This window comes from Aplidium turbinatum, chromosome 7 (assembly GCF_918807975.1).
Source record: "Aplidium turbinatum chromosome 7, kaAplTurb1.1, whole genome shotgun sequence".
In the NCBI taxonomy this organism is placed as follows: Eukaryota; Metazoa; Chordata; class Ascidiacea; order Aplousobranchia; family Polyclinidae; genus Aplidium; species Aplidium turbinatum.
Genome location: NC_137478.1, coordinates 4451497 through 4595675, shown reverse-complemented (window position 1 = coordinate 4595675; position 144179 = coordinate 4451497). Strand labels below are relative to the sequence as shown.

General features: G+C 38.3%; 6 protein-coding genes and 1 pseudogene across 8 annotated transcripts; 5 read left to right on the top strand and 2 right to left on the bottom strand.

Moving 5' to 3' along the window:
* Positions 1-1294: 1294 nt before the first annotated feature.
* On the bottom strand, positions 1295-44146 carry LOC145774253 (dynamin-1-like). The gene is made up of 23 exons (XM_082585444.1): positions 44013-44146; positions 39631-39721; positions 38414-38490; positions 37413-37562; positions 36743-36946; positions 36030-36128; positions 35782-35942; positions 35407-35549; positions 34386-34521; positions 32547-32681; positions 32306-32377; positions 31805-31891; positions 31429-31499; positions 30617-30671; positions 23752-23865; positions 23123-23253; positions 22491-22590; positions 15977-16129; positions 15487-15543; positions 14822-14932; positions 14197-14333; positions 7459-7635; positions 1295-4465 (listed from the first exon to the last, which is right to left on the bottom strand). The coding sequence occupies exons 1-23, from the start codon at positions 44080-44082 to the stop codon at positions 4417-4419; spliced, it is 2580 nt and encodes an 859-aa protein (XP_082441570.1). The 5' UTR covers positions 44083-44146; the 3' UTR covers positions 1295-4416.
* Positions 44147-48425: 4279 nt separating this feature from the next.
* On the bottom strand, positions 48426-49970 carry LOC145774566 (SCAN domain-containing protein 3-like). Its single transcript, XM_082585833.1, has one exon. It carries the CDS (start codon positions 49968-49970, stop codon positions 48426-48428), a length of 1545 nt encoding a protein of 514 aa, XP_082441959.1.
* Positions 49971-57655: 7685 nt separating this feature from the next.
* LOC145774780 (protein HID1-like) lies at positions 57656-60028 on the top strand. Its single transcript, XM_082586089.1, has one exon. The coding sequence runs from the start codon at positions 57656-57658 to the stop codon at positions 60026-60028; it is 2373 nt and encodes a 790-aa protein (XP_082442215.1).
* A 29538-nt stretch (positions 60029-89566) lies between these two features.
* On the top strand, positions 89567-90663 carry LOC145774564 (zinc finger BED domain-containing protein 5-like). The gene is made up of 2 exons (XM_082585831.1): positions 89567-90397; positions 90601-90663. Exons 1-2 carry the CDS (start codon positions 89567-89569, stop codon positions 90661-90663), a joined length of 894 nt encoding a protein of 297 aa, XP_082441957.1.
* Positions 90664-90807: 144 nt separating this feature from the next.
* Positions 90808-91309, top strand: LOC145774563 (zinc finger BED domain-containing protein 5-like; annotated as a pseudogene).
* A 4614-nt stretch (positions 91310-95923) lies between these two features.
* On the top strand, positions 95924-120162 carry LOC145774309 (carbohydrate sulfotransferase 1-like). 3 transcript variants are annotated; one of them, XM_082585524.1, is made up of 6 exons: positions 108833-109029; positions 110171-110255; positions 111304-111579; positions 115147-115309; positions 116584-116738; positions 118190-120162. In XM_082585524.1, the coding sequence occupies exons 2-6, from the start codon at positions 110248-110250 to the stop codon at positions 118611-118613; spliced, it is 1026 nt and encodes a 341-aa protein (XP_082441650.1). In that variant the 5' UTR covers positions 108833-109029; positions 110171-110247; the 3' UTR covers positions 118614-120162. The 3 variants fall into 3 exon arrangements, with proteins under 3 accessions (XP_082441649.1, XP_082441650.1, XP_082441648.1); XM_082585523.1 differs by lacking the exons at positions 108833-109029; positions 110171-110255 and adding an exon at positions 95924-96688; XM_082585522.1 differs by lacking the exon at positions 110171-110255.
* An 11893-nt stretch (positions 120163-132055) lies between these two features.
* On the top strand, positions 132056-133862 carry LOC145774194 (26S proteasome complex subunit SEM1-like). The gene has a single exon (XM_082585367.1). The coding sequence runs from the start codon at positions 132137-132139 to the stop codon at positions 132347-132349; it is 213 nt and encodes a 70-aa protein (XP_082441493.1). The 5' UTR covers positions 132056-132136; the 3' UTR covers positions 132350-133862.
* The last annotated feature ends 10317 nt before the right edge of the window (positions 133863-144179 follow it).

The window sequence follows — 144179 nt, the reverse complement described above, 5'->3', positions numbered from 1 at the left end:
ATAAAACAAAAAAACAAACTTTATATTAAAAGTATAGGACTGACAAAGCCTCTGATAGGTTATTCTTGGCAGTTTTGCGTACTTATGGAGGTAGGCACTTTAACATAGGACAGTTTTCCGTGCGAACCAGCTACCACCATTGCGCCGCATTGGTTAAGAAAGGTAGGACAATTTTCCTTATAAACTCAATTGATTGCAGTCATTAAGATCCTTCTTGCACTCAGTTCAGTTGCAGAAGAAAAAAGAACATTAGCAGAGGGTGGGAATCGAAATGACTATTCCCTTGCCCTAACCTTAACCCATTAGGCCACGTTGCTCGTGGCGATACATTCACTTAATTTTCTTTGTATCAAAAATCTTTCGAGTAGATCGGTCAGAATGTCACATGACTGAAATCAGCTGATACGCAAGGAAACTGTCCTATGTCAAAGGGTAGGCACTTTAACATGCAGATATCTAATCCAACCATGAACCAATCAGATGCTACGTTGTCTGTCCAATTGTGACCATTCCAGCATTCAGCCAGAGAATTAATTATTACTTTGAACTCTGTTTGGTAATTACAGAAGAAAAAACAGCACTAGCCGTGGTGAGAATCAAACCCACGTCAATTAAACGACTACCATCGCCCTAACTCTCTGCGCCAAGTCAACCGATGACTTGATTTAACTAGAATTTGTGTTTTTCCTTTGTTCTTTCTAAACGCAACCTTGATGACGTCATGAACATCGTAGCTTCTGATTGGTTCTTGGTTTAGCCTATTAGAAATCTGCTTGTTAAAGTGCCTACCACTTATGGAGGCTTTAAACCACTGACGCAGGCTATACAGAGATTGACGTTCGAATATTAAACTGTCGGCTCCATCAGCCCAGTAGTGGTTAAGCGCTCCACTCAAGATCAAGCGGCAAGGGTTCGACTCCCGGGGTGTGCGTTGGAGCACAGCATTTCAGGATTGCTCTCCATTCACCGTCCCTGCGTCAAAAGCCTCTGCAAGTAGGCTAGGCCTATGTGAAACTACCAGGAATAACCAATCAAGGGCTTTGTCCGTCCGAGGATAAAGATTCAAAACCTCCCCACCTTCTTATACTCAACCTAGTTGTGTTGTGCCTGGCCTAAATGCAAGCTCTCTCACGAAACTATAGGCTACTTTCGTGCTATTGTAGGTTTAAAAGGAAGATACATAAGCGCTCGACCTGACAATGGTCTTGATTCGAACTCCAAGAGTTATGGTCCAACTCCTTGTGGAAGCAATGATTCTTCGAGATTTTGTGATCAAACAGCTCGAAACTAAATGGACTTGACTTTATTGATACATTTCTGAGAAAATACAGTATTTTACAGCAAATCAACTTTGAAATGATGCCAGTGAAAAGCCATCTTCACTTTTTCAATAATAATAACAATCTGAAATGACTTTACACTTACGTTTCGTCCACTATTATAATAGACATCCTCAGTGCATACCGGTACAACTTGATGCAACATTCTCCCTGAGAATGCACAGTAACAAGGTATGGGAAGCGTTGACAAAGCAGCCAACTGTAACAGCATTTTAACTTTTCGGGCCAAAAACAACGATGAGTGGTAAAAAAAAGTGGAAAGGTGATCTATAAAAACTGAAGCTATTGAGATTTTGTTGATTGTGCAACACTTATTCAAGTACAAAATCATTCTTAAATGATTAAGTAAATTTAGGACGTTTCGTCGTAAATTAGGAGATTTTTTAAAAGTTTCATATAAAGTCAGAAATAATTGCCGGATTCGTAGGTTAAGTCGTTTAAAATAGACCAAACTCGTTTGCAAAAGCTTAGAAAATTTGTCTTACAAAAGATTTGTAATTTTTGTAGACCAAAAAAATGAACAAATGTAAATACAAATGATGACAAATGCTACATCCGCTTAGAATGGTATAATCATCATAGAGACGTTACACAATGTCGGGTAAGCAGATGGTAGAGTAAAAATAAACAATTTTGCATGCTACCAAACGAGACTTATTCCTACAGCGTAACTTCAAGATGAAATAAACTAAAAGCCCTCTAAGACCGTTGCGTTTGAAGTTGACAGATACAATGAGAAGCCAAAACGACACTTTACAAGTTAAAGAGATTAAGAACTGGATGCAAACAGATTTTTTAAGCGACCGATTGAGCTAATCGTCTGATTAGTTAATCGATGATAAGTAAACACGAAGTTCATCTGTGCATCCGTAGTCAGGGTTTTAATCAGCGGATTACGGTTTGTGGATAAGGAAAGAGAATAAACCCCGGAATAAACTGCTAAATCAGTGGATTATTTACTGTTGATACATACAACCCTTAACGTACTTTCCACAAACAAAATACGTCAGTTTTCCATTGATTCAGCGTCTGCACACGTTGAATCAATGGAGCATTAACGGATTTTGCTGTCCAGGATGTAACAACCACTACGACATTCACCATAATATTCACTTAAAAAAAACGGAATAATCAAAAATTCTTTGATTAGTTTGAATAAATATCATTGGAGATTACAATACGACTTCCATCCACTAGCTGCTGAACTACTGATGACTGAACAACAGAAAAACAAGGGCAGTGAATGGTTAAACTCGATTTAACTTGCTTGAACCGGTTTGCGCTAGTTTATACGATACAGTTTGGAAAACCATCTTCTGATAATTTAATAATAGCGTTTGAACAAGCAACTAACTGGTCCAATCCAGTACATATTAGTGTTCTTGTGGTTGTTTTGCAAAGCTTAACACGCCATACATTCAATAGTTACACTTTACGTTCTGTACTTTTATCAGAAACTAAAATTGTAAACTAATTTTACAATAAATTCACAAACGAAATCATAAAGGGAACAAAATCAAAGGAAAAGCTTATTTAAAATTATGAAACACTCTTTCTACTTTAGATGGGTAGATTCCCAGCTATCCAAATTTGACTCTTCAACTTTTAAACATGGTCTAATGTTCATGTGATGTGGAAAATATCTGAGAAATATGATAAAGATGTGAATCCGGTGATTGTTGCAGATGGAGTTAAGCTACACGCAAAAACATAACTAATAATAACAATCTCACTACAACTATAAAACAAAAGAAAACTTTGCCCTTTTCATATTTGTTGAAGACAACAACGATTCCGTTTGAAGACAACAAACGCAATCGTATAAACTTTGCTGTTTTTACATCGTTTTAACGTCTAGTGATTTTAAAACAATGTCAAAATGGCAACAGGATAACTAGGAAAAGGAGTAAAGTCAACTCAACGGACGACAGCGCTTGAAATGTGATACAAGTCGTTTTTTGACCAAAGCGTTTTTCATTATAATGTTGTTGTTTTATTCTTTGTTGGGAGACTTGGCGTTTTGAGTTTTGTTTTACCATCACACAACATTATACGACGGTCTTTCACCTAAACCATCAGGTTTAATACAATCACAGCAAATCAACCGTTTTTTTTTTACATTGATTCAACTTCAATGAAAAAAAAAAACGGTTGATTTTCTGTTTTTGATATAGCGTGTGATGAGTTGTGAAGCAAAAATCGCAAAAATTGCGTAAGAATACTCTGACTTCTAGAGCAAAATTGGTGCTTTTGATGTAGTATTGGGTAATAACAGAGACATACAAATAAAGCGATACACATTCACGTTGATATAACGTTTTGAGATGTTAAATTAATAAACAATGAGGAAATTGCCAGGGCAAATTAGAAAAAAGTGCGAGACGCGAAAAAAAAACCATCCGCCGCTGTTGTATTATTGAGCTAAGATTTGAGATAATCAATTGATCATAAGCGACCTTCTAAACACCTACATATTATAAATGCCACTTGAAAATACGACCATCGCATTGCTCCATATCATGGCCGCATTAATGAAGTTCCACTGTAATAACGATTTCCGTCAAATTAAGCAGTTTGTACTAAAATGTCTAACGACGACAGATTGATTGCAGCAACAGCATTTCGCGATTGCGAGGGGCTAGTGCAAATGCTATGGTTCATAAAACACTGGCATAAATGTAATTAAATCAAGGGGCTACAATGAGGGGAGTCAAAAGGTTTGAAAACCCGCGGACAGGATTTGGATCACTGCTAAATTTTACTACATTTGCAGCTTTGGGAGCAGAGATTCCACGTTTAGGGTTGAGTTGCACACTGCACAGCCCCTGTGGTTTAGTCGCAACCTCGAAATTTTAATATTTTTTGAAAAAAGCTAACGCAAGACTAAACACAGCAGTTGTGCGTGTAAATACTTAACCAGCTAGAAAATCGATTCTTTTACGTCGATTAAACGTCACAAGACATCGGATTGATATAAAGAGTGAAATTTCATTCTTAGACAACATTGGACAATGATATCGTTCAGGAAATTATTCCACCGACGAAGATATCTTAACAGAAAGTGTCCATCCACTCTTTACGTTGGTCGCTGAGGAATGTAAGGCTTTTGGCCTGGAGCGGGACGCCTGCAGAAAATAGATTTGTTACTGGAAGAAAGTCGACCACAAGACAGTGTGTTGTCAGTTAAAAATGAATGTCGCCTCTATGAAGTCGTGGGGTACGTGAAAATACAAAAGTGACTACAATCATGCTACAAGCCTACAACGTGATAATGCCCGTTGCCTTGATAACCAATCACACGCAAGCGTTGATAAAATTCTATTCTCATCAATATGTTATTCAGAAAGGAATCTTCTTCGTCGTATGAGCTGTTCTTCTGGACTATATGTTTGGGCATGATGTCATCAGCCACTCGACAGTCTCGTCATCCAGGGCCTTCAGTCCAGGCGCTCCATGTGGTGGTTGATGGATTGGGCAGTCATGGACGACATGATCTACTGTCTGGTCTGTGGCGCCACACTCGCATCCCGGTGAGGAAGCCAGGCCCCATTTGCACATGTCTGAACGAAAGCGACCGACGCCGGTTCGTAGGCGGTTAAGCCGGACCCACGCAAGTCTTGCGAGGGACATTCCCGGAGGGTGGGGATCGACGTCGGGTAGGAAATCACGGAGTCGGGAGGTGTTGTTTTGCCACTCCATGTTCCATGTGTAGTTCGTCCAGTGTGCCGCACTTATTCCAAGATCTTCAACGTTGTTCAGAAGCTGTCGTGCGGCGGGCACAAATGGGCGTCTTGATTTCAGTCGCTGCTGTCCTCCAGGTAGGCGCTGAAATGTACTGTGGAGGAGGTGGTCGGGGTCCAGTGCGCGACGAGCAAGGGAAATCATGGCTCCTTTACGGCGAAGCTCAGCAGGTTGGATGCCTGCAAGGATGGGAAGGCAGTCCGTTGGAGTGGGACGCAGGCATCCAGTCACAGTGCGTAGTGCGTCATTGATGGCGGTGTCAATGTGGTGGGTGTGAGAGCTGCGGCACCACACTGGTGCGCAGTACTCAGCAGTAGAATGGACAAGGGCCAAGGTAGCTGTGCGAAGGGTTTTCGCATCAGCTCCCCAACCGGAACCCGCCAGCCGCCTCAAAAGTGCAACGCGCGCAGATAGTTTTTTGCGCAGTGACTCCAGGTGTCGTCGGTACGTGAGTGACCTGTCCAGGGTTACGCCGAGGTAGGTGGGTTCGGCGCAGTAGGGGAGGTGTTCGTCATCGGTGGTAATGTTGATCTCACGTTTTGCTTCCTTGTTGTTTAGGTGGAAGGCCGCCGACACTGTCTTTGCCTTGCTGAGCTGTAGCTTCCATTTCTGGAGATATGTTGATATAGTTGACATGTCCTGGCTTAGGTTCCTCTCCATTGACTGCCAATCTCCGGCTGGATGCAGGAGAGCCAGATCGTCTGCATAAGCATACTTCCTGGAGATGGTGTCAGGCAGGTCATAGATGTAAGTGTTAAAGAGGAGGGGAGCCAGGACAGAGCCCTGTGGGACGCCGTTCCTGAGTCGACGTAGTCTACTTCGTCGGCCGCTACCGGTGGAAAGGGTAAAGCTGCGGTTTTGCACAAGTTCCATAATCATATGGACCATGTGCCTGTCAGGAAGGAGACGGAGTAGTTTGCAGGTAAGGCCGCTGTGCCATACAGTGTCGTAGGCAGCCGTGAGATCGACAAACACGGCGCCAGCCTTCTTTTTTGCCGAGAAGCTGTCCTCGATGTCTTGGGTCATCAGAGTGACCTGGTCTACAGTTGATCTTCCGTGGCGAAAGGAATCAAGACGACCACGAACTAACACGTTAGTGAGATTGTTCTTTTTGTAGTTGCACCAAATTTTGTCAAAACTTTACGGCTCTCCAGTTGTCCACTTCCTATTTCAGTGATCATCCCCCTACTTCTACTATCCCTATTTCAAACTATTCTGTTTCTGAAAAGTAGAAGAGTGGCCCGGACAAGTATGTACAGATGTACACTGTAAGGCCATTCGACTGTTTGCATTCATAATTGCGGTGCATTGGCGTCTTAAGGATTTTCGTTTCGCAACCGTCCCAGTCAGCTACATCAGGTCGATGACGCTCATCACTATCACGCCATGGCTACATGGTTAAAGTTGAATAGCTATGTTTAAATCAAAACAACGTTTCTATATGAAACAAATATAGAAAGGGAAGTGCCAGTGTACAAACGACCCATCAATGAACGTTGGTGAAACCCTTCAAAGCAGTAGTGGTTTTCAACCGGTTTGCACCGGTTTGTGTAAACCCAGTCTTGGAATTTTAATTACTTTCGCATACTGGTTGCTACTAAGCGTAAGTGAGAAAACCCAGCCAGCAAAACCCCGTCCATTTTACATTGATTCAACGTGGGCCGACGTTGAATCAATGTAAAAAGAACGGGGTATTGCTGATTGGGAGCATATCATCAAGCCACTTAAAGCTCCACCACGGCTTCAAAACACACAATACGACAGCGCTAGGAGAAAGTATATTAGTGGCTGGGGTAGCTGTTCAAGAGCCAACGAGAATAACGACATTCTGTATTGCAGTAAAACAAACATACCACATAAACAACACATTGCAACTTTCCCACCAGTCAACTATAGGCTTCAAGAAAAAAATATCGGCACACCAAAATATTTGCCCTCCATGTATTGCTCTGTCTAGAAATGACATCACCGCATACGTCAAATCAACGTCACAATCAGGGTTGAAATTTCAGAACCGAACTGAAGATCGCGAAATTGAAGTTTCGTCAAATGCTCACCTTAAAATCTCCTGGCCTACGGTGAATAACAAAAATGTACACACAACTACACAAAACATGTAATATTGAAATACAAGCAAGAGTATATAAAGAGACTCATTAATATTTTATTTTCAAAATATTTAGAAAACAAAAGAACAGAGAAAGCCTCAACTGAAGTAGCGTAAGTTGAATGGTTGATGGGGTTAAGGAGTATTTTTCTAAATTTTTGTCTAGGATTCCAAAATGATAATCTCAGGAATTGGAAAGATGACTGGAAAGTAACATTCCCCGGACGCCAACTTGTGCCAATGTAACCGCAATCTACTTCACTAAATTACCTCGGAATAGATGGAGGAGCTCTGGTGGATCCAGGACGGTTTGGAATAGGGGGAGCTGCACTTGTTGGCACCATAGGAGGAGGAAGAGAAGGGACTTGGGAAGCTGGAGGTCCAGGAGCAAATCGCGCCGCTTGAGGACGAGATGGAGGAGCTCGGCGTGGACTTGCGCTCCTAGCACTGAGAAAAAGAAATGACGTCATTAGTTTGTTTACTAGTGGGTGCTCAGCCTTGTGCTGATAGCCAGGAAGAACGCTTCTTCTTCACGAAGTCATTAGTTTGTGTTTTCAACATAAAATTAACAGTTTGAACACAAAAATGACAGAGGTTTACCATGAGTGCAAAGAGTTTTCTTGACACCATTTTCTCAATTTTTACTGCATTTCTTTTGCATATTCGAGTTGTGTTTTAAATTCAGATGACTCTAGTGGGCTTCGTGAGTTATTATCTGCACCGTTGGATGGCGCAGTTGCTTTGCGCTTGTAGATACAAACTCTTGTCTGTGATAGCTTGGTACAAGATACTGTTTCGGAACGACAACGAACGTCATTACGTAAAGTTCACTCACGCAAAAACGTCAGTTGTCGAAAACAACTGCTACTGCACGGACCCACTGGAAAAGGTTTCATTCTAAAATCGAACGCTTACATCACACAAAGTTAAAGCTAACCGCCTGCAATCACGTAAAGTAAGAGCAGTTGAACTTGAAGCTGCTGCGAAGATTCGTTGAAGACAAAATGACTTCAAGGCAAGAATCTTGTCCATATAAGTGCTGGGAATAACCGAAATAGGACGTAGTTTCAACATAGCACGTAGTCAGCACAAAACATTTAATACCTAGCAAAAAATGACATACTCACGACCGACATCAAAATTAAGAGTAACATAAAAAAAACTAAAACTTGGGCATCAAAATCATCATCATCATCATAATCCATCGTCGGTTTGTTCCCCACTAGTGGGGGTGGCCGATTGTTTCCGCGCAGCAATTGTTTTAATCCCTTTTCTCCATTTCACCCTGTCCCTTGCATCTTCCTCCTTCAGTCCGACTTAATATACTTTCAATTTTCATGCCAAAAGATATAAGTTCATTGCATCTACTAGAAATAGCTTTTTGTTAAGGGAAAGTGGTCACCTCACTGAGCTTCGAAAATGAGGATAAGGTTCTCTTTATACTCGACGTTAACGGGAGTTGGTCGACGGTAAAAAAATCATTCTTGTTTAAAATCCAGAATACATTATAAAGCAATTAAAATGTTTAATGCAACGTAATCCACATACACATTCCGGATGTTAGTCAGATGCTCTAACGTGGGGGTTCGATTTCCAGTGAAAGTTACCTTTTTTTTAAATGATGTGGCAGCCATTATTTCTTGCATGTCATTGCTACAGCGAAGGAAGGTGAAAAACTTCTGCAACTTTGCTTACTTCACAAGAACTTTTATACAACTTTTATACTTCTGCAACTTTTATCGGTCTACCCGTCCCGTAGTTGTCAAACGTTGTTCAGGCCACAAAATATTGATTTTTGTTCAAGTACGCGATGAAGGACTGATTCGCGGTTAGTTGAGGGTTGCATACTCACACAGCAAATTAGTCTTTTTTTACATTGATTCAGATTGATAAAGATGTTAAATCAATGAAAAAAGCTGATTTGCTGTCTAGGACAGTTTAGTTGTCCTAGATAAAACCAAGAAACCAGATCAGAAGTTTGTCGGATAATTGAAAGTTTGTATTTCTTTCAATATCCCAAATCTATCGTTTTTGTGATTTCAAAAAAGATATCAAGAAAACGATAAAATTATTTAGTGGTGTCAAACTAACGTCTTGCAACGTTGATTTGACAAAAACAATGGATTTGTCACATTAAGCTCGTGCCGATGCATAAACCAATCCATGCTTGAACAATCAGAACCCCACTAGGAGATCCATGATGTCTCCGGGTTCGAATCCCCTGCTCGTGACCTCCGGTAGCTTCGACTACGATTCATTGTCAGGTGATGATGACGTAGATGGTGAAATGACGTGTTACATTTGTCATTGTCAGCAGGCATGTCATCAGACGATGACGCATCGACGTACAGTGACCTAGGAGGGAAGAGGGGTTTTCGCAAATCTAAAAAGGATTTTGAACCCGACAAGACGCCCAGTCGGAATCTTTGGTTTGCAGTGAAATTTTTTCTTGGAAATTTTCGCTTAAAATAACCAACGGTCAACCGACGAGAATAGGACGTTACACTAATCTAGCTCTTGTGAGCCATGTGGGTAACTATGCACAAGTTGATTAATTGAATAGTATCGAGAAAAATATCTTCTAATACTAAGTCACTAAGTAGCGGTAGAGAAATTTTACATTGTTGAAAACCGTCAAAACGCTATTTTGTCAAATGTGAACACAAAATGCGGTGATTTTAAATTGAGTTCATGAACATGATAAACTACGCTACCTGGTACCAAATAAGTCGATTGATCACATGAAATTTGGTGATGGCTGTCTTAAAGGAGTTTAAGAATATGATCAATAAGTAGTTGAGTCAATGTCAGTTGAAAACACTGCTTTAGAGAGATTTGCGAAGAAGTAAAAAACATTAACTATTGAAAATAATTTTCACACAATTTTTTGGATCCCACATATTCGCTATAACAGACTTGCACGCCTGGCAAGTAAATGTGTTAGATTGGGCTAAAAAAATACTGATACCCAGCTCCTTCCTTTCGTCGTGGGTTGGAGACAATGAAGCGCCAAGATGTTCTATTTTGAGATATTGTAATTGCTGTGTTGTAGTCAAATCCTGTCCGGTCTTTAATGTCATTAGTCCAAATTCTTGGTGGCCAGCCCTATTTCGTTTTCCATTCATATTCCCTTCTAGCAGTAGTTTTTGAATAGAATTGGTGTTACTCCTGTGGCCGAAATATTTCGGTTTTCTTGTTTTAATTTTTTGTAAAACTTGCATGTTGGTGTACAGTATAATTTTAAAAAGACTACAGGGTGAACAGAAAGTCCTTGGCACAACTTATAAACGATTTATTAATAAAAAATAAATAATATTTTAACAAAAAGGTATCACAAGGAGAGCTTACAATACTAGGAATAAATTTCTTTGTTTATTTTCAATGTGGCCGCCCTTCACTTGGATAACTCTCTCAATTATTTGTCGGAAGTTTTCGACCGAGGCACGTAGCTCATCCTTGGGTATTTTGGCTCATTCCCGCAAGAGTGATTGCTTCAGAGCATCAACACTTGGGTGAGTAACGGAACAGGTTTTTGCCTGCAATAACGACCTAACACAAAAGTCTATGGGATTCAAATCACGTGATGAGGGAGGCCACACTTCCTTGCTCCAGAATCTTCGAAGTTGACGTGAGCATCTTGAGTCTTTCTTGAGTCTTTCTTGTGGTGAGGGATGGTGCACCATCATGTTGAAATGTGAAGAGCTGTTCTTTGTTGTGTTTCTTCATCTCTTCAAGGGCTGGAACCAAAATGTCGTTGGTGTAGCGATCTGAATTGAGTTTCACCCCTTGTTCCAAGAAAATCAGAGGAGACTTCCAAGTTATGGAGGTGGCGGCCCACACCACGACAGAAGACGGTATTTGACGGCGGTAAACTGTTCTCATAAAATCTCTAACATCTGCTGAAGACTTTGCATAAATTCTATCATTCTGGTTATTGAACTGAGCTTCAATTGTGAAGAGTTTTTCGTCTGAAAAAATGATCTCTTGCCCTGCCATGCCTGCCTTCAGTTCTGAGAAAAATCTGTGCTCTTTCAAGTTTCTTTTGCTTTTGGAGAGGTGAAAGGAACTTGAGTTATCTTATCTTGTAAGGAGACAACTAAAGATCCTTTTTCACATTGGTTCTCATCAAAGTGTTGCTCACATTCAGGTCTTTGACCATTTGACGAATGGATCTGTTTGGGTTTCTCCTCACCCTTTCTCGGACAACCTTAACCAATTTCTTTGTTCGAGCAGTGCGAGGTCTTCCACTCCTAGCCTAGGACGATCTTCAGATGTACCAAGTTCCTTAATCTATTCACAACATGGTAGACACCTGGCTCGCCGGGCGGGGGATCCTAACTACTTGCTTCATGCAAAACTCAACATCCCACCTCAGGAATCGCCCCGGCAACTAAAGTCAAGACACCCCTTTGTGCCAGCTGCTGTTGAATTACTACATCCATTCAGCGATCATGCCATCAGCGCAGCTCACTTCATGGAAGACACTTGGAATACAGCGTGGTGCGCCACCGACACTAAACTACATGGTTTTACACCCCACCCGGTGGCGTGCCCCCCTTGTATGGACCTGCCTCGGCCGACTTGGGTCAAGCTCAACAGAATCCGAACCGGATTCGGTCGCTTCCATTCCAACATGCACAAGTGGGGTCTGGCTCCCTCATCGGCCTGCGAATGCGGCGCGGAGAAACAAACTGCTGACCATGTCATTCTCGAATGCCCCAACTACAAGGCACCAAATGGAACGCATGGTATAGCAACGCTGGACGAAGCTACACTCACCTGGCTCTCCACCACCTGCCCTGAAATTTGATTTGATCTAGTCTTAAACGAAAGAAGAAGAAGATGGTAGACAGATTTTCAGACTGCATACCACATTCTCTACCAATGTCCTGCATACCAACCCAAGGATAGACATGTAGACCTAACAACGCTCGATGAACAGACAATCTATTGACTGCTGCGTCTGGGTACAACAACGTGACCTGCAGCGACCTCAAACGCAACAAGGAGAACATGGTAAACGGTGATTTTGGCAACTTTTGAGAGCTTAATGATCTCAGAGTTGGTTTCCCCGCCCGATGGAGCTAAATGATGGTTTCTCTTGAGCTCATTTTAGACCTTACAATTAGAGCTAAATTTAGAGAGTTTAGCAAGATAGTTAGCATTAAAAGGCATGTAAATGACATTCAAGATGTTTAATCATAGAATGAAAAAAAGTCAAAGGACTTTCTGTTCACCCTGTATATCTATATCAATAACACAAGCCAACACACTTTTTGTGTCAGCATAGTAAATGTCATTCTAGGGTATATTTTGGGTGCTGAATTCAAAAATCACATCATATTTTTTGTATCACATCAGGATTTTATGATATCTGAATGCTGTTTTGGTAAAAATTGGTAAAATCGACTCCTGATCTATATCGGTAGACTATGGCGTTTCATGGAATTTGAACTCTTTTTTGTCAACAAGGTCTGCGATAAAGTCTAAATTCATCACGATAAAGTCTGAAGTCTACACAAGAGATACAAACATGATATTAATGAAAACATTAAGGTATTTCAAGACCTGCTTTATTTTATTTTTATTTATTTTTTTTATTAACGTCTGGTAACTTGATCCCAATTCTTCAAAGGTTATCTGCTAACACTACACGTTCAACGTCCTTTTTTATACAAGAGTAGGCTACATTGTTATTTTTTTCGTGTTAAGAAGTAGGTTTGGTGGCTGTGCAAATCCCCAATATGCATATTTTAAGCCTTTTGGTTTTGACATCTTTTCCTTTTGTTGGTGCTACAGTTGTGTGTTTGTAATGTCATTCGCTATTATGTTTGCGCCAGCAAAGAAAAATAAAATTGAAGAAATTGAATAGAATAAACACTTAAAAATAGGTTCAATTCTACTGAAAAAAAGAAATTAACATGCACACTTGGGAAACGTTACTCTGGGAAAAACTTTCGCTTGCATGATTTTCGTGAATGTTGTGAGTGGATTTATGATTTCCATTGATCTATCGTCTTAGGTTTTCCACACAAGCTTTACATGCAGTATGTGGAGCCCATGATTTGTCCTAATCACCTAGGCGAATTTTAAAGTATGCAAGATATGCTTGTTTCACAAAACTTGTTATGGATTGCCTTTGGTTAGGAACAGTATAACTGCCACATACGTAACAAAAAACATCAGGGTCATTTTCACACTTTCTCCTTGAAGATTCCATCCTGCTACTTATTCACACCACAAACAGAATTAATACCTTGCTAAAATAAAAAAAATCTGAATACATGAAAATTCAATTAAGAATGAGTTATAGACAAGTTTCACATAAGCTTAAATCTCCACGTTCAGCGAAAAAGATAAAACCGATGTTATATATCAAAAAGTGGAGTGGTACTAAACATTCAGGCGAAAGTTAATGTAACCCTGCCTGTAAGGGGTGGTTTATGGACAGTTCTTAAAAGGTACATAAGTTGGATGGTCTACCATAGACAGATGGTCCGCTGGCCAGATGGTCTAGGTGACCTTTTTGACCAATGGACCATCTAGCTAGGGGGCCTTCTGACTAGTGTACCTTCTGAAGATAGGTAGGTCACTCCAATGGTCATGGTGGCATCATACATCTCCAAATGTTACAAAATAAAATCATTTCCATGATTATGACAAATTTTCAAACACTATTGGCTCATAAGGTCTTTATAAAACGGTAACGGTAAGAGAAAATTCGGTTAAAAAGCCAATATTATGAGAAACAATATCATCCGAAAATCTCAAAAACCTGGTGTGATGGGTAAAATCTGATATGTGATTTTTGACATCAGCAGCCTCAATATACCCCGAATTACATCTTACATTGCAGACACAACATTTTTTATCTTTTTTGTTGGCCTGTGTAATGGAAGCAATACGACTTCAGACAGCAAAAGTCCATTATTTTTACATAGATTCGACGTCTGTAGACGTTGAATCAATGTAAAAATGACGCATTTTGCTAGTTGGGACAGGCTGTACCTGGGTCGCGATGAAGGATACGAAGGTGTGGAAGCCGGGGGGACACCGTTTGATACGTTGTTTGATGCATGAGATGGAGATGACTCTTCAGGGATCCAGGAGTTGTCCACAGGAGGAGGAAGTGACGTTTGCGCAGTCTGAAAATCATCAAATGGGAATTCTTCAACAAAACGTTCTTTGAAAGACGACCTTATGGTTTCAGCCAATACAACGCTTCTCAACTTAAATCTCCACGGATGTCAAGCAGGAAGTTGCTTATTGATTGAAAAAAATTTGAAATCAATTTGACTCAAGAAATTTAGTTTCATTCGTAAGTTTGATGAAAATCTTTAAAGTAAACGAGAAGGCACCGTACTGCCTGCGATGTGAGTTACGTAGTGTGTGCTGCACCGGTCTTATCAAATCCTACATTCAAACGGAAAAGCAACTTTCACTTTCGACCAGTTGCGAGTGAGACTAGTAAAGATACCACTAAACCAATACGCCAGCTGGTTACAGCTCTCCTTTTTACACTGACTCAACGTCTATGGACAAAGAATTAACGTAGAAAGAAAGGATTTCGTTGCCCAAGACACCAATGTTGCAAAAACATACCAGAACTGCACGATTGATAGAAGACATTCACCTGCATGTTGATGTCCCCCATACATTTTAGCGCTTCTTTGAGGCTGTGATACATGGTTAGCATCGTTTCCCTTCTTTCCTCTTCCTCTCTAGACTCCTCCATCAAGTTTGCCTGAAAAGAAGTCCCAAAAGTGAATGAAGAGAATTTACCGTGTGGTCATGCTATATTGCTATAGCTAACAAACAAAAGGATTTTCTAAGCAGTACAATTTTTGTTATATTCAGGCTAATGCTCGGTGGTTGAAGATTACGTGAGTAGACGGGAAACAAAGGCTGTCGTGAAGCATGTCATTTGATCCAGCAGAGTGCTCTTGAAGCCGATTCTTATCGCATAGAAAACCAAACATTCGATCCATAAAACCTCCAAGCCAACATAAGTTACGAACTAAGTGTGAAAAGTTTGTCCAATACTTCTTGATACAATATTTTTTAAGGCTTTATAAGGGTTATATGCATAGCCGAAAACGTTCGCTTTTTTGTTTTTGTGTTAATAATGCTAAATGTTGTGTTGTTGCTCAGTTATGTCTATTTGTAGTGTGAAAAGAGCAAGACCACCTGACTCTCAATAAATATCTCAACCTTGGCAACACAACATCGCAGTATGTTAAAACTATTAACTATCTATGGGTTAAAAGGCAAAACCATTAATGACAACTTTTGACTTACTCCGTTCCCTGATGAATACAGATGAGCCAACACCTCGGTACTGATGAACTCTTTCGTCTGAGACAAAAATATTAACCTGATGAAACTGACCAACCGTCATGTGTTTAGAACCTTCACAGAGTAGCGGCTTGTGACAACAGTAGATTAAGCATCGCATTGCAGAAGATTGACGTTTAATTCTTGACTTCAGAAGCATCAATCATCAAAACAACTTTATTTTATTTCTCAGTCTTACTGAGGAAAAGTAAAAACTCTTTTTACAGGAATAACAAGATTTTTGTTCGTAACACTGTCATGAGATGATACTATCCAGTCAATCATATGATCATGGGATAAGCTGATCTGGCGTTTCATGATATACATTATGATAGTCATGAGTTTATCAAACTTGGAAAATCATGATACTCATGAGGTGAGCTTGCCCGGGCAATCATGATATTTATGAGATGATTTTATCTCGGCAATCATGATATTCATGAGATGAGCTTACCTGGGCAATCATGATATTCATGATGATCTTCGGCACAAGATCTCTTATTGTCTTGCTGACGATGGCCATGTAGCTGTCCACCAAGTTTCGGATTGTTTCCACCTGCCTCTCCAGTTGGGGGTCCAGGGAGGCGGAGGAGTCTCCAGAATCATCCTTTGTGAGAAATAAAGACATGACTTTAGAATCGTATAAAAATATGCAATTTTCGGATGTTAACAAAAAAGAATTAGAAGCCCGTGGGGTGAAGTTTGGTTTTTGGTGTACCCTCACAAACTGTGGGTAAATAACTAAATATGCAACAAATTGTTAACACATCGGTGATGTTACCGATGCAACGCCGGTTGTGATTATCGCTTTTTAACTTCCAGCCATCAGAAGAAGCTTTTGAGTTTGGGGAACATTTTCATTGTTGGATAGCTCTGATACTTGCTGGGGCTCGCTGAGTTGTCCCAGCTAGGGTCCTCATTCCCTTCTGCACGACCCAAACCCAACTTCACCTCAAAACTAATGCGAGTGTTTGGAAAGAGAAGAATTTCTCAAAACCGTCTAGAAACTGCGTTTCTACTGAAAATTGTTCAACGAAAAATCAAGTATATACTGATGGTGAGCAAGCTAATAAAGCAGTTTAATCGGAAACCAATGCAAACGATGTAGAGAAAATCAAGCTGCAAGCAACTTTGAAGGCTAATGACTCTGGTTGCTAAGCTATTTCACACAAACACGAAAATGTTAAATTATGAAATTAAATCTTAATGTGAAATTAACCACATGACTGAGATGCCACTCTAAAAAGTTTCGCAATTTACTGCAGGCCTATCTTACACTATTATCAACGTTTTTTAACTTAAAGAAAATAATATAGTTTCAGGAGACAGTTTGCTTTCTTGTACCAAAGACAGGGAAGACACAACAAGGAAAATATTTCCAGATTCCTGATGAGGACTAAGTTAAGCCGAAAACGTTCGACTGTTAAAACTATTTGTAAATATGTGAAATATATTGCTATATTGCTCAACCCTGTTGACTGTTGTATGGTTGCGTCTTACCTGTCTTTGGATAAAGAAAATAGATAAGTGTTTGAAACGTGCTAGAATTTGAAAGTGGCATTTATGCTTTTGAATAAATATTCAACTGAGGCGTTACCCGTTTATCCGACTGAAGTTATGAAATCCACAAGTTTTTCGCCAAGAAAGTGGTTACATGCAAAGAAAACAACAAGATCATTTGTTGGTTAGAAACGTACACACATTCTAGTGATTCGACGCAAAAATAGTGCACTTTGTGTACAAAATCACAAACCATGCGAATATATTATGAATGTCATACTCTATTACAGTGCTCTTCAACCGGGTATACTATATACTCAAGTGTATACCAAATCAAAACTAGGGTATACAGCTGGAGAAGGGTATACGAAGGGTATACAGCTTAGATCTGTGATAGTGGAAGTCACAACAGAGGTACGGTGGCTATCGCGAGGGAAAGTTCTTTCCCGTGTGTTTGAACTTCGCCAACAATTAGGGGCATTTTACACTGAACAGTGAACACGGAGACCCAAGGACTTCCAAGTTTCGTGACATATTCTGGATTGCATAATTGGCATAGCCTACTTGGCGTCGATTTTTGATCGTTTGAACGAAGTGAACATCAGTCTTCAAGGGAGAGTGGGTGATATATTTCGGTCAACCAGCAAGATCAATGCGCTGAAGATGAAAATTGCACTCTGAAAAGAGAATGCTTTGTCGAGGAACTTCAATGACTTTCCTGTATTAAGTCAATACATGAAAGAGTCTAGCTGGGAGTTTGAGGACATTTTTACTGAAGATAACTTGTCTGCCTTTATTGTTGGTCACCTGAAATTACTTGCCGACAATTTGACTACGTATTTTCCCGAAGATAACGAACAATGTCTGGAAGCAAACTCGTGGATTATCCAACCATTTAATGACGAACCAACTGAGGATGAGGAATTATTGGAACTACGGGCTGATTTAAATCAAAAATACTTATTCCGAGAAGTGGATTACACAGAATGTTGGGTTTCTCTTCTTGAATTTCCCGAATACAAAAATCTCGCGCAAAAATCCATTGATGTCTTGGTGCAGATGCCTACCACTTATTTGTGTGAAGAAGGATTTTCCAGTCTTGTTGAGATTAAGTCCAACAAACGAAACTCGATACTAGACATTGATTCTTTAATGCGGGAAGGAATAGAGAAAGAGCTAACACCACGTTATGTCCACCTTGCCGAAACAATGCAACAACAAGCTAGCCATTAAATCAACTTCAATGTTGACGTTTTTTGCACTTTTGCATGCGTAGTTTCTTGTGCCCATAGTTCCAGTTCAAGACTACTATAATCACTAGGGTGCACACAATGCCGTCATGTCAATCGATTTTTATGTAGATTGGTGAAAATGTTCTATTTGATGGGAAAACAGCTTCTGTGAAGTTTGGTGATGATCGGACTACGTCTATGTGGGCAACCGATGACATGGAATTTAGGTCGATATCGCCATGACACCGTGTTGAATTTAGGGTTGCTATTTGCAATAAGTGAAAAAAAGTCTCGACTTGACAGTAGCTCCAGTGAGGACGATAAGTCATTAGCCTCATATATACCAGACTCTAAGCCAAATAAAAGATTTTATGAAAGAGTGGTGAAGTCCGGAACAGAAGCCTTCATTCCTCACGATATACTTACTTCCCCGAGACTGGTGTCATAGCTACACGACTGAAAATGACACCTGCACAGCAAGCCGCCTTTAGTGAGGCATTTGTAAAGGAAGCTGGGGGTGATGCTTCAAAAGTCTCTACATCATATTTACAATCGGCTAAGGTCAGATGTGTAGTGAACAAAAAAATAGCTGGTGAAATTAAGAAATCCTGGATCCCACCGACCTTTGCCTCTATTCACTGGGATGGGAAGAGCTTACCCACTCTTCAAAACAAATACGAAAAAGAAGAGATATTGGCCATCGCCATTGGCAAGTTCCCTGATGAACTAAAGTTACTGGGAACACCTGCTTATCAATCTGGTATGGAAAAGCGAGCTGGCGGAATCATATCAAGGCTGACCTTAGAGTTACTCCAAGAATGGCAATGCTCTGAAAAAGTTGTGAGTATAGTATTTGACACAACCTCATCAAACACTGGACACTTGACTGCTATCCAAAATCAGGCACGTCTTGAACGTGCACTATTCTGGGCAGGTTGTTCTCATCATGTCGGTGAGTTGATAGTGGGACATGTATTTGAGGACTTGAAGATAGATGTCAGCAAGTCACCAGAAGTAACTTTATTTACCAGAATTCGTAAAAACTGGAATTATATTTCACATGACATCAATCAACCACTCAACTACTTTGACATTTCCAAGCTCCCAAAAGAAGCACACGAGTATGTTTTGAAATGGAAAGATAAACTGATTTGTTTATCAGAGCAGAAAGCCAAGTTCTTGAGGGATGACTATAAAGAGATGATAAATTTGTGTGTGTCATACTTAACTCCAGCCACACAGGTAAAATTCTGTGTCCTGGAGCTGTGCATAAGACCAGGTGGATGGCCAAGTTGATTTATGCATTAAAACTTGTTCTACTGGAGGATCAAATTGCAGCTCTGCCGAAGGGAACTGTCATGACAACTTCTCAGGCCACCAAGATTAGAGATTTTGTGAACGTTGTCTCACTTGTGTACTGTACCTGGTGGTTTAGATGCAGTGTAGCCACTGATGCACCTTTGAATAGCTTACAGTTATATATAGACATTCTGAAGTACAAAGCCATCAACAGCATCATATCAGACAGTGCTGCACGATGTCTCAAACGACATTTGTGGTACTTGTCCAGTGAATTTGTTCCTACATCTTCATTCAGTTCTAAAGTGAGCAATGCAGATAAGCGTCAAATAGCTGACAGACTTCTCAATTTAAAACCGGCAGAACCACTTGCTGCTCCAACTAGACGTTTCGGCACCAGGTACGGAAAACCTACATTTCCGGACTCCATTAAGCTAGACTCCAAACTTTCAGACTTTGTTGATGTGGACTCATGGTTTTTTTTCTCATCTTTAAGAATTAAAGATGAATTCCTTGTTTTACCGGTCAAAGATCAGGAGTTGTGCAAGGCCTATCAAGAAGCTAAATGCAATGTTAGAGCTATAAATGTTACCAATGATATTGCTGAGAGAGGCGTGAAACTCAGTACTGATTTTTTAAATAGTGCAAGAATTGAAGAAAATTACCAAAACACACTCCAAGTAGTGGAGAATGCGAGAAAAATGACACTTAATTTGTGAGAGAAAACAAAGAACTCTTCAAACAATGAAAATGTATCATTGTGTATCAATTGTGTACTGTACCTTAATGTGTATTTTTCTTGTATCTATAATTATGTGTACCGTAAAACAGCACAACTTTGCCCAAAATTTGTGAGTTAAAGTTTGACCACAATATGGTCTTAATATTTTATTGGATTTGTCTAATGGATAATATTTAACAGTATTATTCATTAGACAAATCCTATAAAACATGAAGACCATATTGTAGTCACACTTTAACTCACAAATTTTGGGCAAAGTTGTCCATCCGGGCAAAGTTGTGCTACTGTATTTTACGGTATCTATAAGAATGCTCAATACTAAGAGCAATATCAATACATTTCATTAGGAACACATAAAGTCTTCTTTGTAGATATAGATACATAATAGAGTGTATCAGAATGTGTATCTTAATTTTGGTAACTTGTCCAAAATGTTAGAAATAGTCAAAATAATTACATGAATGCATGTATTTTGTATGAGGTTATATACAGTAATTGTACAATTTTTGTTACTTTTTCGGAAATTATGGGATTTTTTGATAGTGGTGTTGCCCACATAGACATTCACCAATCTCACTGATATTTGGCCCAGCATAGTTACTCATCTAATCGAACAAACAGGGGAATCTACAAATGAATCGGGTAAAAAAATTCAAAAAAGTCGGCATTGTGTGCACCCTAATAATCACTTTAACAAACAATTAATTAATTATTAGTTTTTTTTTTACTTCCTATGCACAATTAAACATTGCTATTTGTGAGGTATACGAAGTTATTAAAAATTTAAAAAAGGTGTACCACGGACAAAAAGGTTGAAGAGCACTGCTCTAATATATTCAAATCTTTCTGTGCAAAAGCGTACCGAGCAAGGCTGCCAGACCAAAGACTAAGATATTTTCAAACTACCGTGCAAAGCTGCCACAGGCTTCGTGTTAAATCATAAAAGCATTTTCTCAAGCACACTACGGCACTGGTTAAAAGTCCATCAAGCTATTCGTTCTAGGTTGAATTTAAATTAATGGTTTACTTTAAACATATGGCTGTACTTCGAATCTTCGATGCGAAGGTTGTAGTTCAGAGATACGTCATTTGCAAATCCTCCTATGGCAAAAAGTTCCATGCGTGACTGACAGGCGATGCCGCAATGGGCACGTGAACACAGAAAAGAAGGTCAAGTCCAGGACATATCACTAGGTCCGTCATATTTGGAAATCGGGGTCTCGGGTGCAACTCATTGGCCAACCAATTTGTAACTGGCTTCTATCTTGAACAAGACATGGAGACTAGAGCTTGTTTCCAATTAATTGGCATTGTTAACATGTGGCTGGTCAACCAAGGTGAGTTACGTTAGATTGGAATGAAGCGGACTTGGTGCTTTTATATTTGCTTTGTCTTGGACACCGTTCCGGCGATTTTAAAGCGGTTTCAGATCAACTGCACAGAGCTTCTTGCTTGTTTCTTCATTGATTTGTATATCGATCGAATTTTAAGTTTTCAAATTCAAGCAATACTGACGACAAGTCATTCCGCATGTGAAAGTAAGACTTGGTAAGTTTAAGCATGGTTCATTCCTTACGGTCGATAGCATTAGTGACATATCTCTTCATCTTTCGACAGCTACGTGGGTTGCACAGAGTTTTGTTGCTGGTCAATCGATACAAGCGAATGCCGAGCAAGTTCAAGTACTGTTTAAATCAGTGAAAACTCGATGCAGAAATAACAAAAAATGATAAATTTATTCAAATTTAAAATTGGCAAGATAAAGATTATTTGTCTCGGGGTTTAAAACTAAAATTTCTCTAACGACCCGAATGTCGTTTTCGGCGGTGGTAGCATTTTTGTTCCATTTTTCGTTGAAGATTGCTGTTGAAGTTTTTCGAAATGGCCAACTCAATTACAGATGTAACAATCGAAAAAAGCAAAGTTACAAGCGTTAATGAACCGTATCAATCACGTGATGATTCAAATCTACTGTGACGCCATAGCGTGATACTCGCATGCAAAGCCGAAGCTGCCAGCAAATCTGTGCTTTTCACATTGATTCAACGTCTACAGATGACGAAAAAATGCAAAAACGACTTATTTTATGACTGGCAGTTTGCTACAACTGAACATTACAGTAAGCAAATGCGAAAATTAAGAACAAGGTTTAAACAAAACCCAGTGCTGAAACACCAGCCAAAAGCACGTCATACTTTTGTTTCTGAGCTTCTCTCTGGGTAGACACCAGCACGAAGAAACGAAGCCTTCCAACTGTCAACTTCTTCCTGGTTTTCCGCAGATAACTCCAATTGCCTGGGAACAATGGTGAAAATAAAAAACACTATTTTTTGAAAATTATAAGAGGGCTTTGGAGTCAATATCTTATTGAAAAAAGTCATTTTTTTTGAAGATTTGAGAAGCACTTTCTCTAAAAAAAACTAATTTAAAAGCCGGTTAACAAAAATATATTTTTTGTGAGACAGTAGATGAAAAACTGGACTTTTGTCAGCTGAGAAACTTTCATTACAATGTCACATGACCGTAATCGGAAATCTATGCTCATCATCATCGGATTTTGTCTTTTAGTAAATTAATTAAAATCAGTCCAATTACAAGCCAGCACTTCATCGTGCAGCTTTCGTTCAAAAGCACTTATATGTGTGTGAAATTATACGCAAGCAATTGAATTCTATAACTGCACTTTACAATCACTTTCGGAACTTGGTTTCGGGTTGAGGAGGATTGAAAAATAAATCAATCAATCAAACGTGATCACTGCATTGGTAATTTATGATTGATCGATATAGGTCGAAACAAGCTGTGGCTCGAAGTATGACATCGTTACCTGTAATCTTTGTACACGTTGCGTTGCTCTGTGCTGTACAAGGCAAACCCATACTTGCTGGACATGAAACCCTTCTCTATGTCACGCATTCGAATATTGTCCAAGGACAGGACAAATTTCTTGTCTTTTTCCTGGAACCGGAATCAAGACATAGATAATGAAGTCAATAAGTCATATCAACTGACCCTCCAGGTTTCTTGAAGGGATTTTACCAAGCAGAAAGTGACGTGTGCATTTAGAAACTGCGTCATTAGGTTTTAAGCGAAAACCTACTCTTGAAGAATAATACAATAGAATCCGCCTAACTCGACGGTTTGTCTAACTCGACAAATTTTACCTGATCCCGACAGAATGTCTATGAAACCAACCTAGCTCGACATCGGATAACTCGATGTTTCGCCTAACTTGATAGTATTTCCAATTAACTATTTTGAACACATTTTACAGTTATAGAGTTTTAAATTAACAATGTCATTTTTCACTGTACCCTATGGCTTAACTTTCAGTTTCATGAGGTCCAACACATTCCACACTGTACTCTACAGTCAAAAATAATTCTGATCTCAATCATATAATTTAGTTACACACGGGACAGTAGAAAAATTAATTCAGAACAAACAAACTCTCACCTCTTCATCCTTGTACCATTGGAATGTCTCAGCACTCAAGGTGAACCAGAATTCTTTCGAACTTCCTTTGATGAAACTGACGTTGTGCATGTTTAGCCATCCCTTCCGGATAACCTGCGAGATCATTACAAATTAAATATGTGAATAATTTCCGTTTAATGACAAGCTCTTCATCCGCAGACTGGGGTGTTTTGGGCACAACATCCCCATTCCCCAGGTGGAATGCCAGATACATACTGTTTTGCAAAACCAAGCACAGTTGGTTAAAACTAGTAAAGGGCATTATGGAAAAAGATTGGAATGGTTGGAATAATGTTGTTTCTTGAAACCATAACTTGCCACAAATTGTAGCTAGCTTTTGAAAAGTCGTTTGAACATGTTTCAAAAAGACGTCAGCATTGGCAGTTGTTCACTTTTATATAGAGATGTACCGATACCAATATTTTGGCCGATACCGATCCCGATACCGATATCACTTTTTTAGGCCGATACCGATACTGATACCGATATTTTGGCCGATACTTTGGTGTTACAAAAAGAAGCAATTTTGGTATTTGCAAGGAATTATATCAAATGCTAAGTTTTACCTTGTTTGCATAAAACTATTAAAAAAAGCTTTCAATTGGCATAATTTATTAAAGATTCAAGAATCCAATCTCAACCACATTGTTGTGTCATAATAGTAGGTTTTAGTAATGAAAGGCCACCCACCGTAATTGAGGAGTGGGGTATAAGGGAAGAAACATTACATCATAATAAAGTGTTTGCGCAAACTCTCCAAATAGGCTATCATAATTGATAATAAGATGTAAAATGTAAACCAAGTGATTTGTGTAGTTGTACAAAAACTATTTGACAAGTAATGTGCAACTTAAGGGCGCTTGTCGTGTGGTTGAAAAGCTTTTGCCAGGCCAAGACTACCCAGGTAGGCTCAAAATGAAAGCAATGGGACTACGAATCCTCACTAAACTAATCCATAAATGGTCTTGTTGCGCCTAAGATGACAACCTCATTGTGAAGAAAGGAGTGTCCTTCCCGGCTATCAGCACAAGGCTGAGCACTCATTAGTACAGCGAGCTGTTGCGATTCGCTAACCATAACGGTGTAGCTTCCACGCTAGCCATTTAGACCATCCAATCAACTATATGTTTCTCGGCAGCCGTTAGCTGCTGTTGAATTACTACATCCATTCACCGATCATGCCATCAGCACAGCTCACTTCATGGAAGATACTTGGAATGCAGCGTGGTGCGCCACCGACACCAAACTACATGGTTTTATACCCCACCCGGTGGCGCGCCCCCCTGGTATGGACCTGCCTCGGCCGACTTGGGTCAAGCTCAACAGAATCCGAACCGGAGTCGGTCGCTTCCATGCCAACATGCACAAGTGAGGTCTGGCTCCCTCATCGGCCTGCGAATGCGGCGCGGAGGAACAGACTGCTGACCATGTCTTTCTCAAATGTCCCATCTACAAGGCACCAAATGGAACGCATGGTATAGCAACGCTGGACGAAGCTACACTCACCTGGCTCTCCACCACCTGCCCTGAAATTTGATCTAGTCTCAAACGAAAGAAGAAGAAGGCAGCCGTTTTGTAGCAAGAATTTACATCGACAAGAATTGAAAGGTAAAAACGATGCAAAATTATACATTTTTGCTACCTGGGTAGTCTTGGCCTGGTTTTATCCTCTGCTGAGAGTAAAAAAGAAACACAAATGATAAATATTGGAGAAATTGAGTCTCCTTCACAACTTAAGAATCGAACAACGCAAATCTGCTGAAAGAAAACGTTTTGTTTGAGTGAAAGAATCACTGTAAGCAAACAATGTCAAAAGGTGCACGCATGAAGTCATGGGAGTGTGAGGTATCAAAAATTTGAACAGGTTATTTTTCTACTTCAATGTGATGTTAGTTACTACTTTAAAAAATCTATATATCTGGTTCTGCAGAAAATCCGCAGCAAAGGCCTTTTTTTACATGTTTAGTATCGGCCACAGTATCGGCCAAATTTTGCCGATACCGATGCCGATATCGATACTCAAAAAATAGTCGATATCACCGATACCGATATATCGGTACATCTCTACTTTTATATAATGAATACAAATAAAAAGCAAGTGTGGCTGAAACCTTCAATGTTTAGATAACTATTTCAAAAAAACATTTCAAGATTTTGGTTTAAAAAAAAACAACAGAAAAACACACGCGCAAACAGCAAGGTACATCGCACGTGCCTAATTACCTAATAAGCCACGCGAAACGCTGAAACAAAACATTGTTTGTCAAGTCAGATTGGTCATGGGCGGTGAACCAATGCCAACGGGCAGACTATCAGTTTAACAACGTGTACAGATTTCAAAATACTCTAAACTGCTACGAACATAAAAGTATTGGAAATTTATTGGTTGCGTTTTATTATGTACATTGTACAAACCTGTAAACTGTAGTGTTCCTATATGTACAGTTTAACAAATTGTATTATTATTAGCCTAGCAAATCATAATTCAAGTAGCACTAAAGATCTAAGTCAAATAGCAAGCTTTCCTCAGACAACCAACGTGTCTACAAAGCCTTTTAGAAACACTGAATTCAAGAATAACAAATTATTTGCTAACATGCAACTATAGGTGGGATGAGATCGTCAACTTGGACTATATTAGTAAAAGAAAGTCAGTAGCATTTCTCTAGCTAAATTAAACCGAGATCAATTAGTTGTGAAGCTATTTACATTTGAGAAGATCCGGTCCACAATGCATAGTCTCAAAAGGTAAAGAGATGTTTAGAAGTAAATCAAGACATTTTATAGCTTTGACAAAATCTACTCGAGAAGTTCAAAACCGCATGCAATCATTTGCAATACTAATCCATTTCCTAAAATATAGTTTCGGGAGAGAGTTTGCTTTTTTGTACTAAAGACAGGCAAGACACAACAATACCACATTGTAAAATGAAAGAACTAATTTGCTGACTAGGAAAGTACGTTGAAGGATAAAGATTGTGAGAAAATGTTTCAAATTTTGGCATCTGAATTCCTAAAATGTGATCATTGCAGATAGAGATGACTGTGAAACATTTTTGGTGGTACCAACAGTCCAACACTAGAGATTTTTTTATACAACTAAAAAATCTTCGAAGACAACAACAACAACCCAGACAGCAAAATCCGTTATTTTTACATCGATTCAACGTCTACAGGGAATGTTAGTCAGCAAATTTCAACTGCAAAAGAAACCGTGGGGAAAGTTATTAAAATCAAGCAAATGTTGATATCAAAAAACGCCTTCTCTTGATTATTTGATTTTAGTTGAGAGGTGATGCTTGCCGTGACAGAGTTAAATTTTAGCAAGAGACCAACGCCACAAATGAAGAAAAAAACCTATCAATAGATCCCTGGGCCCAGTGATGTTATAATATAGTCACCATACTACTATGTAACACACAGTTGTAGAAGCCCATACGACTTATTCAGTCAAAGACACATCTTTGGTCGCAAATCTACCATTCACTAAAATGTAACAAAACCTAGCGGTTTTTACGTTGGTTACACGCAGCTACAAATAAAGGCAGCGCAAAACTATTCCGAAGCTGATGTTACTGCGCCTGTGACTACATTGTCACGTGACAGGAAGCTCAGGGTCTTCCCCTATGACGCATGTTTGACACAGTGACAACACAAGCAGTATTGTACAAGCAGATTTGATTGAATGTGATTTGATGCTTGGCATGACAAAGAGCTACGTTAAATTCCGTGGCAGCAAATATTTTCACATTGATTCAACGTCTGTAGACGTTGAGCATTGTAAAATGAAAGGACTAAGTTGCTGGCTTGGAAATAAGATAAAGATTGTTAGAAAATATTTAAAATTTTGATATCTGAATAGTATTCTAACGTGAACTTAGTAAAACCATTCAGCCTTTTAAAGGCATACCCACTCGTTTGAAACGCAAAGCTCATAATCGTTATAGTTGCAAAGCTGAGTTATTAACAAAATAGAAAAAGACAAAGGCAAATTGGCTACAGCAACTATTGCTAAGCACAAACTAAAACAGCCAAGCTGAATCGCATCTCAAACACACAAACGTGAAGACAAATTAATCAGTCAGATTTTACCAACAATCTACATTATCAGAAACAATAAGTCGAACGCTTGACAAGTTTTAGCAGCCTCGTGTCATTTTGTGAAGTGAAAAATTACGGATAAAGTAAAAAAAGAAACAGGAACTTCGTTTTTAAGAGCATGCACAAATTAAGTAAAAAACACTACAAACTGAAACAAGGCAGATTCTTACCAACTCCTATTTCCAATTCACAAATATAATAAAAGAATATTAATATTTTGAACAACAAAAATCTGTGTCATACTTGCAGAAAATAAAAGTTATGTTTTGACAATGTGTTTTTCAAAACACTCGAATAAGTTGTATATTAAAAGCAAGTAGTGATAAAACTAAACAAGGGAAACATGGATTTCTTTGCATAAAATGACATGCAGTATCTTTTGCGTTTTATAATTTCAAAATAATCCGGTACTGCCACAAAATATGGTCATTGGTCACACTTCATTGCTAGGCAAATCGCTGGAGCAATTCCGCGACAGCCAAAGTCCCAGTCAGCAAATCAGCCGTTTTTTAAATTGATTCAACGTCTGCAGACGTGGGAAATAACCAAGCTTATCATGGCAATACAATTACAATGTCAAAGTTAAAGGGAAGTTGAACATTCCATCAACCACAAAATTGTGAAAATAACTTCCCCGAGCAAGACACATTTCCTAACCATGACAATTTTCCAAGGCTGCTTGGTGTCAAAATGGGCTTGAAACTTTACTGCCTTTTAACAAATGACGCCGTAGCAGTTGTTGTACTACAATGATATATACAACTTAACATTGCCACACAAAAATAAAATAAAGCGAACGTTTTCGACTGTACTTTTAGTCCTTTTCAAAGCTATAAAACAAAAAGTAATTATACAGTATACACTAGACTGGCCCGAAAAAAAGAAAAGTCGGAAATGTCATGCTCCACAAGCATTTTCTTGTTGCATTTAACCTAAAACTTACTCCTGCCAATTTTTTTTCGATTTGAAGAATGTTTGGAGGTAACTCATAACTTTACATTTTAGGGGAAAGTAGGCGAATTTACGAAATTTGATGCATTTCCAAAATTTTAACAAAATTCTCCTTCATTTTCAGTTGTTTAGTATAGTACATTGCATATTGGAAATTTATAAGGATAATATTTTATTCTGTGTTTGATCATGCCATCCAAAACTAGAAGTTCTCCAGAAATTTGGATGCTGGGGCATTTCCAAGAAGATATTACCTCTTCCGGATTACCAACAAATTAAGAGGTCCTTCGAAAATCTATGTTTCAGCATCAAGAGAAAGGCTTGTGTATAAGTGAAAGTGCTAAAGTTGCAGTAAATGCAACAGTTAGTTTCTGGAACAAGGCACATATACCTACCCAAAGAATTGGTTCTGCTATCAGAAAATTTAACAAACTTCTCAAATATTATCATGCTATTAAAAGCCAACCGGCTCAAACAGCACAACTGCTATAGAGCAAAGGAGGGATTATTCCAAGCTGATTTAGATAATCTATTTGATATCTCAGCAAAAAATTGGGAAACAACAATGTCAAATGAAGAAGACAAGAAATCCCTGCATATGCAGCAGATTGATACCACTAGCTGCAGCATGGCTGGAATTGATGGCACAAACAGAGTCACATAAACGAATGCAAAGTGAAGCATTTGCATGCCAGATGCAGCGCTCAGCAACCGACAGCCAACAAACTGTACCACTTTCTGAAATCTTATCAGAGTCTGGTAATTCAACTGAATCATCAGAAGATGATTTCAACCAAGCAGCAAGCACTGCCATCAACTTCAACTTCGAAGATTAGAGTTGTCACCAGTGAAGTTGCAGCTTCTCTGGATCGCACCAATGTTTCAGACCGTAATGCAATGTTCATTATGGGAGCATACACCCAGGCCATGGGCTATAATCTAAATGATGTCGTTCTCAGGGAACACTATTAAAAGATCTGTATTGTAACACGTAAAGAAACAGCTGCATCAATCAAGGCACAGTTCACACCGAAAATCCCACTTGTTCTGCACTGGGATGGAAAATTATTACAGTAGCCTACTCAGTAGTGTCAAAAACGAGCCCTTAAATTTTATCTTTTAGCTTCCACTCTTCAAGTGCATTTAAGCATGAATCAGCTTGTGTTTTCCCAGTGCCTCTACCAATTTTTGGTACACCAAGAAGCTGCTCTACTTCTGTTCCTCCAGTGACTGGGATAGCAATGCGATCTACCATTCCCTGGCCACTAGCATCGAGTAATAATTATGTTATGAGTTACCTCCAAACATTCTTCAAATCGAAAAAAAATTGGCAGGAGTAAGTTTTAGGTTAAATGCAACAAGAAAATGCTTGTGGAGCATGACATTTCCGACTTTTCTTTTTTTTGGGCCAGTCTAGTATACACTCATGATAAAATACTAGAGAAACACAGTATAACATCAAAAATATGGTTTAGTCTAAACACTGAAAGACTGCATATCCTGCTCACATACAAAATGACTACACAACACAACGGATCAAGTAGGGAATTAAGTTCAGAGGAGAAGAATCCAGGTAGATTGCGCAAGATGGACTATTTTCTCATACAATGTAAATTATATATCATAATCACTTTTCTTTTATAAGCTTGAAAAGGACTAAAAGTATAGCCGAAAACGTTCGCTTTATTGTACAGTATTTTTGCGTTACAATGTTAGATGTCGTATTGTTGCTGAGCTATGCCTGTTGGCAATGATAAATTACCACAACAAAAATAAATCTAAAAAGGGTTACCTGATTTCCCACTGATTTCTTTTTCGTTCCTCTATCAACTCCTTTTTGAGAAGCGCTGTAAAACAATTAAAGTAAACGTAAAAACGACGTCCAAAGCACTTGAGGATGTAACACACTGCTCTAAAAGCTCGCGGCTCTGTTTTAGAATAAAGCAAATGAAACCGGGGGAAAAAGTAGCCTAATGCATGGTAGAATAACAGAGAAAATTGCTGTATTCTCTTTTCAAACCCTTTATTGCTGTGGCCCAAAAATGACTTACACTCTTACAACATGCAACGTGTATTGAAGTATCTGCGATGTGTGACAGAATACTTCATCATTTAACCTCCCCTGTTCACATTGTAGCCTATTCATCAACATATAACGGCGTTGAACCGACGCAAAAGAAAAAAGCTTAGCTTCTTGAGACACAACATTCTAACCCACGAAGAAACAGTTTTAGTCGCAACTTGGTTTCAAAGCACAAATTATTCGGAACTATATTTCAGAATCAAACTGAAGAAATCCCACATCAATCCAACAGGGACTAGGAAAAGGTTGCAACAGCGCTTATAACGTCTTTTCTTATCAGCAGTCATCAGCAGAGCAAATAAAATGTACAAACAAACAAAGCATACGCTTCACTGGCAGTCTCTACAATACTATAAGTACAATGGCAAGCTGTCATGACCAGTGAAGCTTTACGCCTTTACAGAGAACCAGGTAAGTTCCTCAAAGGGTTAACCACCAAATAGTTTACAATACAGTATATGTGTAAATTATATTACGATGTATTGGTATGCATGCTACAGGGTTAGCAGAATGAAACCTACTTTGCAAATCCAATAAAGTCTTCGTGGTTAGTGTTGATATAGGACAGCTCGCACGTCATTAAAAAGTTGACCTGAAAAGCACCAAAGCAGACAACTGAATAGCAAGAATATGTGTAGAGATGGAAAGTCTCAAGGTCATAATGCTAAACATCAGTTAACATTCAATAACATGCAAAATTGATGATGAACTACCTTCTTTAACGATGTTGAAAACACCGTTTAGTTCAAAATTGCTCTCCCTAAAAGTGTTTTCCAAAATCAAATTCAAGCATTGAAGATTATGAAACGTAAGTTAGACCATGAGTTTAGTTCCGATATTTTGAGTGCTATTTTTTGCAGGATTGTATAAGCGTTTCAGCTTCCACTCCTAGACAACCTGATCCTTAGTCGCAGCTTCCCGCTCCCGGACATGGGTGCTCACGATTCTGTCAGTCTCCTCCCGGAGCATCGGATAACGACCCATCTGTTCAGGAGAAAGAGTGGGGTCAGATTGTTAATGAGCGAAATGTGGTACACTATTCAGATAGCAAAATCCGTCATTTTTACGGTAATTTAGCATCTGCAGAAGTTAAATCAATGCAAAAGGGATAGAGTTTGCTGTCACGTACAGTACCACAAATTCTTGCTGTGATGGAAAGAAATATGGGTTGGTAAGAAATTGCTCCATGAGGAATCTCTCAAAATTAAAGACTTAAAAGGCTAAAGAGTAAGGAAATCGAATATTAGATTGTTAGGCTACTCAAAATATAAGCATTTAAAACTGAAATAACACATGCAAAGGAGCAGCAGGAGTCATTTTTATCATCTCCAGAGAATATGATGTGCAAAATGTCACAAATTGTGAAAATGTTGTAAGCTAAAATGATCAAAACTCTACCTTCTCGCTGCATTTCCGTAGTACGTTCATCAATTCGCTGCCAACCATATCAACGCACTTTATGGCAGGGCTCTGGAATTATGTTTAATCGATTAACACTTCGATATTAAAGAAACAGAGACAGTCATTATATCAAACGTTGCACATTTACGAAAGGTGATCAAGTTTAATGTTCTTGACGTGATTATAGACACTTCTGGTTCACGCCATCAACGACGAAAATGTTTAGTTAACAACTAACCTTTAACTTTTTTATCTGACTTTTCACAATTTCTTCAAACGCAGTGTCGGGGGTGAAAAGACCAGTGCGAATGGCATGAATGTTTTGAATGACAACGGATATCTCTTTGCGCAACGATTGTTCATCAAATTCCATCTGAAATGGGAAATTCCAATCACTCACTTTCAACACTGAGTTTAGTGTCGGTTGGTTTGTATACACAAGATTCAGTGGCACTGCCAGTCATAAAACATACCACCTCAACTGTTTAACGTATTAGTTTTCAAACCAATATGACGGCTAAAGTACCCATACTGTAACTGGTACTCCCTATTTCGTTCCGAATAGGTTAATGACAAAACCGACATTAAGCACTTAAGATCCACATCCGGGATTGCGGCCACTCAATCCAACGAGTGAGCAAGCGTCAACTACTCGAACGTTTACCACAATGCAGAAACGAAGGTTATCCACCGTTTTGTTCCTTTCAGGTATTAGACCTGCAGTGAGAGATTTAGGCGTGGAAAAGAACATTATGACCGAATCAAAAAAGGGAGGCCAGATTAAACAATGGATACCTGCTGCATTAAACAGCATTGCCCCATAAACTACTGTATCCTCGTTTAAACAATTGCAGAAAGAAACGAATGGAAGAATTTGTTTCATAGACTATCTCCACGTGATTCCATACCAGGTTAGAGTTCATTAGAGATAAATGAACCATGACACAACATCAAAACTATCCAAAACATTATTTTAACGTACAGCAATACAATCGTGTCCAAGGCCGTTTATGAAGACAACAGTATAGCAATACGTACAATAGTACATTCAAAGCATTACTCAAAACACTTCTGAAAGGTTTACCAAATGTACGAACAGCGTTATTCATTAACCAGCTATTATAGCGCCTGGACTATAAAACTCAACAAGTCGAAATTCAAACACTGCTTTTGCCCAACAGATCATCACATTGTACAACGAAAAAGATTTAAGAAAAGAAATCAATATTTTACAAACTAAAGTTAATACTCGGAACTTCAAGCTGCCTGTATCGGTATTAGATCTGAGGCTCTGCATTAGAATATATAAAAAAAAGAGAAAAAGTAAAAGCTTAATTTAATCTATGTCTAACTATCTACAGCTTGGGCTGTAGGATGTGGGGCCTCTGAACTTGTCCATTGTCCCTACCCTGCATCTGTGTTGCCCAAATGGAGGCTCCTTGTTGACAAGTTTCGTTTCCCATTAGGTTATGTGCAGATGTCACTCACAGAATGGGGCACGGGGAGCCAATTATGAGGCACAATTGCTAACTGATTCTTCTAATGGATCCAGACCAGTTCAAGAGCTAGTTCTTGAGCTAGTTCTTGGACCAGTTCAAGAGCTAAATACAACTAGTAATCATCATCAATCTAGCGGCTGCTGCACAGTTCTTTACATTACTATACAGTTTTTAACAGTGTTGACTATAAAATCACGGAATGGCCCGTTTCGGCTAGTCCAATTTGGCGAGTGCCCTATTCGGCGACAGCCCTTTTCGGCGAGTTCCCTATTCGGCGATTTTTTGAATTTATTTTTGAATTATCGGGTACAGTAGCCTAATTATCATTGCCGTTTAAGGGTTGGGGTTAGAGGTAAGGGGTTAGGGTCTTATTTCAACGTTTAGCGACGTAAAAACGATGTAAAAGCGGCAATGATAATTAGGCTACAGTACCCAATAACTAAAAAAAAATTCAAAAAAATCGCCGAATAGGGAACTCGCCGAAAAGGGCTCTCGCCGAATAGGGCACTCGCCGAATCGGACTAGCCGAATTGGACTCGCCGAATAGTAGCAGACCCATAAAATCACGACCCTTTCACCTTTACAAGCTCATATGGAAATCTTTCGTGAAATATTCTGTTGATTTTGGCTCCTCCTGACAATTCAAGTGTGTCCACTGAGGCCCCTGTGCCCTCTATCAACTTCTCGAAGGAATTGTTGAAAGCCTGGATCATTCTAATGAAGAAAAAACATCAGTTATTGAGAGATAGGAATTGCGGTGGTAGCTCCAACACACCAAAAACAATTCTTTCTCTTTTGACAAATCGTTTAAAAGCGTAGAAAATCTAATTTATGTATCATTAATTTGTTATAGCTTGTTTGGGAGTTGGGACATTTACTATTGATTGCGTACAATGTGAATTGTGACATTATCATTATATTTTTGCTCCAACGAATGAAATTATTTAAATGTCAATCCAGTAACCATAAGGATTGATGAAGTAATAAGCTCATGAGCAAAGTTTCATTTCAACTAAAAACATCAACAACATGATGGAAGCATTTTGGTGTATATTATAATGTATTTCCTAAATGGGCCCAACAGTCAGCATAGTTCCTGTATTGTGGAATCTACTGCGTATAAGAATGGGCAGATGGAGATTAAATCATTCGCATGTTAAGTTGGATCATTCCACTCGAACATATGCCAGTCTTCAAAAGTGAGTCAGCTCAGTTACCCAGTGATTAACCAACATGCCAATACATTAGGAAGTACGAGCTGAATCCGACATGAGTCAACATCATTAAAAATGATACCAACCGTATCTTTAAATAAACTCGAGTCAGGAAAAGTTGCTGTGATAATAATGAAAATAGTATATGGCCACAACAACAATTAAATCGGAAATGTTTTGAAACTTATAGCATGACTAGAGCTGTAACATGTACGTACTTACAACTTCACTTAATGGCAATGGTCAATAGCTTAATCAAAACATAACACATACACTATCCACAAACGTCGAATCAATGTAAAAAACTGATTTCTGACTAAGGTAAATAAAATTGGCCCACCATCGCACTGAGTCATTGATCTGGTTCAATCAATAGAAATCTTACTGGAGCATGGCTTTAGTCTTCCGCGATGGGTCATCCGGTTTGAAATTTTTAAATTCTTCGACTTCTTTTTCCATGTCCATCATTTGTTTTTGAAGTTTACTCCTCAGGGCAGGCAGTGTGTCTTTGATGTGGTTGGTCAATTGCTGGAAACAGAAAGCGTTGCATAAGCTCAAGCTATAATTCAAGAGTCTGTTGAGGATTTTTGACTCAGGTCCAAAAATTACACGCACTAGGATTGCAATAGTTGTGATAGCAATACAGCGGAATAAAACTGAACTTTTATAAAATAGTGAAGGCAATTTGAAAATTTGTCAAAGTTTTTCAAATTAATTAATTCGATATCATAACAAACATGTTTCACAAAACAAACAAGACCTGGTTTAAAACTTTTTGAAGATGTGGTGTGCCAAGGCGGTCGGCCATGTGCCTGTAGGAGGGGTGGCTTAGAAAAAATCGCCTTTCTGCAGACAAGGCGGCTTTGATGTCCTTACGCCCTTCAATGTCTTTCTGGCTTCTGTTCACAACTCCAATGTAACCTAAACAGGTACCAGTTCAAAATCAAAGCGCAAACAGCACTTGGAAAGTTTTAAGTTAAAGCTAACTGTAGGGACGGTTCAACGTACCCCGTCTCAAAGGGAGGTGTTTGTTTTCAAGGATATGTCGTGCGTCAGTTCCTTCGTCCATGAGGTCAAGCTTGGTAATGACGCCGATGGTTCGCACACCTGAAAGTGTAATTCAAGACGAATCAAAGAAAAGTGAGAACTGCAACTCACAAAAACCGTTCGGACAACTTCAAATTCTTGAAGCAACGGTAATTCACTACGGTACTTTTAAAGAAGCAAGAATTTGAGTTCAGGTCCTGTTCACTCATCATTATTCCAAAACTAAAAAAGCAACCAACATATCACAGCAAAACCTTCGTCAGACGAATTATAAAAAAGTAGGCTCGTAGGGCACATCCATGTGAACTAAGCCACTGAGACCAGTATTTTCTTCAAATACACCATGCCAGTGAAATTACAGAAGAGGACATTGAGTGCTTCAGCAAACAATGACCAACCTTTTTTAAACAAAAACTTATCATACACTTTGTAGCATGACCATGACCAATTATTTACGCGCACTTGATAACAGTGAGCATACAGTAGCAACTTTCCAATGCAGAAAAAGTTGTTGGAACTTAACTTAATATTGGAACTGTTGATCAAAATCTGAGTGAAATGCTACAACTGTACAACTGTTCAACCCAGACAGAAAAGCAACTATCTCTTACAATCGTGTTTTACAATCAATAAAAAAAGATGACTGATGTGCTGTCTGAGGTAGCGCTGCTTACCTTGAGGGTCAAACTCTTTGGCTATCTTCAAAGCGTCAGAGTTTGCAAGATCTGAATTAGCAGGAGACACAGCCAGAATCAAACAATTGTCTTTAGCAACAAACTGTGATATCATATCCCTGATCTGCTGCTCAATATCAGCTGGCTGGTCACCGACTGGAACTTTTGTCATTCCGGGCAAATCAACAAGAGTAAGGTTGAGTACTAAAATGAAAAGTAAATTTTGTTTGGATGGAAAAAAATTAGAGACCTAAAAAAGATATGCATTAGGTCATGAAATCAACCACAGCAAAAAAATCAAATTTATCACCCGTAAATACCATTGAATGTCACTGTCAGAAACTTTGGACAGGTATTGTACGGCTACCATTCATTGCTATTTCATTGAAGCTGAGAGTATAATCAATCTTTGGAATTGAATGAAATTTAGGTGCCACTTAGTGGCAAACCGAACTGCTCAAATCACCGGTTTAAACTCTCAGCTTGCAATTGAAATGCAACTGACAAAACAGCTATTTTAAGAAAGAATTAAAGTTGAATCTACTGTTCATTAGACTTAGCTATCGAATTCAAATAACTACTTTTATACTGTTCCTTGCGCAAATCAATGCTTTCCCCATTTTAAATGCATGTCACAAAAAGGATAAAAATCTAAACCAAATATACATACCATGAGGCGAATGTACACGCAGGTTGATAGGAATTGGACTAATTCCCTTATTAGATCCAGTCATTCGATCAGTTTCTTCTTCGATTTCTTTACGAATGTCACCAAAATCAGTGAATTTCTTTCCTTTGCAATGCAAAAATTCTCCCCATTCTGAAAGCAATCATTGAAACAAGACATATTATACAATATAAATTCAATTTTGATGCTAACAAAACAGAATGGTTTCAGGCCTCTAAGTTCCTTTATTTTTCCGGCGGCCAAGCATGGCCTACCAGAGCTTCTTCCCGGAGGTAAAATTCTGACACAAGGCAGCCAAAATAAAAATCCATTAATTGAAACGTGTGTTTGCGTTCACTCAGGTAAGAATCAACAAAAACAAGGCCCTGAAACATATTTGCAGTTGCAAAATGCTTCCCAAGTAGGAGTGTCAGTACTCGAATTTTTGTTAGTCAACACTTAGGCGTGTGACGGTGTGAGAGACTTTGTTTTATGCAAGTGAAGAGAAAAAAGTTTCACACGAGTGGAAAAAATGCAAGTACCAACGGAGTGGAAAAAAGTTAACTTGCGGAAGCCAAAACCAAATATGGCCTACCGGCACGGTAGTTTCGGAGGCCATTTAATGACTTCTTGGTGGCCATGGCCGCCGGGAGATTAGAGGCCTGTGGTTTGTGTGAGTGCTGTTGCTGTCATTGTGCGCTTCAACCACCATAGCACAGTCCTCAGAAGACCCAAACAATAACCTAAAAAGAAACGTTACCTTGAAACAAAATCTTGGAATAGTTTTGTTTCAAGTTAACGTTTTATTTTTTTTTCAATTAAAATAATTTTATGCAAATCCAAAGCAGAATCAATTATATATATATCATGCAAAACAGCAGATTGGTTTATCAACAACACAAGTATTATTATTCGATAAAAAATGACATATTTTCCGTCAATGCCGCGAGACTGCGTGTATTTGCTATTTTGCTTTATATATAATTATAAAAACAAATTGTCACCTCCAGTGCGACTGGTCATCAACTGAAGGACAAGTGGACGCCTAGTCACAATGCCAGAACCACGAGGTAGGAAATCCCTGAAAGGCAAAATATGCATCAGTTTCATTGTGTAGGTGCTTTAAATCAACTTTGTAAAAGAAAAATTAAAGAGGGAAAGTATTTTCCAAACAATCTTTATGTGTACCTAGTATTCAGGAAAAATAACTAATTAGAGAATTCTGTCAACCTTGGTAAGCGGGCTTGTGATGCTTTAAAGACTCTACACACATGTGAAACTATAAAGCTTCCAAAGAGACTTTTTCAAGGAAAAAAATTCTCAAAACCATCAATCATAAAAATATAGTACACTTATTAACAAGAGATGTATTACACAGGTAAGATCAATATCTGTAGAAGCAAACCTTTAACATAAATTTCTCGTATTTGGGAATTGGGATCAGACGAACAGGATCAGATGATGTTTCTTGTTCTTTTTTAATTTTACCACAAATATTTAATAATAATTAGAATTAATGCAAAACTTCTTTTACAATGTCATTCTACATGTCGCATCTCAGCTTGGTCAAGCTCAAGCATCATATTACTGTTTTACCATATTGTTGAATCTTCAACAAACCAACTGTGGCGCTTCTTACAGAAAACTGTATGATAAAAGTTTTTCACAAACTTTAAGTTAAAAGTGCACATAAACCCAATTTGATATGAACTCAACACAATGCAGCCTACTGCAGTGTTTTTGAACCTTTTTTGGGTCACGGAACATTTTATGCATTAAAATAATCTTGCGGAACACCAAACAAAATTTTATAATAATGTAATAAAATAAACAACACAACAACAATTCATTCACTTTTAGTTTTTGTCAGTGCAATATCTGGCCCTGTTTGGATGGTAAGTTGATATTCAAGCAGAAATTGCAGAAGACAAATGCGAAGCTCTTGTGATTTTGATTTTAGACCGGTGTTCCATGGAACACTAGTCATTAGTCAAACTAATAAAATACTTGCAGTACACCTGATGATCTTTCTTGGTACACCAGTGCTCAGCGGAACACCGGTTGAAAATCACTGGCCTACTGGATATCTATAACATGATTAAATACTGTAATCTAAAAAAACATATCACCTAGGCTATCCCTGATACCACCCATGGAGTTTAATTGAAAAAATATCGTATGGTACCGGTACTTAAAGTTTAAAAAAAGTTAAATTTCTTACCTTCCAACAAAATTTTCCAAAACACTACTTTTCCCTGCACTTTGGCCTCCAACTACTGCTATTTGTGGCAAGTCGATATTAAGCTGTTGTCCTAAAAATAATAAAATAGTTGAAATGAGTACTGAAACATTTGAGTGTTCATCAGGACAATTATCGTTTCTAGCACTAATGGCAAGTTCATCTGATGAAAGTTAAGGTAAAAGCAACGACAAGCAAGTTGACTTATTTATTAAATGTCAGTGAAGCAACAAATCAACCTGTTTGTTGCTTTTACTTTCACCAGATGAGCATTGCAACTAGTGCTATAAACAAAAACAATTGAATGTACCATTCTAAAACTAAGTGCAATAATTATATCATAAACATAAAAAATAAAAATTTATCTAAGAATAGGAAATGCATTGTAAAAAATCCGCATGTTCATGCAATTAACCGATGCAGAATAGAAATATATATAGTAGAGTACAGAATTTCCAAAAATTTAACGCTTGCTCATTTTTACTTCATATCACAGTATGACGCAAAAGTTCTACGCAACTTCACATATTTGGAATTTAAATCACTTGCAATAAATGCGGTAGCCTATATAGGCCTACTATGGAATAAAATGTTTTGTAAGATAATAATAAAGAGCTTATGACTATGAAAAAATATCGGGTTGAGAATTCAACACTGAAAAAATCTGTGAATGGTGTTCAATGCTGGTAAACAAAAATATCTGCACAGAATGTGCTTAATGGATGAAATAGAATTACTGTAGTACTAAATAGTCACATGGTAAGATGTCTCTCCAACAAATTGACTTCAGGTCAATTGTCTTGAACCAGTATGCTGCGAGCAATACAATTGTGATAGGCATGACATAAAAGTACCCTGTTGGTAAGACACAAAGAAGGTAATTAGGTTTACTCTTTCAACCTGCACAACTTCCCTGCATTACAATCTAATATGTCTTGAATAGATCAGACATATTGCATGTGTTATGAGTGATTTTACAACTGTGATTTTGCAAAACCCGAATTTTGTTAAACCCGCTGAAGTTACTTTGTTTTATTTCTCTATGGTTCAACAAAGCAAACTCTCTACCAAAGCTTTATTTTGCAACTATAGCCCAAGAAGAGTGCTTACTTCTGTGTTTGCAACTACACTACTACAGCCACTGTCAACTCTATTGTATTTTGTATTATTCTGCGAGTCATGTGAGATAATGGATTTAATGGTCTGATGCACACAAAAATATAGCCTAAATAATAGGGCTAGTATAAATGCTGCTGTGGTTTTTAATTATAGCCAATCAAACAATTATGACAGGTCGTGTTCAGTTTAAATCAGGTTGTCCTGCTGCATAGGCGAGTGGTGAGAGCCATGGTTCGACATTTGTAAGGCCCTCAATTTGACACAACTCAAGAGCATGTGGCTGTGTCTTTGGCAAGACACTTAAACACATGCCGTCGATTGCGAAGTGGCACCCCTTTGACTATAGCCCTTGATTTCTCTCATGATTATGAGCAGCAAGCTGCTCTGGAAAAAATGCCTAGATGGCCTTTCTTAGGGCTACGGCATACTGAAACATGGCTTTCATGTCAACATATTTTATTCTTAACAACAATTCTGCCTTTGCTTTTAACATTGGGATAATGATTAATCATATGATTCAGAGAACAACTTCACAATAGAGGCTAAGGTATCAAGGCAAAGTGCTGTTAAAAAATAAATGTTCTACTTGGACAAGCTGTAGAATGTAGATCACATGACTCTAGAACCAAGACTATTCATGTTTCAAGAGGGTGCAACCTAGTTCGTACCCTGAACAGTTCGTACCCTCAGTTCGTACCCTGAGAAGATCGAGAGAAAAAAATTCAAAAACGCCGAAGTCGCTGTTTGGAGTTTCCGCAAACAAACAAACTGAAAAAATCGATAGAAAGAAATAGAACAAAGCCGAAGTCGCTGATCGCAGTTTCCGTTTTTCCGCAGTTTTGGCAAACATTTTAAAATTTCAGGTAACAATCCTAAGAGTTTGCTGAAGTCGCTGATCACAGTTTCCGCAAACATTTTAAAAGGGTTAGGAAAAGATCAAGAGAAAAAATTAAAAAAAGCCGAAGTCGCTGATCGCAGTTTCCGCAAACATTTTAAAAGGGTTAGAGTTAGGAAAAAATCAAGAGTTTTCTCAAACAAACAAACTGAAAAGATCGATAGAAAAAAATAGAACAAAGCCGAAGTCGCTGATTGCAGTTTCTGTTTTTCCACAGTTTCCGCAAGCATTTTAAAATTTCCGGTAATGATCGTAAGAGTTTGCCAAAGTCGCTGATTGCAGTTTCCGAAAACATTTTAAAAGGGTTTGGGTTAGGAAAAGATCGAGAGAAAAAATTTAAAAAAAGCCGAAGTCGCTGATTGCAGTTTAAAAGGATTAGCGTTAGGAAAAGATCGAGAAAAAATTAAAAAGTTGAAGTCGCTGATTAGAGTTTCCGCAAACAAACAAACTGAAAAGATCGAAAGAGAAAAATAGAACAAAGCCAAAGTCGCTGATAGCAGTTTCCGTTTTTCCGCAAACATTTTAAAATTTCAGGTAATGATCCTAAGAGTTTGCCGAAGTCGCTGATTGCAGTTTCAGCAAACATTTTAAAAGGGTTAAGGTTAGCGGAAACTGCTGTTAGCAAAAACTGCGGAAAATTGTTTCGATCTTTTAAGAGGGAAAATTTTAAAATGTTTGCGGAAACTGCAATCAGCAACTTCGGCTTTTTTAATTTTTTCTCTCGATCTTTTCAGGGTACGAACTGTGCAGGGTATGAACTAGGTTGCATCCGTTTCAAGAACTACACTGTCGGTTATTACAACAAATTTTTCCAATGCAAAAATAGATGGCAGTGGCTATTTGACCGGCTCCGGTCTTTGAATCTGAAACACTATTTGACCGGTCATGACGTCACTACATAAGCACTTTTTTCTTTCAAAGCAAAAGACGATAAGCGCGTTAAGTTTTAAATTCAACACGTTTTCTTCAACTGAGTCCGTGGCGCATACGTAACGTCTCGGGCTGCCATTTTAGAGGGAATGAGTTCGATACTATCCGGAAGCGTTTTTTTTTTTTTTTTTTTTAAACTACAAAAGGATACAAACTGATATGAATGAATCAACAAGTGAATAAAAAAGTTTCAAAACGAATTAAAAAAGTTTTTTCTAGTCTTTATTTTTAACAAATTCCTTTCATTTCTTAGCACAAATTCTCTGAAAAAATCACACCTTCTAATAGGCTGTAAGATTACGTTTCGCTGAAGTCCGAAGTTAAAAATTAAATCCAGTCTCATTGTCGCACAACAATCAGTCAAGTTTCAAATCATCATCTCAACCAACCCTTCAAGACAACTTTCCACTTTCAAAAATTTAATTAAAAAAAAAAAAAAAGAACGCTTCCGGATAGAATCGAACTCATTCCCTCTACAATGGCAGCCCGATACGTTACGTATGCGCCACGGATTCAGTTGAAAAAAACGTATTGAATTTAAAACTTAAGGCGCTTATCGTCTTTTGCTTTGAAAGAGAAAAAGAAAAAAGTGCTTATGTAGTGACGTCATGACCGGTCAAATAGTGTTTCAGATTCAAAGACCGGAGCCGGTCAAATAGCCACTGCCAAAATAGATTTAAAAACTGGCTCAAAAGATCATCAGCTTAAAGTGAGGATTAGGAAGTGTCATCATATAATACTATTAGTATTACTTAACAAATCCATATTCTTAGAAAGGCACTAGATCTAAAGGTGGATGGAAAGAGGAAACGCGGTTGTCCAAGAAGAATGTGGAAACAACAAGTGAAGGATGAATTTAAAAAAGTTGGACTGAAGGAGGAAGATGCAAGGGACAGAGTGAAATGGAGAAAAGGAATTAAAACAATTGCTGCGCGGAAACAATCGGCCACCCCCACTAGTGGGGAACAAACCGACGATGGATTATGATGATATTATGTCGGCTGCCCAGAATCCATATTATCTTGGCTGCCCAGAATCCATATTATATTTTGTCGGCGGTGCGAACTAGGTTGCATCCGTTTTAAGAACTACACTGTCGGTTATTACAACGAAGTTTTCCAATGCAAAAATAGGTTTAAAAACTGGCTCAAAAGATCATCAGCTTAAAGTGAGGATTAGGAAGTGTCATTACATGATATTATACTATTAGTAGTTTCCATATAAAAAAAGCTATTTGTTATATCTCCTGATGTGTACTTTGAAAATGAATGTGGAGCTATGCCGAAAATAAACTTGATTGATTGATTGATAACAAATCCATATTATGTCGGCTGCCCAGAATCCGTATTATGTCGGCTGCCCAGAAACAAATCCATATTATATTAAAACAGAAAATTATTAGTATTAAAGATCAGCACACCTGTATGGGAAAAGGCATCTTGCAGCTTGTTAACCAATGGAATAAGAGATTCCATTCCAGCATTCGTCATGGTGGATGATTAATAAGACCAATTGCCTACTAACTTGAAGACCATATATTCAAATTTCACAAACTTACCACACAAATATTATAAACAACTATAAACTAGCCTCTGAGATATTAAATAGTATCATATTCTATGTGTACCGGTAGCCCTACATATCTGCACTACATGTTAACCTATATGCGGTTCGCCCATACAACATACTAACTTATGGATATACTTGGGGGTCCAAAAATTTTTAGAATTCAACAGCTATTTTGAAAATATAACATAGTGAGTTATCCACATTTTATGTTTTGGCCACTAGAGGGCAATTCGCACACGGGCCCAAAAAAGGGTCTACCCCTCCATTTTTAAGGGTGGGGAATTGAAATAAAACCACCGTCATTCTGGCACCACCATCATTCTGGCAGAATAATTCTGCGCGATCCGCCTAAAAAAATGATCCGTAAAAATTTGAGCGATAAACAATGCGATGAAAGTAGCAACAATCGGAAGCTGATAAAATCACTTCTCGTTACCACATCAAAGCAAATCTTATATTTTTTCCATAGCCAAATGAACAGTGAACACAGAAATTTAAATAAAAAACTCGACTTGTCAAAGATAAAGCAACTGCAATTGCGAAAAGTTAGACAAAAAATCGTATCTATTAAGACTGCTATATGTGATATGGGCACCGGGGACGTCCACGTTTGGAAATCTTCAAAAATCTTTCAACATGGACAATAGGACAAACTAAAATTTTGAAAACCTAATAATTAGAAGTATGGACAATCGATCGTTGTGGAGACTCACGGTAGCCGACGCCTTATTCAGGCATGGCCGATGATGATGATGATGACGATATGTGATATGGCAAGAAAAGTAAGCATCACAAAAACGACTATAAGTTAAAAATACTTTCCCGAAATATTTTTCGGAATTTTATTTTTGAATCGTGTTCAGAATTAAATTTCCTTTCCAGAGGTGTCAATTTAGTGTTGGGCAGACGAAGGAAACGCGAGCAGAATGGTTAAAAAATGGGGTAAATGTCTTACGTATTTAAAAATAAATAGAGATTTTAACGTTTATAGACGCCTTCAATTAGGTTGCATATGGTTTAAAAATGGGGTAAATGTCTTACGTATTTAAAAATAAATAGAGATTTTAACGTTTATAGACGCCTTCAATTGAGCGTCTATAAAAATATTTTCCCCGAAATATTTTTTGGAATTTTATTTTTGAACCGTGTTCAGAATTAAATTTCCTTTCCAAGGGTGGCAAGCTCGTGGTGGGGCAGACGAAGGAAACGCGAGCAGATAGGTTTAAAAATGGGGGAAATGTCTTACGTATTTAAAAATAAATAGAGATTTTAACGTTTATAGACGCCTTCAATTGAGCGTCTATAAAATATTTTCCCGAAATATTTTTTGGAATTTTATTTTTGAATCGTGTTCAGAATTAAATTTCCTTTCCAGGGATGGCAAGCTCGTGGTGGGGAAGACGAAGGAAACGCGAGCAGAATGATTTAAAAATGAGGGAAATGTCTTACGTATTTAAAAATAAATAGAGATTTTAACGTTTATAGACGCCTTCAATTAGGCGTCTATAAAAATATTTTCCCGAAATATTTTTCGGAATTTTATTTTTGAATCGTGTTCAGAATTAAATTTCCTTTCTAGGGGTGTCAGTCTCGTGGTGCGGCAGACGAAGGAAACGCAAACAGAATTGTTTAAAAATGGGGTAAATATCTTACGTATTTAAAAATAAATAGAGATTTTGGTGCTATGAAGTCTGGTCCTGTTGTTGTGAGGTCTACTACAAGGTCGAGTGGTGTCTGTTCTGGTATTGTGAGGTTTGCTACAAGGACGAGTGGTGCCTGTTCTGGTGCTCTGATTTCTGCTTCCGGTGCAAGTTTTGCCTGTTCTGGTGCTATGAAGTCTGATACAGGGTCGAGTGGTGCTGGTCCTGGTGTTGTGAGGTCTACTACAAGGACGAGTGGTGTCTGTTCTGGTATTATAAAGTCTGCTACAAGGACGAGTAGTGCCGGTCCTGGTGTTGTGAGGTCTGGTACATGGACGAGTGGTGCCAGTTGGAATCCTACTCGGAGCTTTGTTTCACAAAATCGGTTTTCTCCACTTAAACGTTATTTCATTTTGATTTAGTTTGCCAAGAAAGCACCTTTCCGAAACGTAACAGCAAAATGTTGTCAATGAACTTTGGAGGTGCTTCTGATGACTTTGTAAGTCAAACAGCAAATGAAATTGGTAGGCATTTAGCGAAAAATAATTTGCATTCCCTGAGCAACAAATCAAACCGTGTAGAGTTTTTAACGTCTTCGAGTTTTCGTGCCAAGTGTGCTGCTTCTAAACGAGAGAAATATTTGTTGACCTTTTGTCGAAAAAATAAAAACTTAATAGATCATTTTAAAACAAATTATGCTTCGATATCACAAACTGTGCCCTCTCAGTTAGCTGTTAAATTAGCAAATTTCATAAGCAAGCATATAGACGACTTCCCTCGCGATGACTATACCTTACTGCTTCACGTGTCGCAGCAATGCTAAAGAAAATCATTGGCCTGCTTCCTTTTTTCGCTCTGAAGTGAGAATAATTAGCCTACATGTAGATGGTGTCGTGATTCTTCTTTTAGGGAATCGGTAAAACTATTATATGTTTCTTCTAAACAAAAAGACATAGCAAAAGGCGTGACATCTCAACATATCTCCTCAACGTTAGGTGCTCAAAAGTTTTGTGATGTTGATCAACAGAATAACCCAGATCTAAACAAAACAACTGTTTCTGTTGCCTATCGAAGTGATGCTACTTGTCGGTTTGTTGTCATCAGTCGAATCCAGGGCTTACCACGTGGAGGTTGACAACTTGAGCCCCAAACCAATGGTCGAACCAATCGTTGATCCAAAACTGCCAAAAGAACAAGCTGGATTCCGACGCGGCCGATGTACAACTGACCAGGTTATCAAGCTTACAGATGACATCGAAAGTGGTTTTGAAGCCCGTGAGAAGGTGGGTGCTGTCCTAGTGGATCTTACAACAGCCTATGACACTGTGTGGCACCGCGGTCTTACTATGAAACTATTACAACTCATTCCTGACCGACACATGGTTAAGTTTCTGGTAGAGACCATCTCGAACCGTACCTTCATACTGCATACCAACGAGGGAAAACCCAGCAGACCACGCCGCCTGAAAAATGGCGTCCCCCAAGGGTCAACACACCGGGATGCATAACTACATCCGCTTTTTCGTTCATCCGCAACATTAGAAGGGTAATTTTTTTTTTTATTTGCAAAATAATGTATTTTTTATGGGTTATATAAAAAGAGTGAAGTTGGTTTTGAAGTAATTTAAACTATTTAGTTGAAAGCAAGCCAGCAGCAAAGCGTGAAAAAAGTGTCAAATTGGCAATTTACCCTTCTAATGTTGGCGGAACAACGGAGTTGCGCGTCCCGGTATCTACTGCCCCTAGTCAACACTATCGCCACTCCTATTTAATATCTATATAAGTGACCTCCCATGCACTACATCGCAACAGTATGGCTATGCGGATGATCTAGCTCTTCTATACGCTCACAGGAACTGGCACGAGGTGGAAAGAAAACTTGAAATTGACCTGAAACTGGTAGCTGACTATCTGGACAAGTGGAGGCTCAAACTGAATGCGTCGAAAACAACAATCTCCGCTTTCCATCTAAATAATCGGAAATCCCAGCGTCAACTGTCTGTCTCGCTAAAAGGAAATCCTTTACCATATACTCCAAACCCAACTTACCTTGGAGTAAAACTTGACCGACAGTTGACCTACAGACCCCACATCGAGTCACTCCGTGCCAAAGTTACCTCGAGAAATAACCTCTTGAGAAGCCTTGCAGGAACAGGATGGGGAGCCCGAGCATCAACCTTGCGTACAAGTGCACTAGCCTTGGTCTACAGCTCAGCCGAATATGCCACAGTTGTGTGGAACCGTAGCAGACACACAAAAAAGATGGATGTATGCATTAACGACACCTTGAGCATCATCACTGGCTGTCTCCGCCCCACACCTAATGCTTATCTGCCAACTTTGGCTGGCATTGCTCCTGCTCATGTCCGTAGGGAAGAAGCCTCTCACAAACTGGCTTTGCATGCAAGACTCGATCCTCAACACCTTCTCCACAGTTACTCCCAAAGATATGGACCAGTCAGACCCCAACGCCTGTCATCAAGGCGCCCATTCCATCGATATGCTACACCAGTGCTCTTCAACCTTTTTTGGTTTGGTGAACCCTTAAAGTTGTTGTGACGAACTCATGCACCCTGTTTACTTAAAAGGTACACTGAGGTAAAAGCGATATAAAAAATCATTATTTAATGACTGTTTTGTTGTTGCACATTATTAACCAACAACTCAAACCGAGGTATGATATCTTTTTCAATTGCTTCCCTCATCAATGGATCGATGTGTGTGATTGAATTTCTCTTTCGAGATTTGATTTCACACAAACAAGAAAAGCCGCTTTCGCATAAATACGTTGTTGGCATTTGAATAAGTACGGAAATTGCCCTTTCTGCTATGCTTCTGTATTCTGGCACATTTAACAGGTGCACCCAAAAGTCAGTGTATGGTGTCTCTTTAAATAATACTTTCATACCAAAATCCGATTGGAGATCAATCAAATCTTCAATTTCTGTAGTAGGCCCGTCATAAATGAAAGGTTGTAATATCCAAGAACTGGCATTAAGTGTGGCATTCTGTTCAGCATTGAAATATTTCTCAAAGTTTTCTTGCAACAAATTAAGATGGGCATGAATAAGTGCCAACAGTTGCTCTTGACAATTGCTTCCATGTTCTTCCATGAAGTCGTGGAAAAGCGGAAAATCAGAGAAATTGTATGATGCAACTCGGTTCTGCCACAGTGGTAGTTTCTTCTTTATAGTATTGACTGTGGACATGCTTTCAAAAATATCCCTTTTCTTCCCCTGCAAATTCAGATTAAGTTTATTGAGGTGTTCAAAAATGGAAGCCATATACGCAACTTTTGCCAACCAAAAATTGTCACGAAATTTGCTAGCTTGTTGGTTATGTTCCTCTGTTAAAAAAACTCCCAATTCTTCTCTAAGCAGAAAGATACGGCTAAGAACTTTGCCTCTGGAGAGCCACCGTACCTCCGTATGCAAGAGCAATTCTGTGAATGACGCGTCCATTTGTGCACACAACTTAGTGAACATCCTGCGTTTTTTTGCGCGGCTTCGAATATAGTTAACAATACCAACAACTTCCTGAATTACCTCTGCAAAAATGGTACCTGCATCATTTTCGCCAATATTTTTTTCTTTACCTCCTCTTTTCATTTTCTTTGCGACAAGAGCTTCACGATGTAAGATGCAATGAACACCAACGCATTCAGGAGAAAGTTCTTTTATTTTTGTTACGACACCGTTGGTGGATCCTGTCATTGCAGCTGCACCATCAGTGGTAACTGATTTACATTTTTCCCAACTGAGTCCTTTCTCCTTCATATAATCATCCAATTTCTCAAAAATAGAATTGGCGGTTGCATTCACTCCCAACGGTTTACAGAATAACTTATGCTCTGTAATTGTTTTATGTGAAATATCAGCAAATCTACAAAACACAATGAGTTGAGCTTCTGAAGATATATCAGTTGTTTCGTCTAACTGGATGGCAAACAAAGGCGCTTCCTTCAACTTTTGTATCAACTGATCCTCCAAGTTTGTTGATATACTTTGACATCGGCGATAAACTGTGGTATCAGACAGAGAAATCTTTGAAACTCTATCAACTGCTTCTTTACCACCATGAATCAAATCTGCTGCTACTTTAAGACATGGTAATACTACTGATTCTAGCTCTGTATAAGGACGTTTGCTTTTAAGATCAACATGAGCCATCTTGAACGAAGCTAACACAATGTCTTTACTCTGTTTGCCTATCATTTGCAATTCAAAGGATCTTTGTTGCTTACGAACTGATGATAACTGTGACTCAAAAAACTCCTTGGACTTGTACTGGTGTTCAGGATGTTGTTTTTGAAGATGCAGCTCGAGTTTGGAAGGAACAAGATTGCAGTTGGCATACTTGACTGCACAAAACAGACAACTAGCCGATGGATACTGATTGTGTTTATCATCTGTTGAAAGATGGAAACAAGTATACTAATTTACAGTACTTAAATAAGCACTGAAAATTAATAGACGGTATTGTTATTAATATCAATTCAATATGATTTCAGTGATTATAATACAATGTAATACAGTAGCGTATCCAATTAATTAGCGACGACCTTCTAAAGTACACGTTAATTCGAACAGAAATAAGAATTTATCAAAAGTCTCAGTCATTTTAGAAAGATTTTACCACCGGTTACAGGACCATCTTTGCTTGTTTCCTTGACAGAGTCAACTCTGATTGATCATATACGCCTTGGAGAGACTTGTTAAAACAAACTTAATGTTCAAAGCAAAAAAGCCATCACAATGAACATCTACCGAAGTATACTAATTTACAGTACTTAAATAAGCACTGAAAATTAATAGACGGTATTGTTATTAATATCAATTCAATATGATTTCAGTGATTATAAACACGTGTCTATCGCTGTCAATTCTTGCTACAAATCGGCTGCCGAGAAACATAAATAATAATATTATACCTAAAAAACAAAAATCAAATTAGACATCAACATTTAAGAAAATACAGAGGATTGTAGTAGCATTGCGGTCTATAAATACACAGTCAATATAGTCCTTCAGTTGCTGCAAAATGACTTGAAACCTACATCTTTTTTTTAATATCCTGAAAGTCAAATATTAATGGTTCATTTTTGCTCACAGAAAGTTTTTGTAAAAAGTATCTGTTTAGTGTGATAAGTTTGTGATGCACCCGTGTATACCTTTTCGTACTGGTGCACCCCATGCATATTTTGGTGCACCCTAGGGTGCACCGTGCACACCGGTTGAAGAGCACTGTGCTACACGATTCAAAAATAAAATTCCGAAAAATATTTCGGGAAAATATTTTTATAGACGCTTAATTGAAGGCGTCTATAAACGTTGAAAACTTTATTTTTAAATACGTAAGATATTTACCCCATTTTTAAACCATTCTGCTCGCGTTTCTTTCGTCTGCCGCACCACGAGACTGACACCCCTGGAAAGGAAATTTAATTCTGAACACGATTCAAAAATAAAATTCCGAAAAATATTTCGGGAAAATATTTTTATAAACGCTTAATTGAAGGCGTCTATAAACGTTGAAATCTCTATTTTTAAATACGGAAGATATTTACCACATTTTTAAACTATTCTGCTCGCGTTTCCTTCGTCTGCCGCACCACGAGAGTGACACCCCTGGAAAGGAAATTTAATTCTGGACACGATTCAAAAAGAAAATTCCGCAAAATATTTCGGGAAAGTATTTTTATAGACGATTTTGTGATGGTTACTTTTCTTGCCACATCACATACAGCAGTTTTAATCAGGGAGTCGAACCGTTTGATTTTTCCGGTTCGGGTCCGGTTCTGGTTCAAAGATTGTTTCGAAATTTGGTTCAGTTCCGGTTCAGGTTCGAAGAAACTTAAAACCAGTTTTATAAGTTCCGGTTCGGGTCCGATAAAATTAGGCCTAGGTCTACTGCACAACTACTAACTAGCCCAACTGGGCGTGAAAACCGCAAGGTTGGCAACACTGATCTCAACACTGCTTTGCTCAATTAACTTGCCTTTGTTGTTTGTTGCACAAGTTACAATCAAACTATATTGTCTATGATGTCACAGAACAGAAGTTGTTTACCTCAAAAAATTCCTCTCCAAAGCATCGATGATAGTGGATCGTGTGTTACGGAATAGGCTATAATTCATCCGTACAATGTGGCCTCCAAGATAACAACATGCTACGTACAACTTCACTTACCACAATGCGAACAATGACGTAATGCTGGAGTGAACCGCTTTTTTCAACCGGTTCGGGTTCGGTTAGGGTTTAAGCTAACTCAAATTTTCGGTTCAGTTCCGGTTAAGGTTCAGACAAAATCACACCAAAACCGGTTTACAAAAATCCGGTTCGGGTTCGGTTCGACTCCCTGGTCTTATAGGCTAATATGCGATTTTATGCTTTACCTTTCGCAATTGCGCTTGCTTTATCTTTGACGAGTCGAGTTTTTATTTAAATTTCTGTGTTCACTGTTCATTTTCCTATGGAAAAAATATAACATTTGCTTTAATACGGTAACGAGAAGTGATTTTATCAGCTTCCGAGTGTTGCTACTTTCATCGCATTGTTTATCGCGCAAATTTTTACGGATCATTTTTTTAGGCGGATCGCGCTGAATTATTCTGCCAGAATGATGGTGGTTCTTTTTGAGTATCAGGAAAGATTGCTTGCAAAACACGTTTATTCAGCATATACTTTTGTTAAAAAAGGGCATATAATTACATTCAAAGCCATTTTGATAAATTTAGAAAGTAATTCAGAAATGCCTGAAGCTTTATTTGCTTTGAGGCTTCTTATAGCATCAGATACTTCTATCTCATTTATATATATCAGGAAAGCGAAAAGAAGAACATTTTCTGTTTAACATGAATGATTCAAAATTTACATTTGAATTTGGAGTTTTGGCTGCCATTGAAGTTCCAATATTTGCGAAGTAATTATTTAGTAAATTAATGAATTCAATAGAATCTGTTTTATAGCTTTTATCATTTATAGTCATAGTTGAAGGAAGCTTTTTATTATTCGAGTTTCTTTTCCCCTCTATCATCTCATAAATGATCTTCTATGTTTTCTTGGAGTCACTTTTTGTTTCTTCAAACTTTTTTTTATAATGTTGATTTTTCAGTGATTGTTTCAAATGATTCAGCTTATTGAAATATGCTTTGTATTTCCTCTTTGCTGATTCATTTTTATTTTTTATTCAATATCTAAATAGTCTGTTTTTTGTTTTAATAGATTTATGAATGCCTTTTGTTATCCATGGTTTGTTAGAGAGCTTAATTTCAGTTCTCGACGTGTTTCTAAGTGGTGCATGTTTATCTAGTGTTACTTGAAGTCGCATAATAAAAGAGTGCATCAAGTTGTCTGCATCAACACAATCAGTACGGTATTTACTTCATTCAAATTAGGCAGTGGCTATTTGACCGGCTCCGGTCTTTGAATCTGAAACACTATTTGACCGGTCATGACGTCACTACATAAGCACTTTTTTCTTTTTCTCTTTCAAAGCAAAAGACGATAAGCGCCTTTATAAGTTTTAAATTCAACACGTTTTCTTCAAATGAGTCCTTGGCGCGTACGAAACGTCTTGGGCTGCCATTCTAGAAGGAATGAGTTCGATACTACCCGGAAGGATTCTTTCTTTTTTTTTTTTTTAAACTACAAAAGGATACAAACTGATATGAATGAATCAACAAGTGAATAAAAAAGTTTCAAAACGAATTAAAAAAGTTAAAAAAGTCAATAATGTCTTTTTAGATATTACTTTTAAAGAAATAAAAGGAGTCAAAAGGCATGTAAATTTCACTCTGTGTGGAGCTACATGTACTTGAGAGGTTAACTGTTATTTTTTTATTTACAAATTAAAAAGACTTAACTTTATTACTCACATTTGGAAAGATTTAAAAAAATGGGCTGTAGGCTACTCAAATTAAAAATTGACCACAAAAATGCACTTCGGGTCAAAATTTAGTTAAAAAGAAAAAAAAAAAGAAAGAACGCTTCCAGATAGTATCGAACTCATTCCCTCTAGAATGGCAGCCCGAGACGTTTCGTATGCGCCACGGACTCAGTTGAAGAAAACGTGTTGAATTTAAAACTTATAAAGGCGCTTATCGTCTTTTGCTTTGAAAGAGAAAAAGAAAAAAGTGCTTATGTAGTGACGTCATGACCGGTCAAATAGTGTTTCAGATTCAAAGACCGGAGCCGGTCAAATAGCCACTGCCTTCAAATTAGACTCTAAATCGCATAAGAAGCTGTCAAGACAAAAGTTTTTTTAAGCTTCGAATTTTTTTGATGGGTGAATTAACTGAATTACACACTACATTTTTATTTTTAACACATAAGAAAATAGGTAAATGATCAGAGATGTCATGTAAGCAAATGCCATAGGCATTTTGGTTACAAGTTATGTTTGTGTAGATGTGATCTAGTAGGCTTGAATTAGATTTTCCACAAAATCTAGTTGCACTTGTTATCAATAACTGGCAGCCTGCAGCTTCAAGGGCTTCTTTATAAATTATATAATTTAATACTGCAGGAGACTTTGCAGTGGTCGTTAAGGCACATCTGATGTCGTCTTCTGGTTGTAGTTGGTTGCGGTGCTTGGTTTTAATCATAGCTAGTGCTGAAAAACCAACTTCACAAAGATACGGTATGTTGTCGGAAAGGGCAAAAGAGCTCTTGTTGCCTGCAAACAGAGTTCTGATAGATTGGGTTCCACTACTTGGACGTTGGGTCGTTGGCCCAAAATTGAGTCAGAGAAACATTTTTGTATTTCTCTTTCCACAGCTGTCGACTTTGCAGCACAACCAGTTCAAGCCTTAAAACTCGTGTTTTTTTCCCGGCAGCCATCGTGGCCTACCGAGAGCTCCTTCTAGGCGGCCAAATCTGCGTGCTTGGAGGCCAAAATACAAAGTAACGATAGCACAAGTGAATAGAATTGACTTGCAACAATGCTAAAATGATCACTTCTAAGTGTTGTTGAAGTCTGGGCGACGTCCTGCTATAGAATCATTGTACCACACAATAACTGCTTTATCGGGATTGTACTCCGGTATTGCGGGACCATCTTACGACACTAAATTGTTTCAACTGCTTGCTGCTCAGTCAATTGTTTCAACTGCATACCGCCTTTCTTAAAACCTGACCATTTGTACCGTTATGATGTCACCATTTAGGGTGTGAAGTCACTAACCCACAGCGGAAACATTTCTCAACTCTGAAGACACGTGTTTTCCCCTCGGATGTCAACTAACCTACCCAGACAACAAAATCCGTCATTTTTACATTAATTCTACGTTTGCAGTCGTTAAATCGGGGTAAAAATGACGAATTTTGTTGTCTGGGTAGTTCTCCCTTTTCACAACGACTCAATGTCCGACAACATTGAATCAACATAAACACGACAATATTGCCAGCTGATGTAAATTAGCACTTCGGATTAACATTTTGCTAAAATAAACATCGGGAATTACAAACAAGACTTGGTGATCGCAGCTGGATATTTTCCATGCAATAGCAAATGTTTCCGCACAATACAACAGTGGTGATTATGACGCGCTAATTCTGCGTCACTTTTTGATACTAGATATTTTCGACAGTTAATCCACAATCATTCTCTTGCAAATTTAAATACGGTAATTAGCTGGAAGAAACCAGCGGCCAAATTGGCCGACTGAGGAGGTAGCACTGGCGGACATTCAAACACTACTTAGCGGCCATGGCCGCCGGCTGCTTTAAGGCTTGCAGTTGTTCACCAATGCAATCTATTTTCGGATGAACCAGTAGTGTTGAAACTTCAAAGGGATTTCACACCCACTTAAACTCTTTGTTGAAATTGTGGGAAGGAATATATTTGTCCAGCTCGAACATAAACGAAGTAAAGTGCTCAAGAAAGATTCCACCGATGCTCTTCAAATCAAATTCTTATTCTTCCAAAAATGTGTTTAAAGCAGGAAAAGCAGCTATCTTCCCACTTTCTATTCGATGCATCCACACTCCACAGTTTCACTTTACCTTTAAATGCGACAATGTCTTCTGATACATCCAAAAAGATTTTGTTTTTTCCCTGCGTAGTAGTGTTCAGCTGGTTTAAATGGCTGAAAAAATCAGATAAGAACAGCAATTTGGCAATCCACTTGTGGCGCCCGAGAGCTAATTTTCTCTGATGCAACGCGCGTCACTTCTAGGACGTCAAGCCGTATTCTAGAACATTGTCTGTGGCGCTAGAGAGCCATTTTCTCTGACATAACGCGCGTCGTTTCCATGACGTCATGTCGAATTCTAGAACCTTCCTTTCCAATTAACAAATACCGCGTGCTCTAAGAATGCAGTCGTGTAATCAATTTTTGCATTGTGCCAGAATCGCAGTCCCACTGTAATTCATTGACACGTAAATCCACCGTTATATTACGATAGATGGTCGCATGTAGAATTGGCAATGCCTGTGAATGCGCCTCTCCAATTAAAGCTAGAGTTCTTTTTAAGAAACTGCAACTATGATCCTTCTCTATTCAAACTATTCAGGCTATTCACTATTCAGGCTACTATCCCTTTTGTAATCAAGCTGGTTGGTTGATTTCTGCAGCTTTTAGAATGTAATTTGTAAAGGGTAATATGTAGAATTCTATTCTCTGGAAGGTGCAGTCGTAAACGAAGTTCCTTTTACCCCGAAGCTAAAGTTCTTTTCGTTGTGATGGAGTTTATAATGTAATACGCCAGCATGCTAGTGTTTTGGTAGTGGGATTGTCAGTGGTTCGGTGTTCTCATTTTGATGTGTGCGGATTCTGTTCGTCTGAAGCTAGAAGTCAAGCTAATAAATAACGCAGCCTTAAAGGATTCTATCTTGTGGTCAAGTACTATTCTGTCAAACCAGTCGATAAATAAGGCAGTGAAGAAGACTATCGTGTCCTGGTCATTCCTCACCAGCTCTGACCCCGGTTCTGCCCAGGAATGTTGTCGTCAGCATGGACGGCTGCATATGAGCGCGCGTGTTAACTGCCACGTCCACTACGCACTCATTGTCACTGAATCGCTTGGCAAGTTTATGATTCTGCTCTTTTAAAAAAGCACCGATTTAATTGCGTAGGCTAGCCACTCTCTCTAACACTTTTCCTTGTGACAGCCAACGGATGTTCGAATGAAATAAAAGCCCAGTGTGTAAATATGCGTAATAAAACAAAACAATTCCGTTGAGTTACATCAGAGTTGCATTGAAACACATATTGCTTACATATATGATCTTAGTTGAAAAAACAATGAAAACTATTAATACTACAAAAAGTGCTCAATGCTAAGCCAAAAGACAAAGCAGAGCGAATTAAATATAGTTATTACTATCTGAAGCCTTTACAAATTGTTTCACCTAACGGATCATCAGAAGGTCTTATTCAAATAGAATAGGTCTTTTTCAAATGATCTTAGTTGATGTGCTTGCGGACTCACCCAGAGCCTTCCGCAGACTCATTTGAGTCCGCGGACTCGGGTTGGGAAACACTGTCTTAAAACATCGACTTTGACCTGACCAAAATTTCAGTGTTGCCACAAATGCAATGGTTCAAAACTTTTTCCTGGTTCAGAAATGTTGTCAAAAGCTCATTAAAATTTTGTGTGTACAAAATTTTTAAAATATGAAAACTTAGGATCCGGATCCTGTTTGAAAACAACAAAATCCGAGCTGGATCCGGTAAAAAAGAATAAGATTCGGATCCAGTTTTGTACACTTCTGGAACTTTTTTTTTTAAATCACTTACAAGTGTAATGCTTCTTTTCATGTGTTATAGGAATAAAAGACATAACCATTATAGATTTCACTATAAATTCATTAAAGCTCACTTTTTGATTGATACCATTATTAGTGCGATATCATGGGGAATACAGAAACAAAATTGAATTTCCGAAAAGCTGTGATACAGCTGACAACAAGGATGAATCCGGTTGATGCAAATGATGATGCATTTTGGGATCAGTTTTGGACTGAATCAGTTCATAGCATTCATGATGTATTTGCTTTAGTCCCTGCAGCAGAGATCAGGGCTTTAAGAGAGGAATCACCTTCAAACTTGGCAACGTTGTGCTACAAAGCCATTGAAAAGTTAGTTTGTGCATCAGAGAGTGGCTGTCATTCTGACAAGGAACAGCAAGTTGTGCTAAATTCCTCTCGACTTCTTACAAGAATTTTACCTTACATTTTTGAAGATCCAGATTGGCAAGGATTTTTTTGGACAAGCCTTCCAGCACAGACAGCCTCAGATGAAAATGAAGGAGAGGGTGCTGCACCATTAGCACAATCATTGATTCTGGCTGTTTCAAATTTGCTATTTTGTCCAGACTTCACGGTTGTTTCTCACCACAAAAAGGGAACGCCAGAAAAGCCTGAAGATTTAGGTTCTGTGGACAGCTGCGAGTACATATGGGAAGCTGGAGTTGGGTTTCCTCGTTCTCCCCCTTCTTACAGTCATATTGATCAGAACCGGACTGAACTGCTAAAGCTGCTTTTAACATGTTTTTCTGAAACAGTTTATATAACCCCAACTGTTTCAAAAGAAAACACCAACAAATGGATTGAGTGTTTTTGCTCTGCTGAGAATCGCCAAGCTCTACCTTTATTTACTTCTTTATTAAATATTTTATGTGCTTATGATCCTGTAGGCTTTGGAGTCCCTTACAATCATATTATGTTTCGGGACTACAGGGAACCATTGGTTGCTGTGTGTTGTCAAATTCTTATTGTAGCCTTAGATCATCAGTCAAAAACAAGCTCGGACGATGATGACACTCAGTCTATTAATTCTTCTTTACCAGTTGCTTCGGATTTTGCAAACAGTTCCAACTTGTTCATAAACTATTTGTCAAGAATACACAGAGATGAAGATTTTTCTTTTATTCTTGCTGGAATTTGTCGCCTATTAAACAATCCTTTGCTGCAAACCTACCTACCGGGGTCTGTGAAAAAAATCAGTTTTCATCAGGAGTTGCTAGTATTTTTCTGGAAACTTTGTGACACAAACAAAAAGTTTTTGTTCTTTGTCTTAAAAAGTGGTGATGTGCTTGATATTCTTGTACCGATTTTGTACCATTTGAATGATGCTCGTGCTGACCAATCTAAGGTAGGCCTGGTGCATATTGGTGTTTTCATTCTACTACTATTGAGTGGTGAACGCAACTTTGGTGTACGACTAAACAAGCCCTTTTCTGCTGCAGCTCCTACAGATGTCCCAGCTTTTGCTGGCACTCATGCTGATTTTCTGGTGCTTGTATTTCATCGTGTCATCACTGCTGGGCATCAAAGATTGCAACCATTGTATGATTGTCTTTTAACAATCATTGTCAATGTATCACCATATCTCAAATCTCTTTCTATGACTGCAGCATCAAAACTACTTCATTTGTTGGAAGCGTTCAGCACACCCTGGTTTCTCTTTTCTTCATCTCAAAACCACCATTTGGTGTTTTTTCTTCTTGAAGTTTTCAACAATATTATTCAATATCAATTTGATGGCAATTCTAATCTCATTTATACCATCATTCGTAAACGACAAGTTTTTCATCAATTGGCTAATTTGCCCACTGATTCTGCTTCTTTATCTAAAGGAAATTCCAAGAAAAAAGCCAAGTCTGTTACATCATCTTTGTCGACTTCATCTGGTGGGTTTGAAGAGAAAAACATGCCTGCTACATCTGCAGATGATGTTGATACTGGTGTTTTAAGTGTTTCTCTTGTTGCTACGCCTGGTTTGAGCAATATCACTTCGCAAGTCAACAATAGTTCTCATGAAAAACATGAAGTTACCCAAGTTGGAGATGCTGAAGATGTTACTGCTTCACGAGATGAGCAATTTTGCTACCCTGATCAACCTTCTAAATCTTCACAACAAATTGGAGCTGTCTCTGAAAGTATGAATTGGGCACCGACAGCTGAGTGGGTATCATCATGGAAATGCAAACTTCCATTGCAAACAATCATGAGAATGCTGCAGGTATTGGTGCCACAAGTAGAAAAGATTTGCATAGAAAAGAATCTCACCGATGAGTCAGAAATTCTTAAATTTTTGCAAAATGGAACCTTGGTTGGGCTGCTACCTGTACCGCATCCTATTCTAATAAGGAAATATCAAGCAAATGCCGGAACTACTTCTTGGTTTCGCACCTACATGTGGGGAGTGATTTACTTGCAGAATGTTGATCCTCCTATATGGTATGATACTGATGTGAAGCTTTTTGATATACAGCGTGTGTAAATATATGTTGATTGTAACCTTATCAATTTTTGTGACACAAACTAGTTACTTACAAATCAAAACAATCTCATAAACATGTTTTGTAGTTTTTGCTTTGTACGTTGTAAAACAATTGTGAACTTTATTTTATTGTAACATGTTGTAGTTGTTTTATTTTGAAACATTCTACAAGATATTAATTTTTTTGCAAATATTTTAATTGTGCAATGAACCGAGTTCTTCAGGCAAATATCATGCAATAAATTTTTTGAGGAACTGAATTCACTTTTTTTGTCAAGCAATGTAATATGTTGCCTGTGTTGAATGATCATGGGGACTTGCTTTTGTCATGGTCAGTAATTCTACTTGACCTTATTGCACAGTACATACATCTATATACGAAATCTTGGCTTTCTGCATTCTAATCAATCTGTTTGGTATTAGTTTTATGGAATTTCCAAGTTTACATATGGTGTATGCAAGTGGAGATGTATATTTTGTATGTATTGCTTTGGCAAGTCACAGTACTTTTAATTCAACTAAATGGGAAGTATAAGCTAGTAGTGCAGCGTGTAGCCTACAAACTAGCTGGGAGAATGTTAATAAGCTGGTTGTTGTTTTTCCTTGATATTGGTTACTTATATATATATAGAACTTTTGTTTTTGTTGATGCTTATATAGTAGGAATGTTTTTGTAGGTACCAGCCCTGCATTCCTGCATCCTAGCCTATTTTGTAATGCCAACTTGTCTTACATGTTTAGAATCTCTATTGCTTTTCTTGAATTTATGAACCAGTTGCTTTTTGTAATTTTTCATTGATTTGTTGTGAAAGTTGTCACTTGACAAAATCAATACCAGAAGTTTATCTGAAAAGTAGTATGATATCTTGTTATGTTTATAACAGACTTTGTTTAAATAACACTGGATGAATTTAAAAGTAAGGGTTGAAATCACTTTTAAATTTTATACCTTATGTGTATTTCTTAGCAGTCTATTTTGTAAATGTTATATAATAGGATGAGTAAATACCTTACCAAGCAGACGAATATTACTACCTGGCCTGTTTGATCAATACCAGAAGTTTATCTGAAAAGTAGTATGATGTCTTGTTATCTTTATAACAGACTTTGTTTAAATAACACTGGATGAATTTAAAAGTAAGGGTTGAAATCACTTTTAAATTTTACACTTTATGTGTATTTCTTAGCAGTCTATTTTGTAAATGTTATATAGGATGAGTAAATACCTTACCAAGCAGACGAATATTACTACCAGACCTGTTTGATAAGCAAACTCAAAACTAAGGCTAGATGGAATATATAAATAATGGTTAATGGTGCAAACTAAATATTGTGTTTTTGTTTTATATGTAGTTGCTTTTTTATCTGTTGTAAGTCAACAAGTTTTTTTGGATTGTGGAAGCTTTTAATGTTTTTATAGCTTGACAAATTTAAACTGCCTGTACAATGGTGCTGCGTGTCCCATGAACTTAGTGTCATTAGCTTTCAGTGATGTTTGTGTGCACGTTAGGGTGTTTCATTTGCTCCCTTTATTTTAATTTTGATCTGTCCCTAAGTTAATTCTGTTCCATTTGGGAAAAAAATAACCTGGAAATAATTTTTAATTTCATGGCCCCCCGTTTACCCCCCCCACCGCGACTCCGAAATTTCTGCCTACTTCAATCGCCGTAACTCAAAAACCACTTTAGATAGACATGGGTTGTTGGGTATCAAAGTTATTGCCATATCCCACTTTAATTCAAAAATGCTGTCAAAATAACAATCTGATCAAAAAAATTTTTTTTTTCAGTTTTGCACAACCTAAGAAAAGCAGTTGGCATGAATATGACATGACACAATATTATCAAAAACCATCTATGAAGTAATAGGACATCACAATAAGTAATAGCACAGCAGGGGCTCACACAACCTCCATTAAGCAGGCAGCAACATGGTGATGGTGTGTTGTGCTTAGCGCATTGGTCTTCCCACCAAAGAGTGTTTACATTAATTATTCTATTTGAATAAGACCTTCTGATGATCCGTTAGGTAAAACAATTTGTAAAGGCTTCAGATAGTAATAACTATATTTGATTTATTTGATAAAATTTGTACATGTGTAGGAATTAAATTGAAAATAGGTATGGAACGGTACGGTATTATTAACAATCTTTGTATTAAAAAAATTCTGTCTGTTTCTCAGTACTGCTAGATGCAATCCATTCCAGGAGCAGGATATTTTGACATAGTTGGCTAGTACGTACGCCATGAGAACTATTTCAACCACTCTTTTTTATCACTGGCAGAGGTGGGCACCCGCTACTTTTAAAGTAGCGCGCTACCCGCTACCGCTACTTGGACCAAAATAGCGCGCGCTACCGCTACCCGCTACCAATTTACAAAAGTAGCGCGCTACCCGCTACCGCTACTCGGACCAAAGTAGCGCGCGCTACCGCTACTTCTACCGCTACTTTTGTCTAAAATGACACTAGGAAACACTGTTCAAGTCCCTAGTGACGAAAAAATGACAGTGTAAACGAATGCTATTAATCGTTTACAACGAATGCTATCAATCGTTTATACTGTCATTTTAACGTCGTTATAGAAAACACATAAGGGAAATTCATTGTCTTTCAGAAACAGGAGCATTTCAAAGCAATAACACATCTTTCATAAACACGAGCATTTCAAAATGGGTGTCACTAAGTCCTGCCCGCTTTGGCTTGAGCACATCCTTTCCAACAGAGAAAAGTCTCTCCACCGCAGCTCTGGAAGGAATGGGGGTGTTGTACTTAATGAAGAGACGTTTCAAATCGGTATTCGAGAAGCTCATGGACTTGCTCCTGTCCGAAAAAAAGGCGTCAACGATTGCTGTTTCCTTCTGCAACGACGTTTCACGGGATGGCGCCAACGCACCAAAAAATTCATCTTCGGATTCGTGACTGGTGTTGGTGTCACTCTTCTCGGTTTCAACCTGGCTTGATGTCTCCCGCAACAGTCGAATTAAATCCGTCTTGACTTTTTCTCGCAGTGCGTCAACATCATCCGTGGAAACGTAGTGCAGAAATTGTAGCCACGACGTCTTGAAGGAGGGATGAAGACATGATGCCATAACGCACTTCATGTCGTTGAAGCACTTGCTGAAACCTTTCTTCACTCCTTCAAGGACTTTCACTCGCAATTCCTCACAGATCACAAGATCACTGATCTCGGTCAACTTCTTCGCGCAAATTATGATGGTTGGAAGCAAGACTATACGAGTTTTATTATTACGAACAAAAAAACGAGTATTATTTTCACTTTAAATTAAAAAGTAGCGGGTAGCGGGAGTGCGAGTGCGACTGAAAAAAAGTAGCGCCTCTCCCGCTACCGCTACTTTGGAAAAAAAATAGCGCCGCTACTGCAGCCGCTACTCCAACTAAAAAGTAGCGCCGCTACCGCTACTTTTACCGAAAAAGTAGCGCCGCTAGTAGCGCACTACAAAAGTAGCGCGCTACTGCCCACCTCTGATCACTGGTAGTGATTTTTATAGTTTGTTATTTAAAAAGAGTTGTTTTTTTTTAAACCTGTAATCAGCTCAAAATCCTAGGCATGAGCTTGAACAGTTTGCATGGCTGTGTTGTAGATTGTGTTATCTTGTTATGGATCGTTATTGCAGTGGCATAACTGGTCATACAACTATATATACAACAAATGAACGTTTGTAACATTCCAGTACCTTGTATTTGAGGGGTATTGCAGCTGTACTTATGGTTGTTACTGTTAGTTTATATAATATACCACAATTTAAGTAAACTACCTTTTCTGGATAAACTTTACATAACCCTGTAAATGTATGTGTAGTATATGTAAGTATGTGTAAACATGTGTAGTGAGTATTTTTGTTCACTTGTCGCCTCAGCAATCATTACCGGTAACACTTAAAAACTAGGATGTCTTTTTAAAGCTATATATATATATTTAACATTGTTTTTCATAATGTCACTTGTTCATTATGTCACACGGTAAGCCTAAATATAAATCAAAAGAAATTAAACAAGCATGAGTGAAAGTAAATAAATTTTACAAGTAGGCTGCATAGCACTTCAACTATATACTTACTAGATAAGCAAGAGATGGCATCTCCATTGGCTGAGTTCTTGACAGAGATGCAAGAATTCTGAAAGTTTGCAATGTTTTTTTTGTTTAATTATTCACCCCAATTTGTAGCAAAATATATATATATATACGGTAGTTTTAAAAACCAAAGTTTTTTTTTCCACTAATGGTTGTTGTTGTGTTAACCAGACTACATAAAATCCATCATCAAGTTCAACCAGCTCTAAATAGCCGTTACACAGACTGTTTTGGTGGTACTAATATGTAAGAATGTGAAACGTTTTGTCAGCATATGAACCTGTTATGTCTAAATGGTGTTAAAGATTTGGTTATCAACTGCTTGTGCTCAATACTATATCAGTCACACTCTGTGTTTATTTTTTTATCAAAGAAATACATTATTATTCTCAAAACATTTTCATTGAATTTGAGAGCATGTAGTTGTGTATTGACAAACTGTTTGATGAAATGCCAGAAAGTTAGGTTCTCTTTGTGTGCATTTTGAAATTAACATCACGGGAGCAGCTGACAAGGACATGTTTAGTTTTATACTACTTCCCTTCTGCAACATTTTGCATACCGTATTGTGTTATTACATACTAACGTTGTGTGTATGCAATATTAGATTGATGCACAAAACATAATTTTTTGAAAGGATGTCGAAGTCTAAGATGCAAATTTACTTTTGAACGTTGAAAAATTGCACTGTGTATATTTTCCCATATTTGTTTACTTAATAAGACGATGTTTGTCGTATCCAGGCTAACACCCGGTGGTTGAAGATTTAGATTAAGTGGACGGGAAGGCAAGGAAGCCAATCTTTGTGTCCACCTTCAGGCATGCCTTTAAGTATCCTGTCACAGACACAGCCGCATGCTCTTGAGCGGTGTTAAACCGGCGCCCTTTCGATTGCCGTTCCAGGGTTCTCACCACTCGGCTATGCAGCCGATGGGACGATGAAATGTTGTTAACTGTTTCTTTTGTATAACCTGGGATTTTAATGTTTTGATTCTTGTATGAAGAACAATTTATTTTATGGGTGTGCACATACATTTCTTCCCATCTCACCACTGGATGTTTATTATACAGTAAATTCTTCACCATGTTTCTGCTTGGACTACGGTACATAAATTTTGCCAAACAATAAATGTTAGGCTATTATCAATGCCAAGCAAAAAAGCCAAGCAAAGCGAATTACATCAAATTCAGTGACTACTCACTAAAAACTTTAACAGCCTGTTTTATCTTATTAGGATCATTAAGAGGAACTTATATTTGAATGAGTTTATTTTAATGATCCTAACTTTGTCAGTGACACTGTTAAATCTTGCTTTTTTCATCTCAGAAATACTGGTTCTATCAAACAGTTCATAAATGTTGAATGTTGATGCTTGTAAAGCTTTAATTCATGCACTTGTAACATCCAGGCTTGATTATTTGAATTCATTGTTAAATAACATTCCACATTGTACTATTTCGCGTCTTCAAAGAGTCCAGAATGCTGCCGCTCTGCTAATTACTTTAGCACGTACAGTAAACATGAGCATATTACTCTTATACTAAAATCCCTGCATCGGCTTCCAGTATTGTATCGTATTCGCTTCAAAATATGTCTATTAATTTATAAAGTTTTCTATGGTTTTACTCCGAACTATCTGGATGGTTTGCTTGTTCACTATTAACCAGTAAACCTTCCAGAACGTTGTGTTCTCAACATCAATTGCTCTTGTGCAACCCTTCATGTAAGACACAACACAATATTAGAGAAATCGCACCTTCCCAGTTGTGGCTGCCAGTTGCTGGAATTGTTTGCCTATTTGTGTATTGTGTAAAAGAAGCTGAAAATTTGAATGAATTCAAAACTCGCTTGAAAATGTTCTAGTTCACTGAACATTATGACATATATACAGCACCCAGAAGCATAGTTTGCACTGTGGATGTGGCGCTATAAATGTTATTATTATTAATAAGGTGAAACAGGCTGTTAAGGTTTTTAGTGAGCTTAACTGTAGTACCGTAACTGAATTTGATATAAATCAAGATAGCTCGAGCTCTAATTATGTATGTTTTCAACAAAGAAACAAAACAAAAATTTTTTACTATTTGAACTTTTACATCATTGTTGATGTTAGCTGTAAATATCAAATATATTTGCACACAAATTTTTGAACGTTGAAATATGTAAAATATCTATTTGTTTTGTGTTGTAGGCTATGTAGTTGTGTCAACAAACTAAGCTGAAAGAATAATGTTATTGTAGATTACCAATGTTTTTGTTATCATATTACTTGTGCAGCATTGAGAAATTGTGCTTGTTTAACATTTCTGTTGCATGATGCACAATTATAACAAAAAATGTTTGAATTGCGTAGGCATTTGAATTGAGAGAAGTTACTTTAAATATTTTGTTTATGTTGCTGGCAATCACTTTAATAACTTTTTTTCTGTGGAAAACCGATGTCACAAATATATATATACTATTCTCTTGACAATTTCGCCCCTTGTAAAGAACTGAAACTTATGATAGATTTGTAAATTTCTACTTGTTATGTAGTTTGGTATATATTGTTTTAGATTTAGAAATCTATGAGGTAATTTGTAAATCATAAAATAAAGTTGATATTTGCTGCACATTGCACAGCCACAATCACATACAATTTAATAAGCTGAAGATGTTTTGAAAATCAACAACCATGGAAAGCCATTGCCGCATGATTATATTTAAAGAAATAGATTGACGGTAAGGGCTTATTCTTTTTGATTTGGTTAATGTTTCCAGCAAGCTAAAAGCTACTGTTGAACGAATGTACGTTTTCCCAATTGATGCAGAAAGTTAGTTTTATTGTATCACTCCAATTGACTAAATTTGTCAACGCGGTGTTGTTTTTCGCATAGTTTGCTGTGTTTATTATGTTACCGGTACCTATCAATTTTTAATTTTTAGGCTAATTTAGTGTCTTGTTCGAAAGCAAATATGCTGGCTTGATTGCGAAGATATATACTTATCCTGGGACTCAAAAAAGCTGTTGCGATGCTCTTCATTAGTCTAATGTAAGTAACGGAATGGCCCGTTTCGGTGAGTCCGATCCCTTAACGGGGAATTTTTTCAATTTTTTTTTTAATTATCGGGTACCGTAGCCTAATTATCATTGCCGTTTTAGGGTTAGGGGTTAGAGGTTAGGAGCTCACCGATTCGGACTCACCGAATAGTAGCAGACCCGTAAGTAAAGGTGGTCCCATACTTGATTCAAGTGTTGGGTGTGAGAAGATAAGGTTCTCATTGTACTAAGCCTTCACACTAAAGAGAGTAGGGTGGCCAGTTCCTTTCTCTCGACCGCCTTTCCTGCAGCAATTATGCCCACCCAATTTATTACACCCTATGTAGAGGTGAGCGGTGGTTTCAACAATCAGTTGAAGCTGGGAGTTGAACCAGGTTTGCATAGTTGGAAAGCCAACGCCTTATTTGTTGCGCCATCCCACCTGACATGACCTACATTGAAACCAACAAACTCATTTCAGTAAAGTAGGCATTAATAAACTTAAAACGTGAATATCCTGCAGTTAGATCATAAAAAAAATTTTTGCAGACTTTCAGTATAATTATATGGAGTGTTGGAATGGCCCGTTTTGGTGAGTCCGATTCGGTGAGTCCGATCCCTATTCGGTGATTTTTTCAATTTTTTTTTTCAATTATCGGGTACCGTAGCCTAATTATCATTGCCGTTTTAGGGTTAGAGGTTAGGAACTCACCGAATCGGACTCACTGAGTAGTAGCAGACCCATGGAGTGTGTGGACTGTGGAGCTATTCTTAAGGCTAATTAATTATCATACTTATCTGTATCTATCCCTTCCAGAACTGAATAATGTTTGTTGGAAAAGTATTTGATTTTGTTGCATTTTGCTTGCAGAGTGGAGTTTTTATTCATTCCATAATTGGCTTGAAATGAGGAAGGTTCTTCACAAGCTTCAATCAGGCTTCTTCTGCATACTCGCAAACGTAAGACTTTTTGCACAGATCTTGTTACAAAGCTTGGCAGCTGAGTTTTACTCATCAGATGCTAGAACATTATCAATAAATGTCACGTCAATTCTCAATCCATCCAAAGCCAATCCATGTCAATAAGCTTTGAGTCACTAAACTAACTGTCAATAAGCTTTCAATAAGCTTTGAGTAAACTGTGAATTGGTTAGCTTCAATGACACATGCCATGGTTGGCTGGTTACTGCAATACTGCATCTCATCTTATACTTCTTCGTCGTATGAGCTGTTCTTCCGGACTAGATGTTTGGGCATGATGTCATCAGCCACTCGACAGTTTCGTCATCCAGGGCCTTCAGTCCAAGCGTTCCATGTGGTGGTTGATGGATTGGGCAGTCATGGACGACATGATCTACTGTTTGGTCTGTGGCGCCACACTCGCATCGCGGTGAGGGAGCCAGACCCCATCTGCACATGTCTGAACGAAAGCGACCGACGCCGGTTCGTAGGCGGTTAAGCCGGACCCACGCAAGTCTTGCGAGGGACATTCCCGGAGGGTGGGGATCGACGTCGGGTAGGAAATCACGGAGTCGGGAGGTGTTATTTTGCCACTCCATGTTCCATGTGTAGTTCGTCCAGTGTGCCGCACTTATTCCAAGATCTTCAACGTTGTTCAGAAGCTGTCGTGCGGCGGGCACAAATGGGCGTCTTGATTTCAGTCGCTGCTGTCTTCCAGGTAGGCGCTGGAGTGTACTGTGGAGGAGGTGGTCGGGGTCCAGTAAGTATACTAAGTATACTAAGAGGGAGTTAAAGTTGATTACATGTTGTGTCAGGAAAACTTACCATTACCAATCCAATCTTACTTTTCTGAACGATAGTAGAAATCTATCCTCCTATTTGGCATACCGTACTTGTAGATGCTTTAAACTGGTCATCGAGATTCTCTCCCTATTTTGCTTCAAAGAAGCCTAGGCTTCATCCCGAAACATGTGCTTGACCAGTGCAGTTGTTTGCAGTGACTCCTCCATTTTTCTCTATTGTTAGTATCTTCAATTTTTAAGTTCTTTTTGTTAGGCCATCCTTCACTGTGTCTTCTTATGTTTTCTTCGGTCTTCTTTTTTTACTTTTGCCGTCACTACCTCATTCCAAACTCGCTTTGTCAAATTGTTCTCTTCCATTTGTTCAAACTGTCTCCATCTCAAACGATGTCCACTCAAGTACCTCTCAATATCCTTGACATCCGTTTGGCGTTCACTCAATACATCATTTCTACTTTTGTCAAGAAGTGTCTTGCCACACATCATTCGAATCATTCTCATATCTCTCGTTTGCATTCGCATGATATGATAGCTACCTTCTTCATTGCCCAGCATTCACCGCCATAACACATCACACTTCTTACCGTATAATCTTCCTTTTAATTTGCAAGAAAGCATTGTGCCACAAAGTGGGGTCTGCTACTATTCGGCTAGTCCGATTCGGCTGATCCGATTCGGCTAGTCCGATTCGGCTATTACCCTTTTCGGCTACAGCCCGATTCGGCTAGTCCGATTTGGCTGATCCGATTCGGCTAGTTCCCTATTGGGCTACAGTCTTTATCTGTTAGTTCCCTATTCGGCAATTTTTTGAAAATCCAACGATAATCCTTCTGTAATCCAACATCGTTTCTTTTGCATTCCGACAAAGAAAAACAAATTGAAATGAAATTTAGCGAAAAATGTTTGAACTATTAAATTGAACTGTTTGCTCACATAAAATAGACAACGTCTTCTGTTTATTTAGAGAATGTTGTAATATCGCTTCTTTTATAGTTGAAATCATCGAAGCTTTCTAAGATGAGTGGGGTTTAGACCTAACCATTGAGATCTTAAAACTAAAAAGCGAATTAAATTTATTTTTGAACTATCAATGTTTGCTCAGATAAAATTGACATGTATCATGCGTCGCCGTCTGCATGCAAACTTAGAATATATTAGAATCCTCAACTATTACAAAATTCTAAATCCAACGACACTTTCTGTTTATTTACTGTAGAGAATTTTGTATTTTGATCTCGAAGCTTTAGATGAGTGGAGTTTAGACCTAACCACTGAGATCATAAATCATATTTATGACACCGGTTACATCCCTAGTGATATGGTACGTTCCATATTCATAACTTTACCAAAGAAAACCGGAGCAACAGAATGGTCACTCCACAGAACAATTAGCCTTGTGAATTACGTAACAAACAGCTTACTCCGAATCATGTTGATGAGATTGAGACCAAAACTACAATCGGAAATTTCAACAGCACAGTTTTTATTTGTTCCAGACAAAGGGACCACAAAAGGAATTTTTTACATTAAAAATGATAACAGAGAAATGTATGTCCGGTTCTTCTGTTTATTTAGAGAATTTTGTATTTTAATTCGACAATATGGTATCTTTTGCATTCTTGCATTTTATCCAGTGTTTACCTTTGAGTGCCTTCCCAGACGGCAAAATCTGTCATTTTTACATTCATTCAACGTCTGCAGACGTTGAATCAATGTAAAAATGACGAGTTTTGATGTCTGGGTTCGTTCAAAATATGTGTTTTACATGAAAACAACAGTTTTCATGATTACCAATAGGGGTTAATGAGATAAAGTCTCAGCGAAAACGTGTCAACGAAAAAAAGACAGTTGCCAAATAGCGTTTGCAATAAAAGATGAAGTTAAAACCTAAGTGGCAGTTTAGAGTAAACCTGGGTTTCGGCGTTACATGACCTGAAATTCCTTTGGTTAGTTCCTTCGTTAGACTCTCAGTTGATGTTACTTGATCATGGCAGAGGAATCGATTAGTACGCAGCGCAAAGGTGAGGTTTTTCTACATGATGGCTACATGTTTCAACTAGCTCAATATAGTCCAGACGGGCTTAAGAAATACTGGCGTTGTTCCCGACGTGATGAGAAATGCAAGGCTCGCATCAACACTTGTGTGGCAACAAATCAGGTAATAATGTGTGTTATGATGACTATATTTTGATCATTTGAGAAAATGTGCCAAGAAATGTCAAGTACTTGAATTGTAATAATTGCAACCGTTGTTCACCTGCATTGACGTTGGACCTGGGAATGCACCACGGACTGCCCTACCCTAATAATAACAACTGCTTTGATAGTGACGTTGTGCTATTACTTATTACTAGGGCCATTTTTTTACCTAAAAAATTGAAAAATATGACTTTATTTTTTGAAATATATGATAATATATGACTTTGTTTTAAGCATCAAATTTATGCTAATCTCTAATTAATAACTCGTATGTAAGTTTTTACATGTATTTTGAACAATAACACACTCGAACAACTAACAAAACACTTCTATTTCACTTGAAAATCACTACAAAAATTCAAATGTCTAATGCATCCACTGGCGCCGACTTGCGGGGTGGCCAGCCACGCCACCCCATAACCTCTATGGCATGATGGCAGCCACCCCGTTTAGGTTACATTACTTACTGCAAATAAATGTAATTTGAACGGACGTTTAAATCTTTTTTTGATTATTGGTTTTCGCTTCAAGTCAACGTAAAGCAAGAGGTGAACCAATACAGTATTGCGAAGAAAATGATTGTTTTTGTCACAAGCATGATACTTGCGTAACATCAAGCAAGCTACGTGAAGATTACGCAACACGTGGCTACGATTTGTTTCCTTGTTGTTGGGATCGTTTTATTTGTTACTTTTCATAAGTCATTGTTACATTTGTTAGGTTTACAATGGGATTTATTAATCAATAAAATACGATCTTTCCATTGCCTCTCCCAAAAATCTTTTTTGAAAAATTTTAAACTGCTTAATATCGCTATAAATTATGACAGCTATAAAATACTCGGAAATAAAATTAGCTCCACCCCCTAAATGAATATCTATTTTCAAATTAAAAAAATGCAATTTTCGAATGCTTAGTAAAAATCAAACAAAAACATGCAGTTTGAAAGTTTATAGGTTGCCATATTGTGCTATCTGCCACCCCGTGCAAAAATAAAAGTCGGCGCCTATGTGTAGGCCTACCTACCAAACCAGCTACTTAGTAGTACGAGTCAAAGCTCTGTACTCGAAAAGTACCCTTGACTTCTCAAAACTGCATTTTTGGAGTTACGACGGTTCAGCTTATTAGCGACGTAGTGGCCTACTGCAAGTGTTTATAATGTTCAGAGACTGGATTGTGTGTTGCAAAATAATGTGTCAAGATGATGTCACAATGCAAATTAACATCAAACAGCAAGCGCTATTACTAGGCTACAGAAAGTAATAAAAATGTTGCTTCCAATGCTAAGTGAGACTCAGCGTGAGAACTCTCATTGCCTCCCTTCCACAAATTATTATCAAAGTTCAATGTCTACAGGAGCTGTTTGAACTGCATTTACAAAGTTACTCCGGCTCAATCTTTGTATTTTGAAGTAAAAATGAAGTCATATTTTATGATCTAAAACAGAAAATATAACTTTTTATGACTTTATAACTTCTTAAATAGACACCGTAGAAACGTCGTTGTTTCACTGTTATCGGTTTGACAACTTTCTGCATTACCAAAAAAATATGACTTTAATGACTTTTACTGGCCCTACTTATTTCACAGGTAGTGAACACTGGCAAGAATCAGCATTTTTAGAAATGAAGACGATGTTCGATCAAGCTCAAACTTTCAGGAATGTCGTTTTATGATTATTCGCCAGAAAGAAAGTTTGTAGCAATGAAATCGGAGAAAAAGTCCGTTTCGACCCACCCTACTTGTTATGTACCGTATTGATTGTATTGACTTGTTAAACTAGGGATTGGAATTTTGTAATAGTTGAGGATTCGAATATATTCTAAGTTTGCATACAGACGGTGACGCAGGATACATGTCAAGTTTATGTGAGCAACATTTTAATTTAATAGTCCAAAAATAAATTCAATTCGCTTTTTATGTTTCGCTAAATTTCAATTCAATTTATTTTTCTTTGTCGGAATGCAAAAGAAACGATTGATGATGATTATGTGTCTCATCTGATACAGACGTTGGCGATCATGGTCTTCCAATCTTTTCTGTCATTTGCCATTCGTATAAAATCGTTCGTTTTAACTGTTGTGTTTGTGGCCCATTGATTCAATCTGTTTAAATAAGTTAATCTTTGACGGCCACTGCTTCTTTTTCCCATCCCAAATCTCCCTGTCTGTAAATATGACCTACAAATTGCATCTGGCGCCTTCTAACTGTTCTTATTATCATATCGTTACTTATTGTCTAGCATTCACATCCGTAGGTTAGAATTGATATTACATATGCTTTCAAAAGTTTAATTTTGGTCTTTGTTGTCATGTTGCGATTCCTGAAGACTACGCTCATTTTACTGAAAGTATCCTTTGCTATAGCGATTCTCTTTTTAATTTCAGTGTCACTTTGCCATCGCAAGTTATAGTGTACCCAAGATATTTCAATTTATCAACTTGTTTCACACCATTGAGTGCAACACACCATTGAATGTATGGTTGCAATTTGGATAAGTTTTCATTTTTGATACGGTCATACATTCTGTGTTTGAATTTAACTCTTACCCATTCGTGTACTGTTATTGACAGCACAATTTAATAAGTCCTGTAGATCGTTTGCAGATTCTGCTATCAGGACTGTATCATCATTCATCAGCGTATCTCAAGCTTGTTACATTTTGTACCCCAACCTTTACTCCATTCATATGTTCGATGTCTCTCAAAATCATCTCACTGTAAGGGTTGATAAGATCTGGAGATCGGACACATCTCTCTGTTATCATTTTTAATGTAAAAATTCCTTTTGTGGTCCCTTTGTCTGGAACAAATAAAAATTGTGCTGTTGAAATTTCCGATTGTAGTTTTGGTCTCAATCGCATCAACATGATTTGGAGTAAGCTGTTTGTTACGTAATTCACAAGGCTAATTGTTCTGTGGAGTGAGCATTCTGTTGCTCCGATTTGGTTTGGTAAAGTTATGAATATGGAACGTACCATATCACTAGGGATGTAACCGGTGTCATAAATATGATTTATGATCTCAGTGGTTAGGTCTAAACTCCACTCATCTAAAGCTTCGAGATCAAAATACAAAATTCTCTACAGTAAATAAACAGAAAGCGTCGTTGGATTTAGAATTTTGTAATAGTTGAGGATTCTAATATATTCTAAGTTTGCATGCAGACGGCGACGCATGATACATGTCAATTTCATCTGAGCAAACAGTAATAGTTCAAAAATAAATTTAATTCGCTTTTTAGTTTTAAGATCTCAATGGTTAGGTCAAAACCCCACTCATCTAAAGCTTCGATAATTTCAACTGTAAAAGAAATTTAATTATTCAAACATTTTTCGCTAAATTTGTCGGAATGCAAAAGAAACGATGTTGGATTTTGTTGGATTACAGAAGGATTATCGTTGGATTTTCAAAAAATTGCCGAATAGGGAACTAACCGCTAAAGACTGTAGCCCAATAGGGAACTAGCCGAATCGGATCAGCCAAATCGGACTAGCCGAATCGGGCTGTAGCCGAAAAGGGTAATAGCCGAATCGGACTAGCCGAATCGGATCAGCCGAATCGGACTAGCCGAAACGGGCCATTCCGCACAAAGTGTGCCTGGCAGTTCTTTGAACTTTTTCCAATCTGCTTTCTGCACGTATTCGTGCCGTCACTGCTCTGATTGACAGTTGTGAAGTTTTCGTTTGTTGGTGTGTGTTATTTATACTGTCAACTATTTGCTGCTGGATGTAGTTAGTGTTGTACCGTTGTTTGATCTTAATCTTTGCTTACAGATCCAAGTGTTTGTCCACTGAGCTATCAGGAAAATCTGACCCCAGAAGACATGGGATCAAACAGTCTTGTGAAGTGATGCAAGAAACATTTTTATACAATATATAATAACATACATTTCATCGGAGGCTGTTCAAGTGTTCATGTCCAATGTAATTTTACCCATATTGTTGTTTTTACCTTTCTTTCCGGGAATAACGTTGTACAGCAACCTATTGGTTTTTGAGTCTCTCCCGTGTGCATTGTAAGCTATTTAAGCAGTATATATATATATAAGAAAAGTTATGATGCGACAAAACTTAATTGAAAATTTTTTGTGTACTAGTTGTTAAAATGGCATTACTGCTGAGTATTGTATTATTATCCTTAGTAACATTTATATGCTTGGTATGATATATTTTTGCAATACCACAAACAAACAATAGACAACAAGTTAATGGGATTGGATAACATTCAAAAACTAGCAGAGTAAATTCAAACATTTTTGACGAAACTTTATTCCCTCATTAGGAAAATATGTAAATACTTTTGGAAAAAGCCAAATATACCTGTGAATAGTATTAAAACAAGTATGAGAGACATTGTATTCACATGCAAACAAGCTGAGTACAATTACACTAAAAACAACGCAAAAACCGCTATGACTCCGTTAAAAGATGTTTACAAGAATGTAATCACAAGGCTGTGGTGACTTTTGTCTGCTTTAGAAAGATAATTAACTGCTTCTTCAATAACTGATCACTTGTTCGTTTTAACAATTCTGTTTTTGACAAATAAGGAGATGAAGCAATTAATTCCGAAATGGTAACAATCAAACTTAAAACTGTTGTGCAAAGTTATAAAAAATAACGGGATTCCACAGCTTAAATCAGTTGACTGTATCACAATGCTTGTTTCCTTAACAAATGAAATTACTGTGGAATGTGGATTGAAATGATTATAAAGCAATTAGCTTTTTTAACTGTGTATCTGCATCAAAACTAGTAATTGTGTCTGTTTTGTAATACTGATCTACTTCATCAGCAACAAAGCTTCTTGTACTATTTGTAGCCCTCTCTGAGTATCTCTTTTTTTACTAACATTATTAGGAACAAGACTTTTTGAAATACAATTGAAAACTGATGGTATGATGCTGGCCTTAATTTACTGTAGTACAAAACTTTTTCGCAATCTATGAGCCAGTGCATCTCACACACACTACAGTATCTTTGCTTTTTGCTATCTTATCTCGTGGTATTGACTTCAACCATCGCTCTCTCTCTTCACTAGCCAATCCTTGGGTAAGCAATGCATTGAAATTTGTTCATTTCCGTTGTAACCAGATCTGTATCAGGTAACACAATGCTTTCTGCCTATTATCACTTATCACATTAGGGCTAGCGGTGTCTATGAACTACCGGTACACTGTACAGAAACATATATGTTACTTTCAAAAGCACACAATTTAGACTAATTAGCTTGGTTTCAAGTTTAATTCATGTACTAAACATATCTAACACACTAGCCTGCTGGCTGGTGGCCTCTGCAGCTGAACTGCCAGGCTAATGTAGTTTCACACATAAAAACCTCTAATTCTCTGAAAAAACTGCAGTGTCTAGTTTAAATTTGTTATTAAGCGTATTTAGCTTCCTGAATAACAATGCACTCGCCAAAATCAAAAGCATTTGCGTGACAGCTAAAAACTTTGTTTTAACTATCTGCCTCCAGTTTTCGACTGGAAGCGCGTGGTGTCTTTGCCTGTTATAGAGACTGTCTTGCTCCAATCATAAGTGCTTTCTTTTGCTTAGCAGTGTGATCTTATCAGACCCTGGAGACTTGTGTGGTTTCGCTAGGCGGAGGGTGGTGACGAATTCCTCTGGATTGAAGTCTCCAGAGATTGTTTCTTCTTGTGATGTTTCCACTCGCCACAGGGCAGATGCTTCCTTGGCAACAAGGCGGGATGCCTTGCAGTCTTTTGTCTTGTAGACCTCGTTCTGCGCTAGCTGGAAAGCGATGGCATTAGCAGAAACAGGGCACTGACGAGGAGAGTTTGCTGAGCACCAAGTGAGGTTGTTGATGATGCTCTATGCTTTGCGGCTTGAGTGTGAGAAGTCGATGGTTTGGACAGCTTCGTTCCATCGCTTAAGCTTCTTTGTGTCCAGCCGCTCAAGTATTCTGGTGGCGGCGGTGTTAGAAGCAGCTCCACTTGTGGCACCTAAGTAGGAGCGATAGAGAGCCTCATACTCAGTGTCCCAGTATGGTTTATAGCTGGTTCGATAGCCATGTGGTATAGTGGCCTTTGCCGCAGTTATTATGGCAAAATAAAACAGAGTAACCTTAGCAGGTTTAACATACTTTTTTACACACAAAATATATAACATAATTAAAATGAACTCAAACGTTTTCGACGTGTTCGTGTGTCCTCATCAGGAATTAAATCTGCTATATACGTAAAATGAAAAATCGTAAGATAAATTTGACTTTGGTTTCGAAATATCGTCTGTCCAGTCTCAGTTTTGAAACTTTCTTTCCCAAATTTTCAAGTTTTCTTGGTTGACTGACCAAAATTTCTCTCTTGTTACTGATAGAATGATAAAGCTTTGGTAGGAAGTTTGCTTTGAAAGTTATTATGGCATTGCATACGTCCTGGTATGCCTCGTCTGCGTTGCATGTTTCAGTCGATGGTAACTTTGCAGCAGACTCATTGGTCAGGAGGCTGTATTGATTCCAATTGGCTTTTTGAAGTTCCATCGCTTACCGGTGAACTCGGAATAGGAGCCACAAGTTTTGGGGCGATGATGAGGGACGGCCGGTGTTGGGACCGTGGGAACTTCTCAAGCACGCGTCTGTTTGGAAGAGAGCTGTCGACGCTCGCGAAGGCCAAGTCAAGGTTTGTCCCTGTTCCCCAGCGGCCGGAGTGGAAACTGGCTGGTTCCTTTGGATTGAATAGGAAGGCAAGATGGTTTGTAGAGGTCCAGTCAGCCAGCAATTCTATGTCGCTGCTTGTTTTGCTGTAGCCCCAGTCGATAATCTGGCTTGAAATCTCCAAGTTGAAATTGCCAGTGTAGAGACTGGGGGATGGGAACGTTGGAAGGGATTGTGGCAACATTCGCGAGGGTGGGGTCTTGTAGATGTTGTCGATGTTGTAGTCTGAGATACAAATGCACATTGCACACCCACTCAATCTCGGCATCAGTTGGAGATTGGTCGACAAAGGTCCACTTCAGGCTCTCATGCACAAACATGGCAATGCCGTGCTTTCTGCTTAAGGTAGACCTGGCTAGCGTGTAGTTGGGATATATTAGCTAGCCTATCTGCAGAGGTGCAGTGGGTCTCTTGAGGATGACGAGTGCCCGGTTGGTATGGGCAAGCTGCTCCATAACTTTGACCTTGCTTGTTGTGTAGCCTTCTATGTTGAGCTGCAGAATGGTGGGGCTTCTGAACTTGTCCATTACCCCTTGCAGCTGTGCTGTCCGGGTAGAGGCTCTTGGTTGACAAGTTTCGTTTGGCATCTGCTTGGGTGCACAGCACATGTTACCCACAGGATGGGGCACGAGGAGCCACTTGTCGTCCATCCACTGATTCATTCATTCATTCATAGCTTGTCACGCCAGTGTCGGAGCCAGGTAAGAACATTGTTTGTAATGTTTTTGAGGTCGTTATCATCACATGAAGGGCTAAGGGCCTAAGGGGGCAGTTGGTGAGGATGTGCTTCATCGTCTCTGATTGTTTAGGCCTCAATCACACATTGGGTCAGGAGTCATCTTCCATTGGAAAAGGTTGCTTTTATTTCTCCCGACTCCGCAGCAGGCTCTATTTAGGCAGCACCACTCTTTTCTCTCAAGGGTGGGAGTTTGTGGAAGACTTTCGGAAGGACTTGGGATGGCAGGATGTTGTGTCCTATCGAGCTCAGAGATCCACATTTCTAATCGTGCCTCTGCCGCGCTTGTGTGTTCCAATGCGCCGACTTTGATGAAGCTCTTGCGTGACTTGAGTCTTGTTGGAATACGTTTGTGTTTGTAGAGAGGGTAGCGTTGGTCGGATATTTGTTTTACTCTTTCCTTTTTTGTAGTGACTTCTTTTCGGATATGAGGTGGAGCTATAGTTGCTAAGTTATAGAGGTTGGAGATTGGTGTTGAACGGAGTGTGCCAGTTATGATTCTACATGCTTGGTTTAATTCGGAGTCAATCACTTTAGTGTGGCTTGACTTAGCCCATACTGGAGCGCAGTATTCAGCGGTCGAGTAACAAAGAGCCAGTGCTGTTTGCTTCAGTGTGTGCTCATCTGCTCCCCAGTTTGAGTTTCCCAGCTTTTGCAAAAGGTTATTGCAAGCAGATAATTTTTTCTTAAGTCTCAGTAGGTGTGTCTTATAGGATAGAGTCCTGTCCAGTGTTATGCCAAGATATACAGAAAATGGGGGTATATTGTAATGCAGTGTTTTCCCAATTCATGATATGTTTTTGGCTAGCCTTATGATTGTTCAAGTGAAAGCATGCTACTTGGGTTTTGGAAGGGTTTGCATTTAAGCTCCAGTACTTGTAATAGGTGGAATAGTCGGAGAGTGCTCCTGTTAAGATCTTTTCTATCACCGTTAAGTTTTTTGATTGGGTAGCTGAGCAGAGGTCGTCGGCATAAATGAAACGACGTACGTTGGGGGGTTTTGGTTGATCGTTGGTGTATATGTTAAATAAGATAGGTGCAAGGACAGAGCCTTGCGGGAGGCCATAGACGTTACATTACGTTGGGTTCCAGCGGCTTTTGCAACCATTCATATCAGTCCATCCACTGATAGTAAAATACAATGAATTGGTGTCACATTGAACTAATTCAAAGTCTTTTCTATCAGTAAATTTTAAAAGAAAATTCATAATAGAACTGTAAAAGACGAAGCTTTTCATTTTGATAAACCATTTGCCCTATTTGAATAGGTAAGTCCCAAATCATTTTTCCCATATTATTTTCGAAGAGATCTTCTTTCAGCAGTGAAAGATGAAGAAATCTAAGCTCATTAACCATGCGTTTTGCTTTCTCCTCATCACAATAAGCCCACAGTCTTTGGCGGTTAGGACTTTACCGTAAGAACTATTTCCTAATAATTTCCATTTGGAAGCGATGATGGCCTCATCTGGGTGAGAATCACCTTGACGTCTGGCTTCTGCCACCGTCTCACCAAACTGCTTGAAACACACCTCTGCTCTGTATTGGATGACTGCATACAGACTCTCGTCATTTCTAAGCCATGTTTCAAATACCACTTTTAAAGAGGTGTTAGAATCAAGATATCGGTTCCAAAATAGAATTCCTACCTTCCTACCAAAGTACGCCTCGGCTGTTTTAACAACCCATGCTCTTTTAAATACTCAGCCATGTGATCTCCAACATCCTCATTGCTCACTTCTGTGTTTTGAATATCGGCTGAAAATTCTCAAATCTCTTCTCCAAATGTGTGGGGACTCGGATGTCACAGCGAAGGAAGCCAAACAGGCTCTCATTCATCGATTTGATGGACATTTTCTTTTGTTAACTTAAGGACCTTTGTAAGCTGCACTTTCTGTATAAAAGCCCTCACATCTGGCTTTCTTAAATTCTCCTTTCACCAAACACAACCCCATATAACTACAACTGTTAAGCCCATCTCCCGTAATTCATGACTCCTGTTCCCAGTTCTCTCTCGTGTCTCTGTTTGTGACATAAAATGTGACATTAGATACCTCTTGTAAGACCCATTGTGAATCACTTCTAGACTTTAAAGTAAAATCCCCAATATCTGTTGAATATCTCATCAAGAAAGCAAATGAAATCAACGGTGTTAACCCTCCAAAATTCATCACTAAACAAATCAGATGGGGTTGAGATGGAGTTTCAACCTCCTCAAACAAGTCAAAAGTCTCGCAGAGGCATTGGCCGTCACATCCTCCATGTTCACATCTCTTAGGATCCCATTCATCAGCAGTTTGAAGGGGGCTTCGATGCTTTTTTCTTTATGAGGAGGAATTAAATCAAATTCCTCATCACTTTCCTCCACATCAAATATTGAAGAAGGGATCAAAGACGTGCATCTTTTGCGATTGGATAGGTCAAATCTTTCAAAAACACCTTCATCTTTAGGGGTTGAGCCTGGAATTCATAGTATAGGGATCGCCAACTCGGCTGGATATCTGACAAGCGGAGTGTAAAAGTGTTGCCAGATTTTTTTAATTTTTAGAAAAACTAATTTGTTGGTACTTTTAAAGAGTAGTGGTTGCCCAAAGCTTGTCCATTTAAAACTAACCTGAAAGTTAAAGTTGTCGCAAAATTGAGAAAGTAGTTTGTAGTTGTTTTACTTTGCAATAACAATGTGAATTGTGAATTCATGTATAAAATTTAAATAAAACTTTTAAAGAGAGGTTAAATTTGCAAAAAATAGGATAGTTTGATAAGTGAATAATAAAATTGTTTTAGATTAGCTTTAAAATAGTTACTTACGGGAAAGTTTTGGGCGACTACCTCTTTAAAAATGCCAAAATAATATTTTTTCTAAAAATTTATTAAATATCTTGCAACACTTTTACACTCCGCTCGTCAGATATCCAGCCGAGTTGGCGATCTCTATATTATGAATCCCTGGTTGAGCTATCTAGAGGGATAATATGTCTTTGGCGATCGGATTCATATTCACTATCTTCATCATCACTATCAATCGGTTTGAAGTGTTGAGGGTAAAAGCCCTTTTGAAGATCATCATCCCCTCATCACACACTGAAGCTTTTCATAAGACATTCTTTTCGCAAGTATTCCTTTTGTGTTTAAATACAAACATCAGAGTAAAAAAGGGTAAAGTGATGTCATGCGACCAACAAATGATAAATCGTGTTCCAACAGCACTTGTATTTCATCTGCTCACTTTTTATAGAACACAAGCTTCCTGTCAATATCTTATTTGAAACTTCCTGATTCAAATAAAACGTAAAAGCAACATCAAATCAACAGTACTTTTTTAGTTCTGAAATCAACATAAAATCTCCCTCTCAAATATACAGACAAATGTGCTCACAATAAACAGGAAGCTAAAATGTCCAATGTGCTCACAACATTCGAAAAAAATGTGCTCGTGCACAACTGCACATAATATTGGCTCATCTGTACACAATACACCACCAACATTATTGTTTTAACAGTTGCTGCACAAATAAATTCTTGAATACAAATCACAAGCACAGTGCGATTATTTCCATTCAAACAGTTAATGCTTAATTGGTTCATTCGCCAAGCTGATCCACCAAGCCTTGTTGGGTGTGTCAGTTCATATACAACGTCTTCTGTAAGAAAAGCTGCAGTATCATCCTCATTGGTTGATATGTTGAGCGGCATTCACAGTTTTTCACCTGGCCATCAATGATTTTCTGGAAATACATTCTCATATTCATTGCCATCAACTATAGCAACGTCGCGAGTAACCACTTACCCTTTAACTGCCATGTGCCTTTTAAAGAGCCCAAACCCTAAAACAAAGTACACTATTTGCAATTGAGTAAAAACATGGTTTTTACGTTTTTGGAAAGATAAATAGTTGTGCTTTCTGAAAGTTGAAAAAAATACTAGGTTTGTATTTGATTTGTTTTTTATATTTTCAATTTTACAAGAAGGAAAAAAATACATTTTTTGAAAATAACACATATTCAGTTTTTTCTTGGTATTTCGATAGCTGTTGAATTTCCAAAGATGCAATCCATTACAAAAAAGTTCTACACAAAATTATCTTTACTTTGATATGCATTACTTTTCAATATGTATACCTCTAGTTCTCGCAAACTCGGCTGCTTTTCTTCTTTCTTTTAATCGCTTTATAGCTGTAGCATTAGACATACTTGTTGAACTTACTGAGATAACTCCCATACCATGAAACGTGCCTTTTCCTGTGAGTGTTACCAGATTATGGTCGTCGTTATCTGCAACCCACTGGCAGAAGTTATTTTCATCACATTCGATTGTTTCTACAGCTGAGTTTTCGACTGCAGATTGTTTTTACCTTAGAACTTCACTAGAGTAGAAGGTATTGATAACCATGCTTATACAATAGTTGGTTTATCAGTCATTTAGATGCAAATAACTTTTCCAGCTGCACCCCCAGTCCGAATACAATAGGACACAAAACTGATCTTGGCCTCGCTGCTTAAGGGATAGCCTACATTGACGATTGCTCACTTGCTTCAGTGTTGATAGCACGATATGAGCCAGGAGAAGTAGTAAGCTCTCAGGGACCCATTCCTTGTTCGTTTTGATGTTTTCAATATCATGTATGGTGGGACTGGGATATACAGTACATCAATCGATTTATTTAACTCTTTGAGTTCAGCCTTGATTATCTTAGTAGCAGGTGTGACGATGTCTTCCTTTGTTTCTTGGGTTTTCATTTGGTATAGAAAATATGGCGCCATGTCTCGAAAGCAAACTACATTCGCTCTTCCAGGCAGCTCAGTGAAATAAATGTGTTCTGTAGTGATGTTTTAGCTTTTCTCGCAGACTTTTCTCAGAGTGTATTCTATCGTGTCCAGCTAACCGTTCCATTTCCATACCAAGTTTTTTAAGAGAATACAGTTCGCAGTCACTTTTTTCTTCCAACCAGCTACAAAGTCTATCGAATGCAGTCAACATTTCTAAATATTCATAGGTCTTTCTTTTTGCTTTGTAGGCTATCCTTTTGAGTAGCACAAAAATCACAGTAGTCATGCACAGTTGCACACTGCATGATACAATGTCTCTTCTGCCACGCGGTTTACACAACTTTCTAGGCGTGCCAATACAGTTTTGCCCCAAGAATCATATCTTTCTCTACCCTTTCCTACAATATTAGATCTGAGGGGTAGTGTCATGACATTTGTACTTTTATCTCTATATTTGTGCTTTAAATCAACAGGTTCAGCATACAAAAAGTAATGTAGCTTCCAGTTGAAGGTTATGTCCAAAGATGATCGTAATTTCTGAACTGGAAATGTTCCATCAGTCGATTTTTACGTTTATCTACAAACTTTCTATGACAGTCATGATGCACAAATACATGTTCGACCCCTTGTAAGTATGTGGTCAGCTTTTTCGATCTGCACTAATTTTTATCAAGGTATTCAAGCCTTTACTGTCTACTTGAACAGAAGGTGTAGGTGCGGTAAATTCACCTTCGCACAACACACATTTTGATGAATTGCGCCATCTAAACAAATAAAATATTGATTTGTCTTTTGCCATATGGCGAGTAAAGTTTTACACACATATAGAAATAAGCCGAAACAAACTATAAGAGTACAATGAAGAAGAGGAATCATGCTTACCAAAGTTATATGACAATTTCACCGCCAAATTTTGTCTTTGCAGCTTTGCACAACCAATACAAAATTAATTTAATTTTTATTTGCTAAATATATCTAAAAGATATTAAAGAAAGCATATTCTGACAATAACAAGCAACAGAGCAACTGTCTTCAATCGAATTTTATTTTAAGCGGCAACATAACATTCGAATATCTTATCCTGAAATACTCCAATACATAAATAAGTTACATTGATTCCAAAACATTCATCTACTAATTAATGATAAAACATGCGCTTTCGTTAGAAGTTTAAATCTTAACTTATGACAGTTCCATGAATCATAACATCAAAAGTGGGCACTTTTGGACCACAGTTCTTTTGTAAAAGTGATTTAACATTAAATTATCTTTTCAATGAGGTATAAAACATCAATTTTAGACGATTTCGAATTTTTGGCCTATGGGAGCTGCTGCCATTATGGAAAATGGCCAAAACTCACTATTCCCAAAGGGAATCATGGGGCTTTTCTTGGTGACTCCACATCATCAATAGAACCACCTGGCAAAGTTTCAGCTTAATATTATTATTTTTTCGGGTTTGATCATTTTTTTAAGTTCAGCGACTGGACTGTAATTAAAGAATTGCTAATAGTAAAACAAAACTACGATGCTAGATATGGCGCTGCAAAATGTTTCAGCTGTAGGACAATACTCACACATAAAATCGTTTGTAGCTCAAAATTTTCAAATGGTAACACTCGTTATAACACATTTTTAGAAAGCTTGAGACTTGCCTGACACCTAGAGGCTAAACTTGAAGCATGTGGAAGATTTTTTTACTTTTTGAAAAGATCTAAAAAATGCACTAAAGTTTTTGTAGTACGACAGCAATTATGGTTATAAGAATACAAGTAAAATACACAAAATCTGTCAGCATATTCAAAAAGACAGTGAAAAATATAACTACTTTTATGTTTTGACTTTTTTTCTGGAAGTTACCGTTATCGAGATATGGGGGCTTAAAGTTAAAGACCCGTTTCAGTCAAGATCTAAAAAAAAGTCCAAAAAGAGCATGGCCGTTAAAGGGTTATGACAAGGAAGAAAGAGAAACATGAGCTATAAGAAAAGAAAGTGAATTTTTGAAACGGGAAATCAAAGTTTCTTATATCTATGGTCAATTGGTCATGTTTTAGAACTAGAATTATGTTTACTCATTTTTACAAGCATAAGGTAACAGGGTTGCCGAATAAACAAACCACAAACATGAAAAATACATAAGGAACGGAGGATCACGCAGCCGAAACACTAAATTTTAGCAATAGATAATAACCTTCAGTCTGATAGTGCATTTCCAAGTCCATTTCAAAATATCAATCATCCAAACTATGACAATGGACATTCAAACCAATAAATTTTAAACCAGTTAATCAAAATAAAGATGTAAATTATATTATTTTTTATGAAACAAGCCTGGAATCAAACTAAACTTTCAAATGTTATTTAGTCCTATTTATTTGTCATGTAGATGTCTATCCTGTTTAGAAATGCTAGTCGTAAAAATTATCATTAATGCAAGCTGAGTATGGTAGACTAATCTTTCGCAATATGACTTACTGGTTTTTCTTAGCAAATGAGCGCTCATTCAATTCATTCATGATTGGAAAAAAAATGATGTATGCCCCCCCCCACCCCCTTTGAGAAAATTCTGCGTACGCTACTGTCTGCAGACGTTCGGTTGTAGGCTTAATCGTCATCAGACGTTGTAAATCAACGTAAAAATGATAAATCTTGCTTTCTGGAGAATTTCTTCAACAAAGCTCAGTCCCCACACTGTGTGTACAGCGATAAAGAAATTACGTTGTATTGATCTGAACTTATTGGAATAGACTGAATCTAAATTGCGTTTTTCCTTTTGTGTTCGTTTTGAACTTGAAAGGTTCACTTTTTCTACCATTCTTCACTCCACGGTTAGAAATCATGTCAGGACATTTGGTTAAGATTTAGTGCTGCAGCATTTGGTTTCGACATTATTGAACCATCTATTTTACGTTGACAATAGAATAGTACGCGTGCACAGCAATTTAAAATCAAAATTTCTTTTATTTGTTCCTTTTACGTGCTTTTTACTTGTTTTTTTTTATTCTAATAAATGTATTTCTTACATGGCCTTGCTAAAGATGATGATGTCATAGCGAAATCGATTCTTCATAAATAATGATAAGAGATCAGCTTGTTGAGAAAATGCTAGTATTCGATGAATGCAATTAGCACTGGTCTACGATTTTAGCCCAGAATGTTATATTACAAACTACGTTTACATTGACAGTTTTGGTAGCGTGAGCAGCGTTTTCTTGAGAGTGGAGACGAGAATGTAGAGACTAAAGGTAATTTTACCTCGGTACCAATAAAATCTTCGGGTTCCAACTTCCAAATCAAGACCCTTTTAAGAAAACCGCATGGTATCCAAAAAATACAAGTCGGGCGTTTAATTGAAATGGGTTTACGTACCAGTCCTGTGCGGTGTAGTCAAAGAGACAAGACTGGAGTTGTTAATTGTTCGACTTGCAGCAAATTGTCGCTGCAAGTCGAACACGCCAAGTTGTGCCTCGTGAGACACCATGGTGAGGCGAAGTGAGACTTTGGGTACGGTAGTGTCTGTCTGTAGATGGTAAGTGATTAATCTGTCCGGTGTCAAACTAAGGACAATGGGTTTGTGCATGGGCTAGTGACGTAACCAAGGAGGAGATTGTCCCCCTTCCAAAAATGCAGCAAATGGATCTGGTTGCCACCACTGCTTCTGCATCCTGATAGAAGGAAAAAGATTTCTCGCTGTCATCTTTGGTTTGCCGCATTTTGTTGTAAAGGAGAGTTATCAGCTTTGTTTGTATTTGTGAAGTTGTTCTGACAAGGCCGTGATGCCTAGCTAAGCGTCATCTTAACCGTTTGTCCTGTGGAGGGGACGATAGAGGCTTGGCACCTTTCAATCCAATATTACTAAAGAACTACACGATCGGCACCTTTGAAATTTTATGGCTTTTCCTAAAAGTTATTCAAGTGTATATTTCGCGGCAAATGACGTTGCTGTTACTTTTAGAGATATAATACGATTTTCATAAAATACTCTGATAATTTAGCTAGTTGTTATTGATTTTAAATTATAGCCTACCGATTAATAAGATTACTGAGCATCGCCCTGCGTGGAACTTTGGCGCAGATAACTCATGAGATGGTTTTTTGTAAAGCATTCAACCATAATAATTACGCCTTTTGTTTGCAAATTCGAGTTTTGAGTTGCTCTGATTAATGTTATCACATCTAAGTTTTTTCTTTAAAATTGTCGAAAAACATATGATTAACCAATAACCATGCTGAAAAAGATGGGATTTCACATTGTTTTCTATGGCCAATACATTTTGTTTCTAACTTAAAAGAATCAACAGCACGAAAACTCAATTTATCTCATAATTATTTTATTAGCTGACTCTTATCACATGTCATCTACAGTATCTAATTTATTTAAATTAATTCTAAATGAAATAGCCTAATCCAGTAGGCTATCATGTGATCTGTAAAAAGAATATAAATGATAATGCTGTAATTTATTGAAACGCCTTCTCGATTTAACGCAGTGGGCTACCGTAGCCTACATACTACTTAGAAACAAAAAGAAATATAATAAGTAGGCTAAGCCTAAATAAAGAAATGAGGTAAGGAAGCCATGTAGCCGATTCATTGTGAAGTGGCATAACAACAAGCCCTGCGTGGTCGTATTAGAGGAATTGAGCCATGACTTCAGGCTTTAGATAGCCTTTGATTTAGCGAGGTTTAAGACTTGAGTTTTTATTTCTGCTATTCAAATAGCATCTAAATTGTTTGCTTGAAGTTTTAAATCTCGCCAAAATCAAAGGCTGTTAAAAGCTTAAAGTCATGGCTCAATTCCCCTCATACGACTGCACAGGGCTTGCGTCAGTTAATTAATTTTCACAAAAACTATTTACAGTAAAAGATTTTCTATCTTGTTATGCCATTTGACAATGAATCGACTACATGGCTTCCTTTCCCATTTCTTCATTTAGGCTCAGATTGCAAGAAAAGCTATAAAACCTAAGGCAAATTTGCAAAATTTTTCTGGGAAAGCATGCCCCCAACCCCCCCTAGACTGGCTATGACCCTCCCTCCATTGCATGTCTACGAAAATCAACCAGGATACGCCACTGATATTTTGGACACCACTGTGTATATAGAGACAGTGGCAAGAAAATAAAATGTTCCAAAAATTTAGCTACATTTTAAGCAAGACAGCCTATCCACCTTGTAATGTATTCGTTCCAAAGACGCTCGTAAAATACGAGACTGGATTTTTTAATCCCGCCCTAATGAATGGCTTATAAACTCAGCCGCTAAATATCGCACATTTGAGAAAATTGATATACCTACGTGGTCAAAGGCTTTCGTTATTTTTTGTAATCATTGAGATAAAATTTTGGTAGAGAGGTGATTTTTTTAACTATAGAAAAATAAAACTTAACAACCAGACAGCATTTAACATAATAACATAGAAATGAGCTAAAAATTACAAACGTTTTTGGCCATGCTCAATTACTCGTGTTAGCCCTTTTCAAGTAACCAACTGACTGATGTTCTTCATTAATTGAAATTACAGATCTGATCTACATGCACAAAATCGAAACAAGAAACGCATAAAAATGAAACGGCAAGGCAGAGGAGAGGCAAAATTACATGACGCTTAATTGCCTAGAAAAAAACACAAATCAATGACGCAAAATTACGTGAAGACATTTAGCAGATAGGAGGCGCCTGCGGCAAACAGCTGCTTATTGAGGCGAGGATTGCAAGATTTTGCATGGATGAAATGATAATTAAATGGATGGAAAGAATAATTCCCCGGCAACAACACTTCAACAATCGGAAACTTTACTCTGTCGATCTCAGCAACCGCGGCCCTCCGTTAAAAGCCTCTACAGTCTACAACAAGGGTTACCAACCGGTGGTACGCGCCTACGCGGGTGCTTTTCAGGTGGTACGCGAGCAGCTCTCCGTTGCATGCGATATGTAGTAATATTGTCAAATAAAGTAGGCCTATTGCAACAATTATTTAATTTTGAGTTTCTAAAATATGCGAACAACACTTTTATTTCTTTCCGTACTAAATTCTCTGCACTCAGTAAGCTACTTTTGTCGATCTTGCTCCCTGCTGTCATTGTTATTAATACAATGCTGCTGTGCGAACTTAATGGTGTCTGTGACGAAACTATTACATGTGCAATGTGGTCTGTGCAATTGCAGAATTGCGTTTATTCTGATGTTGGTTTTCCGACGTGTAGTGACTGAATCCTGAACAGCATTACATTTTATCTAAATATTTGAAAATGTCGAAGCGAAAGTATAGCGCAGATTAGATTAAGTATGGCTTCATTGCTATTCAACATCGTGGAGATACCTCAGTGCGTGATCTGTATGAAAACCCTTTCAAATGCAGCTTTGAAACCAAATTTGCTTAAGCGGCATCTTGAGTCCAATCATGCAGATAAAATGAATCGAGATGAGAGTTATTTTGAGCGACTTGGGGAGAACGTGAAGCGACAGCGCATGGATCACACAGGCCAGTTTTACCGAAATAATACCGGAATTGTGAAAGCATCCTATGAAGTATCTCTTCTGGTGGCCCAAAACAAAAAAGCTCATGTCATTGCGGAGTCACTTGTTTTGCCAGCAGCAAAGATATTAGTCAGAAATTTGATTGGAGAAGATTCAGCGACAAAGTTGGATAGTGTATCGCTTTCTAACAATACTGTGAAACGACGCATCGAGGAAATGTCAGTTGATATCACTGACCAAGTGATTGCAGGAGTAAGAGATTCGAAGTTTGGATTTGCCTTACAACTTGATGAATCCACAGATGTCACAAACTGCTGCCAACTGCTTGTCTACGTCCGCTTTACACAGAACGATTCTGTAAAAACGGAATTATTGTTGAATCATGAGGTGTCTACTACATCAAAAGGAAAAGATACTTTCAACTCTTTGGATAATTTTTTCAAGGAAAATGAACTGGATTGGGGAAATCTTGTGGGATGTACGACAGATGGGGCTCCTTCTATGCTCGGTAGAAAGTCTGGATTCCAAGCCCATGTCAAAGCTGTGTCACCTCGCGTTATAAGTGTTCACTGTTTCATACACAGGTTTGCTCTTTGCACAAAGGTTCTTCCTGCAAAGTTTTTAATGTGCTTGAACAGGGTAGTCAAAATCGAAAAATTTTTTAAAACATCAGCTTTAAATACTCGATTGTGAAGGTTCGGATTGTGAAGGTTCTTTGTGAAGATCTCGGCTCAGACCACACTTGTTTCCTGCATCACACAAAAGTGCGCTGGCTCTCTCGAGGAAATACAACTAAGCCTCTTTTTGAAATGAGGAATGAATCACTTTTATTTTTCTAACAGAAAGACCATGAATTTCAAAACGATCTGGAGGACGAGGAATTCATTGCAAGATTGGCTTATTAGTCAGATATATTTGAAGCTTTCAATCATTTAAATATGTCCCTTCAAGGGCAAAACTGTACTGTCGTAAACTTTGTTTCAAAACTGGGAGCTTTTATCCGAAAGGTGGAATTTTGGAGGAAAAATGTGGAAAACGAGCGCTACGGTATGTTTAAATTTCTGTCAGCTCTTGAAATGGAAATCAGTGATGACTTTTTTAGAGAAATTACCCAGCACCTCTCGCTGCTAACTGCTGAATTGCAGCATTACTTTCCAGATGCCACAAGCTGCCCATACATCACAGATCCTTTTTCAGTGGACCCAGCCGACCTACCTGTCGGTACAGGGGAACAAGAGGAACTGATAGACATGCAGAAGGATCAGACAGCAAAAAAACAACGCAAAGAATGTTCTGCAATAAACTTCTGGCTTAGTATGGCTTCTTCGTACCAACGCTAGCTTCCCACGCTGTTCCACAACTACTGATTATTCCTTCTACTTAGGAATGCGAGCAGGGATTTTCTATTCTTATGAACATCAAATCAAAAAATCGAAACCGACCAAGTGCCCCTGGAGTGGACATGACTTCAGATGTGCTATTAGCAAAGTTATGCCACGCATCGATCAACTGATGAAAGATAAACAAAAACAAAAATCTCATTACATTTAGTTGTATTGTGTTTGTGTTTAGTTGTGTTATTTTCTTTGTTATTCTGATGCGTTCTGTGCTGTGTGGTGTAATGGACTCTGTGATGTTTTGTTTGTAATTTTGCTACTTTCGCTGACTTTACATCCAGATTCATCATCTTAATATTGGATCAAATTAGTTGTTTTGAAAATAGTGGTACGTGTTGACAATCCGTGGTGGCTAAGTGGTACGAGAACATAAAAAGGTTGGGAACCCCTGGTCTACAAGTATGCTAAACTACCGGAAATAACCTATCAAGGCTTTGTTAGTCCGAGGATAAAGATTCAAAACTAAACCAAACCAACTGTCGAAAACGTTTTACCAGAAAAAATCCTCTTTTTAAACCATTTCGATGAAGCTAAACGTAGATCCGTGTGAGCACCATAAGGACGGGCCGTTTCGAATAGTTGAGGATTCGAATCTCTTCTAGAATTATTATATCGAATCTAGAATATCGAATCCAATTCGATATATTTTCGTCAAAGAAAATGACGTAAACGTGAAATAAAGTGCTTTGTTGGGTTACAAATTATGCCCATTAAAACGTAAAACAATTGCTATCAGTGTTTACAACTTTCCAAACCTTTTCTTGTTAAACGATGTATCAATTTGACTGTGGCTAGCCTTGTAAACTAATATGTAATGTGGAGACTCATGCAATAGTCGCTGTTCCAGTACCTCGGCGTTTAACAGCACGACAAACGACATCCACTGACAAAATTTTATTTTGCTCCACTTGATACAACAGTCATTCAGACTAAGTGAAACAAAGCAATCAGTAACGAATTTTATATTAATTTACCGTCTGCAAACGTTGAAACGGGTAGTTTTGCTAGTGCGTCACGCAAGAAAAATGCGGATTAATTTTGGTTTTGAACTGTTAGTGAACCAAAAGATGTTTGTCGTATCCAGGCTTTCACCGGTGGTTGAAGATTTAGATTAAGTGGACGGGAAGGCAAGGAAGCCAATCTTCGTGTCCACCTTCAGGCATGCCTTTAAGTGTTCTGCCACAGACACAGCCGCATGCTCTTAAGCGGTGTCAAACCGGCGCCCTTTCGGTTGCCGTTCCAGGGTTCTCACCACTCGGCTATGCAGCCAACCAAAAGATCATCGCACCAAAATAGCTGCCGCACTATTGGATGCAGTGGTGTGGACCAAATACTATCCAGCACGTTGCATCACCGGTCTTCCTATCATATTTTTACTGAGACAAAATCATTGCCGACGTAAAATGACGGAATGTGGAGTGACGTTAGCAATTGCCAAGTAAAGATTTTGAACACATTTATTTGCCATGATTCAAACTACACTTTCAAATTTAATGATTTCTCGGCAATTCTAAACTTTATGCGCTTGTATGCTATGTGTAAAGCTCAAGAAATAAAACAACTATTGTACTTTTTGGAAAGTAGTATTCACTGCAGTCAGCAAAAACAGCCATTTCAAGCGATCAATGTTTTGATTTTTGCATTCTTATAACGTAAAATTCTACGATTGTTGCAGCCAATCTTTTTGGGGCTTAAACTTTTGGGGCCGCATGAAACAATGACGTAAAGTTGTCTAGTCTAGGTAATAATAGCGTTAATAGACGTCGTTTATTCAGGCAACAGTTGTGAGTATGTTTGCACTAAGAGCGTCATCGGGAGTCTTAATTGCCCATTTTGTTGACCTAGTTGTGTTTGAATATTGAATTCAATGGTTTTGAACTTTCCTTTCAAGACGGCGCTGTTTTTGATGATATCGACCACTCATGTTAGGAGTTGAAATTTTCTCTTTGCACATGACCATTCATCATTATGTTCCTTCCTTGTATTGAGGGTTGGATAATGAATACAATGCGCCATTGTTCTCGACCATGAGCTGTTCGTAACTTACTTTCATAACTTAATTTTGTTCATTTAGTGATGTTTGATGTCCAAATCATTCTTGGTCTGCCTTTGTTTCTTTTACCATTTATCTTTCCTTCTATTAATGATCTTTGTAACGAGTTTTGCCTTATTGTGTGTCCGAAATACTTCAATTTTCTTCTTTTGACTATTTGTAAAAGAATTTTACTTGAATTGAATTTGGATAATACTTTATCGTTAGTGATTTTTTGTTTCCATGAAATTTTTAACATTTGCCTGTATGACCAGAGCTCGAAGGCATCGATCCGTATTTCCATTTTTTGTGATACTGTCCCAGTTTCAGAATTGTATAAAAGGGTCGACCAGATATAGCATTTTAGCACAAAACTGGAAGCTTTTTCGCTTCAACAATTGCTGCCGGACATCAGCTCTTTTTACAACGTTTGCAGACGTTGAATCAGTATAAAAAAGGGTTGATTTGCTAACTAGGTATCTGAAATCAATGTGTGTTCAAAATTTGCGTCCGCACGTTTTGCCGACGCAATTCATATGTTGTTCGACTGTATTTCGCATTTACTTTGGCAATTGCCGCCGCCAAATTCGATGACTGCATCACACTAGTTATTGAATTTGAGAATTAAAATAACAATATTGTATTAATTACCAATAGGCGTATGTTGGCTAATATAAGTTTTACTTGCGGTTCTCCTGAAGGTTCAGCTTTACCGTTTTTAGAAGCAAACGTAGTCTTGTCTAACGTCTGTATAAACCAAATGTTTTTAACTACATAAATTTGTCGTTTTCTTGCAAAGTCAAACAGTTTAGCATTGCAGAATAAGGTTAAGTCAAGCACTGAAATCGTCGCTTTACTCAATATTTCTTTACTTGATTTATTCAATATTTTTTTGGTCGTTTCACAAATGTCATAGATCAGGGGTCACCAACCTTTTTTGCATGCGGGCCACTTTGGCACTAAGGAGAGCTGTGACGGGCCGCACTAATAAAATTTTAGGTAGGTTGACTCTTATGCTAGAAATGAACGCATTTCGTACCCAGTATTCAGCGTTACATGTTCTTACTATTTATCTTAGAATACCGCAGCAACAAAATTAGTCGAACAACGCTACCGCCAGGCCAAGCTCCTTTAACAACACTTTTGACTTCTTTAACAATGTCTAATACACGAGGCCACTTGTTTTGCGCACTTGTAGCGAGGCGAACGGTTTCATTAGAATATTCATCGCCAAGCAAGAGTGATGTCACTTCGCTTCGCAAAAGATATCTTGCAATTAACAGTTTCAGTAACCAAAGAAATGTTTGACACATCGCAATACAGGCAACAACAGTGACCTGCTATGCTGCTAACATATCAGCGAAAAATAGGCTCCAATAACGGGGAGAAAGAAACTATATAGGCACCATGAAACAAACACTTGTAGAAATCACCGAAAAAAAACGTTTCTATCGTAACTCATGAACGGTGTTCCCTCTAAAAAAGCAATGAGTTGGTTTATTATCTTTTTGTAAGAGTCTATAAAACCGTATTTCTTGATTATTTGACAACTGTTACTTGCGGTGCTTATCAGCATGGCAAGAATTGTTGATTAACAACATTTTGCAGTATCAAACTAAATATTTTCATAATTCAACCAGAAGTTGTCTTTTGAAAATACAACCATAATAGGCCTACAACCAGAAGTTGTCTTTTGAAAATACAACCATAATACAAGCAGAAGTTGTCTTTTGAAGATACAACCATAATACAGCCAGAAGTTGTCTCATGAAAATACAACCATAATGCAAACAGAAGTTGTCTTATGAAAATACAACCATAATACAACCAGAAGTTGTCTTATGAAAATACAACCACGATCAATACAAACAACACCTGTCAGAAGATATTTCATTTTATTGATACAACCAGAAAAAGTCTTTAAATTTATATATGATACTTTGTCAATTTATTATAAATTGACTTGGCACACCGGCCTATTTTGCTAACAAAAACTTGCTTAAAGGGAACACTGCTTGTGAAACACAATAACGGTGAAACGCACACTAGTGTTTACATGACACTTACAAACTTAAAATAAGCAACCCTATGCTCACAGACAATTTCGAAATTCGAAAACAGACGTTTTAATCAACCACTGGGACAGTGTGGCTGGACATCGCATTGGAATAACGTTGAGCGACCCCCACCTAGAACTACAATCTGAATGGTCGGTGGAATCGTATGCAAAGCGAAAATAATATGCTTCCCGGAAAGTATTTTTTACCTTCATGCTCATTGACTCCTCAAGAAAAGTATTTTTGATTATACTTGTACGCTGATACCTTCCGCGGGCCGCAGCGATACGGCGTGGCGGGCCGCCATTTGGTGACCCCTGTCATAGATGATCGCATAGGCAGTGGCGCCGGCAGGGGGCAAAGGGGGCAGCTGCCCCCAATGATTTGGGCATCATTTTTTTAATTGTTTTTAAATATTATTACATATTATTATTTTTTTTTTAATATTTGGATCCCAACCTGAAGTCAACTCAAGTTGCAAGGGGGGGGGGGGGGGGGGGGGGGGGGGGTTCTTGCTTAGTTATTTAATTTTTAGTTGTGTAATATTTCATTTTTTACCTCATGGTGAAAAAACCCGAGACAATGCTAACATTTTGACGTAACAGCAGCGAGTACAACAAGGGCATGATTTTTTATGTGTTATTTTAGGATTTATTTCGTTACCAGCAAGGTCGTTGAATCGACTGGAAATGTATAGCCATGTAAGAGTCTGCCTTTCTAAGAGCTAGTAGAGTTGTGGCAGTAGCCTACATAGGCCTACAGCATTGAGTTATTCAATGTTTTCATAAGGATATAATGTAGATTTAACTCAACGAAATCTACTAAAGTAATAAGTAGCCTACCACTAGGATAATGCAAGCGATTGTAATTCTTTAGCTTAGTTTAATTTGTTTGCTGCATAACGCATAATGGTCACTTATGCTTCCACAGTGCTTTTTGTTGCAGAAGTTTAATTACTGTCGGTTACAAAACTTCATGTAAAATGAGTGAGAATGACACTGTTTTAATAGAGAGGGAATGCAATGAGGATGAGAGTAGGAAGGTGGGCCAAACGGAAGTGTGGCTTCGATGACAGTAGAAAAAAAACATCAACCTGTTTTAAACGTAAAGTTTGTTCAGAATTAAATTTTAACTTTGTATTCTACGAAGTAATTAACGTTCTTTATTTAAATTTAGAACAGTGATTCAGTAAATCTTAATATTTACCAATTAAAATTCTACAATGGACTTAAAAGATTACAAATTTGATCCTGCCTTCCCTTTGCCAAAATGTCGTGAAGCAAGTAATTGTTATTAGTAAATTACGAATTAAAACTATCAAGGCCAACTATCCGAAAGTTTAGAAAATTTCGCTCACAATGGTTTGATGACTATCTCTTGGCTGAAGTATTCAGAAACTAAGAATGCCACATTTTGCTTTCCCTGTCGAGTTTTCAACAGCTTGGTATGTTATAGTCCTGATAATATTAGTTAAAGTTTATTCTATTAAACTGCAATACTGTTCCATCGGAGTTAAATAATTTTATGTTCTTAATATTTCTTCTTCCTATCCACGAAGATTTCATGCACAATATTAAATGACGACAAAGTTTAAAACACATAATGAGCGAACAATACCCATTAAGATGCAAAAAATGCAGTATGACAAAACAATGCAACTAAAGTCAACATGTTTTTGACTGTTTTTACGTTTATCAGACGTTAAAATACCTTTCACTTGCAGTAAAATTATTTTCTCTTTCTTTTATTTCTAAGGATATTGTGTTGCTTATTGCCTCTTAAATTGTAAGACCTGGGTTCCCGCGAGCAAGATTGTACATTTTTTACATCGATTAAACGCCCTACAACGTTGAATCGATGTAAAAAGCAGCAGATTTAGCTGGCTGGGGTATGTGTTTTTATTGCTCATTTTTAGTATAAGTGAAGCTTGTTTTTAGGTCTAATAAACGTAGAAACATGTTGACTTTAGCTGTATTGTTCCGTCATACTGTTCCGGACGAAAGATGTCATAGCCAACATTATGAAGGCAGTCAAGTAGCATCGTGCCGATCTTCATCTGTGCGATTTCAAATTGCAACTGCCACTGCAGCGAAACGCTAGTTTATTAGACCCGCAGATGCAACATTGATGGACTTATATTATTCGTGGCGAGGGCAATTGCTACAGCAATGCTGTGAGTCTAATTAAACTGGCACTTTCGTTGCCCGTTACTTCATCCAGGGGCGTATCCTCAATGGAAGCAAGGGAAGCATTGCTTCCCCTGTCAAAATTGAACAAAAAGAAGATGATGTTTTTAAGTAAAACGATTTAGTAATTTTACTTGAACTCGAATTAAAACAGCTTCTAATTCATGTACCCGTATGATCAGGGATGGAGGAACCACGTGGACCTCGTGGGCCTGGGCCCACCTACTTTATTTTCTGGATGGGCCTGGCCCACCCACTTTTGAAAGCCAAATTTCTTTGAAAAGGTAGCGAAAACGGCAAATCAGAGAGAGAGTTACAAAAAAAATTTCACTCATTTGATACTGATACACACTAGTTTGATTAATTATATCTAATCCAATCTTCAAACTTTTCTGTTGAGTCCATTATTGATGTGCAGCACGTGTGGGTGTGGTTGCGTGTGACTGGTAGAGTAACCTATCAATCAATATAATTATTCTCTATGCTCTCTATGGTTAGAACAGTGATATCATTACATATGCACGTACTGTATAATGCTGCATATTATTACTCCCAGGTGGCATTATAACTGTATGTGTATTGTTGCCTTTTTATTTTGTGTACATCGCCACATTTTGTACAGCGCTATAGAGCAATTCAACAATTTTGTAAATTTTTTGACCAAATCCGGCCCAAAAATGGAAAATTTTGCCTGTTGGCATGAAAGGCAATTATGTAAACGCAATGTGTAAACCAGGGGTCGGCAACCTTTTTCTAACAGCGGGCCAAAGCCAAACTTTACATGGTCTTGGCGGGCCGTAGCCTATTAATACCAGTTTTGATAGATTCAGAGGCATGATTTCAAGGCGTTGAAGTAGCATAATGCCTTCAGAATATCGGCTAGTAATATCCTAGACAGGAATCAGCTGAACAAATTCTTAACACATCAAAATCTTTGTTTACTACACGCACAAATACTGCCAACTCAGCTGTAGGCTTATCTGTTGTGTCTGTGTTCTCATCTATTGCCATTGCGAAAAACTGTAGATATACAATAACTTTTTGCTAGATGTTACGTTCTCCGATATCTCTTCTTTTGTCGAGTTACGGTTCTTGTTGAAAGACTTAGGCCAATATCTGAAAAGTAACTTAGTTTGTTTTTTTTTCTCTGGACGTATGTCTTCAGAGTTCAATAACATCATCTTACACCTTTTCCCAAATTCTCCATCACAATACGATTTCTTGTCTTTTGCTATTGATTGTGCTACCTTGTAGCTAGCAAAAGAATTTTCTGATTCATTGGTTTTCTTTTCCTTTGTAACAGAGAAATTTTCTGTTTTAAAGCTATTTTTGACCCATTAACTTGGAAAAAATAACATGTTTTGTATCATAATGGCGCTTTATGTTGAGTTGTTTGTTTATACAAACAGAAACGCAGCAAATCAAAGACGTGGGCCTACTAAAATAATTAATGAAAAGTACTTCTTCTTCCATTCGATTATATTGTAATAAACCACTGGCCTGGCCACATATTATTATAATTTGTAAAGGAGCGGCGGGGCCGGATGATTTTTCTTGGCGGGCCGTAAGCTGCCGACTCCTGATGTAAACGATTTCAAATATTAGGAATGCAACAATGTTATGGGGGATCTGGGGGGCGAAGCCGAAGCCTCCCAGAAGTTGGATTTGACTTTGACTGCTGCGCCTCTGGGCCCACCTACTTTTAAAATGGTTCCTCCATCCCTGCGTATGATTTCAGCTCGGTTTTAATTTAAAAATAAGTTTACGTCTACGAAAGCAAAGATTCGTATCGCATCTTTTGCTCTCGTTTTTGCTATTATACGAAGAAGTGAGAAATAAAGAAAAAAAGCAGAGCAAAGTTGACACGATTTAAGTTTCTTTTAACTAATCTGTGGCGGCACGCTCTATCCTTCTACGAGTTTTATTGTTTTCCTTGCCCAACCCCGATACGTCACTGCTTCATCTAGGTATCCCTGCTTCATACTTAGCTGAAAGATCGTTTTCAAAACTGAAAATAGTCAAATCGCTACTTAGAACCACCATGATTCAAGATTGCTTATCTGATCATAATGTCATCAGAATCAGACATAATTATGTGAAAAGCTAGATTTGAATGTGTTGACAGAAAAATTTGCCTCGGCTAGTGCAAGGCGAATGATGCTATATTAAAGTAACGTATACGTTCTATTTATTAAATTACTATTGACATTGTTAGTTGTTATACCTAGTTGTCAATCAGCTGGTCATTGTTAAAAAGAAGTTCTTTCCCATTGCCAGAATTAGCAGTGCACTATTAAAAATGCTTCTAAAATTTCCCCTGAATTTGGTATTCAGTTATTCCCACTTTTGCCACGCTAACTTTTACCTGACATTTCAGTAAATATTACAAACAGTTGAGTAATAATTACTCAAATTTCAGGTAAAACTTACCACGAGAAAAGTGGAAATATCTGAAAAGCGATAGTAGAAAAATTTTACTCCTGATTTTAACAGTGCAGCGTGTTCTCTTTTATTATTGTGAATTGATGTGAGAAGAAAGTTGTGTACAAATATTATTCCTCAAGTTGTGAAGATTGAAGACGTATTTCGAGTTATGACAGATTATCCACTGCGTTAGATAGACGCTAATTCGCCATGTTGAACGGAATGCGATTTTAAAATTATATCATATTTGTACTTTTGACGGTCAAGGTGAATTACGATACTGCCAACCAGTGGCATGCCAGGAATTGTGAAAGGGGTGGGGGATTTAAGGGCCGGCGGGCGAAGCCCGACGGCGTCTTCGCCAAAGGCGATACCCAGCGGCGGGGGGTCTGGGGACCTCCTCCAGAAAATTTTGAAAAATTACTTTGAATCTGGTACATTCTGAGATCATTTTCAACAAAAATGTGGGTATAAATATTCTTGTAAAATGGTGCTGTCCGGTGGCATAGCAAAAGGATAAGATCATGTTTTCTTGGGCATTTTTCGGTAATAAAGCCAAGTCTCTATGTTTTCTTGTTGCTGATTCCTGGCTGAAATATTTGAATGTTTGGTATTGGTAAAACTCGCTCTTTTAATGTAGTTTCGTTTAAAATTAGGCAAATTTTGTTTTAGAGACATAGAGACTGAAAGCATCATTCTCAATATCGTGACGTCACACGCGTGCCAAAGAGGGGTGGTTGTAACCCCCAACCCTCCCCCCTCTTGGCTACGCCACTGCTGCCAACTTAGTTTAGTGTAAGTGAGGTTGAAACTAGGTAGGCCATAACCCAGACAAAAGAACTTAACTGTTACCAGCACCGAGCGTCAAGCCAAGTCAATTTATTTTGTTTCAACAGATCAGACATGTCAAAAATGTGGGACTTTAGGTAGGCTATATTGCAGTAGACAATAGCAGTAGAAAACAAGATAAATTAAATAATATATCACTGTCTTGCAGTACCTAATATTTTGCCTCCCCAATGTGGAAGGTCTGGCGGCGCCACTGCGCATAGGCGTTCAAAAATAAAATTTGATTCGTCTTTTACTTTTCTCTAATTTTTTTAAAATCTACTTTGAGAAAAACCGAAACATTCTAATCCCCCATTCCTCAAGGCAACAAAAAAGTTTTATGTCATTAGGAAACCGCAAAAAGTAAAAACATCTCAAAAAATGTCAGTCAAGCACTAGCAGTAGCTGTAATCAAAATCTGCAAAATGTGACAAATCAGGCCGCATCTCCAGGTGGCCACAGTTAGCCTAATAGGCTTTGCCAACAATGCAGAAAGGGGTCTCGAGAAAAGTTGGGAAAGAACCAGAGTTTTAACAAAGCAAAATTTATAACATAATTGAACAATGCAATGCAAAACGTATGTCCAAATAAATGAAACTGAAAAGGGGTGAGAGGGCTTTCCCCCAGAACATTTTGACAAATATAATATTGTTTTTGTCACTTTTTACGCATTTTTAGGAACAACACTTTTTTTATCAAGATGCTCACTTTGTATGTGACCAAATTCATCAAATTAAAATTGGATTGGGATAGAAGTTTTCTTTAAAATTTAAGTTAGCCTACCATTTCAATATTGTTGCATTCACAATCACAAAAGGATTTCAATAATTTTTTTCTTAAAAGGTAACTAACTAACTTGCAGGAAACCCGCAACGATAAAAAGCGTGTTTCTTGCCAGTTAGTTAGTTAACTTCAAAGAAGTTGCAATTTATTGTATTTTATAAATATTTGCAGATTCATGATGAGGGCTTAAGTTAAGCCGCATACGTTTGACTGATGTTAAACTATTTGTAAATATGCAAAATATACTGTTGTAATGGTTAACCCTGTGGTATTTTTGTGTCTTGCCTGTCTTTGGTATAAAAAAGCGAACTCTCTCCCGAAACAATATTATGTCTTAAAAGTTTCTGTGGCCTATAGGCCTAGTGTGTTATAGCCTTTCAGCAAGCTAGAGGCGAGGCTGTGTTTCCTGCTGATGGTTGCGTCTGCAAGTGTGAAGTTGGGCAATACCAACTTATCTGCAGATGTGCAGTGACTCTCCTGGAGGAGAATAACGAGGGCCTGATGTTTTGTGGCCAGGTACTCGATGATGCTGAGGTTGCTGGCCGTAATGCCCTCGGTGTTCAGCTGCAGTACGGTGGGTCGTCGGTACTTTTCGACAGAGGAGCTGCCTCGCCCTGAGAAGGGCGTTTCCCTATCCACCCTGCGCTAAACCCGGGCCTGGTTTGCTCGGGTGTGGCAAGCTTCGCTTCGCATGTTTATTTTGTGTCTTGAAGATATGGTACTGGCGGAGGGACCACGAGAAGGTGCTTGTTCTTTCTCTCACGCTTAACACCAACAGCCATCCCAGTTTTCCCCCAACCCAGCCTCTAATCTGGCGATTTTAATTGCCTCCACGTTGACTGGAGCTACAACACCACCAACACCAACGGAGAAAGCCTGGCCTCATGATCAGCCGATAATAACCTCACTTTACTGCACGATCCCAAGGGTGCTGCGAGCTTCTTCTCTGGACTCTGGAACACTGGTGCAAACCCCAATCTGGCTTTCGAGAGTGATGAGCCCGATGATTACCAACCGGACAGACGTGTGCTAGCGAAGTTCCCCCAGTCTCAACATCGACCCTCGATCATCACAACTCTAACGCTCACGATTCCTGTCTCGAGCAAGCCTGTTATGCGATGGAACTTCAGAATGGCTAACTAGGAGTACTACAGCCTTCTCACCAACGAAGCCACACAGTATCTCCCATTTCCACACACCAACAACGTAGAAGAAGCCTACCAGGAGTTTTGTAATGTAATAATATCAGCGGCAAAACACTTCATCCCCGCAGCCGACGGAAGACCTACATGCCGTGCTGGGATAAGAAGTGCGAAAGCCTCTACTCCGACTTCCTCCACACCCCTCAGGGCAACGACACCAACAGCTCAGTAACAGCTCTGTTGGCAAGGCTGGACTCAAAGAGGAAGGAGCGCTGGACAGAAGTCGTTGAATCAATCGACTTCACGCACTTCAGCCGCATAGCATGGAGTACGGTACATTGAACAATCTAACTGGCGGATCACGTGCCTCTCGTCAACAATGTCTCGTTTCAGCAAGTTCCATCGCCTCACAACTCGTGAAAAATGGGAAATACAAATCGAAAGACGGTGAATAAGACAGATCCGTCTTACAAGAAATGACGGACCTCTGGAGGGTAACAACCCCAGACGGTAACAACATCTCGAGTGAGTTCACCCCGGAAGAATTTTCCGCCGCCCTCCAGCACATAAAGCCAGGTAAAGCCCCGGGCCCTGACCACCTATGCCCGGAGTTGATACTCCATGCTGCTGCTTCCTTAAAGTCCTGGTTAAAAAAACTTCCTTTCCTGCTGTTAGCTCCACCTGAGAATTCCCAGAATCTGGAGAAGAGCCCTTATGGTTGCAGTGCCAAAGCCAAAGAAGCCCCCAGAGGACCCAAAGAGCTCCCGTCCGATCTCACTGCTCTACATCCCCTTCAAGATCTTCGAGAGACTCATTTACCAGTGTCGAACCAATAATAGATCCGCAGCTTCCCCATGAACAAGCTGGTTTCTGAAATGGACGATCAACCGTAGATCAGGTCACACTTATGACCTAAGACATTGAGGACAGTTTTTCGGCTAAGAAAAAGGCTGGTGCCGTGTTTGTTGATCTCACGGCTGCCTATGATACCGTATGGCACAGCGGCCTCACCTGCAAGGTATTCCGTCTGCTCCCTGACAGACACATTACATGGTCCATAGGATGATGGAACTTGTGCAAAACCGCTGTTTTACCCTCACAACCAAGTAGCGGCCGTCGAAGCAGACTACGCCGACTTAAAAACGGCATCCCACAAGGGTCAGTCTTGGCTCCTCTCCTGTTCAACATATAGCCTACACCTACGACCTTCCCCTCACCATCTCCAGGAAATACGCTTATGCAGACGACCTGGCACTCCTGCACTCAGCAGGAAACTGCAGTCAATGGAGAGGAACCTCAGCCGAGACATGCAAACACTAACAGCATACCTCCAGAAATAGAAGCTACAGCTCAGCAAGACAAAGACTGTGTCGGCGGCCTTTCACCTCAACAACCGGGAGGCACAGCGTAAGTTAAACATCAACATTGATGGGGAACGTTTGTCCTACTGTGCCGAACCTACTTACCTCGGCATAACCCTGGACAGGTCACTCACGTACCGCCGGCACTTGGAGTCACTGCGCAAAAAAAACTATCTATACGCATCGCACTTTTGAGGCGATTGGTGGGTTCAGGCTAGGGAGCTGGTGCTAAAACTCTTCGTACAGCTACCCTAGTCCCTGTCCATTCCACCGCTGAGTACTGCGCATCAGTCTGGTGTCGTAGTTCTCACACCCACCACATTGATACCGCCATCAACGATGCAGTGCGTACTGTGACTGGATGCCTACGTTCCACTCCAACGGACTGCCTGCCCATCCTAGCAGGCATCCAACCCGCTGAGCTACGCCGTAAAGGAGCCACGATTTCTCTCGCTCGCCGCGCTCTGAACTCTGACCATCTCCTCCATGCAGCATTCAAGCGATCACCACCTATAAAGCAGCGGCTGAAATCAAGACGCCCCTTTCTGCCTGCCGCACAACAACTACTTAAGAACGCAGAAGAACTTGGTTTAAGTGCGGAACACTGGACAAACCACGTGTGGAATACGGAGTGGCAAAACCTCACCTCCATGCTCCGTGACTTCATACCCGACGCCGATCCCCGTCCACCGGGGATGTCCCTCGCAAGGCTTGCTTGGATCAGGCTTAACCGCCTGCAAACTAGCGTCGGCCGCTTTCGTTCGGACATGCACAAGTGGGGCCTGGCTCCTTCATCAGAATGCGAGTGTGGTGCTACTGAACAACTGAACTGGTGCTCTTGGGGCTAATAGACACACGTAAAAGTCCCCAACGGCAATCTCTTTTTGGCGGAAGAGGGCAGTGTCTGACGGGCAGGCATTCTGTAAGGCGGGCCTCGATGAACAGAGCACCCGGCAACCCGTTGCAACCATTTCCCCTAATGCTGCACGTTTCAATATAGTTGGACTGCAGTGGACATGGAGCTGGCCAAGAGTGTATGCGTAGCCCTCGCGTAGTCACGACAACCTTAAACAACCATACATGCGAATGGCCTCTGTCTCAATTTGGACCTGGACCAAACAAAGCCCAATGACGATGATGTCACGGGTAACGGGGGCAGGCTTGGTAGAGTTGGAAGCCTCCAGCCCGGTTTCACACATTGGCGGCGGATCTATGATGATCGTCTCCCAACGAACTGCGGTGACATTGGGCTCCGGTAGCAAGACCGGTGTCTGGGCTGGCCTATCTAGGATTTCCCGCAGCCCACCCCACATGGGGAAGCCCCTAGAAAAGGTAGGGGTAAACATCGGACACCGCAATTCTCATCTGGCCAGCTTGCCGCGACTCGCGGATTACCCACTTAGCGGTCGACCTACACATCAACCATGCAAACATTGATCTGGATTCATGGGAACAACTTGCTAGTGATAGATCACTCTGGAGAAAATGAACTAGGAAAGGCACGAAAATTTTCGAAAAAAAACAGAATACAAAAAGCCCAAGAAAAACGAAACATTTGAAAAGAAAAGCTAAAACTACCATGCCCCCCACCCTACATACAGTTTGCCTTTTGCCCACGTCTTTTCCATCGTAGACTGGGCCTCCAAAGTCACATACGACATCACCATCCAAAGCCAAATTTGATTTGAAGACAAACCAATGCTCGGACACGAGCTGGAGCCGACGACAACGCCTATAAACAGACCGCAGACTATCATCCACCACTGTCTAACCCAACGGCCTCCAAACGGTGCGCATGGTCTGAGGGTCCTGGACGACGAGGCTGCTGAGTGGCTGATGATTTCCTGCCCTTCAATCTAGCCTAGAAAGATCTGCTCATACGCCGATGATGAGCAGGCTAGAACTTCGAAAATTTTATATGAGACCTTCACAGATAATATTTTCACTTCATAATCTATCTCGATTTACATTGAAATTTATCAATTTAATTATTATTAATTACTAAGCTATTTGAGTGAGCAGTGTTTACTTCGAAATAATACATTATTTTTTTATTTTTTTTTAGACACAAAAAACTTTTCACTCCCTCCTCAACTATGCTTGCCCAAAATCACCCAGTCCTAGAGGAACCAAAAATGGTTGAGGAAGCAAAATTGTTTTACAAAAATGGAAAAAAAAATTGTAAAATTACAAGCCGAAAAACGCTGCTGCTTTACTGCTTTCCAAACCCCGGACTGGGGTTTTGAAAAGTGTAAAAGGTAGGCCCCAGTCGGGGGTTGGGAAAGCAGTAAATAAAGCTTTGCATGATTTAATTAGCTATTGAGTATCGACCTTCTGTAGTATTTTTTAAAGAGTCAAAAAGCATTAGACAAACTAAAATAAGTGGGGACCTAATCAACCATGGGCCCTCTGGCCAGGGTTTAGGCTACGGGGAACGGTAAACACGGCCCTGGCCAAACGTTGAAATGATATAAAAAGCCAACTTTTGCAAGCTGGGCTACAGTTCTTTACGGAATTTGCTAAAAAAAATTATAAAAACTCTTGTTGAAAAAAAAGACGCAAGATAGACGTAGTCCAGCAATATTGAGGCGTTGATGACAATACAGCTTGAAAAAATTATGTTTCACATGCACTTTTGCACACAAGCACATTTGGTTTGGGCACAAAAGTAAATTGTAGGCCTATTTGGAGCAGCGATGAAAAACTTTGCGGATTTTTTTTTTTTGAATATCTCGCTTCTTTTTCATCTACACACATGGCCCAACGTTTTTGTGATGGCTGTAGATTCGATTGTGGGTGTGATAGCAGCACTTCTTTCTTGGATTTACATCGGATTCTTTTTTTATTTGGCTTCAAATGATGCCGAATTCAATAAGTTTTATTTGAATTTCAAGCCATGGCAAAAATAATACGTTTTAATTCTATAATATTATTTATTTGTATCAGACAAGGTTGTCCATATTAAAACCAAAAACACAAAAAAAAAGAAAAAAAGACAAGACGTAAGAAGACACTTGGATGACATGTGCAACATATCATTGTAGTGCTTAAAAAATGTCGTTTTATAGAAAGCGTCTGAGGACATTAATGCTATAATAAGAGAATTGTTATATATAGCCACTGTTATATTGGGTGTGCCAACAACGCACTTTTTACACTAACATGAGAGACACTTTCGAAAACGCGACAAAGTAAATTTTTCAATTACAAGATAAGAAGTAAGTTTATGTGTAGCCTACACACAGTGTGATGTAAGACAATTATTAATTTGTCAGATGTGTTTTTTTTTCAAAAGTAACAAAGTACACAATACTAAAGTAATATTTCATTCCAAGTTGACAAGGTTTACTTTCCATATTTTGAGACAATGTCGAATCATCGGAAAAACTGATTAACTTTACTACCTGAAATCGTTCACTGACGCAACAAAAATATCCTAGATTGGAAAAATAGCATAAGTTACACCATGGTCCCAGCGGCAGGCTATATGCAGCGGTATCAGCATTTGACAGGGCAAAAACTTTTACTTTGATTAATGTCAGTTAATGTGCCTGACAGGAGGTTGAGCACTGTCATTGTGCAAACAATGGGAAAGGAAAAAGTATAATTTGATTTCTATTTAAATATTGCTTTGCTTTGTAGCCTAATAGATCAGTGTTGTACCACTAATAATTTGTGTCACAGACTCTTGGTCCACAGACTCTAGTCCACTTGACCACAAGCCGGTCCAATCAACGAAGATGCGGGTTTATAGCAACGAAATTGTTAAATATAATTATTAAATGTAGTTGTTACTGTGTAAAGCCTCTACAGCCTGTTTCACTCTCTAAAAGGAGGAATCATCAGAAGGTCCTTATTCAAATATTTTCAACCTAATAGCTTTCGAATGTAAGTCTCATATTCAATACCCTTGAAAAGATTTTTGTCGTATTTAGGCTTACTAAAGCGGTTGTACGTTTAGAATAAGCGGAAAGTTTGTGTGGTTATGTGAGATGAAGCAGTTAAATCCGTTTTCGGGATTTTTCTTTACTTCGCTACCACAGACCTAAGCTGTTTCTTACAGAACACAAGGGTCTATACTTGCCTTCGCTGAGCAATCTAACATTGGGAGCTTCCACTTTCGCATGAACGGGTGTGAGGACTATAGTCACCCTCCCTAGCAGTTGCACCACGGTTTGTTAGTTTATAATTTGGAGGTTAGTCCTTCAAAGTGCATTAAAAAAAAAACCGAAAACTACAGTATTCTTCCTTTAATAGGCTGCGAATTTTAGTTCAGGAATCTTCTTCTAGTTACTATCAAGTAATATTTTATCGAGTTTAGTTTTGTACCGAAGGTCCCCGCATAAATCAATAACGGTCAGAACAAAAATTATGTGCATCTGCAGAGTAGCCTACAATAATGGATTTATGAAAAATGATTATTTGTTCGTGAACGGAAAAAAGACACCCACCCATTCAAAAGTATTTGCACAGCCGCCGCTAAGTATAATTTAACGCTAGAACATAATATCAGGTAGGCTAGCTGATATTGTAAAGAAAGAAGCGTTCTTCCAGGCTGTCAGCACAAGGCTTAACACTAAGCTGCCAAGAGACTGGTAGCCTAACTGGTATGTTAGCCGAAAGGACTTAAACGTATTAAAAAAGTTAATTATGACTTTAACTTGTACAAGATGACTTAGCCTACTACTGCGTTAAACAGAGACATAAAGTGAAGAATATCTGATGCGTCAATTACAATAAAATGTCACTCAATTAGCAGTTGCTTTGTTGCACACTAAAGATTTTTCTATGGTGTAAGTTTTAAACATTAGCTCAGATTTCTTATGGGCATTATTATACCAAACTCTTACATTTAGCAGCTTTTAACCTCAATGATAGGAATGTAACGTAACGTCTTATAACAAAAATGAAACGTAGGTTTGTTCTACCCTGCGTCTTTGCGGGAGTTGTGTTTTTAATTTTGTTCTTACAAAAAAATTACTTTCTGATGAACAACGTTGATGTGAATGTGTTTCGAAACAACAAAAATGGAAACACGACAAAAGAGTATGCGATTGCAAGGTAAAGTATTATACAATTTCTTTCTGATTGAACATTAAATACGTTTTCCCAAATAGCCAACCATCAAGGAATACCATACCTCGGCAAAATAAATGCATGATATTGTGGGGTGCAACAAGGGCCGTGTGAGCACTATCTTGTCCTCCCAAAAACAAACCCACTAGTGGCTATGTTTTATGTTTAGTATTGGCGCTTAAAACTAGAACAAAAAATCGTTGAGTCAGGTTCGCAAACTCTTCATTGTTGGGAATAAATTTGCTTTCATGATTTTAGCAAAGTGCAAACAACTCTAAGATTTTCGAAAAAAAATAGGTAGGTTTCATAGGCTATGCTGACAATGCAGTAGTAGATCTTTAAAAAAGTTGGAGAAGGACCAAATTTTTAATACAGCAAAATCTATGTGATAAATGAACAATGCAAAACTTAATGTCCGAAAAAGTACAAAATTAGAAAAATGGTGTGTAAGGCTTACTCCCCAGAAAAATTTGACAAATGTAATCTTGCTTTAATCACTTTTTGGGCATTTTTAGGCGCAATGATGTTTTTCCATTTATCAAGATGCTCACTTTGTATGTACAAAATTTATCTAATCAAAATCAGATTTGAGTAGAAATTTTGGTATAAAATTTAAGCTATAGCTTACCATTTGAAAAAAAATCCCATTTACGAGCACAGAAGGATTTAAATAAATTATTTCTTGAAAATTTGTATAGCCCAATGTGGTGTAGTATTTTAGTAATATACGTAACTGCAGACAGTGCACACTGTTTCGGCCACCGTTTCCGGCCTCCTCAGTGCAGTAGGTACACTGGGACTGTGGATTCAAGGGGATTCTGGCGTGTCTGGAGTCAGAGTAGGCCAGTTATCAACCGAAGAGTCGGAGTCCTATAACCTACTTTTTACCGGACTTCACAACTTTGACATTAGCCTGTGTGAGGTAAACGTACTTCATTCTTAAAAATGGTAAAGTGGCCATGTTTTCACAACATTAAAACGATAATATAGAACTTAAAACTGAATGAAGTAAAGTATACAAAATGTTTCACTAAAGTGGGACATATGCAAAGCTTTAGCCTGAAAGTTGGAGTTCATCTTTGAAAAAGGCAAAGTAGTTTTAAACTGCTTTCTTATTTCCAAGCAGTGCACATTTGAAGAAATGTTCTTTCTGAGCAAAAGATCTGACACAACACCCAAACCTCACTGTTGGCTACTCTACTGATGATTAGGTAAATCCGTGGGCTATTTTGTGTTTTGCATTTAAAATATACAGTAACTGTTATTGTTATAATAATCTACTCATAAAAAAAGCCATCAACAACTACTTTATCACTTATAGCATTAAATTCGGTAGAACATTTTCTCCTGGTTTGTTGTATCCCCCTCCCTCAACCCTACCGACTCTCCAGGCCAAAGCAAAGGTGAATTGCACAAAATAGGTTTTAAAGTCATCTGGTCAGAAGACACCAAGCATAAACGCGGTGTTGGCATAATAATGAACAAAGAGTCAGCGAAATGCTACCAAGGACGTTAGGGTTAGGTAGCCTAATATCTGGCCATGTTATGCTTCTTAAACTTAAAAGACAAAAGGTAAATTATACCATAGGCCTAATATTTTACAGGATATGCACCTACAGAAAGTTCCACGAAGCTGGGCATTGCAAAATTTTAGCATAAACTACAAAAAGACTAAAGTAGATGTGGTTCAGGAGACGTTCTTCTGGTCATAGATGACTTCAATACTAACGTTAGAGCAAGAAGAGATAAAAATGGATCTTTTGGTCTTGGTAAAAAATATGAAAAAAGGGAACTCCTAATGGATTGGTGCAGAGATGGTGACATCACAAACACCTGGTTAATGGTTATGCAATCATGCGAGACGGCTTTGGTCATGGAAATCACCAGGAGGAAATTTAGAAGCCAAATTGAACACATTCTTGTCAATACACGTTATAGAAGCGCATTTCCAGACCTAAAAGCATACCCTGGAGCAGATTACGGTAGTGACCACAATCCAGTAGTCGCAAAAATAAGAGTACGGCAAAACTAAAGAAGTGCTCTAAACGAACGACTACAGAGAAATAGGCCTACGATTATGGGAGCTATCAAGACTCAACAACAAGTGCAGTTAAATGTGGCTGAAAAAATGATGAACAATACGGACTTGTGCCAGACAAAGGAACATGCTAGTAACATGGCTACCTCTGTTTTTACTTGCATAATATTTATCATAGCTACTGTACAATCACCCATTTGAAATTAGTGATTTTTTTACAGCAACAAGCAAAGCGAGGTAAAAAGGATTAGCCCCGGTGCTCTTCTCTTGGTGACGCAATACCGCTCGGGGTCAAGTTTTGTTGGGGAAATATTCAATCAAAGAAGAGGAGTGGCTTATTTCTATGAGCCTCTTTACCCATTAGGAGGTTGCCCGAGGAATGCTTCAACTGGAGTGTTGGAGTATTTTCAGAGTGTTATAAAACGCTTCGACTTCTCCGGAGCGCACGAGTTGTACAAGAAGATGTTTCCATTATCGGGACGAAAAGTTCCTAACGGGTGAATATTAGTTTAGCCCATATCAGCACAACCCAGGCCTACTGTGTGTTAAAGCTAAGATAAGCAGGATGATTTATCGCCCTATACAGTCCAACATAACCTGCATTATAATTGCAATAACTATGGAATCAATTGACGTAACGTAGGTTTAATGAACTTAAAGTATCATTACTTTCCGATTTGAAAACAAGCTATAAAGATGCAAACAGCAATTATTTAGTGTCAAAACTAAAGAATCTACGTAAGCTAACACTGCCAGCTGAAAGCAACAAATAAAACATCATAAATAAACAAACACAAAGCAAGCAAGGTAGTCAGCAAGCCCACGCTATGCCGACGGCTAGAAAGATGGTGGTACATGACGACACGCAGTACACCACATTCTCCCTCGCCGAATAAGTTTCGCAACACTTAGATGAGATGTTTACTCAAAGCCATATCTTTTTGTCAACTTTCGAAGTATAGTAGAGCGTCTCAAGACGTATTGTTGTAAGTGACTGTTGTAGGTAAACTCTTCATTTGTTGGCGTGATCGGTTTTGCAATATCACAAGTTGGCCTGACTGTTTTCGTGAGTCAGGGGTAAAATCCGAAAGAAAGCTTGAAACAACGAACGACGTGCTATAATCGTTTGTGAGTGTGTTATGATTTTTAAGTTTTTCTTACACATTTCAAGAAAAATCTGCCGTTGCAGAAAGCAGTTCTTCTGTACCAATCTCAGTTTAAGGAGAGAGTGCCAAATCCAATGTTGAAACAATCGCCTCTCTTCCACTTTGACATTGCACACGGCATAAGCAGGATTCACGTTGAGTAATATTTCGGGATCATAAACAAGTTCATCTTTATTTTCGCCTCTACATTTGTGTGTTTATTTATCGTGCTCTACATGTTCGCGCCAGCAATGAAAATTGAATTCAATAAAATTACACACAAAGCGTCGCGATAGCACTGTTTTTCCGGGATCTAATAGCCACGAAGGCATCGTCATACCATACACGATTCGTCATACAAATAAGAATATCTTCGAGTGGGGTATTTGATTAGTGACGACACATAACAATCACTTAATGGGATGAAAAGCTCAGACTTTCCAGCACTACAACTGAAGGCGCAAACCACTCGACCACTGACCTGGCGATGTAAGCCTAGTTGATTTATTTTTCAAGATTTAAGTTTTACGGCAATTTTGCGTCAACATACACTAGTATATGATTGTAAAGCTTGAGAAGTTGAGTTTCACAAGCACACGTGGTTAGTGCACAAAAGTAAATTACATTTGGAGCAACTTTGCTGATTTTATTTCATTGCAGTTGTGATAGCAGCACTCCTTTTCTGGATTCTCATTTGTTCCTCCTCTAGTGAAATCATACAGTTTGATAATGCCCATGGAAAAAAAATAAGTTTTTATTCTAGACACTGTAACATTGGATATCTTTTACAACAACGCATCTTTTACAATAAACAAACTTTTGCACAATAAATAAACTCATCTGAAATTTACTAAGCGCATCTCGTCATTACCGACTAGGATGGTCCCCGACTTTCACCCTAATAGTTAGACAACAGAAGACAACATCAAGTTCAATCATCTTCCCCTGTCAATCGTTAGCAATAACATCTCCAGCAACTTCGATTACCGCGACACCATCTTGTCAATATGGTACACTGCGCCACCCGCTATCGTTACTATGAACCCTGCTATTGTTACAGCTCCACATGAGCTGAGGAAAGAGCTACTAGCTTGTTACGATTAGATTTTGTTCAGCACAAAGACCAAGCAGAACTTCTCCGTTTGCATTGCATTTCCCAATACCATGATGGCCTATGACACCCTTCCACAATCCACATGTGATGGTCCCTGCCAACTCTGGCATTGAAGTCACCTAGCACAACAAGTTTGTCTAGATAAGGAACTTTTTGGATAGTATGTGTGAGCTGGTTATAAAAGGAGATCTTGTCTTCACCTTCAGATGTGAGTGTTGGAGCATAGACTGAGATCAGGGTGAGGTAGCGTTTCTTGGTGAGTGGAATTCTTATCGTCATCATTCGTTCATTGATTATACTTGGGACAAGATTGTGTTGGTTTACAAGCTGGGAACGGATAGCAAAACCTACATCATGAAGCGCGGCTCGTCAGTGCTCTTTCCTTTCCAAAAGATGGTATAGCCAGATCCATTTTCTCTTATCCTGCCCTCTCCAGTAAATCTGGTCTCGCTGAGAGCTGCCACATCGATGTTGAAGCGTGCAAGTTCATTACATACCAAAGCTGTGCGACGTTCTGGTCGGCCACTGTTGCTTTTGTCTTGTAGTGTACGGACGTTCCAAGCACCCAATGTGAAGGGTAGCTCAGTATTCATAAGTATATGTGTAGGTCAACCGCTATTTGGGTAATCCGCCAGCCGCGGCAAGCTGACTAGATGAGATTTGCGGTGTCCGATGTTTACCCCACCTTTTCTAGGGGCTTCCCCATATGGGGTGGGCTGTGGGAAATCCTAGATAGGCCAGCCCAGACACCGGTCTTGCTACCGGAACCCAATGTCACCGCAGTTCATTGGGAGACGATCATCATAGATCCGCCGCCAATGTGTGAGATCGGGCTGAAGGCTTCCAGCTCTACCGAGTCTGCCCCCGTTACCCGTAATATCATCGCCATTGGGCTTTGTTCGATCCAGGTCCAAATTTGAGACAAAGGCCATTCGCTTGTGTGGTTGTTTAAGGTTGTCGTGACTGCGAGGGATACGCACACACTCTTGGCCAGCTCCATGTCCACTGCGGTCCAATAAGATTGGAACGTGCAGATTCAGGGGAACCGGTTGCAACGGGCTGCCGGGTGCTCTGTTCATTGAGGCCCGCCTTACAGGATGCCTGCCCGTCAGACATTGCCCTCTTCCGCCAAAAAGAGATTGCCGTTGGGGACTTTTACGTGTGTCTATTAGCCCCAGGAGTTGCTAGAAATGAGCCTAGTTTTCAGCCTGGGTTCACCTCTACACCACGTTGAGGCATCTCCATAAGATGGGGGCTGAACAAAGTCATCTCCCTAGACATTCCGATTTCGTAGAGGACTAGCTTTGGTGTTGCTGAGATAATTACAAGCTGTTTCTCCTTTGAAGCGAAGAATTATCTTCAAGAAGACAACAAAAGAGAGCACAACTTCTCAAGTTTTAGATGAATACCATACCAAGTGGTCATTTTCAAGTCGTCGACTGCGTTTAGCATAACCGAGAATCGAGAGCTTTGGTTCGGTGCCCATTGATTTGACACCGCTAAGGAGAACGTAGCTGTTTCTATGACAAGACACTTTATGACACATTTAATTGAATTTCTTACATTTCCCTTCACCTCAGTTCAATCTTCAATCACTGAGCATAAACCTAGATAGGCCAGCATAAACCTAGATAAACCTAGATAGGCCTTAATTAAACATAGCCTATCCCTATCGCAAAAGTTTTATTCCAAGTAAAACGTTCAAAACGGATGCAGGATTGCAGGTTAGTAAAAGATTACTTTCAACTAAAACTCTGAACTCAACAGATTGGTTACATTTGTTATTTGACTTGTTTTTATTGAAGGTGCACAACAAAAGGAGTGTGCTTTGCTGAATGCTCCAAGTGCAGCCAGTTTTTGTCACGTGATACTAACATCTGCACTCAACACGGACAACAATCATGCCCCAACATGAACCTCACAAAAGTATCTGAAGCTGTTCGAAAAAGCACCCATATTGCATTCAAGGTAATATAAACTAGACGACTGCTTGGAATTTAACAGCTTTATCCATCATCACCTTTCACTTAATCTTTTCACCATCGATTGGGGAGTGGCACCTCTTCGACTATGGCCCTTGATTTCTCTCATGACTATTATGAACAGTATGCTGCTCTAGCGAGAAATGCTTACTGCCCTCTTAAAAGCTATAGGGTGGGCTATTGAACTGAACCATTTTCACGCTTCTATAAAAAGTTTCGTTTCGACGAGAAATTTCTTTGCCTTGGTGATTTTGTTTTGCTTTATTTCGTGAAATGTGGCTCGATGGTTTAGTGGTGAGTGTGTCCGCCTCTGAGTCGGTATGCATGGGTTCGATACCCTCCCTAGCCGTACCAAAGGCTTTATAAAAGTGGTAGTGGTATTCCTGCTTAATGGAAGGGAATTAGGCGGCAATGTACTTGTTTGCGTCTCTATAGGCAGGATAATCTACGACTGCACCAACACAGTGACACTATCTACTTTGAAAAGCTCCTACATATCTGTAGATACTTCGAGCGCTGTATAAAAATAGACATTTTTATTAATATTATCTTCATTAGACGGTTTTGAAAATAAGTTTCACAAATTTTTATGAATGTCGAATTTTCACGGACAGAACTTTGAGATGAATTATAAACTTTGAGTGTGAAGTCCCAAGACAATAAAATCACAGTCAAGGAGTTAAAAAAAAGTGAACCATTGCATCAAAACAAAGTTAGCAGCTTAGCGCTGGTTTAGAATAAAAGTATCAACGACCTAATTTACATCTGCAATAGGCCTATGCATATAAAAAAAGTTACAATTATGAGGCCAATTTCCTTTTCGGTCTACACTCAGTAGTGTTTACAGGGGGGTCTTAGGGGTGGTATTAATCCCGAGGCCGAGATAATTTTAGGGGCCCAGAACTTTTCTAAGGGGCCCGAAATTTGAAAAACCACCGCGTATTCTTTAAACATAGCGCGTTTTTCTTGAAAATACCTTGATTTAGGGCTCGAGGATATTATTGGTACGGGCCCAAAAAATCCTTTCAACGGCTCTGTCTAAAGTGCATAGTTTTTGTAACTTACAATATTACTGTTTTTAATGGATGTAATTTTAGGGATTTTTAGCACCCTTGGCCAAAATTTGCACCGGTATATGACAACAGAAGAATCCATTGCCCTCTCGCCGCCCTCCTGGTTCCTACGCCTATGAACCAAAGTAGCATGAGTAATATTTGAACAGCTCATTCTCAAAAATAATCTTGTTTTCTTGTACATCAGGTAGTATACCTTTGCGACTTCTCTTTGATCAAGCCAATACTTGACGATCTTGAACTAAATGTTAAAATAATTCACCTTGTCCGAGACCCTCGAGCTGTTCTTCATTCCAGATTACGCACTTCTGGCGCTGCCAAAATTACCAAAGAAAACTCAAGGTACCGGTAGTGGATAAATTTACTTATCTTTTTCTACTTGATGGTGGTTAGACCACTCGGCATGCGACAACTCAGCAAGTGCTTCAACTCAGCAACTACATTTTAGCTACTGCCAAATCAGTAAATGAGATTTACTTGATCAGTTTGAACTTGCTTGGTCATCGATTGCTAAACTGAGTTTGCTGACTTGGGTTATGTCACGTTTCGGCTTGCTCAGTTGTGACTTGCTCAGTTTCATCATTTACCAACTTTAGCCACTCGCTGAAATGTTGCTAGCTCAGTTTTCACTTGCTCAACTGGTATTTGCTTTGTACACAGGACCTCCTTGATGTTACACAGATGAGTCATCAGTCATTTAATTATTTATAATAATCTGGGTCCGGTGTTAAAAATATTAAAAATCACTGACATACTGCAGACTAAAATGGATAAAGATATATGAAATAATTATTTTTGTTCAGAGCGTATTTCAACATTATTTTTTTTATTTCTTTTGAAGAGGTATTTGTCAAACGAAAAGATTCCATTCAAGGAATACACGCCTTCAACAACCAAACAGTTCACAATTAGATTCATCTTGCATGCTTTAAGACCAAACAAGTTCAGCTTAGCCTATAAGATGAGCCATGAGTGGGAGAATAGATTATTTCAACTGCGATGGCTCTTCTTACTAACAAAACTGCAACTCTTAGTCGTGTCTTGTGTAACCACTTGCAATTTACAACTTCCACACCAATAAAACAAAGCATTTGGCAATCGTAAAAATAGCAATTATAGGATGCAATCGTTCTTACTGATAGTGTTAGTTAGTGTTGGTTAGGCGCTGGTTGGGCTCTCGGTGTGTGCGCTTTGGCAACGCGGTTCAGACTGCTCTCCATTCAGCGGCACCTAGTGAATAGATTAATTATCCGACAAGAACACTTCAATACGAGCGGCAACTTCACTCTGCCGACCTCGGTGGCCGAACCTATGTCAGTGGTTCAAAGCTAATAAAGTTTGCGAAACTGTCAGGATTAAGCTCTCAAAGAACCTTTCGTGGTTCGAGGATAACGATCAAATTAATTAATCTCTAAATTAATCTAAAGTCAAAGTAGCGGGTAGCGGAAGTACGACTGAAGCGAATGTAGCACCTCTCAGTTACCGCTACATTGGGAAAAAAGTAGCGTTGCTATTGCAGCCGTTACTATAAAAAAATGTAGCACCGTTTTTGATAGTTCCAAAGCAGTAGCGTGCTCGTAGTAACGCCACTACAAAAGAAGCGCTCTACTGTCCATCTCTGTAATTAGCCAAGAGTTAATTTAAGATTTCTGGCCAGTTTTACAGGTTTGCACAATGCACATTGGCGAGACCTGTGCATTGGTCTACAGGTCGTTATGGGTTTAGCCTTTTTGTATACGATATAGGCCACATTTTTCATTAAATTCACATTTTCAGAAAAATTTTATTTGCAGACCTGCAGCGGAACACTTGTGTACTCACATGAATGACTTGCTGACTTCCGCTAAAAATCAATTAATCCATTCTGACAAATACATGATGGTCAGACACGAAGACATGTCTCTTGATCCTTTAAAGTGGACAGAAATCATCTATAAGTTTGCTAATATTACTTTGAATGATGAGGTAATTAACTGGCTGAAAAAAGCTACTTCGCAACAAAATCCAAAACGCCTTTCTTCTTCAGCAGCTTTTTCCACAACAAGAAACTCTGCGGACACCATTGCGCATTGGAGGAAGGAAAGCAGTTTTGAAAATGCAGCTTTGGTGCAATCTTTATGCAAAATGTCTATGAAGGAACTCAATTATATTCCTTTTAACAATCTGGAAGATATGCGAAATGACAATATACCTAGTTTTCTTCCTTTAGAAATGTAATGCTTGATTTCCTTGATGTAACTTCGTACAGTAACCCAGCCAGCAATGACAGCTGGGACCCATCTGGGCACGAAACGGGCAGTATATTTGGCCCGAACTAAGTCTCAGTTATGTTTGTCCACCGGCTCAAGTTCCTACCCAACTGGGCAGCCCAGTTTGAAAAAGTTTGAAAAATAAACGCATCCGAGCGGTGTCGAATGTCCTTTGTAATCTGGATCACAGACGGTTGCGATGCGCCACTGACCTCAATGAAAGCAGCTATTCTTTGTGATTGAAGCTTGAAGGGAAGATTAAAAAGGGTAGGCACTACAGTAAAACATGACAATTCCCTGAATGACACCGCCAACCAATCAAAATTGTGATTCCTCTAGCATTCAGCCAGAAAGTTGATCTTTTATTATCTATCAGATATAAGATGATGCATAAAGATGATGCAACTGAAACAATATATGATGCAGTATTTTGAAGTAATGCAAAAATCGTCATAAATCAAGTCTGGTCTTAAACTTTTGGCCACAACTATATGTACCTTGTGACGTCACAGCGAACAGCATCACAGCTTGATGCGCGCGAGACCTCGCAAACGGGTATCAAACAAAAGCGGCCTTAGCGAGACGAGGGCTACAAAATTTGGATTTTTTTTGCTAAAACGCATGTTGCACACAATGACATCACGCTGAAACAAAAAACTCGCAAAAAGTTAATTTGGGTTTCCTCGCCCTTTAAACTTTGTTTGGTTATTACAGAATAAAAAAGAGTTATGACTGGGGTGGGCATCGAACACACGTTATCGAAATTTCTTAACCCACAGCCTTAACCCACTAGACCACGCATGCTACTGCAGAACGTTCACTAATTTTAATTTCAATCAGAAATGTTTGCGTTTTTTCTCTGTTTACCTGTAACTTTCTGATTGGTTGAAACGATGTTTCTGTAGCATCTGATTGGTGCAATGATTCATTTGTCTTAACAAAAATATTTTTATGTGTAAGTGCCTACCTGGAAGAAGAAAATACTTATGTTGCCATTGTAACAAATGGTACATTATTTTAAATTACAAATATTCTGAACTAATGTGGGAAATTCAACTCAGCCTAAATTTTGTAATATGTTGTGCAAATGGGCTGCCCAGACTGAACCCACATGATATTTCATATTAATCCTTGTAAAAATTATTGGCTGTATAAAAACAACACTGACAAAGTTGTTTTTACACTGCCAATACAAATATTTTTGTATTGTAAATGTTCTTTATGTAGCCAACCCCTGCTCTAATATTTTCTTACGGTTCATATAACTTGTATTCGTTGAACTTGGGCGTGTATTCATTTATTCGCAGGGCGAGAATGCCACAGAAATATATAATTGGTCGGCAGCCGTGGCCGAGTGGTTAGCGCGTTGGGCTCGCAGTCGAGAGCCTGCATGTTCAACTCCAGCCACCCGCACTTGCTGTTGTTTCTCTGGGCAAGAAACTTAACGATAATTGCCTCTACCTAGTGATCGATTTCGAGTAATGGGTAGTACCAAATAGTCATAAGTAAAGTAGACAACCGGAAAATAGACATTGCCGTCGGCTGCAGCGTGGGTCAGGTGTATGTCGGAAGGCGTACACCGATGCATAGCGCTCAAGTCCGCTTTCCCGCAATGCAGGATAAAGATAAATAAACAAACAAACAAATTGGTCTTGCCTTCAAAAGGGTGAAGAACAAAAGTATGAAGTTGTCGTCGCTACTTTTCAAAAATACTGTTGTTTATCACCATCAAACGCTATAAATTTTATTTGTATAAACAACAGCAAGGGCAAAGAATCGACCAGTTTGTCACAGAACTCTTGCTACGTGCAAATAACTTAGTTGTGATTTCGGCGAAACAACTGATTTCTTTATTTGTCATGGACTGGTCTGTGGCTGTTCAAATCAGCAACTGAGAGAGCAACTACTGCAAGTTCAAAATTCTAGCCTTGAAAAAAACTCTTGAAGTCACTATAGGGCAATAGACCTTTCCTGCAGCTCTGTGCACTGAAGGGTGACGTGGAAAACAATCACGCTGGCTGCTTCATTAGCAAGCATCAAATTGCTTGTGAATAGGCTACCTAATAACTTGTTTAGCAGTAGAATCTTCGTAAAAACGTGAAATCACCGTTAAAAAACAAGGAACTTAGCCTACTGTTATATTTTGTTCAAGTTATTTTTATGAAAAAAACAGGCCAATATGATACAATGATAAGCCACTTATTAATGGGCTCTCATAAATGTGCATAAGCTATGGCGCTTGAAACAACTACTGGTAGGCCTAGTCATGGCTAGAGATGTAAAAAAACGTTTTTTTTTGTTTTTAAAAAAAAACGAGCTCGTTTTTTTTTGTTTTTTATCGTTTTTTTTTTTGTTTTTTATTCGTTTTTTTTTGTTTGTTTTTTTGTTTTTTTTACCTATTTTGACATTAAATGTCACAATATGCAGCAATTAGGGTAAACTCTTTGCAATAGCGTCTCTTTCAACAAAGAAACAGTCTCATAACTCGTATAACTTACTTTAAATCAGACTATATGTCTGGTATAGACCTATTTTTTCATTGCAATTTTGTAGATCCCAAGTCTCAACACACGAGCCATAAAGATTTTTCACTGTCTCAAATAGTAGTAACAGTGTCCTATGGTTGGCACATCTCAAGTATTGTCTGTAATTTGGTCCAGCCAGTTGTTAAATGCAATACCACACTCGTGTATAGTTTCGAAGCCACCTGGGATTTTGGTTAATGGGCATGTTAGGACCAGGTGGTCAGTGTCCTGTTTTTCTACTTAACAAAGGCACTTTTGACCAGCACTCCACACCTTTTCCAGTACAACGCCAAGAGGTTGTTCCAGTTGATGTGCATTTGGTGCAAACTTGATGAAAATCACACAAGCGGTTCTCGAGTTATAAGTGAAGTAACCTTAGCCACTAGATGGCTTCATAGATAAGGAGCAATAGAAAAATGGCCATATCTCAAGAACCGCTCAACATATTTGGATAATTTTTACCTCTACCCCATGTTTTCTGGGGTGGGCTATCTGTTTATGAACATTAAAACAAGTTTTGGCGACTATTTTTTCAGATAAAAAGAAATTAACCTCTTGTCGTTACGCACCAATAAAACCATGATGCGTAACTTTAAAAAAAAATTTTTTTTTTAATTGGGTAGAGGAAAGATTGATGAAAAGTTTGGCAAAAGCAGTGTAGTGCTAAAGCCCCAATTTTTAGCCCAAATCACATTTAAATGTAGTGAAAGATGGAAACATTTTGATGCTTTTTATTTCCCTGAAGAGGTTCAATACTCCTTTGTGATGTCATAGTCATGTTTGTTTTCCCTTAATCACACCATTGTGCTGTCATAGACATGTTTAAAAGAAGCATGGCTGCACTTATCCATCCAAATTGAACTACTGTAGTTTTCAGGACTTTGAGACTTTAGCACTTTTCTGTTTTTGCCAAACTTTTGCCAAACTTTTTATCAATCTTTCCTCTACCCAATAAAAAAAAAAAAAATTAAAGTTACGCATCATGGTTTTATTGATGCGTAACGACAAGAGGTCAATTCTCACTCTTTTTTACTCCAGCGTAGTTCCCAAATAAAATAAGTTTTCATCTTTGATGTTTGTTTTGTATCTTTATCCTGCATTGCGGTAGCCTAATATGGGTAAAACTTTATTCTTGTCAGGAAAAGTATTATGAAGCATTTATTCACTATGTGAACACTGAGCAGTGCTGAAAAACTCCACTTTAAACGGAAATTTTCTTCATTCATGGTTAGTAGTTACTAGCAATAGTTAACATGGGTGGTGGGCATTTGAAAGGAACATTAACCTGAACCTTTTCTGACAAATTCGCTTACTTTTGACAGCTAAAAATATCAGTGATAAGATCTCTTGCATTATGTCACAAATGATCTGCAGGAAGCATCAATGACAAAGTGTCTAAGACCTTACAACACACGAAAAGAACACTTCTGTTTCAACATTTATAAAGCATATACAATTTATACATCGTTGTTAAGCTATCAGTTAAAAAACATGTTTAAACAAGCTATTGGCAATAGCTTGCATTAGTAAATTACCACAAACAAGGTAATGTGTGTTCTGAATACTGCCATCTTGTTTTTGCCAAAATTTTGTCAACCCATTGAGTGTGTACAAGAATAACCAGTAGGCCTACCGGTATACTAGCATCGTAGGCTACCTTCCATAAAGGGCACTTCCATAAAAGGAAAAAGAAATTAACTCATCTACATTATGTCATGTATCAAATTGCATTAATTAAATGTTTGTCAGGTCTACTGCCACAAACATGCCTGAGAATGAAAAAGAAAGTGAAACAACGTAGGCTATAGGGCTATGCAAAAAACATATGCTGCTGCCAAGCACACACACTTTGGAATTTCAGCACACCAATAAAACCAATTTTACTAGTTTAATGTTTTTCAAGAGCACTATAACGAAACTAAGCTGCAAATTGTAAAAAATTTGCAACTTTTCCAGAAAAATATGAAAAGAAACAAAAAAAAACAAAAAACGCGTGTTTTTTTGGCCCAAGTTTTTTTTGAAAAAAAACACGTTTTTAAAAAAAAAAAACGGTTCGTTTTTTTTGCATTTACAACTCTAGTCATGGCCTAGTGTGTTACTGTGTTGGTGTGAAAGCAAAATGCTGTTGGTCTACATAGTTTTGATAAACTTAAAATTCCTTCCTGCGTTACTGTGTCTTTATAATAATGAGTGAGAACTGAGAATATTTGCTACAATAAGTAGGTTTCCGTAGGCCTATAGCATACAGCCTGTCCATCAATGAAAAAAAAAACGTCGTGAATTTTGGAAAAGATGTTCAATTATTTGGCAAAATTAATCTTAGGCTACCATGTTGTTTCGACATCTCACCAATTTACCAAGCTGTTGATTTTAAGGGAAACGCAGTGCTCCAAGCAATGCAGCATGCGGCAGATGCACAACGCTGAAACGACGTAAAACTACGTAGGCTACATACATATCAAGCCCTACTAAGTGGTACAAATTCTCAAGCAACACCTCGACTAGGTAGGCTACCCCATAACCGTAAATCTAACTACACTTTCATACACACAGGTGTGTTTGCCACTGAGATTGAGAAACAACTGCTGTTGGTTTGAATCTACAAATGCAATATAAATTAATATAGGCCTACAATATTATATTAGACTCATTTCAATTTAAAGCTCCAAAATACGCTCAGAATAGGCTGGCCTACACTAAATTCAATACATTTTTTTCACAATTTTTTGAAGAGGTCCCTCAGACTCTTCGTTGTTTTTCTCATCTTCAGTAAACACATGGCCCCATTTTTAAAACTCATTGTCTGCTACTGCATGTTAGTTGTAGTTTATTAAGTCTTAATGCAGAGGGTTAAAGTATTATGTAGCGCCCTGCGTTTCACCTTAGGTCTTTTTAACGTTAGTTACCGATATGAAATTGTCGTTTTTTTGCATATATGTAGGCTAACGCTACCCAGTAATTTAAGTAATTTTGCAGTTGTGCTTCGGGATTTTGAATCGTGATTAGGAATTTGCGTGCCCCAAGAAATCGCATGCCAATAAGGTAAAAGCATTTTTGCAACCGGCAGTTTCAATCACATATGCGTAGTTTTTCGTCTCTTTAACGTTTTAGCCTACAGATGCTTGATTCCTCAGCGACTATGTATATCGCGTTCTGGCCTTCAATTCAACAGACAGTAACAGTATAATTTTTGGTGCAGATAGGATGCTATTTTGGTGCGATTGGAAGACCAGGTTTGGTCCAGTATAGTGATATAATTTCTAGAAGGCTATGTTCAATTTGTAATCAAGTTCTTTTTGCTGGGATCTAAGCCATAGCATCTTTTCACATATAAACTAGGTGGGCAATTGCCCACCTAGTCCCTTTGCTTGCCCCCCTAGCCCTTTCTTTGCCCACCTAGTTTGAAACTAGGTGGGCAATTTTTAAGACTTAATTTTTGTTTAAGTTAGATCCAAGTTGAAGAATGAACAACTAAATGCGCCTACATTTAGAACTTATGAGCCTACCTTTGACTTTACTTATAATATCCTTAATGTTCCATTCAAGCAGATTAATTATTATCAATTTGTGTTGTGAGTAGCCTATCTCATATTTTGTGTGAGATTCTAAGTGTCTGAATTACCGAAGTTTGTTTCCTGATTTTCATTAAAATAAAATACCATCAGCTCTTTAGAATCATCTAATTCTGCAAAGATTTAACTTTTGTAGGCCTACTATCTTAGCAGTTGTGTTTCATATAGGCTACTGTATTATCATCGTTGTTTTATGGCTATTATCATAGTTGTTTCTTTTTACTTTAGTACAAGAGACCTCTGCAACTAAATGTCGCTAGATTAAATTTTATTAGATTACACAGGCCAACAAAAAAGATAAAAAATTTTGTGTCTGCAATGTAAGATGTGATTTGGGGTACCGTATATTGAGGCTGCTGATTTCAAAAGCACAGATTTTACCCATCACATCAAGTTTTTGAGATTTTTGCATGATATGTTTTCTCATAATTTTGGCTTTTTTGGCCGAATTTTCTCTTACTGTTATCGTTTTGTAAAGACCTTATGAGCCAATAGTGTTTGAAAATTTGTCATAATCATGGAAATGATTTTATTTTGTAACATTTGGAGATGTATGATGACACCATGACCATTGGGGTGACCGACCTATCTTCAGAAGGTACACTAGTCAGAAGACCCCCTAGCTAGATAGTCCACTGGTCAAAAAAGTCACATAGACCGTCTGGCTAGTCGACCATCTGTCTATGGTAGACCATACAACTTATGTATCTTCTGAGAACTGTCTATAAACCACCCCTTACAGGCAGGGTTACATTCACGTTGTCAGTACCACTCCACTTTTGATATATAACATCGGTTATATCTTTTTTGCTGAACGTGGATATATTTAAGCTTATGTGAAACTTGTGTATAACTCATTCTTTTTTGAATTTTCATGTATTCAGATTTTTTCATATTATCAAGGTGTTAATTCTGTTTGTGGTGTGAGTAAGTAGCAGGATGGCATCTTCAAGGAGAAAATGTGAAAATGACCCTGATGTTTTTTGTTACATATGTGGCAGTTATACTGTTCCTAACCAAAGGCAAACCATAACAATTTTTGTGAAACAAGCATATCTTGCATACTTCAAAATTCGCCTGGGTGATCAGGACAAATCATGGGCTCCACATATTGCATGTAAAGCTTGTGTGGAAAACCTAAGACGATAGATCAATGGAAATCCTAAATCAACTGACAACATTCACGAAAATCATGCAAGCGAAAGTTTGTCCCAGAGTAACGTTTCCCAAAACTGCATGTGAATTTCCTTTTTTCTGTAGAACTGAACCTATTTTTAAGTGTCTATTCTATTCAATTTCTACAATTTTATTTTTCTTTGCTGGCGCAAACATATAGCGAATGGCATTACAGACACACAACTGTAGCACCAACAAAAAGACAAGATGGCAAAATCAAAAGGTTTAAAATATGCATTGGAGATTTGCACAGCCACCAAACCTACTTCTTAACACGAAAAAAATAACAATGTAGCCTACTCTTGTAAAAAAAGAACGTTGAACGTTTAGTGTTAGCAGATAAACTTTCAAGAATTGGGTTCAAGTTACCAGACGTCAATAAAATAAAAAAAAAATAAAACAGGTCTTGAAATACCTCAATGTTTTCAATAATATTATATTTGTAGTTATGTCTTGTGTAGACTTTATCGTGATGAATTTAGACTTTATCGCAGACCTTGTTGACGAAAAAGGGTTCAAATTCCATGAAACGCCATAGTCTACCAGTACCAATACAGATTAGGAGTCGATTTTACCAATTTTTACCAAAAAAGCATACAGATATCATGAAATCCTGATGTGATACAAAAAATCTGATGTGATTTTTGAATTCAGCACCCAAAATATACCCTAGAAAGACATTTACTATGCTGACACAAAAAGTGTGTTGGCTTGTGTTATAATTTATAAAATATTGTGGGCAGGGATGAATATAGGAATCAATTATGGGTCTCAAATGTTTAGTCTAAGTATGTGCCTTTTTACCCACAATTTGCCTGAGAAATCTACATTTTTAAGCTTGCATAGTTTACGCTCGGAAAAAATGCCCTTTTTCTCATCATTACGCGCGAAAAGTGCCCTTTTTAACATAACTCTCGCGCTAAAAGTGCCCTTTTTTAAAAATTTGCCCACCTAGTCCCAATTTGTGAAAAGATGCTATGATCTAAGCCATGGCCCAGTATGGTTGTGGTGATTTGAATTGTGTTCCATTATAATCAAGATGGTTGCAATACCTCCTAAGTTATATGGTGACGTGAAGTTCCTTTCTACAATAAAAGCATACTTACAACTAAGAAGTCTAGCCCAGTGCTTCCCAACCTTTTCAGTTCGCGACCTACTTTTAATGCAAGTTTGATTGTGCGACCCACAATGAGGACATCTTTATTATGACACCTTTACTACTGGCGTACGTACTGAAATAGTCAATGCAACACAACACATTTAATTGTTACACATTTGTTACATTGTTGCATAATTGTTCCGTAATGACAATGCAATAATTTCCAGATCTAATAGAAAACAGGGTGAGCAATTCATGAAAATGGAAAGTCAACAAATGAAGTGAAGATAAGAGTAGCGATGGCGAAGGCGCAGTACTGTTCAAGACCAAACTGCGGCTTATCAGATCCATAGTAATGCCGGTATTTTTTAAAAATTGTTCACATTCAGTAGCATTTAAGAAATGCTTCGCGAGTCGCGACCCACCTGAAAAAGCTTCGCGACCCACCGGTTGGGAAACACTGGTTAGACGTTGTTCTCGATCATTTCCTGCGATCACTGCGCTCGGAATGTCGCTGTAGCTTAAGCTTCTACAGCTAGGTATGAGCGGATAAGCTAAATTATATAGCCTACTGTCCGCTACACATTGCATTGTTCTTGCAGAAATAGGCTTCATTTTCAAAAATGTAGGTTTTATATATCTCTTACCCCTGTAATTAGGTTGCCGACCCCTGTATTAGACTATACATCACCTTAGACATTTTGAGTAGCCTACTGTAATATTGCGTATTTGTAAGTAGGCTATATTTGCAAAGACAAACTTTGAGCAAATTTTGTTTGCCCCCCAAATGTTTTACTCTTCTGCGGCTATGAACACATGGCTTGCTTAAACAGAAAGTGAAAACTTTTGTTGGATGATTTGATGAAAATCGGCAAAAAACACCTCAAGAAACACATTTGGCTTGACTCCAAACTTCGTGAAGTTGATTTTACATGAAAAAGTTAGTGGTGCGGTACTGATGAGCCCAGCCTCATGGGCGAAACACGTGTCTATCGCTGGAGTTCCTGCTACACTCGACTGCCGAGAAACACATGTTTTTGGAAAAGTCTTGATGGCTAGTGTGGAGGCTACACCGGTATGGTTAGCGAAACACAATGCTCGCTGTTCTATAGTGAGTAGTCAGGTAGTGCTGACGCCAGGAAGATCGCTCCTTGTCATGGTTTCTTTCCACAACGGTAAGAATTCAATTGACTGACAAAAGCAGCGGTTGAGAACTATGTGGCAGGAACTATAGTGGTGCGGTACTGATGAGCCTAGCCTCGTGGGCGAAACATATGTCTATCCGTCGCTGAGTTCCTGCTACACTCGACTGCCGAGAAACACCTTGCGGTTTTCACGCCCATTTGGGCTGATTTTCGTCTTGAGTTGCGGGATTTTTTTGAAGGTTGCGGTTTTTTGGGCTGGTTTGAGTAATGTGTCTCAAAACAACATGAGATAGCTAAAACTTGTTAAAAAGAGAGAATGTAGTCGAGATTCAATACAATGTAGTTAGGTTGTATAGAATGTTGTAAGTTGCTGCTCTAGTGCTGTCATGTCAATGTTTTCAATGTTTTATTTGTCAGTAGCCTAACAGGAACATAGGCAGGGACGTGCAGTCAGGGGAGGCAGGTGAGGCAGTGCAGTGAATGTGGTGCCGAGGAACAGACCGCAGACCACATCATCAATGACTGTACCATCTTCAAGCCACCTAACCGAGTGGAAGGTTTACGCGTCATGGATGATGAAACTAAAGACTGGCTGCTCTCTAGCAGCCTTCCAGTGTAGTCCGAGAACATCGTGAATCTAGGGTGGTAAAAGAATATACCCTTGGCCCCAGAAGCTCAGACGACGACGACGACGAGACAGCTGAACAAAAAAAAAATAACTTGCAACTTTCAAAGAGATTGCTACTCAAAAAAGAAGTGGCTGTGTGGCTATGCTTTAAAGATTGTCTTTTCTGCTTTCCCTGTCTCTTGTTTTCAATATCTAGTGATAATGTTAGGACTAAACAAGGGTCTATACAACAAAGTCACAAATGTTTTAGTCCAAAAGGATAGGCGCATGGATTTTATTTTTAATAAATGTGAAAGCATGCTGCTAATTTTTTTGATTAGTATGATACCATTTTTGTTGTTGAAAAAAAAATTTATTGTAAAAGTGACTTGAAAAAATTAGTGCCTCACCATTTAGGAACCTCACCGCACGTCACTGAACATAGGTACATGTTTGAAAAATGCAAGTAGGCCTACAGTAATATACACAATGCAAAAGTTACACAAGTTCCCATAGGGACAGGGAGACAACGAGACAATATCAGTCATTAGATTGGTTTCATAAAGAAGGCAAGTTTATTTTGTGCTTGTGAGATGCATAAATTAACGTTTTAGTATTTTTCTATTTGTATTAAGAAAATTTACATAAAAGTTCAGTAAGCCTACAAATCTTTACTTAACGCTGTTGTGTTCCTTTTGCCATGCCATCCATATCTTATCCTTTTGCTATGCCACCGGACAGCACCATTTTACAGGAATAGTTATACCCATATTTTTGTTAAAAATGCTCTCAGAATGCACCAAACTCAAAGTAATTACTCAAAATTTTCTGGGGAGGCCCCCCAGACCCCCCGCCGCTGGGTGTCGCCTTTGGCGAACACGCCGTAGGGCTTCGCCCACTGGCCGTCAAAACCCCCAAATTCCTGGCTACGCCACTGATTGTTTGTATCTGTTTTATCTTTTTCTTACTTTTTAATTCATTTTCAAATTTTCTGCCCCCCCCCCCAAAAAAAACTCCTAGATCCGCGCCTGTACCAAGGCAATATTTACCATGGGAAAGTGGGCAAATATATGGCCCTCTCTGAAATTGTTAGATGAGTTTGATTTAAATATGTATGATCATAAACGTTTAGGTAATGTGTAATTGGTCAAAATTTGACATACTGTCCCTGCTGTGTCTCTCTGTGCTGACCTATGTTTAGTAAAGTTACATATTAACATTCAGTTTAGGCTGAAAACATTTCCAAATTTTGGCAACCCTGGACAGAGATTATTATTTTGCTTAATTGACTCTTCTTGAGTGGAAGGAGTTGGTAGCTGTGAGTTACTTGGCGTCTTTGTTGGTTAGGAAACGTGAGCGTACGATGCACTGGCGATTGTGGGGTTCTCACTTTCGAAGAAATTTAGCTCCTGTACTACCTTTTCAGAATATTATGTATTTTTTCACAATTGAAAGAAATTTTGTGGCTTCTCTTAGCATGGTTAGCCTATTTGTTGACATTCACAGCGATCATTGTGACAACGTCCAGTGGCTGATAACCTAATTGGACCAATTACAGATGCAACAGACAGCAAGGAATGGCGAAAGGTTATGCAGCCATTGTGTGATCTGCTGTATAGAGTAGAGTACAGTAGGCTATAGAATAGGGTCGATATTGAGTATACATAGAATATAAAGTATAGATATAGAGTATAGACAGTAGCATAGCCAGGAATTTTGAAAGGGGGAGGGGTTTCGCCTAAGACGACACCCAGCGGTGGGAGGTCTGGGGGGCCTCCCCCAGAAAATTTTGAAAAATTACATTGAATTTGGTGCATTCTGAGAGCATTTTCAACAAAAATGTGGGTATGAATATTCCTGTAAAATGGTGCTGTCCGGTGGCATAGCAAAAGCATTAGATAATGTATTTTTCGGAAATAAAGCTAAGTCTCTATGTTTTCTTGTTGCTACTTCCAGGCTGAGATATTTCAGTGTTTGTTATTGGCAAAACTCGCTCTTTTAATGCAGATTTGTTTAAAATTAGGCAAATTTTTTTTAGACTGAAGGCATCATTCTCAATATCGTGACGTCACACGTGTGCCAAAGGGGGGGGGGGGTTGTAACCCCCAAAACCCCCCCTGGCTACGCCACTGAGTATAGAGATATAGAGTAGGCTATAGAGATTAAGTATATAGCGATTTCAGTTCAGCAGACCATAGCTCTCAGAAGGGCTGTAGGCATTTTTTTCCCAGACCAGCATCATGCATGCTGTTTACAACCATAAGATAAATCAACGGCTATAATCAAAGAGGCGCCACTCTGCAATTGACGGCATGCCTTTCAGTGTCATGGTAAAGACACAGCAACTACATGCTTTTGAGCATTGTTGAATTGGCGCCTTTACGAACTACGGCTCTCACCACTTGACTATGCAGCTGACATAGCTGGTAGCTCATCAATTTATTTATCTGCATTTTATCCAAGGTTAAGGTTTGGGACAAAAATAGTAAAACGCCTGGTCAATCCATAATAAAAAAAAGTAAAGTGCCCAAAATGTAGATACCGGTACTAAATTCATGTTCAGCAAATGTTTCAAAAGCTAAACTGTTTTCATCTTCAGTGCTATTAAATGAAGGCAGTGGCTATTGTACTCTCAGTAGTGTTACCAGATAAGAAATTCCACCCTAATGTAAGAAAAAGTGTAAAGCTGTTAAAGACAAAAATTTGTGAGGCAGAAATTTTAGAAGTTCTGTGCAAAGAAAAAAGTTCTAATCCTAACTTTAATCCGCACTTTGGCAACACCTGCCATGAAACAATGCTTTTTGATTACAACCATGGCAACCAGCATGGAAAAATAGATAATCACTTTGTTAAATGTACAAGCAATCCTTGGTGCCACCAAATTTTAGATTAAATTGTAGCTGATGTCACAACCTTTACATTATAGTTTATAGGATGTAGTTTTTTCATCCTAAATTTACCAATACTGCATATACTAAATACAAATACAGTAGTCCCTGCTTATTAAGCCCAATGTGGTCCGTTCCAGAATTACTGAATGTATATATAGGAGTTACAACGAATCGTCCCCGCTAAATGAGCCTAAAATCGTCCGGTCTAGAGGTAGGCTTAATAAGTGGGGACTACTGTATAGTGTATATATATGAACAAATATGATTTAAATAATAATGTAGTAATAGAACAAATTTATTTGAAATAACCTATAAGTTAACTAAATTATCCTAATTTAAAACATAAAAATTTTCCAACCTATGAGCATTAAAAGTAAATGAATTTAGATCTGGAGGAAATTTTTTCAAGTTAGGAATTTGATGATTATTCTTTACAGCTTGACAATTTAATTTGTTCTAACTTGATTCTTGAGAAAATGTCTGATAAAGCAACTGAAGTATCGGCAAAAACAGAAAACCATCTTGGGTTTCTTGAAGAGGATGATGAATTTGAAGAGTTTCCTGCTGATCGATGGAGCGAAGATGAAGAAGATCATGTGGATGTATTGTGGGAAGAAGGATGGGAAGATGACAACATCGAGGAAGACTTTGCGGTTGAATTAAAAGCAGCGCAGGCACAAACAAGATAGGACAAACTGTGCATATTACAATTAGCACCAAAACATCTCTTACATGTTGATTGTTGATGTATTAAGCTATCGTAAGTATGTGAACATAGAGGATATTTTGACCATGAACACTAAAGACATTAACTTGGTAAATGTATTACAATAGTAACAATGACACAAATTTAATAGGTTGCATTGCTACTCATTTCCAGGCAATGAGCATACAAACAGACATTCAAACTTTAAAACTATGTTTGCTTATTTGTTTAGTATTTATAGCATTTGCCTCGATACACAGAAATCAAACTAAAACGTGTGCTATGCATACAAGATCATGGGGTCAAAACCAAAACTATGCACTTTGCTGTGAATTATATAGTTATGGAACAACTGCATTACTATGTAGTATTAACTTATTTACATCGTTTTATCGCCTAGCTATGTTGAAACAATGTAAAAAGTACACTTTTTTGAAACTATTGTTTGTTCCCGAAGAAGAAGTGAGAACGAAAGTTATTTAATGCACATTTGATAAAGCTCTGTAAGCAATTATCCCATGAACCTTGAATATACTGGCAAGATATCTACACCGGAAAAAGTTTCTTTGGAGATTCGGGTACAAATATCTTGGCAATATGTTCATGGTACAGATGCTTGTTCAAAGTGCTCTGAATTTGTTTTATTCAGATGTGACTTCGTTCTCACTTCTTCAGCTGCCAAGTCTTGTAGTTCTACATTTATTAGTGAAGCAGATTAAACACAATTACACAGAGACTGGCATACAACCTAGCAGACAAAGCAGTCTAACCACCAGTAGCGTAGCCAGGAATTTTGAAAGGGGGGGGTTTTGACGACCCAGCGGCGGGGGGTTTGGGGGGCCTCCCCCAGAAAATTTTGAAAATTTACTTTGAATTTGGTGCATTCTGAGAGCATTTTCAACAAAAATGTGGGTATGAATATTCCTGTAAAATGGTGCTGCCCGGTGGCATAGCAAAAGGATAAGATCATGTTTTCTTTGGCATTTTTCGGAAATAAAGCTAATTAAGTTTCTATGTTTTCTTGTTGCTAATTCCTGGCTGAGATGTTTAAATGTTTGGTATTGGCAAAACTCGCTCTTTTAATGCAGAACTTTGTTTAAAATTAGGCAATTTTTTAAATTTCAGATTGAAAGCATTATTCTCAAGCATAAAAAGACTGAAAGCATCATTCTCAATATCATGACGTCACACGCGTGCGAAAGGGTGGTTGTAACCCCCAAACCCCTCCCCCCCCCTCTTGGCTACGCCACTGCTAACCACTTATTTTGTAATTTTTTTTATTGCTTTAACTTCCGTTTGGCTAAACTAAAATTCGTTTAGCATTTAAACTACTATTGTTATATAAGACTGCAATGCTTTGCTCTCAGACCTTTTGGCTTTGGATGGTTTGCTGCATTTTATGTATTCACTAAATGCGTCAGTGTTTTGTTTTGTTTAGTTTGTTTAGTGTTTGTTCGTTAAAAAATAGAAACGTGTTGCCAAAGCAACACAATGCTTTTTACGGCTGCCGTATTGCATATGGTGTAACCTGTATCAAAACAAAATCTGATGTGCAGAACCAGGGATATCTAAAGAAGGAGATGCGAAGGCTTGTATCACGTCTGACAATAGAAGGGCTTTTGTTAATGGTAAAATGACAATTGACACCTATAGTAATTTAATAAATCTTGTTATGATAACCTCCATTGCACTATTAGTATCAGATCTGGATGTTCACTGCATGCTCATGGTTACTTGATAATTCAACTACCCGTATACACTATATACATGCTTTACATCTAACCTACTGCAAAGGCTTTAAGAAAAACAGCTTACTGGTAACTTTTCAACTGTCTTTCCAAAAAGGTATTCTTTAAATGCACTACATAACACTGGCTAACTGTTTTCTGTAGCTGACTGTACCAGCTGCATTTCAAAACTTTCTGCATTTTTAAAAAGAACCGCATTTTTAATACGCTGCAAACTACCGCCCTGGCATTGTCATGAATATAAGGCAATCGCTGTCCTCTTTTAGATATTGCTGTGCAGAACATAAGAGTACAGTAAAAAGTTAAAGGTGGTCCCATACTTGATTCAAGTGTTGGGTATGAGAAGATATGGTTCTCATTGTACTAAGCCTTCGGCACTAAGGAGAGTAGGGTAGCCAGTTTCTTTCTCTCGGCCGCCTTTCCTGCAGCAATTATGCCCACCCAATTTATTACACCCTAGGCAGAGGTGAGCGTTGTTTCAATAACCAGCTGAAGGCGGGAGTCGAACCAGGTTTGCAAAATTGGAAAGCCAACGCATTATCTGTTGCGCCATCCCACCGCTTCGTACGTAGGCTACAGTAGTCTTGCTTAAATTTCATGCAAGGTTTAAGTTTTATCTGGCGGTGATTGCAGAACGATTCAGCTTTTGCGTGGAACTTTGGGTGCTGCCCTGTCAGATCTGATTGTCTTCTTCGTGTGTCACACGGCGTAGCCCAGATCAGTACGCAAACTCTTGTTTTATCGTTGAACTCGGCCAAATCTTGTGCAGAGCATTTTATTGAACGACAGGGCATTCGAGCAGATGTTGCATTGTTTGCTCATGTCCGCATTTGCAACTTGTGCTTCCCAAGGAATACTCCCAGTAGCGTATTGCATCAACATTTTACATCCACCAATACGTACCAGTTTTAATGCGGCTGAGGCATCGCCAATACTTCCACGGCTCATATTTACTGGGAGAAAGGTTTTCGTAGGGAGTAGCTCCAAAATTCCAGGTTACTCATTAAAGCCAACATATTCCTAGCCTTGCCAATTGTGGAATTTCGTTTCCAATTTGAAGGTTGGTTTGGGCAAAAACGGCATGATTTGAGTTTAGACTAGAGTAAAATATGGCATGACTACCAATGTTAATGTTGGGAATAGCATTTAAAGCAGTGTAGGCCTATACAAGACGTGTGTATATTTTGCAAACTACTTTAATCTACTGTAGGCCTAATGTTCATGCTAGACTGTCTTCATGTCATTATCTTTGGGAAGCTCATTCCGTACAGAGCAACTCTTGATACACATACAATACTTTTAGCTAATGGATTGTTTCCATTCTGCCACTGCAATTTCTTGCTCACCTAAATTAAACCTACTTTAGAAACCATTAGCAAGCAAGAGCGCTCAAGCGGAAGCCTATCTTCGCTGTACCACTTCGAAGACGACGATCTTCTCAACCAATGCGGTCAAATAGAATCATTCCATCAGCTACATATTTCTATACGCAGGGTGGAGCCAAGGGACAGGCAGATGTTATGTTTTTTACGTCGTTTTGTGCCACCTTGTTTCGATGACGTTTGTAGCCTATTTTCAGAATCTACTGCACAGTTATTTACGTTCAAATGTTCAGTAACATCTGCTAAGTTTTAAAGTCAGGGTTTACTGTAGTAAGATAACTTATATTAGGAGGATTCAATTATTTCACTCCCGTTTTTACGCTATGCTTCATAACTCCCAATGTTCATTTCAATACAATAATTATGGACACCAGAAGTGTAGTCCTGCGGGGTTAGTTTTTTTGAAACCACAGCAGTAGGCTACACAAAAATAACAACTGCACGTAGTACAGTACAGAGTAGGCCTATGTACGCTAAAAGTATCAACTGGAAAAAATCAGACTCCTGCTCTTTATTTATTTTTTTAATTTTTACTTCAGCCGAAACCAGAGACTCTGTTTTATCATTCACCTAAAATACGGGCTAGGGCGCCAGGCGTGCAATGCAACCAGTGGCGTAGCCAAGGGGGGATTTTGGGGGTTACAACCCCCCCTTTGGCACGCGTGTGACGTCACGATATTGAGAATGATGCTTTCAGTCTAAAAAAAATTGCCTAATTTTATACAAAAGTGCATTAAAAGAGCGAGTTTTGCCAATACCAAACATTCAAACATCTCAGTCAGGAATTAGCAACAAGAAAACATAGAGACTTAGCTTTATTTCCGAAAAATGTCGAAGAAAACATGATCTTATCCTTTTGCTGTGCCACCGGACGGCACCATTTTACAGGAATATTCGTACCCACATTTTTGTTGAAAATGCTCTCAAAATGCACCAAATTCAAAGTAATTTTTCAAAATTTTCTGGGGGAGGCCCCCCACACCCTCCGCCGCTGGGTGTCGTCTTAGGCGAAACCCCCCCCCCCCCCCCTTTCCAAATTCCTGGCTACGCTACTGAATGCAACGTTTGGATTCTGTACAAACGTCTTACAGAGGGAATAATATAAAATTTGATCATAGCCTAGTCCTCCTTGTGAGTTAAAGAAAAAAAAAATCTAAGTTTCACAATAAATAACATGGTAGCTACATTCTACTGGTATAAACTAAACTGAACTAGCACAATATAAGTACTGTAAGGTGATAATCTGTTTTTATTCAGACGTTTCATCAATCAGACACGACTGACTTTTCAGAGGCTGGATCAGGTAGTCACTACTCACTACCTATGCACCAGACCAGTAGATCGGATCATGTCATTTAAACTACCTGTAAATGCCTAGTAAACAGGCTCATTCAATTTTTAGCAAGTTTTACAGTTCATTTTGTTTTGTTGGCGAAAAATAAAAAAACAAATATATACAAAAACACAAATTACAGGTTTATTTTTTTTCGAAGTTTGCAAAGTAAACTTTCCATTGTATGTAGAGTACGTAAATAATGCTATGAAATTGTTCATCAAACTTATTATAAAAGCAATTTTTAAGCATCTTTACTAGATAATTGACATAGCCTACCGCACGATGATGGATTGGTAACCATTGTACTTGATCTGGAAAATACTTTGAGCCGGGAGTTTAACCCACACAAGTTAAAATGTGACCTCATAAGTGAAAAATACCCAATTGTTTACAAATCGATTAGTGAGAATTTCAAAAAAGCGATTGTTTTGTTGCAAGGGCCATTACGCGCATAAACATCCATTGTTATGTAACTTTACCAACAAAGTTTCATCTCAAGTCTCCGCTGCACAGGTTTCAGTCAAGTATGCGGTTAGTGTGCATGCACACACAAACATGCCATGCGTAAATGCAATGGCAATAATTTTGAACCTTTCAACAAATTTTACAATCTTTGCCATATTTTCTTAGTCATTTTCTGTAATTTATTGTATAATAAAGAGAAGATTTAAATTTGTAGCCTATAGAAATGTTAGTTTGAGCTTTATTCGTTTTGTTATATAATCTACTCTTTAGCTTTTCATATTTATTGCAATTTATAAACTAGTTATTCAAATATTTGATAAAATGCTCGACAAGATGTCAAACACTTCTTACTTCTGTTTTCTTTTGCATCATGATAAATGACGTGTTAGGCTATTGTATGGTTTCGCTTGTTTATGATATCGGACAATTACACTACAAAAGGACTCCACACTTAATGAGTAAGCCAACCTGCAAATCATTCATTTTTACATTGTTTCAATGTCATCAGACAATGAACCAATGTAAAAGAAGACTAATTTGCTGGCTAGGTGGTTGAAGAACGTTTCCATAGTCAACAGTCGTCGTTTGGGTCAAATACTTGACCGTAACATTTACAGAAAAGTGAAGTGTGAGACACAGTAACAGAAAGGTATTGTTACATTCATATATGAAATAAAGAGTTACATTTGGTTCGGTTTTTCGATTGCAGTTCCCATGACATTGAATAATATGCTTCTTTTTATAAAAAAAATATTGAGTGAACCTATTTATAACCACTGCTTTCAGTAGCGGATTTAGGGGGGCACTTATGGTCACATGCTGTCCGCAAATTAACCAAACGTTTATTTGATAATAATCGTGGTCAAATACAAAGTGTGCGTCTCGAAAAAAAAGCGTCATTCGAGCCAAAAACTCTAAAAGGTCGACTGAAGCAAGACGAAATTTGTCAGACTCACGCTTCCTGTTAACCTACAGTTTTTGATTTTTCTTCCAACCTTACCGCATATGTTGTTCAATGCCTCTTCAAATGTATATCTTGTCAAACTGTGGTTCTCCCTTGTTTGTTTATTTTAGATTCGGTCTTTTGATTTGGTAATTTTTGCGGTCTTTTAAAGATTTTTTGGAGACCACCAAGCTCACTGTAGTCAAGTCGTAAACAGTATTGAGTATTGACAAAGTTAAAATCAAAACAAAACAACTGAAAAATGGTTGTTCAAAACGAAATTTACATTTGATCTTCGTATTTGCCATAAGGTTTACTGGAATGTTCCACCGCAAAATCATGTTACAAAATATGCAAGTTTTCGTTTAACATAAATCATGTTTCAGGGAAATTCCCAAAAAATAGTAGTTGCTGGTTTCGCTTACTGCTGGTTTTTATTTCGCAATGTTGGCGGTAGAACAAAAATCCCTCTCAGACTGATGATATCATCATATTTATATCCAAACAATCACAGACTCTTTTCTAATCCAAAAAGTTTGGTTAATTCGCAATTTCTGATTTATCGTCTATTCATAAAAAAGCATAAAAAACCTTTGTCCCCGTCCATAGCTGAAAGTTTAAGCAATGAATGAATCGTATCAAGGGGTGCGTCCTTCCGTTAAACGGTTGAAGAAGCGGCATTTTTGTCTTTTTAAGCCGAATTCCTCGTAAGACTTTAGCTTGTGACGCCACAGCCAAAGAACTTACTCTAACAGAAAAAACTTGCAGACAGTCAGGGTCAATAGAAAGGGTCCAACAGCAACAGATCTGTCATGAAAGGGAAGATCAAAGAACCAATTAAAACATGTGTTAGGTTTTTTTTTGATTTTTTGTTTTTTTTAATTTACTGTATATTGCTATACCTTGCTAAACTAATCGTATGTTTTACCACCTGTTTTTTATAATGATCAATCTAGATTTTTGTCAAGATTAACATTTTGCAGAACAGCACAAGGCTCATCATAAAGTTGTAGATACTCTCCTTTTTCAGATTTTGAAATTAGCAAGTACTCATGAACCTAAATGGGCTTTGTAGCTTACTTCTTACAGGTTTCTCTAGAAAGCCCTTTGGGCCAACAAAAACTAAGAAAAACAAAAGAAGGTATGGTAATCAAAAATTATTTTATTTTTTGAAAGCGACGCCAGCATTTCGCCTGTGCATTCTCTACTTGCCAAATAACTAGGTCTTCCCAAGCATCAGTGGCGGATCCAGGGGGGGGAAGCGATTTGGGCTGTCACCTCCTAAAAACAGAAAAGTAACCTTCTTCACGGTATATTTGAGGTCGGATTAATGTAGAAATACTTATCATTGTGATTTATTGGAGTCGTCCATCTTAAGGCAACTCAATGGACCCCCCTTTCTGGCATCCTATTATCTCGGCAAGCAAGTCCTTTTCAGCAAGTTTGTTTCGTTAAAGACTGAGAGGATTCTAAACCAAGTAGCAAATGGCCTATAGTTGGTATGAGACAAATCGCAGCTTGGTATTTCTTGCCGGATAAGCGTGTTTGCTCGCAGAGTCATAATCAAGGTCGCGTGACTAACAGTTCCGGCAAAAATGACTTTAATTTGACAGGAAAGCGGAAAGGATTTAAACTGAAGTACTCACAAAGACATGTCTCGGCGCTACGGCTCACTTATAAAGGTCAAAAGTTGTCATGCTGAAATTGCTTGCTTACCTAATCATTTTTCGACTTAATCATGCCAACAACATTTTCGCTTGCTTTAAATTGATAGAAGATAAGCTTTTCATTGCTGACAAATGATCTTTGATGGCTATCAAATGCCTAAATAGCAAAAAATATCTTAAATTATACTGCATTACTATGTACATTGCACATACAAGATACGTTATTATTACTGTAACTTGCATAACACGTAGGCCTACGTGAAAACATAATCAATATCAATCGGAAGTTAGATGATCGAATTCCTTGATATCAAACAAATCTGCTAAATTTAGCTTTATTCAATACATTTTCCTTTTATTGTTTCGTTCCAAGGACTAGTAAAGTTACCCCAACCCTTAAACTGGGAGCATTTGACAATACAATGTAGCTAGTTTATAATTTTATGGGTATCTAAAACTTCGGTGAAGACATAGGGATATATGGTGGAGGGCAGTGGCGGATGCAGGGAGAGAATCCAGGACCCTCCTAAAACACAGAAAAGTAACTTTGTTTACGATGTACTCGCTAGGTCGGATTAATGTAGACCTATCATTCTGGTTTGTTGAAATCGCCCCCTCCCCCGAAGGATTCTCCCTGAATAGGGGATAGTTGCCCCCCTGTTGTCAAAAAGTTGCAGATTTAGAAATAAAATGTGCTTATTTGGGAAAAGGTTGATTATCAAAAGCCGTAAAATTGCCTACATTAGACGAATTTAAAGTTGTAAAAAATATGTGAATCACTGTGGAATTTTTATTTGGCACACTCATAAGGATGTGTGAAATTAACAAATGTTAATAATTTTGTTTATTTACAACTGTGTCATGTTAATTTGGGTTGCCACAAAATATTTAACTATATTGAATTTGAGTAGCCTAATCCTTTTACGAAACTTCCCAAATCAACATGATGCAGTTGCCATAAAACCAAAAAAAACCATTTAAGCTGAATTGGAAGCTCTTGAAATTACATAGGCGGTAGGCCTACTAGTAGTTTACGCAGTTTTTGTCTTGGACGTCAAACAGCTGAAGCTGATGTAAAAATCCATCATATACATTCTTCCTGTTATTATTATTACATTCCTCCTGTTGTTAGCAAATAATCAATTGTTTATATACTCTATTACGTAACCGTAAACCCACATACTGGAATGTATACGTTGTTTCATTTATATAAATCTTATGTCATAGCGAAACGAGTAAATCCAAGTCAAGTTTTTTTTCTGATTCGCACAATTTAGCATTTAAGCATTTTTAAGGACCATTTCACCCCATTAGTGTTCGTTTAAGTATGCAGAATAGTTTATACTTGGGCATACGGAAAGTCTCAAGTGTTGTCCGTGTTCAATAGCAGAATTTCATTTATTTCATTATGAAAAGAATAACAAATACGCGAAATATTTAAAACATCTGCAAGGCCCAAGTCAGCTTTAAGCATGCACTTATGAGACAAAACATTTCCTGGGAGAAGGCAAATAAGTATAATAGCATATGTCAGTGAGCTACGCCAAGACTCGCGAAAAGCGGAATGCGGCAAGCGGCTATAGAACTTTGGGCGTCATAATGATCTAATGTTTTGTGTACAGTGTTTCCACTTGCTTTTCGAGTAAAAACATTTCTGAAAACTGTCAAAAAAATTGAACTTCTTGCATCGGCATTAGAGCATGACGAAACATCGGTTTGACATTTTGTTGTTAAATTTGCAATTCGTGGACATTTATTGATTTAAGGAATATATGTTATGTTAATAGTCACGCGTTTGAACTAGCTATACTTTTACACTGAAATTGATCGCAACACTTTTTTTATATCTGTATGCAAATTCTTCTATGTGACTCTCATCATGTTCAACAGCTTAGGCAAATTCTTTATCTATTTTTAAAGTTACTCTTGCCACGTTGGCTAATGCTGGGTTTGGTTGCATGCTCATATAAAAACGACCTTTGCAGGTGCGAGTTAATTGGTTTGGGCATCATCTTGCTGTAATTTTGCTGTGATACGTTCATCCCAGTCAGCAACTCTGCTTCTTTTTACATTGGTTCAACGTCTTCAGATTTTGAATCAATGTTTAATGTAAAAAGGGTAGATTTGCTGGCTAGGATTTCTTAAAGTCAACCCAGCTAGAAAATTTTATCGTTTTTACGTTGATTCAACATTTGTAGAATTATATCAACTCACGAATGACAGATTGGCTGACTGAGAAAGACTTCATTGTAATAACAGAAGCTCCCTTCTTGAGCTCCGAAATGGTGTTATTTAGCTATTTTGAACCCTAACTATCAAAACTTGTCTGTGTTAAGAAAAGATTTTGGAGTTTTCAGTCGTTGGATCAATGAAAAATAACGACTTTTGTTAAATGAGATTCCGAATGCATTCCTGGAATTTTTGACATGCATGAACTAGACTACAAAAGCCTTTGCAAGACAAGTTTAAAATGCAGCGATCTTTTGCTATTGTCTGAAGTTCGGAGACTACAGTTTTTAGTCATTATAATGTTCAGCAGACGCTCAATAAAAACTATTCCAGTCCAATGTTGAAATAACCATAATTCTGGCAAAGGTGCTTTGCTTGTGTTTTGTCATTCATGGTGTAGATTTTGAAGCGATTTGACAAATGAAAATTATTTAACAAGGACCTTTCGAATTTAAATATTCACATGGTATGCTATGCCATGCCTATTGCCTATGGTACTGTTACATGCTTATACCTTGCTTATGCTACATGCTTATGTTATGTTATTATATTACTGCTGCATCATCAACTTAAATCATATACTTAATTAATAGCTTACGAGCTGAAAATTGTGTTGCAATAAAAAGGATTTTTTGCATTTGTTGCAGCAGATGAAATAGAGTATTTAGGCTTCCGTCTAAACTTTTCTTGTCTAGATTTTGTGTTAAGATTTTGAATCGTTATGAAGATAAATTTGTCTTCTGTTTTTTATGATAAAGTTGACTTGGTTCACTATATTTTATTTGGAAATACATAAAAGTGACATTTCATGACAGACATATTTCCTTCCCAGTTCTAAAGCTGTAGTAATTTACTAACGTGCAGTGGAAATATAAGGCATTCAACTCGAGCTTGCAATTAATGACAAGCTATTTTGATATGACTTTGAAAACTAATTTCTACCGTTGGGGAAAAAAAATATATAAAACAAAAAATTTTTCAGAAAAAAATTATCCCTTTAATGCTGGGAGACGTTCTATCGTTGACTCTAACTGCAACAAGGATATGTTTAAACTATATTACAGCTTACACAAAGTTTTAAGTGTGAAAATAAGAGGACAAGTAGTTGTTACTGAAAAACAAGGGGATATTTGATTAAATTTATTTGTTACACTGACTTGTTACATTTTTTGTTGATGAAAACGATGTCCGATGCCACGCGTCACCTGGAATGGCCACGATCTTCTATTGTCCCCTTCCTGAACCCACGCGCTCAATTTAGATGCAAATTCCGATAATATTTGAAACTTTTGAATCGTGCTCTTGAAACGTAGTTTTGTTTTTCCTCAAAATAGAAGTTGAGGTGATTTTGACTCAAAATATTTGGTAGTTTTTAAAAAAAAAACATTTTTTTGCAAAAGAAATAATCTTTTGTTATTGAGGTGGCTTGAATATTAGAAATTCAAGTCATTCTTTATCACAAACTCACTATATCCATCACATCTATTGCTTGTTGTCATTTAAGAGATTGACAGACCACACTCGCAAGAAAGAGATGTGATATGACAACAACAAAACCCGTGTTTCTTAATAAGCAGATACATGAGCAAGTCATCCAATAAGAGTGTTTTGCTGGACACAGGGGTAGTTCACCTGACACCACTATACCACACAATTAAAGACAATTTTAAAAGTTCGATCAAATATCGACTTGTTTGTATTCAGAAGATGAGGCTTATTTGTACAAGTGCACAAAACCCATTTGTTCATCGCCACAGGTCACATAAATCCCCCAAATGCCATAGTTACCCAATGTAACATCACTCTGTTGTTGCAAGATGTTGAAACGATGCAAGAAGGTTATTTACTGTATGTCAGATTTGGTTGGTTGGATTTGTTTGTTGCCAAAACAACCTAAACAGGTGTACCTTGCTTATGACTATCTTATTCTACAAAAGGTCGTGTGCTACGTTACGCCCAAAGAGTGCTTCACTGTTACTCGAGTATTGCGCTAAGACTCGACAAACTCCTTTCATTTTAATCTTAGACAATCGAGCTCCAGTA

What these genes read in the sequence shown, in the direction of transcription:
- LOC145774253 (XM_082585444.1), bottom strand. Translation starts at nt 44,082, where the DNA reads ATGACGAATGCTGGAATGGAATCTCTTATTCCATTGGTTAACAAGCTG. An exon ending in TTCCATATGAGCTTGTAAAG is followed by an intron (nt 32,682 to 34,385) that starts GTGAAAGGGTCG and finishes TTCCCATTTCAG; the next exon opens with ATGGAATTTGATGAACAATC. An exon ending in TACGGAAATGCAGCGAGAAG is followed by an intron (nt 31,892 to 32,305) that starts GTAGAGTTTTGA and finishes TCTCCTGAACAG; the next exon opens with ATGGGTCGTTATCCGATGCT.
- LOC145774566 (XM_082585833.1), bottom strand. Translation starts at nt 49,970, where the DNA reads ATGGCTCATGTTGATCTTAAAAGCAAACGTCCTTATACAGAGCTAGAA.
- LOC145774780 (XM_082586089.1), top strand. Translation starts at nt 57,656, where the DNA reads ATGGGGAATACAGAAACAAAATTGAATTTCCGAAAAGCTGTGATACAG.
- LOC145774564 (XM_082585831.1), top strand. Translation starts at nt 89,567, where the DNA reads ATGGCTTCATTGCTATTCAACATCGTGGAGATACCTCAGTGCGTGATC. An exon ending in TTTTAATGTGCTTGAACAGG is followed by an intron (nt 90,398 to 90,600) that starts GTAGTCAAAATC and finishes TTTTTCTAACAG; the next exon opens with AAAGACCATGAATTTCAAAA.
- LOC145774309 (XM_082585522.1), top strand. Translation starts at nt 108,875, where the DNA reads ATGAAACGTAGGTTTGTTCTACCCTGCGTCTTTGCGGGAGTTGTGTTT. An exon ending in AAAGAGTATGCGATTGCAAG is followed by an intron (nt 109,030 to 111,303) that starts GTAAAGTATTAT and finishes ATTTTTTTACAG; the next exon opens with CAACAAGCAAAGCGAGGTAA. An exon ending in GGACGAAAAGTTCCTAACGG is followed by an intron (nt 111,580 to 115,146) that starts GTGAATATTAGT and finishes TTTTTATTGAAG; the next exon opens with GTGCACAACAAAAGGAGTGT.
- LOC145774194 (XM_082585367.1), top strand. Translation starts at nt 132,137, where the DNA reads ATGTCTGATAAAGCAACTGAAGTATCGGCAAAAACAGAAAACCATCTT.